This window comes from Brachyistius frenatus, unplaced genomic scaffold (assembly GCF_029030835.1).
Source record: "Brachyistius frenatus isolate BFR_SWC_R1_liver_20210118 unplaced genomic scaffold, ASM2903083v1 Contig_116, whole genome shotgun sequence".
Taxonomy (NCBI): domain Eukaryota; kingdom Metazoa; phylum Chordata; class Actinopteri; family Embiotocidae; genus Brachyistius; species Brachyistius frenatus.
The window spans coordinates 81755-225933 of NW_027210715.1; the positions used below are offsets into that span (position 1 = coordinate 81755).

Consider the following 144179-nt stretch of genomic DNA (forward strand, 5'->3'; position numbering starts at 1 on the left):
AGCATTAGGCCTAATCTAAATTTAGAAAACAAATATTCCTAATTAAATTCATTCAATGCTGAATTTAAAAGGCTATTTAAATTGCAACAAGTAGCTAATTTACCCAGATGACATCATAACGTTATGACATACATCATAACTAAGTGTGACGTGACAAAGGTTCCGTGACGACCGCATGCAAATGTGAAAATTAAAAGAATTGATCACATGTTTATTACGTATTGTCCAGCCAGGATAATCAGACGATCACCGAGCACACAAAAGGAGGACATCGCGTGTTGTTTGGTCAAATTACCCTGTCAAAAACCGGATATGGGATATTGGGCATTTGGCCTTCAAAATAAAGTAATTTATGAAAATATATACGAAAAGGAAAATACTTCCACCGCTACGAATGAGACTATAATCTTTTTTATACATTAAGTGCAAAACAAATTCAGGATGTCTTTTACATCATTTTAATAAACAGAAAAAGAGAAAACTTAAATAAAAAGTGAAAAATAACAACACTCAATAACAGTTGACATCTATTTACAGTAACTAATTACAGAATCGAAGGAAAAAACAATAGACAGACAGACAGACAGACAGACAGACAGACAGACAGATAGATAGATAGATAGATAGATAGATAGATAGATAGATAGATAGATGAAAGCAATAAAACAACAGTAAAACATATAAAATATAAAAATGCACAGTATATACAATAAAAATAGAATAAAATAAAATAAAACAGAATAACTAAATTAAAACTAACTAAACAATATTTAAGTATAAATAATTATAACAGAATCAAAATAAGAAAAGGGTATTTTCATGAACATAATTTAACTTTCCAATATAGAGAAATTGAGCTGTGAGGGTGTAAAACCCATATTATTTCAAGGGACACACTAAAAGAAATGTCAAGCTACATTTCATACTTTTAAGTTTTACAATTTAGTTTTCAATTTAGCCATCCTTTGGTGGCAGCCAAACATTAAATAGGAGCTTTAATGTTAATACCCCAAATTATCTTACATTCCAGACATTTTCAATTCAATTAAATAACAAGGAAAATCAGATAAGATCATGTTATGACAAAAGGAATTTGTGTATTTTTTTCCACAGCTTTTAGTTTGAAATGTGAAACCGGAAGTCTTGTGTATTCCAGCTGTTTTGACCTTTTCCCACTCAAACCCACCACAGAACCGTGCAGGCGCACTGGAGGCTCACAGCCGGGCTGGAGGTCGGCGGTGGGTCGGTAGTAGAAAGCGTACGACTGGTGAGGAAGTTCGTTTGTAACCTGCCGGACTTTGATGTTGGACCGACGTCGGTCCGCCGGGCTTGATGAGCGCGCGAGCCGTCACGCGCCGAAGCGAGTCACGTGAATAACCACCGGGACGTCATCAGCTAACAGCTAGCAGGCGGACAAACAAACAGCGTCTCCGGGGGCTGCTTCAGTGTTTACACCCAGCCGTGTCCCTCCCGGAGCCGGTCAGACAACCTACCGGGAGACCCTCCACCCTCCACCCCCACCCAAACGAAGCAAAGGTGAGTGCCGCGCAAGGAAAATAACACGACCCCCCCCCCCCCCCCGATGAAAGCTGCCGTTTGTTACAGTTGATGAAACGCTGCTAGCTTAATTGCTAATTCGCTGTATGGGTGTCGGGGTTACTGTCCTGGACGGGCAGTGCGCACTATTATATAATAATTCAGGATTAGCGGGGCTGAGGGTGTGTGTGTGTGTGTGTGTGTGTGGGGGGGGGGGGGGGTACGTGAGACGGACGTCCTTGCGTCTGCCCCAACAGTGCGAACATTTCGAGGGGAAACAAAAAGCCCATGTTTGGATAGAGGTGGTTTCCGTCAGCTGACTGACTGCCGCGTCGCGAACAGGTGAATGAATGCTTTATATGGGTTTCCTTCAATATCACGTCTCTGAGCCTTTAATGGGAGAAGCTGCTGCTTCTTTTTTTTTAAACTCTTTATTTGTCTTTCGCGTTATGTGGCACATTTCCGAGACGTGCAGCGGTGCTGGACGTGCTGCTGCACGTCTGCATCGCCCTCGGTCATATGTGAGCCCGCTGCACCTCCTGCAGCCTCCTCCTGCAGCCTCCTCGGCCCTGATGGTGCTCTGTTACCGCTTTCACCTGACAGGAACCAGGAGGAGAAATGGGAGCCTGACAGGCGGCAGCAACTCTTCCTGATTGTGTCAAACAACTGGTTCATCCGGTGGATGTTGGGCTGATATCTGGTATCCGATATCAAGCCTGTTATTTTATCCACCTGAGATTTCATGAAGCTTTCTGCGCCCTACTTTCTGCTCAGTTTGTGTATTTGTGAAGCCTCCCGTACTGTGGGTAAAGTTAATTCTACCTTCGAAGGTCTGCCAAGTCATTTTTTTTGTGTGTCTCGTTAAATGTAATGAAACGCATGAATTCATGTTGGAAGCATTGAATACAATTTACGTGGTTTTGCATGGCGATCAGATTTAAAGACACTGAACGAATGTTTTTCAAAGTTGCAGTTGACTTCAGGTGATTTGTGTTTATGATGCGTGGACATCGTGTGTGCCCAGTTTAGGCGCTGCCAGTCATATCCTACATTTCCATATTTCCGTCCTCTGCTTATGTGCATATTAAAGACGGGTAATCCCAGACTTTCCACGGCAAACTTTTGTTGAGGTGCGCAATCCAAGGTCACAAGAGCAACCAGCTCATTTGCCAGTCAAATGGAGTTTCCATTCGGCCTTTCTCCAACCACAGTCTGCAGACACATGCAACTTTCAATTTGAATGCAGAGCCTATTTTTGTCAATACCGGAAAACAGAAATAAATCATTTTTCTTTGGGATGTTTGCACAGGAAAAAAACCCACTGAACTGAATGAAGACGCTGAAATCATTTCACTGGAGCAGTGGTGTGCACAGAGCAGAATCCAAATAAGTGTTTATTTCTTCTAAATAAATACAAAAATATTATATGATAAATAAGAAATACCCTTTAGGTCTGCCTGGTTAAGGACCAAAACTAATATGTTTAATGACAAATGAATCTGTCAATACTTTTTTTTTTTTTTAATTAATTATTGCTATACATCTTGAGAATCAGCTTAGTAATTTGTTCATTAAAATATTTTGAAAAAAAGCAAGTGTTTTTTTAGTTTCCAGTCAATACAACTTGTTGGAAAGCACTTGTGGGAGACCTGTGGCCATGAGAAATAGGGCTTTAGTGGAACTTTTACTTTTGGATGCACAGTTATGTTAATGAAGCTGATTGATTATGGGTTTGTTCCAAGGAGAGAGGCTTTTTATTCATCTACTAGTCATTTACCGAAAGTGTGTATGTGGAAATCTTTTTGGACAGGTTGTATATTTATTCCTCACAAAAATAAGTCTTCGGTAAATTAGGCGCACGCTTAAGATTCCATGCAAAGCAACCTTTTAGTTGTGGGACAGGAAGCTGTATATCCACATGAGGCCCTGCTAGAGGTCCATTGATAGTAGATTTTTAAAGGTCAGCACAATAATACCAGTCTGGAAAATCAGGATGCCGAGCTCTCATTGAGATGACTGGTCCAGCCATGGTGGCCCGGAGCTGATAGTGCTGTGTTGTATATTTGACAGATAATGTTTGTCGGGAGAAATAAAACTGATAATGGTCAGATATGACTTGAATGCCCCTCGTCAGCCCGGCTAGAAAATCAGCTCTTCCACTGTTTACCTGGGGACCATATCGCCAGAATAATCTGAAGGTTTTTTTTCATGCAGCGGGGAATCGCTGTCTGAAAAATCTTATTTCTACACTGGTCTAAAAAAGATGATACATTTCAATGGAAAACATAAATGAGTGGCAATGCACCAATCTCATGAAATCGAGGGATTATTATGGCTATTTCTTGAGGTGTTTAACAGTTATTTGGATTATTATCAGAAGTAAGTCACATTAAGACAGATATTTTAGGTTTAAGCGGCCCTCAGATGATCAGATATGGCCATTAGCCCAAAGAGGCAACCATCCGTGACGTTGACCGTTGGCCATCTTAGTTTTTCGTAAGTGACCATATTTGGGCGAGCTGGGGAGGAACTAGAGGTGGATCCGACTTAAGAACCCGAGCACACTACGCCTGCCCACCAATAGCAGAAGTCTGACTGCACCCCAGACCTGTCAATCAAACTAGACACGTCCCCAAATATACTAATCTTTGAATCCTAATATCTTATTGATTATAGATTTTTTTTTCAGAAGGACAGATGGACAACCACAGCTACGATCAGAAGGAGGGATTTTAGCAAATGACAGCATAATGATTTGTGGGGGGGAAAAAATGGTTCCGTGCCATACTATAGATGAGTTATTTCACACGGGCAGACCCCACGATATCACCATGACCTTGTGTTCAGAGCCTCCATGTAACCAGTGGAGGCGGCACAGCCGAGCCACTCTCAGAGCCAGGTTATGACAATTTTGATTGTTTGTAAAACATCTGATTAATCAGCTAAACTCATTAATGGGCCAGTTTATAGCCTCTCCACCTGTTTTTACAGAGCGGTAAGGTGCCCACCGCAGTTTTAATTTGCGTTTTATTGTTTTATAAAATGGGTTGGGCAAAATGTGACAAGTAGGTTTGATTGATTTATTCTTCAGTCTTGTTTTTTCCATTAATTCTCTGCTGAGCGGGGAAGTTCTTAATCCACACCATCCCTGTTCTTCTTATGCATACACAAGTTAATCTCTCCTTAATAAAATGGAGAAAAAAAATGATCAGGCTAAGCTTTCATACAGTTAATGAAGAGGTGAGCAGTGCGTCATCGTTCCCCTGAGGTTACAACAGAACACGAGTTCAATGCAGATTAGGTTTGTTATCAAGCATTTCAGCTGGCAGAGAACTCTTCTAGTATCTGGTAGCTTTCACTGCTGTTGCAAATATTAAGCAATTGTCTGAATGTGAGAACTGACTGTGACTCGTAGCAACCTGTCTGTCGGCCAGCCCTGCATACTATCTTACACCGGAAATAACAGTGGCTTGAATCGTTTGTTTTCTAAAACCTGTTTTGCTACTGTGAGATCTCCTAGTTTACGAAATTGATGAATTCCATATTGCGTTGAGAAATGCCTCCTTTATTTGTAGTCCACCTTTTCTTGTTTTAGTTCATGACGTCCAGAGGAAATGTGCATTTTGATGTGGGAGTGGTGCTTTCCAGCGGTAAGTCATTCTGCAGCTCGGCAGGGTTTCACACGCGCACGGATAAATATGAAGATGCTTTAAAACATTCTGAAACCGTGGAATAGTTAAGTCCAGTGACAAGCCTTTGTCTCTTTCCGCCTCCAGAAGACTATTAGGTTTCATAGCTAATGCTTTGATTCTCGTAAAGTTATTGAAAATGCCAAGTTCAGTGCATCGGTGCTGCGTAATCTTCCCAGCTGGGCCGCTCGGGCCGCTGGCTGCGGTTTGGCTGATTGGATGCATTTGCTCTGACAAATGCCAGATGTGCTCAAAGTGAGATAGTTAGTTGCCTGTCCCTTCTCTTCACCGTGGATTTATTTAACAGCGTCACACAAATGAGGGTACACGTGGGCCTGCTGTTCCCGAGCGAGTAGTTCAGCAGCCTTTGTTACCGTCCGTGAGAAGGTTAGCTGAGGCTTACCCATAAAAACAGCTGTTTTAATTCCAATGAAACCGCGGCACCGTGTGTGCTTTTCATTTCATTGTTGCTTCGCTGCCTTTGGCTCCCAAACATCAAACAAAACTGAGCAAACATACTTTTAATTTGCCTAATTTGCGCCCGTCTTCCGCGGTGACAGGGCTGGCTTAACTGCATCTGTTTCGTATCGGGCCTGCACTTCGTCCACTGCCGAGCTGGATTTGTTATTTGATGAAAGAGCGTGGGCGCTTCAAGCCCTTTATAAAAGTCCCAGCTCATTAACTTCACTGTCCGCCCCCGTCAGGCCTCCAGAGCATAGCTCTGGAGGAAGAGGAACCTCATTACTGCCCACCTGAACTGCTGCCTCCTCCTGTATCACAGACAGCTTTCAAACTGCTTTCAAAGCCAAACTTTAAAGCTTTAAAGTATCATGTTGTCAGTTTTGTATGCTTTTCAGAATCATACTGAGGACAAATGAGAATGAAATCGTGTCAAATGTGTCTTCATGAATGTAGAGATTCAAAGACAAAACCCTTCATGTACTGCTCACTGTGGGTTTTATCCATTCCTGCGGATTATGGATCAGTTGTGCGGTCATAAATGTGATGTGTAGACCTGTACCATGTTTAAAAGCTTCACGTTTAGAGAAAATGGGTTTAACGATGAATTTAAAGGGTTTTAGTGTTAAGATTAGCAGCAAATGCTTCTTGAAAATTAAAAACATTAAATGTCCCCCTTAGAACGGCCTCAGCCATCTTTCTCACCAAATGAGCGAATTGATATATGTAATAGTCCTAATATTAAGTTCCTCACCTGGTACTCCATCTTCTCTGAAATTCAATTACAACATAAGACTTTTTTTTTTTCCAAAATATTCTTTTTTTCGCACATATGCAGAAGAGCTTTTGTATTTCGGGCGAGGTGGGCAGAAGGTGGGCAGCAGAGAGTTGAGTAACACAAAATGAACTTCTCATCTGTTTCTCTCCGGTAAAACAACAGTAAAGATTCCAGTCAGAACTCGTGTTATTTCCGCTTCACCCGTGTTCAGTTTGTACGCCGGGTTGTACGCTGATCTGCACCTTTTGAATTCATCAGGAACATTCTTCAGAAAACCAAGGCCAAAACTGTGAAAGCGCCCGTGTTCCTTATAGCTGGGTGAATGATCTGTTACGTGTTCACATCTATTCCTTCCATCTTTATTGAGCTTTTTAAATGCGAAGGACTTTGATAAGTAGAACGAAGCGTCGGTTTAAGACGTCTGTTTCCAGCTTTTTAATCATTACAGGAGTGAGTCAGATTCCCCGCCTCACCCCACACTGTGAAATCTCTCTTTGCTGCCCCACTGTCACAACCAGCTGACAAACCTTCAGTCCACCCCCCACCCCTCTCAAAAAAAAAACCCCACAAAAAAACCAACAACATTGTGTAATGAGTTGTCTCATGAATGTCGAGCTGAGATAAGACTTGCCTCAGCGCAGGGTGTGGAGCTGCAGGTGAGTGGAACCACAGACACACCCAGCATTGTACTGAGGACATGTACCACAGGAGGACAGAGTTTTTAAAGGGTTGGATTTAGTTGTAGTGGCTGTAAATATTTTCCTGCAGGGACAAAGACAAAACATATGTGATACACAAAGCAGGACCAGCGCTACAAGTGGGTCCCAGTGCTCTTCATATTTTAGTTACACTCTCAATTTTTACAGCATTTTTTTCAATAAGACATTTTTTTTTTCTCATTTTTTTTTCTTTTTCAACCAGATACAACTGATATGCATCTCAGACTTCGTGCAGATCACATCCTGAAAGATGAGCACATTTTAAATGGCCTTGTTTTAGTTGGCAACATCATAAGTCAGGATCATAATTTTTTTCCTCAAGCACTCAGAGTGAATATGAACCATGTGTTAGCTGTCCTTTTTTTTATGGCCATTTTCTGTCCCCACATGAAAGCATCAAATTTCATCAGTAGCATTAAAACTTAAAAGCTCCATGATGTTTTTAACATGACGATCTGCTCATGAACACAGTTGGTCTCCACTGGACTCGGCCTTTCTTGTCAAACTGAAGGAGTTACAAGTGTTATCCCTGCTCTGCTTTCTCGTGTCCTAATTCACTCATTCAGCTGCAGCTCTTTGAGGGAGGCACAGTGCATTGCTTTTGATGAGCCTGTCTGAGGCCCTGTTTTTCAGAGCTCATGTTCAGAAAGTGTGTACAGTGTTCAATTTCATATCACACCAGAGAGCTTCCCAGTATTATAGTCGACCAAACTGCAGCAGCTTCAGGCTTTTTACAGGTATTGATTTGAGCCTCTGAGGTCCGTCTGTAGTAATCCCCGGAGGCTGAGCCCCGGCCCGGTGGGAGAGGGGCCGACTCTGTGATCGCAAACTCGCATACTTGTGTCTCTTGCATTATTCACATAGAATTTCCACTCGGGTGTCACTTTCCCGCACTAAGTGACCTCTTATGTCTCGGATGATTTGAGCCACTCGTGACAGACCGGTGAGGAAGGAGGAAGCTCAATGACCAGAAACCGTTCAGCTGATACTGATATCCAATTATTAAGAGTTCAGGTGTCAGCTCGGGATCTCCAGTGTTACAAGCAATCATAACACGATGTAAGTGACGACATCACTGATTCCCATCTTTATGTCTCAGACCTATCTATAATCTCTTGGCTGATCGTGATTGAAAACAAAACCTTTCTGCATCTTTTTGAAGTTTGACTTTCGCTTATTTTTCTGTGTTGCTGTTCTTATCAACACTTTTGTGTTGTCTCAAACATCTTTTATCCTTTGTTTAATCGCTGTTTAGAGAAGTTATCTCTTGAGACGCATCTCTGCGCCTTCTGTTCAGGTTGGACCGGTTTTGCTGAGTGCAGGCTTTTGGACAGATATTTGCTGTTATTTGTGGCGGGACCAGCTCCTTTGTTCAACACTGAGGTTGAATTCAGGCCTGGGCTGTGCTCTGTCCTTCATCTCACTCTCTCCCAGGCTGGAACAACTTTTAGTCAGTGTGTGTCACTCTTTGGGCAAAACTGACTCAACATTACACATTTTTGTTCTATTTTTAAGCAGTCTTTATGCTTATTAATCCCCCTCGAATGGCCTTTTGTTGCCAGGGTGTGATGTCCTCATGTGACAATGACTTGTGCACTATTCACCAAGGTCACAGGAACTTCCCCAGTCTCTTATTCGAAAGCTTCTTTGCAGACATTTTGTAAGATGGAGGGAAATGCTGAGGGAGAATATTGAAGTGGAATATGACTGATAGTTTCTAGTTGGCCAGTGACTTTTTTCCAGGAGAGGTATGTCTGATTAGTCTGGTGTCCCCAGACCTAAACTCATTGTTTGTATGGATCAGGCCCAAGCAACAACCCACAAAGACTTCGCCCCCAAACGTCCAGCTTTTTGAGGCTTAATTTCTACTTAATAATGGAACTATTTTCACACCAACCACAAGACATCCAATAACGAGGGATTTTAGCGAAAGACACGATCATTTCTCGTAGAAAAAAAATGATTAAATTTATTTGACAGGAATTGTGCATTTTGCATTTAAAATCGGTCTTTAGATGAGCATAAATATATTTAAGGCCTTGCTACACTAGAAAGCGCTTCAGCTAGATTAATGTGTCTTTGCAAAATATTTGACTGTAGAAGCTAAAGAACTAAAAGTCTTTACTCATCGCAGCAGTTTACCACCTTATACTGTGAGCTTGATACTGTCAGACATGATAGCTGCTGAAGATTCTCTTCATTTCCTGCCTCCACCACCCCAACCCCCACCACCACCATCACACCATCACACCATCACACCCACCACACCCACCACAAAAAAAAAAAAACAGGTTTTATATATATATATGTTTTTTTTGTGTTAATTTTGCAAAATGCTGCTTTGCACAGTAGAACAGATTTTTGAATGCACGGTGATTTGTGGCGTGCGGCCGCTGTAGAAGCCAGACTGTTTATTTACCCTTGAGGGAAACAACACACAGACAAGTGAAGGGAGAATATTTTTAGGTCATGAAGGTGCTCTGACTTTATTATGGAAATTCAAGGGGGGAAAAAAAACATTTTTGTCTGCGTGTAGCGGAGGTCAAGAACACTGAAGGGCTCTATTGGCTTAAAATACTTGGTGCACTGAGGAGGCTGTAAGGTGACTCGGATAAGATCATCCGCTGGACGTGGTGCGGTCGGAGCTGTGATCAGCCCTACCTGCAGACACACCTGATCCAAATGTTTCCGTCCAGGTCAACGTGTGCTGTGATGTCGTGTGTTTGTGTACGTGACCGGCCTCTGCTCTGACCTGCCTGTTCCTCCCTCATGTACACAGCAGCATGTTTTCCACTGCAGCTGGTGCAGTACACGCACACGCACACGCACACGCACACGCACGCACACACACACACACACACACACACACACACACACACACACACACACACACACACACAAAGATACTGTTCATCCTCCATGTTGCACACACCAGGGCTGGGTGATGTGGCTGTAAAATATTATTGAAAAGAAAAGTATTTTATTCATGATGTCAAGCACATTGCAACAAAATAAGTATTATAGTTTAACATCAGGATAAATGAAACGGTTCGCTTTCAAATATTCTCCTCTAAAAGGATCTCGGTGATTTAGTTTGTATTCAACAGTAACTCAGCATGACGTTCAGATTGGGTTTAAAATCGAACCGCCTGCAGCCGCGCTGGTTGTTGCTGTGCATGAGTTGAACACTTAATGAAGTCATGACGTCACCATGACGACTGCAGTGGTGCGATACATTACGTCAACAAGCTAATATCCAATACGAACATTTTCTCGTCGTTAAACTTGCAATGACATCACAGTAAATTATACAACAGGCGCGTCAAGTGAACGCGCTGCCATGCTTCTAATCTGAAAATAGAAACCAGATTCAGGGTTTCGTTTCCACCCAATTCTTCCAAATCGTTGTCACTGTGTTACAAGCAAACACTCGCTCGGGTCATATTTCAGCTCCTGTGGCCGCAGTAACGTGGAAGCTGGTGTAGAAATAGGAAATGCAGAAAAAGAAAGGGAGGGTTCATTTAGATGTTGTGAGACACTCGATGGCAGATTCCTGCGGAAAAGTTCATCACCAGTTAAGAAATGAGAAAAGCAATTGTGAATATGAAGATATAATAGCAGGCTCTTGTAATTCATACGTGCATTTTATAAGATACTTTAGGTATTGATAAAGAAAAAAGGAAACGAACAAACGAATCAATTAGATGTTGCTTGATTATGTGTAACTCTGACCAGCACTCTTCTATTTCTGTCAACTCTAAAAAGTCAGCTCAAAGGAAATGAGCCTAAAATGAATTTAAAGGATGTTTACTGGTTTGTAAAATGAACCTTTATACCCCAACAGCTCCTTCTGCATCATAAACACATATAACGCTCGATACATAAAACGTATTCCTATAAACTGAGCTGTCTTCAAAAAGGCTCTGGCAGCTTAAAGTTTGCTTTTATACAAAACGCCATAAAACAAATAGGAGATAGATAAGCAGGTGAAGAGCAGAGCTTTGCAGTGTCAAGGTGCAGCGCGCTCTGCCAGTGGAATTGATTTGCAGGTGTGGTTCGCACACTCAAATAAGAAATGTCTCCTGCCACATAAACACTAGTAAATACAGGAAGTAGTACACTGGATAACTTTTTAGTCAGCTCCTTCATCAAGAGCCTGAGTTTTAGTTTTACAATTCAAAAATGTTGCTGACTGGATTCAATTTATTTCAGCTTACATGCTTATGCAAATATATTAATGGCATTTTGTGGGGATATTGTAGATAGTTTAAAGCAAATGTATTGTTACTGTGAAATGTAGCACTAAGCAGGACAGGTAGTGGAAAACCCTTTTGTTAAAGCAACAATCACCTGCTGGGTGATTCACGTTCTCCTCCTCTGTAACGTGGATTTAAGAGTTCCTGTTTGTTTGTTTATGTTCGGGTTAGAAATGGTCGGCTTTCATATTGTTTTCACATAACTCGGATTTAACCGATAAGATTTTGCTGCGAGCCGTCATATCTCATCTAGTTCAGGTGTTTAAACCCTGTGTGTGTGTGTGTGTGTGTGTGTGTGTGTGTGTGTGTGTGTGTGTGTGTGTGTGTGTGTGTGTGTGTGTGTGTGTGTGTGTGTGTGTGTGTGTGTGTGTGTGTGTGTGTGTGTGTGTGAGCGTGTGTGTGAGCGTGTGTGAGCGTGCGTGTGAGCGTGTGTGAGCGTGCGTGTCCGTGCGTGTGTGTGAGCGTGCGTGTGAGCGTGCGTGTGTGTGTGTGTGAGCGTGCGTGTCCGTGCGTGTGTGTGAGCGTGCGTGTGTGTGTGTGTGAGCGTGCGTGTGCGCGTGTGCGCGTGTGCGCGCGTGTGTGTGTGTGTGTGTGTGTGTGTGTGTGTGTGTGTGTGTGTGTGTGTGTGTGTGTGTGTGTGTGTGTGTGTGTGTGTGTGTGTGAGAGTGTGTGAAGCGCTCTGATGGGGTTGTACACTCCCAACTAGTTGAGGTGACATCGGCGCCGTGCAGCAGAGAAAGCTCCCAGCGTTGTCCGTCTCTCTCCCTGCTGCTCCGCTACACTTCAGAGGAGGAGGGACACAAAGACGGTGATGTCATCTCGAGGTCTCTCTCCCTCCCTCTCTCTCTCCCTCCCTCCTCTCTCTCTCTCTCTCTCTCTCTCTCTCTCTCTCTCTCTCTCTCTCCGTCTCCGTCTCTCGGAGGCTGTGTTGTGAATGTAATGGAGCTTTCTGCTGCCCAAGCTGCACGAGGTAGGTCCTCCATTCACCCCCTCCCCCTCCCCTCCACCTCCCTCCCCTCCACCTCCCTCCCGTCCTGTAGGTCTCTTGTGTTTGGGTTCACCTGCACTCGATCTGTTCATGTCGTCTGTTTACGATCCTCTGTTTGATCGTCTCTCTCTTTTTCTTCGGGTGTTTTCGTGCCGTGTATCTCCTGCATGTAGAAAGGAGGTTTTAGACCACAGATTGTAGATCAGTGAGGTCACATCACTGATTTACGCCTGATGACGTGTCCTGGTACCAGGATGCTCAGGATGAGTCTGACGTTGGACTGCAGATAGCTGTTAAAATCCCAGCTGCACGTGAAGAGGTGAAACATATTGTCGTAGAGAGGACGTCTCCGTGGACCGGCTCTCCTCTCGTTGTTCGGTTTGCGGGTCGTTCTCGGGTCACGCGCTCGCCACCCTGACCTCTGCACTCCCTTTCTTCCTGACGCCCAGAAATCATTGGAAACGTACGATATGAATGATTGCGTCTTTTAAGCCGAACGTATCGGCGTCTCCGCCTCGCATCTTCTTTTTTTTCCCTCTTTTCTCCCCCCCCCCCCCTTTTTTTCTGTTATGCAAGCGGTATCACACACACAAACAGACACATATTATTCAGCTGAAGCTGCATGCGTCATGCCCATTTCCCCGTGCAGCTCGGTGGTGGAGCCGTGGCTCGCTTCTCTCTGTGATTTTCCTCGCTGCCTCTGTGACAGCGATGGTTCCTTCTGTCCGTTACGAGCTCACACTCGGTTCAAGAGCGAAGCAGCCGCAGTGTTTCTCTAATAATCACACAGAGGTCACCACAGTCTCCTTGACACCATCGGAGTTGAGACCCTCTGATCCTCCTCCTCCTCCTCGTCTTCCTCTTCATCAGCATTCCCATCCACTTGTCTCTCTGATGGACCAGATAAATGGATGCTAGTTGAGTGCTGAGTCACCTTGTTGCATCCTGAAGTGATTTAATTTTGCAAGGTGACACACTTGGTGCTTGTTTCCACGCGTGTTTCTCACACAATTAACCGGGTTCATTATTCAAAGAGTCACATGTATGAATTACGGGGGTTCTGTTTCAACATGGGGATCCAGCAATAGTCTTTGTGTATTATTGTGAAGCAGGTTTATTTCTTTGACAGTGGTCTTGTCTCTTGTTGGACGGTGCTCCATCCGACTGTGTTGGTGTGCTGAGGTTGACGTCGTGGCGAGGGTGTAGAAAGTGGCTTTAATGGAGGAGCACGTGAGCTGATCAGTGTGGCTTTGAATTTCTATCAGCTGATGGAAGCGGATGCTATTATAATCAGGATAAGCTGCTCTACAGTAAACAAAAGCCTGATACCTGAGATACCTTATTCCTCTGGGCCATACAGCTCCATGTTTGTCCAAACAGTATTTCAAACACATGACGAGATCACTCGACTGCACTTGTTGACATGTTCATTTATTACTATGAATACAAATAGGGTGGGGGTGGGGGTGCGGTATTTTCATTAAGACACTCAAATGCTTGCATACTGTTATTACGGGGGGAAAAAAAGAAAGAATAATGCTTCATCGTAAGACTTTGGCCTGTATACTCTGAAATATAATGAATAAATAATGTCCATTAAAACAAGTGCAACATATTTGTGATTACCTTAAATTAACCATTAAAGCTACGAGTGCATTTTCAGATTTAGAATTGAACGAAGCAGCACTTCCTTTTGTCTATTTTTGTCAACATTTAGGACTCAGCCGTCTTGTTTGAATTCACTTCACTGGAATTGTGATCGGACCAAACCGACCAGGGGCTTCACTCCTACATTCATGGTTGCCGTTTGAATGCCAGCGGCAGGTTGTGTACATGCAGAAAAGCTGATTGAAATGTGTAGTGTGCAGGGTTGGCTCATTATGTTCAAATAGTCATAAAACAGTGAAGAATCTCATCGTTAATGTGACCGTTGCCTTCTCTTATTTCCCTCGATTTTTTTTTTTTTTTTACCGGCACCAGGTAGTGATGCGTTAACACCGTCAGAAGGTGGCGCGAACGCACCTGCAAGCTGTTTGCCAACGGCCGTTGAATAGAAAAAGGATTAGAAGAAGTGAACATTGTCACCAGGCTCTGGTGTGATGTGTGATGACGCGCCGCTGAACAAACGGCAGAAACTTGCAAAGTTCACTACAGCTGTCAAAAAGTTCTGTCGAACTGTTTAAAGAAATACCCCCAAAAAACTGAAATGAGGTCTCTTTGTCTTCTTGTGTGTGTGTGTGTGTGTGTGTGTGTGTGTGTGTGTGTGTGTGTGTGTGTGTGTGTGTGTGTGTGTGTGTGTGTGTGTGTGTGTGTGTGTGTGTGTGTGTTCAGCTGTCATTGCTGTACACGCTGCGGGGGAGCGTTTATTTATTATGAATACTCAGCGAAGTTCTCAGCGTATATCAAATAGTATTTTTGCTTGAAGTGCCAGTCTTAGTGAACACATCATACATGATCAATAGAAAACCCCCCCGGTCTGCTGGCTTTTCATTTCTAACTGGTGAACCGCCAAAATGTTCCAGATGGACCTCAATCTCTAAAATGTCTGTTCTGGAAGTGAGCTCGGAGGCATAAATAGACGATTCTGACTTCTCTGACTGGATTCCAAAGTTGTCTCAGACAGAGGAGGTCTCGTATCCAACTGAAGTCCTGGATTGAACTGTACGGAGACCCCCCCCCCCCCCCCCGGGGTGTTTGATTAGCACGCACTGTTTCTGAAGGCGATGAAGATGAATGAGAGTGAAGAGAACATTAAGGAAATTAGAAAAAGACTCGGAAGTCAGCTCCTTCTTGTCGGAGGGAGATTCCTCCTATGTGACCGATCTGTCGCTGACCTGAGGTCCTTGTTTCAACAGGGCGTTCTTGAAGGTGAAACAGGTATATCCAAACCACATGTCCCTTCTATGTAATCGATCCGTGTTTGTGTCCAGCGGTGTTTTTCTACCCCGGGGGACACATGACCTTTCTCAACTGGGATCCACGGTCCGTATGTGCAGATGACCAGTGATGGATGTATATGCTGAGCGCCCCGAGGGGTGGAGAAGAGGGCGCCTCCTCACAAGGAGGGGGTCAGACTTTCTGGACTCTCCGCGAGTGTAGAGACTCTCTCCAAAACTATTCAGCTGAATAAGTGTCCCTGTGACTCTGTTTAAATCTGATGTACTCGCTTGGTTCATGTTTGACGATTTGTACGCTCTTATAATTTTCCATATTTCATCTTGTAATAAATACTCAAACGACAGCGAGCTTGAGATACTTTGGATTTCTTACAAGGAAATACATTCATTTCCACCACCACTTTTCTGTCATGTAATCGCAGCAGAATAAGTTTCATAAAAACTGTAAATACGGCAATTGCACAGGAGTCGTCGCCTATTCATTAATTAAACAAGACAAAGTAAGTCAGCTGGCTGTAACTCGGGTTTTATAAGTACATGCAAAGTCCACTGTTGCTCTGTAGAAGTGTTGTGATATAAATAAACTAACAGTGAAATGTAAAACCCACTTGGGAGGTATGTACGGCACCGCTAGCCTCTTGCATCGCCGAGCTTTCTAAAAGATTCATGCTCGCCCTACAAACTGTACATTCAGGTCCTGAAGTCAGATTTCTGAACTCTGTCTGTGTGAGATGACCTGAAGTCCTTTCGCAGAAAGTTGGGCAATAACTTGTCAAATCTTTCCAGCACAGCTTCAGATTGTTTCTGGTCGATGAGATTTGGCCAAAACAAAACTTCTGCGGCAACCTGCTGTTTAAATCCATCATTTCCTCTCCTTTAGATGGATGACAGATGTACACGCCGACCAGCCACATCGTCTGGACGCAGACATGGAACATAAAGGCACACTGTATTTATGATACAGGATCTGGTCAGCGATGAGATTTACTCTGTGTTACAGGGATGGCTGCCACAGATTTGATTTTGCAAAGCCGTAATATCTACCAGGCTCCATCACTGTTGTAAACCAAAGTTCCATTGAAGGGGATGTCACTGTGTTTGTCTGAGTCTCTACGTGCATCACGTTTGTTTCTACATTTTCTGTCCTTGCTCGGGGCTTGAAAAGTGATTGTGATCCTGATCCTGGTGAAAGTGCTGGATCCTCTGTGGTCTCGCTGGGCAATCCTCTGCCTGCATGCTTGATTAATATTCCTCACTCCCTGACCTACATGGTTTAATTCTCTTTAAAGACGTTTCCCTCTAAGCACAGCACCAAACTGGGACAAGCAGCAGATTACATTGGACCGAGAGACTTTAAATTCCCCTTTCCCCGCGTGTTTGGGTTTTTGTTGTTGTTGTTGTGTTTTTTTTTTTCATAGAGAGCATTTCTGAAAACAATGTTTGACCATCTGCGCCTCATTCCCGGCAAGCCGACATTTCTAATGTAGGTGCGTGTTTGTTCCTCTTCAGGAAATTACTTCCAGCTGGGTTGGGCTATGTTATCGTTGAATTGCTGATGCTAAATAGATTTCCGATCTGGACGTGACCGTGTGGATGTGTGAATGGGCTCACGGTGGTGAAGTGAAAACAGCATTAAACCACAGTACTATAAGGGATGGGAGACTCCACATGGTAACGAGCATTTCTTTTTAAGGTATGTCTATCTACTGTTTTTAAATCGTTAGCTAAGCTGCTTATTTTGTAGAACAGTTTGTGTGTGTTTTGGTATTCCTGTTGTCATTGTACACGTTTTATTTTCAGTGGGCATTCAGACCGTATTATAGTCACACAACTGTGTTTTCAGGGCATGTTAGCAGTAAGGCAGCGGGGGGTGGGGGGGATGATGACATCGGACCCAGGAGGTCTAATTTGAGCATTGCCTCATGAACTTAAAGATTTTTTTTAATATTTTTTTTTTATTTTACAATATTCAGAGACAGCATTTTGCCTCTCAATTTATTCATGCTTCAACTGTGAAGTGAACAGAAATAATGTTCATGATGCAATAACTTGTTTTTATCACCAAATACCTTCAAAGCATTTGGCGTTCTCGTGCCAACACGCTGAACTAAGATGGTGAACATGGTAAATATTAATCTGCTGACTGCACTGTTAGCATACTAATCTTAGCCTTTCGCTCAAAGCGCTGCTCTGCCCACTTTAACTCGAGCTCTGCCAAGCCACGAGCATCGCTGTCATCTTTTTATTTATAGTTTAGTTATGGTTTACGGCTCTTGACCTTGAGGCAGCGTGCGTGCACAGTATGTAGTTCGTGTGCCGCCTTTCTTCCACAAAGCTGCTCCCAGTCGGTGATTTTGATTCGACTGGATGATACTTCGCCTGAAGATGAGGTTTGTGACATCTGTGGAGTCAGCGGACGTGTCAAAGGACCAGACCGTCTGCAGTTTCTTAGCAGGCGTTGGTCATATTGACGAGTGGTTTAATGGTACGAACAACATCATTCAAAAACTACTTTTAGACAAACGGACGTTTTCGGTATTCCCACGGGATCACAAACAAAACAATTCCATGTATTTTGTACTGCAGCATTATTGTAAACAGTTGCATTTCGCTCATGTAAAAGCAGCTGGGAGCTCTTAGCCCACAGCAGCTCGACAAACCTTTGCTGTCTGGAGCAATCAACTGTGCAGCAACACATTTTCACCTTTAAAAACTCACAGGGATGCTTGAGGTGTTCGGAAAAGCTTCGTCATCCCCGAGCATAACTGCAGGCAGTGGAGGCCTTTCAGAATATCAGAGAATTTCATTACTGAAATGGGGGAAAAAAAAGGTCGGGAACCAACATGCAACACAATGTTTGCAGTTGGCTGATTCCAGTGGTGTAGGCCGGTCGCTCCGCGTGACTCACTAAAGCAGCGGTAATCATTCTCCAAACACTCAGCGGTGACGGGCCTCGGTTGATGTGCCTCCCGGGCAGTCGGAGAGTCGCCGCCCTGTTCGAGAGAGTGGACATCAACATCACTACAATCAGCTTAGGATCCTGAAATGATTGCTCTCCCCGCCTGCCCTTGAGCAGAGCTCCACCGTTAATCTAAACCCAATCAAAATCAGGGAATTTGTACGGTTGCAGTTTCGGTCCACAATTTTCTGTTCTGCTTCCATTATTTTCTCACTAAGCATTATCTGTCATGTAGTGTATATTTATGGTAAAATCGTCTGCTGAAAACATGATCTGTATCTGGTATTTTTAGTACTTGACAAACCATAGTTACTGTTGTGCGCCTCTAATTAAAAGAGAATCATGTCCATAATTAGACCATATTTAAAACAGTAATTAGACCATAATTGCTCTGCAAGGCAAACATCTCCTGTTCTGAAAAGCTGTAAACTTTAGCTCTACATTTTTCGAAAAGTTTAGTCAAAGAGGCAAAAAAAAAAAGAAAAAGAAGTCTAAAACGTAAACAGTAATCAGCCTGAATCAAACACCTGAAGGCTGTTACTGTTACTGTTACTGTCAGGGAGGTCGGTGGTATTTAATGCCGGCGTGTTGCATTGGTCATACTCGTCGTGTTTCATAAAACCAACACTTGGCCATTAATAGCCTTTGTCTCTCAGTATATGCAGCTTTATCCCTCTTGGCCGGGAGGAGAAACCCCTCAGTGTTTCCGGCTTTGTTTTGGGACCGCTGCCAAGCCACAAGTTTTAGGATTCCCCGGGCGCTCGCCCTCCATCTCTGGCAGCGATTCACAGCTCTCAGCTCACCGACCGCTGTGGTGCAGCCGAAGCGCACCGTGATGTGCCAGCTTGCGTGAAGCAGCCTACACTGTCAACGAAGTGTGGGAGAAAGTCCAGACAATGGAAGCGTAGCAGAGTGGCTTGTCTGTCACTGGCTGGTAAAGTGTTTATTAAGGGAGTTTGACGTGTGAATTACAAAAACCAAACAGAAGTAATAATAAGCAATAATTATAAGAGATACTGATGAGTGCAGAGAAACCGAGCCCGTACATGTTGCCACTGTGCAGAGATGTTGACAGAGTAGTGTTGTCTCACACTGCAGTTTGGAACTTGCAGAAAATGACCTCAGCGTGTGAACACATCGCCCGCCAAAATACCTGCAGCTTAAATGGTTTTACCCAGAAATGGCCGTCTTTTCGTGTCCTCTGTTCAACACACTTGATAAACACACTTGATGCTTCTGTTCAGCAGCAGCAGTGAAAAAGAAACGCTTTAGTGAGGTGTTCAGGATCAGCTGCAGCTTCCTCTGACGCCTTCATTTGAAACTTGTGTACGTCTGTAGCCCCGCCCCCTTCATTTAACTTCCTCTACTTCCTCTTCGGAGCCAATTTGGCGAACGTTTAGGGTGGAAAGCATCCAGCGCTTCACACTTCTTTTTTCGACCTGTTTGAGAGCATCATCCTGGTACCTGTAGTGAACCGCATGTTTCTGTACCTGTCCGTGTGAACGCACTTATTCACTCAGAATAGTGAGTGTTGGTACACAAGTACGCCATTTGGCACACAGCATGAGACTGTCACAGAAAATAAACAACAGTTATCACAGGTACCATTAAAGGAGGCAGGGGAATAAGTAAACATGAGACACACTGAGCAAGAGAGCGAGAGGCCGTCGCTAACTGCTAAGCTAAAGTAAGTAGCGCACCTTAATAGCTTGTGAATAAATGCACGGTGAGAAATTAGCCGCTCTAATGAAGATTATAGCAAGTTAAGAGACAGAGCAGCAAAATCGATTCGACGAACAGAGAAACACTTTCAAGTTTAAATAAGACAATACGCTGTCTGCAGCAACTCGGTCTGTTCATGTTGAAAACAACCGAGGGAGCGCTCTCAGAGATAGGCTTGTTTTTATTTAATATAAGATATTTATTATAGATCACTTTTCATTTCCATGGTTTACAGGGGCATATTTTCCAAAAGGAGGAAGGAAACCTGCTTGTCTTAGCATTTTATTTTGATTACAATCTGTTTGACCTACAAATGAACATTTAGCGTCTTAGAAAGTAATGAGATATATATCGTGGACATCCATGCAGCTTAAAGATGCCAAGATATGAGTTTTTTTGTCACTTTCGCCCGGCGCGACACCTCGCATCACCTTTTGGAACATGTTTAAAACTGAACTTCGAGGGAATCTTAGGTGGCAGTTTTGTGTAGATTGCACTCAGATGGGTGTCGTAATTTCCCTCAAAGGAAAACAAGTGGTCAGACTTCACTGAAGGGTTTCACCACCAGAGAAATACTTTCCCTTCCATCTCTCAAACTGCCGTCGGTGTTGACCAGGTCTCATGAACGGAGCTACAGGTCACCGGTGTCAGTACACATATTTACAAGTGCTGCTTCCTCGCTCCAGAAAACCTCAACTCACCACAAACAAGGACACATGAGGATTAGCATCATGATGCATGCTGGTGCCCACGGAGAACAAATACAGGCCAGTCAGCTGCAGAAACAATGCACATCTATTCATCCAAAAAAAGTAATAAGCTGCAGCAAAATCTAGCCACATGTTCTGCTGAGAACACGTCAGCCAAATACTGAAAATGAAAGTTAACGGCAGTAAAGTGCAGTAACTGTATGACCGGAGCTGAGATACGACACCTTGTGTATCCCAGAGCGATGTTCAGTTATCATTCCTCGACTATATAATAGCAGTAAATGTTGACAAAAATCATAATAATAATAATAATAAAAAAAAACTCTCGCACTGCCACAAAAACATTCTCTGATTTCTCAGTTATTTCCCACCTCGGTGGCGTGGCTGCCGCTCCAGACTGAGTCATGGGATGGTTGCAAAAGCTGGCTTTGAGAAGAAAAAAAGTAGAAAGCATCTGTCTCAGCGAGATGGGTCCTTGAGAAATGAGGCCAGATGAAGTGTGTGCTGGCTGGAGCCGAGAGGCTGCTGGAGCACTGGAGCGTTACTTTAGCCCAACGACTGGTAAAGGGATTTAGTGAGGGTCTCATTGTCAGGATGTCCTCTGTCTGATATTAGGCACTATTTGTCTCTAAAGAGTCTCTTAAACTGCTTACTTCTTGGCACCTTCACAAGAAACCTCTTTGGCTAATATTGGCGTCGGCTCCCCACCCGTTCCCTAAATGACACGAGACTTCATAAATGTGCGTCTGTCTGAAAGTTTCCCCAAGAAGAATGAAGATTTAGGTGTGGATCAGTTTATTAGATCATTTATTATGATTCAACCAAACAGAACCACCTGTTGAAAGCTGCAGTATTTTTCCTCAACACTGGCAGCAGAAGATCTTAATCCTCGCTAGTCTGTCTTTCTCAATTTGGGCTTGAATGAGCTTCACTATGTTTTCATAAGGAATGTACTGCACTGCCTCTGAGCTCTCATTGGTCTGGATGAGATTGCCTTTTCTCTTGATAAAATTACTGATCTCAACAGTGAATAAACTCAAGCACGGGCAAAACCAAAGTATGCATTTTTTTTAATTTTTTTTTTTATCCTTTATTAACATAGCTAATGGTTTAAATATTTTAGTTTTTTAGTTGTTTTTTTTAATTTAATCTCCACAGCTTTATTTGACAAATTGCCCACTAAAGTCATCTAGGTCAGTGAGTAGTGTAATCATAGACTTTATTCCTGAATGAAGCAAAGTGTGACCCAGATTTTTTTTTTGCATTAGAGTCAGTGTGAAGCCCAGAAGTGAAACCTATGTTGGGCACCGTGTTTTCCTTTTGGAGTCAGGACCTTCCAGGTGAGGAACACGCCTCAGACCGAAGCACACTTTCTGAAAGCAGGTCCACACAGGCACTGACATTAGCTGCTTTAACTACGTTGTGATAACAGGGCCGCTGCACTATAATCCTTCTATAAGGCTTCAAATCTTAATCATGGAGCAATCATTTCTTGTATGATCACCACATTAATTAGAGAGCTTGAATTTAAAACCAGAGACAATAATTAAAAAAAAAAAAAAAAAAAAAAGCTATTGACTTAAAATGTTGGTACAAAAGTTGGGACTTTTTGAATCTCAGTGAGTCGGGGATGTTTTTGGAATCAGTGTCTAGCAGCTGTCAGAAGTATTGCCAGTGTATTTAAGGTACGACGGCCTGTAGCCGTGGTCGTTCCCGCCTCAGCGCCACTGAAGCACTTTACTGCCACGTGACACGTGACCACAGTCTGATCAGGTGGACTCTCAGGTGGAGCGAACTAGCTTCATACCATTCAAATATCAACACCGAACAGCAATCAGCATAAGTGGCTGCCTGCTATAATCTTGAAAGCAATTTTTAGAAACAGCCACATGTAGGCAGGAAGCTGCTCCGCCCAAAATATTCTCCCCAAAAGCATGGTGTAATTAACAGATGGTCAAACTTGTTCATGAACTCATGTTGAGCATTTAGCTGGCCCTGGCATTAGAAATGCAAACACTGAGGTCAGGTCTATGTTTTAGTTTGTGTACAGCGATTGTGGAGGGACGGGTGGGAGGGACGGAGAGTCAACTTTGATGATTTGGGAATTCAAAGCGTTGGTTCTCTGTCAGGGTTACCTGTTTTGTTTACATCAGATGATCAAAAGAGGAAGTGACAAAGCATTTGATTTCTAGTCTATAGTTTGTGTTTGTGTCTAATCATATTGATGAGAATCCATATTAATTACAGTTTCTTAGTCAATGTTTCATTTCTTCATGGTGGGCTATGATGAACAGTTTTTAGCGCCACAATCCATAACCTCATTATACATTCATCACATATTTGCCTCAGGGGGATATTTCTACATAATAATTATAGATTTGTTGTCCTTTGATTTATTATTTGAATTATAAAATCTATTTTCGTTTTATCTGCTTGTGCTCGTGTACACAGCAAAGTCACGGGTTGGAGATGTATTTAAAAACAAATGTCCAACAGCTAGGTGAAAAAAATAAAATACAACTTTTCCTGGACACCCGACCCTGAATCCACCAGCAGTCGTTGGGTTCTTTAAGTAACCCACAACAGGTACTCTCACTGATGCTCCCTTCAGTAATTCCCAGGCTGGTCCAGTGGAGCAGCTAAGTGGCAGCCAGCACAAACTTTCCCTGGATAGATAAAGGTTAAAACCGGTGTCACGCTCCAACACTCCACCAGGGAAAACAAGCCGAGGGCCGGCAGAAAAAGATAGATTGAAAGAATGAATTTTTCAGGACTCTCTGGGGAAGCGAGCTGACAGGCAGGCTGATTCTCCGTCCTCCCGCTGGTTGCATCGGAAACAGGCTGTTTATTGACGACCTGGAGCTACAGAACACTTGTTTGGGTGGAGAAGGGCGTGAGGATACGGAGATGAAAATAAGAGTGATCCTTTTTTGTTTTGCTTCCATCCTGTGAACAGCCAGTTAAGCCTGCTTGTCCTGAAGTTTAATAGACGAGGACGACGATGTTGCAAATGAGTCCAGTCATGTCAACTAGCCGTCCCACATGATGTGGGAGGCCACTCTGGACATTTCAGTGCCATTCCAGGCCAAAATGATAACTGCTTAGACTACATGACTGAATATTCAACATATTATACTCTTAAAAACCTTAAAACACATTGCCACGTTGAAAGTTGTATTCATGTCCTCCTGTCGTGACACTTGTTGCTTTCTTTCCTCCTCCTGACAGATATGCAGTCGTCAGGGCAGCACTGACACACCTGACTGGTTTAACACGACCATGGAGTCCTCCTCGGAGTCCCAGCAGGAGCCCGAGAAAACTTTGGTGAGTCATGATTACATATGTAGGGTTAGATTTCAAAACAAGAGGCTGACGCTGTGTTCCAGATGACACACTTCTCTGAGTACACTAACAAATAAGGCTCTTGCATGCGAGGACTCCTACTTTGTGCAGTGCTTGAATTTGGACAGGGTGGATGGCTTCTGTTCAGCAGCAGTCGTGAAAAAGAAAAACTTTTGTGTTGTATTCAGGAACAGCTGCACCTTCCTCACATACCTTATTTGGAAATACCTTACGTCTGTAGCCCCGCCCCCTTCCTCTACTTCCTCTGCTTCCGACTGTTTAGGGTGGAAAGTGTTCAGCGCTTCACACTTCTGTTTTGGACCTGTTTGAGTGCATCATCCTGGTGCTTGTAGTGAACTGCCTGTTTGAACGCACTTATTCACTCAGAATAGTGAGTGTTGGTACACAAGTTCAACATCTGGAACTCGGCATGAGTGGTACTCCGAAATGGGTGTTTGGAAATAACTGATTAATGCATTCAAAAAAATGGTTTGTGGAACTGTTATATTTCAGATATCATGACTGTCAAATAAGAATATTTTATTGAATATTGTGGAATGAAACTCTACTTATTGAATACACAGAGCACATGCCGCATACTGCAGACTCCCCTTGAAATCCAGAAAGTTACCTTAAAGCCACCAGCCTCGCCCGACTGCATCCTGGACCCTGATCGTTTTCCCTATTAGCCGGTGCTCTTATGTCAACCTCCATGTAAAGTCTTCAGTTGGAACAAGTTCCTGTTTCCCGCTGGCGTCCATGACAGGACGTCTGCTCCGCCAGCACTCCCTCTGAACCCTAATGATCAGCCCGAGGTGCTAATATTGCCAAACTGCCTCCGGCTTGTCAGACATCCTACTCTGCTGCATGGCGTTAAACTTGTGTGTGTGTGTGTGTGTGTGTGTGTGTGTGTGTGTGTGTGTGTGTGTGTGTGTGTGTGTGTGTGTGTGTGTGTGTGTGTGTGTGTGTGTGTGTGTGTGTGTGTGTGTGTGTGTGTGTGTGTGTGTGTGTGTGTGTGTGTGTGTGTGTGTCAGTAGATAGACAGGACTGTCACTCTGGCTGCAGATGATTAAAGGTCACATGGGGCTGTGTTCTTTCCTCAGAGCACAGATGGTGATTTAAAAAAATAAATAAATAAAAAAAAAAAGGACAAACCAGCTACTGTTCTTGTTCTTTGTTCTGCGCTGCAATGTATTGCTGCAACTTCCTGTTTGGTGTTGCAGATGTCCTACTAAGGGCAAACCCGGTGCTAAAAATGGCATATTTTCTTTTAGAGACTTTCTGTGGTTTTGTTTTATGATTTCCCACCTAACGATCTCCACAGCAGGTCTCCTCTTGGGCATCTGTGAGAGTCATACATATTTGTAATAAAATAAACAAAAGGGTAGAAACACTGAAAACATACAGCCTATAACCTTTATTTAATCCGGTATCAGATCGTTTCTGCAGGAGAGAATGAATACAACGGAAGCAATCGGCACATTGGTATTAACAGCTCTACAGACATGTTTAATGAGTCCAAACCATTTATATACATTAAATGAGATGAGAGGTTAAGATTTCTCAGATCTTTTTAAAATATCCCATTTATGTGGTGCAAAGTACTGGAAAGCAAGTTCATTGTCTCCTTATTGAGCATCACGTGTTACAGAATGAATGGATTTGGTCTGGTGATGTTTCAGGGGAAGCTTTAGAGGGACGCACCTAACTATGGTGGTGTGTAGTTTTCTGCTTGATGGGACCGAGGACGAGTCGAGTGTTTTAAATGTTATACAGAGGGTTTTGTTATTCGTGGCAAACTGCATCACGTGATTTGAAAGGAGAACAAGCAGCATTCAGGTTCAGGATGTTTCCATCACTGAGCACCGAGCAGTTCTTTTTCTGGTAGAAGAAATCCAATTTTATCTTTCATTTTCATTTTCTGTGCCAGTTTGATAACAGACGGTTCATCGAAATTGAGTTTAATAAACTAGTTATTGAGTTCATTTTTAACAAAAAGTGCCCAAAACATCCCGGCTTCCACATTCTCCAATGTTAATATTCACTGGGCTTCGGGCTGCTGATCCGACTGATGGCCAGATGAAAGATGAAATTGATATGGGTCTATGTGAATAAATCATATCGAGTCTTCTGTGTATTCAGCAGAGGTTTGAGGTTATGTTGAAGGCAGACGGGAACATCCACACGGCTCGAGCTTGAGAAGAGCCACGTACATACAACATTGGATCGTCTGCATACAAAATATCATTTGGAGTGTGTTGTTATATGAATGTTGTTTTCATGGATTGTGAATTTGAATGGAAAACCCTTTGTTTGAACTGTATGTGTACTCGTATCATCAGGAACCTGAAGAATGGGGCAGAAAGTGTCACTCCCAGCCTAAACACACACACACACACACACACACACACACACACACATAAAACATGCTTCCCTCCTCTCAGCTCCCGCTACTGTCACGCTGCCCTTTCATTTCACCTTAATCATAATCCTCAGTAGCCATTTTTGCAGCGAGCTGGAGGGCAATTATAATAGCGGATAACTGTGGTGATAACAGCGCTGGCTTTCTCTCCCACAGGCCTTCACATACAATGAAACACAATGGGAGTGAATGGGAGCGAAGCTCAAAGGTCTCTCCAACTTCTTTGAGTGTTTCTCAAAGTGAGAGTTTTAATAGCAGTGTCTGTTATTAGTGCGAGCTAATTTCCCACCCGGCCTTCTCCGCAGCCTATTTCAGTGACTGCATAATGAAACTGCCGATGCATGAATTGGTTTTAAAGCCACATCGGTGTATTTACTTTTGAATGCTCTTTTTTTTTTTTTTTTTTGAACTGGATGAATTTGCACCTCCTGTGATTTTTTAGCCTGAGTTTCCGGGGCAGTGCGTGATCACCTGATCGCACATTAAAAGCCACCACGGTACCAAGATGCTGTGAGACTTTGATGGACGGTGTTGCCGTCTGGTGAAAGAGCTCGTCGGTAGAGAGGACGCTTCCCAACAGGAGATGAAAGGCTCCGGGAGGCACGCCAGCTTTCTCCCGCTTCTCCCTCCGCTCTGACATCCTCACCGTCATGGGACGCTTCAGGAAGGTTTATGGCAGCCCCTCCCCCCACCCCCACCACCACCACCATTACCATTCACTTGGCTGTCGTTTGCATTGTACGTACTGTAATGAAAGCACTGGCAACCTGCTGTTCAGAATAGGCAACAGTGAAAAGGCACACAGACTACCATTATGCACTTGAACAATGAGGTTTGAGGTAGCTTAGAGGGAGAAGAGGATCCGGGACTATGGGATCATCAACTGAGGGGGATTTGAGCAGCTGAAATGAATGTGGCTCTTGAGTTGCCCATGGCGATGTAACTCACCCCCTGTTTGTTCTACATGAGCTCTTTAGTGGCCAGCAGTATAAGACGGGTCGTTCTGGGAAGCTCCAAGATGTGAATGCAAAGCAGAATATTGCTGTGGAAATATAATGAGCTTAACATCCTCTCATAATTATATATTTTTTTTTAAATATAGTCAAAGCAGGGTTTTGTTTCTGTGAGCAACATATACAGCATCAATAAGATTCCTCTGAATGAACAGTGTGTTTCCATCTACACCAAAAGCCACCAAACATAATCAAACCCATGATAATTAATGATTCAGTTTTTATTTTAAAGAGTCTCTCAACAACGTTAGTTTCAGCATGAATCAGTCGGCACAGTATCACAGTATTAATCACGTAGAGCAGCCGGACATACTTGATAACGCACATCTTTAAAAAAAGACTTCCATAGATGGGAACCAAAGTCACGTCTGCCTCATGTGCTTTTCCTAAATATCTTATCAGCTTTAGTGACATAAACACTTGTATCAACAATGTGTGGAGGCCAAGATTACTTTCATAATCAAAATTGACAAATGTGTAAGCCGGTTGTAAATGGGTTGTTTTCGTGCATGGCAGGATGCTCTCAGTCAAAGGTTTGCCCAGAAATGGGGACGGCAGTCTGCTGGTCCATCACTTTGATATGTCTTAATATATAAGACATGCATGATACCCAGACCATTTTTTTCTAAAAGCTTTTGTGATCCCATTGCTTTTTAATTATTAGCATATTTAATTATGCTCATTAATTAGCTAACATGCAGCTAATCTTTTCGTGCTAATTTACCATGCTAACATGCTAAACTAAGCTGGTGACCATAATAAACATTACACCTGCTAATCAGAAGCATGTCAGCATGCCGACGTTGGGATTCAGCTCAATCTCTGCTAGCATGGCTCAGTGTTTTTTATTATGAAATGCCTAACAAATGTAGCATGGGAGATCTGTAACTTACTTTTTAGTTGGATCCACTTTCTTTTAACCATCCTACAGTGCCCCCAAAAGTATATATATTTTTTTTTTATTGTTTTAGAACAATGAAAAGATCAACAGAAAAAACTCTTTCAATGTCAAAGACATAATAAAATAGAATTGGTGATTTCCTAAAATGCCTTTTAGATACATCTGAACTGGCATCAACCTGTTGCTCCATCGAGACATACAGAGAGATCGAAATATTGTTTCTCACAAACGTATAAATATGTAACAATAAAAACAGACAACAACCACTGTGACGCTTGACTGCAGTGTCGTGCAAATACGGGTCCACAGTGCAAAGATTGTACCCGAGTCTAGTTTCATAAAGTGCTGGAGCTGGATGTGGGTGTGCTCGTGTGATGAAGGGTGAGGGTGAGGGTGAGGGGTGGAGGACGATGTTCAGACTTTGGGGGGAGAGAGTTCAGCATCCCGACAGCCTGATGGGCGAAGCTGCTCCTCAGTCTGGAGGAGGTGACGGAGGCTGCAGTACCTCCTCCCAGAAGGCAGGAGGCTGAAGAGGCCTGTGAGGGATTGTTGAGTCTCCCAACATGCTGACTGCTTTGCGGGTAAGGCGGGTGTTGTCGAGGTCCAGGAGGGACGAGGACCAATGATCCTGCCGGCTGCCTTCACTATGCGCTGAGGCGGTGCAGCTCCCGTTGACCACATTGATCAGCTGGTCAGGATGCTCTCCAGTGATCAGCTGGTCAGGATGCTCTCCAGTGATCAGCTGGTCAGGATGCTCTCCAGTGATCAGCTGGTCACGATGCTCTCCAGTGATCAGCTGGTCAGGATGCTGAAGGAGCACATGACGGCTGGTGTTGACCACACCTCTCTCCCTTTTTATTATGGTCAATTGAGACTTTTATTGTGGAGAAGCTGATGTTTGTACTATCATTGATTTGCCGTAGCGGTAAAGGACAGAACAGAACAAACTCTTTCGATGCCAAAATTTGAAACCATGAATATCATTAATGATGAAGTCAAAGATCAGCTGGAAATCTATATTTGCTTTTGCGTAGGAGTCAAGAAAATAAAAAAAAAGCACCATTTAAAAAAAAAAAAAAAACACCCAGCTGTCCACATGTCACTTTTTACTTAACTTTTCAATCACAGCATCTTTAATCTTTATTCCGTTGCTTCCTACCCAGCAGAACTTTTCCAGGTTCTTAGTACTCAGACCTACAATAACGTGACGGGGATAAGCTGCAGGAGGCTGTCGGGACGCCAGAGGTGAAAATTGGCTTCGGGCTTCTCTTCTGGAGTGAGAAACCGAGGCTGCCTCAGCTCGTGTACGCCGGTGGTCGGACGTAGGGGGCTGTTGACGGAGCGGAGCTGACAGCCCGGGCTGATGAGACACGTCCTCACCCCTGAAGTAAACAGGGAAAGCGAGCTTATCCTCCGCGGCTTCAGCTCTGCCTCAGACGCGAACCAAAGTCGGAAAATGTGCAGTAACTTTTCAAACAGGCTTGACAAAATGAACTTGAGATGATGTGGAGGCAGCTGCAGCTTTTACCAAGCAGGTTTTAAGTGCAGTGGAGAAAAGTGTCTCCTCCCAACATTTGTTTAGTCCTTCGAACACAGAAAAATAAGTCGTTTAGTCAAGAAGACGGTGAGAACGAAAAAGGAAGAGTCATGCAGCGTCACAAAAACTGAATCATTTGTAGAAACGCTGTGTGTGCGCGCCGTAAAAAACATTTAAGTTTGGCCTTTTCAATATACTCCATATAAATAGTTTAAAACACACTTTGGTCCGACTTGCTTTGCTGTCGTCAATCCGTTGTCAGTCAGTGCACACACAAACTGACAGGCGAGCACACACTCCCCTCTATTAGTGTCATTCTTCAGCTTGAGGAGGGTAATATATTTTGTGTCAGCACATGATGGCAGATTTGATGGAGTGCGTTTTCTGCCGGCTTTAATCGTGAGAATTGAGAGGACCGGCAGCCATCCTCTCATTCTGTGTGCTATCATGTATTATACATGTCTCCTTTCAAAAATATGTCCTGTAGCTATCAGCTGCTGGTACTGTATACGGTCTTATATACAGACATATCCATTGTCAAAGGCATTGGAGCATCCATAAATGTATCCTCCATTTATTGCAAAGAATACAGGATGTCATGTACCGCTGGTGCCGTGGAGTAATGTACCTTTTGTTGTGTTCTCCAGAGGTGGAGGAAAAATACAGTAATGCTTCAAAAGGAGCACAGGAAACCTTTAGGTTACTTGTGTAACCCCTGTTCTCTGATAATGAGTGAGGTTTCTCACTATTTCATAGACCGTATATAAAAGTGGACGTAGCGAGCGGGGCTGATACTGAAGTGCTTTAAGCTGGAGGTTGGCTTCAAAAAGCCTCCGACTCCTTAGGCTTCCAATTCAATCGATTTTTGTCCACAAGTTATCATGGTTTTGCTCGCTAACGTCACTCCTTTATATTAGTTTTCTGGCATTAATTAGAAAATATGCTTTAAAAAGCAGGAGTGGGGCGGGGGTTGGGGGAAGCATGCTTGTATGATTGACAGGCCTGTGGTGCAGTCAGGTTACGGCTATCGGCGGGCGGGACGTAGTATCGTCCGGTTTCTGATCAGATGGAGTCAGATCTGCCTCTCGCTCCTCCCCCAGCTCGTCCATATATGGTCACTTCCTGCTCCAAACCGCTTCCAACTAGCAAAGATGGCGACGGACTATATACGAACTCGAGGCTTCATAACAAACGTTCACAAAACCAACGGGTGGCGTCACCGTTGGCAGCTGCAGCTCAAAACTGTAGTCTTGGACTTTTACATATACAGTAGATGAACGTCCGTTACATTCAAGCCTTTGCCAAATCAGTTGACACCATATCTTTACCACCACCGGCCAAACCTCTCTGGATTTCACAACATGTGGATTTCTGTTGTGTGGTGTAACATCCCCACCCTGACCGGATGAATGCACACTGCTCATGCTCAACGCTCAGATCATATGCGACGGAGGCTTGCCGAGCAGACGGACTTCCAGTTTAGCCCGACGCTAACTTCAAATAATCCCATTGTGCAGTTCTGCACTTTCCAAAAAGTTACGGACTGAGTGGATCAAAGTCGAGTTCACGTTGGCTGTGACACCTCTTGTTTCATTTATCCACTACTTTCCAGCAGCGGCAGCAGAAACAGAGCGGTCTATGGCAGAGCCGACGACGCCAGCACATGTCCACAGGGTTTGTGTGATTCCTCTCAGGAGGAGGAACACAAACGTTCCTCACCGCCGGTTGAAGCTTGAAGTTCCCCAGTTGCAGAAGCATTACTAGTGTTGTATCTCGTCTTGTCCGACTTCGTTAGTTTGAATTCTCCGTAACCTGCCTGTTTTATGTTAAACCTTCAGTCCTCCAGCTCTTAGACGGCCCTCTCATTCAATCTGTGGCCCAACAAGACGCCTGCAGGACGCCAAAGTTCGATGGCGTCGATGTTTGTTGTAACTGTTGAGCTGTCATTTCCTGAGATAACGTGACGTTTCCTCTGAAGGGTTCTTGTCTCAGCTGTTTATCTCTGTGACTTCTGATACCGCAACCTAGCATGTGAAGTGGTAAGATAACTTGGTCAATCCCACGGAGGCCAGCACTTCCTGTTTTGAGACTTGGGCTGTCTCTTTCTAGAAAGCTACCGCAGAGTTGGTCAGAAATAGCTTAGTTTGCATGGCGTCCTTAAGTTCTCAGTTCAATGTTAAGCAATGCAGCCTTTTGAGGGTTTATTGAGGTTTGTAACTTTCGTACTGATGAATGTGTTGTAGCCCAGCACCTGGAAACACTGCAGTTAACATCAACTGCTTTAAAGGAAATTATATTTGGAAGTCTACCGTTGGAAAAGCTGAAGAATTAATAAATCTATATTTTCACTGCCATTTGTATGAAAAGCAGCATAAATGAGTGTTTTTAGAAGCTCTGCTTGCTTTTTTTTTATGGTCATGTATCACCAGCACACTATACAAAATCATCATTGACGTCAGAAACCTCATTTACATATAAACAGATAAAGACAGGCTGTTCTCCTAAAATGTGCGTGTGACTAAACCCATCCATTTTTGTTATATCATTCTCAAACAGGGGAAGGTGTGAGTCATTTATTTAATTCCCCTTTCAAATGAATTTGACAAAGTTCTGCTTTCAAAATGCTCAACGTTTTCGGTAGAAAATGTGTAAAACCAAATTCCTCGCTCACACAACATGTCCTGTTTTTGCTGCCGTCATTACCGCACGCAGTTGCTCTGTTTCTGCTCTGAGAAAACCCTCGTCGAAGACTGAATCCCACTCAGCAGGAGTTTCCTGCCTGCGGCTGAACTTTTTAGTCGAATTAAAATTGCTATCGATTGCAAATGAGCGTCACATTTTTGAGTGCGATGATGAGTTCTGCTGTTTTCCGGCTCTTTGAAGGATGTCCCGGGTTGTTTTACTTTTTTCTTTTACATACTTTTCTTCGTCAAGACGAGAACAATTTTGAACCCCCACGATGCGAATCACAGCCGACCTCTCCCAGCGGGCGCGACGCTGACCGCCTCCTTTCAACTGCTTTGTTCTGTTCTGAAGTTTCCTCTGCTGCAACAGAGCAAATATTTAATAGTAAAAAAAATAATAATAATAATCTTTTTTCAGCTTTCGCACTTCTTCAGTTCCATTAAACACACAATTTGAGGGTCGGCCCGGGAGGACGGGCGGAGTGCGTTCCACCTGCTTGTTCACGGGAAAAGTGCCACAAAAATAAATTTGTCGCAAATGAGAAACGGAGGCCCAGAGAGAAGTTCATTTGCTGGCTGCTTTCTCACTTCCACACAGCTGGCCAGTCATTGTGTGAAGTTGGTGTGAATAATGGATTGTTGGTTTCAGGAAGGAGCAAACACAGGAGGGGAGCTTTCCAAAGCTGTCCAACCACCTGACGGGCAGTTTGGAGAGAAATATGAAGCCGGTCTTTGACGGTTTAAGACTGAAAAGTTGGTATTGATGGCCTTTAACACTAGTGAGCCGTGCTCATGTGTCACGAGGCCGCACGAACGCTGGCGTGACCTGCAGAATATACAATATTTTTTCAATATATATTGACGGCCATTTTTCTAGCAGTAACGAGTCATTAAACGCAGCGGAGCTTATATAAATGGAGGCAGAAGCCAGACACTATACTTCATAGTTTTCCACTGCACTGACGCAACATCACTAATAATCCTGCTAATGCTGTTTTATTTCCTACCAAAAAGTCAAACAGTTAAAAACAGGATTATTGTTGGTGAGATGCACTGAATGTTCATGGCCAATAACTTAACTTCCTTTTTTTTTTTTCCTTTTTTTGTACCGTCAGCTCTCGTCTGCCTTAGTTTTGGAACAGCAGCTGTTCTCAGAGGGGAAAAAAAGCCCTGAGAAACCTACCGAGGCTTTTTCATAGGAGCTAAAGAACCCAATATTTCTTGTAGTAGTTAGTGGAAACCAAACCGGAGCTAAGTGAATAAATATCAGATGTACATTAGTTATGTGGCCAGAAATACAAGTCTAGATGACTAATGATGTCGCTTTGGATGTGTAAATAGGCAACTGTTCAACATATTCGGCGTAACGTCTGGAGAAGCTTATTTTGCTTCCACCAACGATTCAAATTCTAAGTTGTTATCGCTAGTTAACGTTTGTTTCTAGAGCGTAGAGGACGGATTACATCAGACGATATTTTCCTACCACAGAACACACTGGTGTCGGGGGAATATGTTCGCAGGTGTGCGCTGATATTTCAAATATCCTGGGGTAGATTAGTAATGTTTCTATTTGTGTCATCTATCATTATTAAACTCCCACTGTTTCAGTGCACTGATGTGAGTGTGGACATCAAACTGTAAAATACCTTTTCTCTGTTACATTTCTTTATCACAAGTATCAAAATGTCTTTATTTGAAGGATCATTTAAAAAAAAAAAAAAAAAACTGTTTATTGAGCTTGTATATTCATTACCTATATGAATAATATAGACCGCTAATAATAATATATTATATTTTGGCCGATATATTAATTCCAGAATTCTTTTGCTTCTTAATATCGGTATCGACATCTGCCCCAAAAATCCAGTATCAGTGGGGCTCTTGTGCTTCGACGTCAGTGACTCTTGTTTTTCTTGTCAATTTCAAACTTTAATCACAAACTTGATCTGACTCCGATAGAACGAATCCAAATCAACGAATCAACCCACAGCAGCTGCTGATGTTTACTTCATACCCAAATCAGCGTGCATTGACGTGATGTAAACTCGACTTCTTCTTGGCCTGAATGCCGGCTGGTTTCCCGGCAACCTTGCAGTGATAACGTGTGATCGCCTGACGCTTCACAAAATGTCGAACTATTTCTTGAAAAAAAAAAAAAAGAAGAAAAAGTACCTGGCAGCAGACCGATTTGTTGATCTGCTTGCAAAACAAAATGTCTCAAAGCAGATGGTGGCTGTTGGAGTGGCTCGCCACACAGACGAACGTTTCTGCACAAACTCGCTTTTTTCTCAAAGTGCAGTTGTTCTGTCACCAACAAGTTTGTGGTGATTTTTAGATTTGCTGAGAACAACATTGGGTTGTACTCGTGTAGCGTTTCTGAGAGCAGCTACTGCTGACTGTACTTGTACATCCCTCCTTTTGTTTACTCTAACAAACATGTTGAAGCTTTTGAAAAATAAACAGCGCAGATGTGTTTGTTGATTGGACTTCAGTCAAGTCTTGTTTTGCGGATTGTTTTTGCTCTCATTTGAAGATCAGACTCAAATGTAATTGAATCCAGTGTGTTGCTGCTTCGATAAACAACTTCTGGTTATTGAACGACTCTTTCACATTTCTACATTCCCTCCACATACTTCATTGTTTCTTCAAATGCTCCCAATTATAACGCGTATGAAGAGTCGAGCAGGTTAATGGAAACCGCAGCAGAGGGCAGAGTGCGTCCTCCTCCGCGGGGAGATCGGCTCGGCCACTTTGGTTTATTGGTGCAGAAAAGGGCCTCCGTCAACAAGAGCACGTGGAAGAGCCGTGTGGTTACAGTAGCCGCGATGGAGGCGAGCGCTGGCCTCCGTCTCGCACTGACGACTGCTTCACTACTCTGTTTTAATTGCGGCCTCCAGTTGAGTCCTCCGCGGACAGGAGACGGCCTGCTTCCTCGTTTGTGTGTCAGATGATGTTTTGCCTGACAAACACGTTTTGTTTGTTAAATCGTCTGTTAGGAGGCCAAAGAGAAGGGGGGGGGGGGAAGGAGTCGGGAGAAAAGATTGAACATAGATGGAGGGATTGAGAGATGGCAGGAGGCAAAATCATAAATGCTTTTAAGGACCGATAAAAGCAGAGGTTGAGTGAAACATGCCGGTGATGTAACAACTATTCAGCAGAAAAACCCCAAAACATGATGAGGAGACGATGAAGACTCAAAAAGAGGAAGGAGCGCTTATCGGAAAGAGAGAGAGAGAGAGAGAGCGAGGGAGAGAGAGGCTCGCGCTCTCTCGCTTGCCTGTCCTCGCTGCCTTGTCTCCTCCTTTCAGCGGTGTGTGGGTGTGGGTGTGGGTGGGTGGGTGGGGGGAGAGAGGGGGAGACGGGCTGAGCTCACTGGCTTGTTGTACCCGGTTCAGTCTGACTGAGAAGCGGCAGCAGCGTCGAGCTCACCTCCCTCCACCGACTGACACACGGTACGCATTTCCTCTCTTTCTGTAGGCTGACCGTAACGCTGTCGGTGTGTGTGTGTGTGTGGGGGGGGGGGGGGCTGAAGTCGATCAAACCGCGGATGGAATTTTAGCTTCGGAAAGATCATGTGTTGTTTCCACTCCACGGGCTCAGTTTGCTTCGTATGTTGTCACTGAGCTCACGCGCCTCTCAAAGAGATTACAGATTAGATTATACTGCTTCTATTAGCATGACAGAGAGAGAGAGTTGTATTTGTTACTTCAAGTGTCTTCACAGAATTCCTTGCATGTGTATTAATAAGGACGGCTGCTGCAGGCTGATAGTTAAAGCATGGATCCTAATGGGGGCGGGGGGGATGGCTGCAGCCTCTGGTCGTTTGCAAGCAGCTACAGACTTGGATTCAAGTACATGTCAGCAACATAATAGCTCCTTAATGTAAATGTAACCTCCTCCAGTCCAGTTGAAACCCTCATGAAGCCGCCGCCGACACAATGAAGTGCTTTTATTTTTCAAACTGGAAATCAAAATCGATTAACAGCAAAAATAGCAATCAAGAGTCTTAATTGCTTAATTGACCATGTACAGTGCTCATTCTAATGCAGCTACATTAACTAATTATCTATTGCAGTTACATAACAGCAGTTTTCCAGGAATGGTTGTGTTTTTGTTTATCTTTTTTCTTCTTCTTCTTCTTCTTCCATAAAAGAAGCTCTGCAGGAGTCTTGGCTGCATCCTAAAGGGTGCAGTGAGTGTAATCACACTGACAGTACGAGCCGGAGCCTGTGCTCCTTCACTCACAACAGCTGCTCTGGAGTCTGACTTCATGCTGCTTCCTAAAACAGGAGAGTCATTTTGGAACAAGTGTTCAAAAAGTCTCACACGGAGGTCTGAAGGGACTTTTCAGTCCTGAATCCAGCAGAACACTCGAGTTGTCGTATAAATTATAGCCTGCAAATGCAAAGCTTTTCATCAGTGGGCCAAATGCTCAGTCATCATGGTGTTACTTCATTAGGCCAAAGAATAGTGACTCAACAGAATCTTTTTTACAACATCAAAGATTATAATAGTCTTTGAATATAAGAAGAACTCTGCAGCCCGTTTCTTCTAATCTACGAAAAGTTGCAAATGGATCCTTTTTGCATTCGTTACCGACGGCATGCGAGTTAGCTGTTAGTATTTCAGCAGTTAGCCAGGAGCTCATGCTAAACTGTGATGAATTTAACAGGCTGTATTATTGACGGTATATTAAAGTGGATGTCGCTTCCAGGTCTGAAAAACAAGGCTGACGCAGAAGTGCCTTAAACTGCAGTACCACTGAGAGCCGCTAGGGGTTGAGTCCAAAAAGGCCCTGGCTCCATTGACTCCCATTCAACTTCTCTCATGAAATAAAAAGTCAATATATTTCTTCTTCTTAGTGTTCTGGTGGTCCATCTGAAAATAACCACAACATTAATTAAATATTAGACCTCAAAAGGCGGTACGTTTGGGGACGTGTCCGTTTGATTGACAGGCCTGTGGTGCAGTCAGGTTTCTGCTATCAGTAGGCGGAGCATAGTGTCCTCGGGTTCCCGATTACACCGAGTCAGATGCACCGCTCCAACTGGTCCAAATATGACCCCCCACCCCCTCTCCAAAATATCAAGATCTTCATAACGTCAGTTCACAAAGTGTTGGCTGAGGTCACCGTTGGTTGCAGCTTCATATCTGTGTGCAGCATCTTAACCGCCCCTCTTAAAAACGTGATCACGTATCTTTTAATTGGAACCTCCTGCTGGACACAAACGTACAAGATCTCCGAACGAGACGGAGACCCAGCTGTGATCAGCCGGTGGTACCGTCTCCTCCCTGTTGGGCTGATCCTCAATGGGGCTGCTGGAGTTTCCATGTCAGACGTAGAGCTCATAGATGGAGCATTATCCTAAAATGTACACGGAGTATTTTTTTCACCTCGGCTGTTCAAAAGTAGGTCGATTTGACCGTTTCATCTGATGTGGTGAAGTTCAGCACAGCAGTCGTAGCTCTTTAACGTTACTCCCACCCTCCTTCTCAAGAACATATGCCACCCCGAGTTGTCCCGCCCCCTGCTGTGATGAAACGGAGACTCCACTCTGCGTGAGGCCCGTGGTGGACCGACAAACATTTTTTAGACTAACTCCAAAAAACGTTTCCTTTAATTTCCAGTGACTCGTCCTGATAATATTGTTGTGTTATTCTGAGAGTCTAGTCTGCGAACAGCCTCCTGTCATTGACTGCCTTACTATTGACTCACTAAAGCGCTGCCTGGAGTTACTTAAAGCCTTATTGATATCACTTATGGCAGCTCGTTATTTTCTCTGCATCTAAAAAGTGCTACTTTAAAAAAAAAAAACCATTCAAGGCTGTTAAGTATTTAAACTTATGAAAAGGATGTAGCGGTGGTTGCTGTCAGTGGAAACCGTCTTTAAATGGTTTCAAAAAGCAGAAATGCAACGAATACTAAAAATGAAAAGGACCCTAAAGGCTTCCAGTCCAAGCTGTCTTTGTTTTTACCTTAACTTTATGTTGAAGACGTTGCTGCAATGATCCAACTGTTTCTTTCCATTCGACTTCTCTCATTAAATCCAAAGTCGATACATTTTTATGTTATTTTGGTTTTGTTGGCTAAAGTCACTCCTTATTATTCGTTTTCTGTCGGTTCATCTGCAAATAATCTCATCATTAATTAGAAATAAGGCCTCAAAATGCTGTGTTTTGGGGGGCGTGTGCTTGATTGACAGGCCTGTGGTTGAGTCAGCGTGCTGCTGTAGGTGGTCAGGACGTAGCGTCCTCTGGTTTTCAATCAGATGGAGTCAGATCACAGCTCGCTTCTCCACATCTGGTCCAAATATGATCCCTTCTGACCTCGGACCGCTCCGAGCGACGGCCAAAACCTGAACAGGAGGCCTCATACAGCTGTTCACAAACCACTGGATGACATCACTGATGGTTCACCTCGACCACATCCTAACCCACAGATATCGTTTTCATATTTTTAGAGTCGGTGTGATTCACACCTCCCGAGGATATAATGATTACTGATGTCCATCAGGAATAAATGTCCAAAATCCACGTAGCAGTCGTAGGAAAAAGATGCTCCTCATTCCTTTCATGAGAAGTCTCTGTAACAGTGATCCACTGATAGTTGTCGTCAATGTGCACATTGTGAACAGGAACTGCCAGTAATCCATTCAACATACTCTTCATGGTGCCAGTTGGCCACCTTGTGAACAATAGGCTTTAAAAATGACAGAGCTCCACTTGTAACCCGCGGCTACTGACTCTATGATAGCATTATACTTCCTGTTTACATCCCCCAAAGCCCCAAATTAAAGGACCTGTCGTTCCAAAACTTCGACCACAGACGTCAGAAAAAGAACGTGACAAAAATCACGAGTGTTAAAGCACTTTGAGAGACCGCAGCCTGGAAAAGGAACTTTATAAATCAACTTGCTTTCCCTTAACTTTTTACATAAGTAAGCCTTAACAATCTGATCTGTTCTTGAGGAGGCCCACGATGTCAGACTTCCCAAAAGCGGTTATTAAAACAGTATTAGTCCGTCCCTTGAATTTGTCTGCTATAGAAACGCCTTCAGGGCAGCAGGATAGTTAACAGGAGCAGATTCTGGAGTCGCTGTCAGACGGTGTCTCAGCCATCCAGTGATGCTTCATGTTCCTCCAGCACGCTGGTAAGAAGCTGCACTGACCGAGGAGTTTTTTGGGGATTGTAGTTGTGAGGCTTTTACCTGCTTATTCCCCTGAACTCAGTCCGTCGCGTCCGTCTGCTCGGTTTATCTGACTTCCTGATTCGATCATGTGTGCTTGATCTTTGTGCTTCCGTTGTGGTAAACATGGTTAAACGGTTCCTTTTTTGACCGCCTTGTGTTTATTGTTATTTCCTACTTTTTGCTGCAGCCTACAAAGTTAATACCGCCTGCTGTGTTTTAGTCATTAACTTGATGAATCCTCCTAATTCCTATTTTAACTATTTCACCTAAAGTGTCCGTAGCTGGAGGAGAATGCATTTCTTCTCCTGATTGAAGGAGTTGCTGACGCGGCGAGGTTTTGTACGGCCGGCAGCACGCGGGCGCTCTGTTTGGAAAGTCGACCGGATTGTCTTTGTTTTTCCCCGACTGACTTCCTGCCCGGCCGTTAGAGCTAATGTACCAAAGGAATACGTGGCAATACTTATAGATGGTGCGTAGTTTTATATCGGTGTGTTTGAAGAAGCGTTAAAAAGTTGAGAAGTTCGGCCTGCTCAGCATCACGTTGGTCTTATCAGGGACCAGGAAGGAAGTGTGAACTCTGCTCAGTTTGTATTATTCTGCATCTGGCTGCTTGCCGTTTGTCTTCCTCGGCAGTTTGACACATAAACCACTGAGACTGAAAGAGAAGTCGGTCTGATCCACTGCAGGATCGAAGCTCCTCCCTCTCAGCTTCTGAAATGAACGAGTACGCTGGATAACCCGGTGAATCGTGGCAGTGCATCGTGGCGGTGCAGCCCGGACCCGTGCCTTTCTTTGGACAGCATCTTGGCCGATGGACCTCACTCTCTGGGCCCATACGATAAAACATTTGAATTTTTTGCGCCTGTTCTGGTACCACTCCAGCTGAAAATCAGCCGGCCCGTGAGCGGCACCAGGAGCGCTGCTCAGACCTCCCTGCCCGCCTGAACTGGGGCTCCGGCCGTGGACCTTCCTCTCGCTGACAGATGTGTGAGTTGTTTGGTGGATAAAGCGGTTGTAACACCACTGGCCTGGACTCGGTGGTTTCACACTAAGCCGGTGCTCCGGGGGAGGATATGTGGTTTCCGCTGAATTGCGGAACCGTGACTGTTTGGAATATACAGTAGAAATTGCTGCAAAATTTGGCATCGCACAAACGAAGTGTGCAGGACCCTCAGTTCTACTATGACATTTTATTCTACTGCTCCCACTACAAATTGTCTCCTGTAATCTATGTATGGGTAAATCCAGGAACCTTTTTTATTGTAAATTATTTGAATATCAAATTGAAGTATTTTGCATTTTTTAACTTCATTTCCTTTGTAATCCAGAAAGTATTCCTTTAAGTTTATCGTTCCATACGTCACTTGTTCATCACTTCACGTTCATGACAGAATAGAAAGAAGAATCAGTGTCATGTATCTTTCACTCGAAGTTGTTTTTATCGACCTGTTTTCTCTGTGGTTTGTGCTTCGGGGCCTAATGTGGCAGGTTGTCTTCTGAGGGAGTCTTGAACCACACGAGGCACTTATCTGGATGTTTAACATGCCGCTTGAGTGTTTTGTTTTCTCTACGTCTACTAGAAAAAGCCTGAAGCCGCTGGATTGATCAGCTTCACAGTTCCTGCACTCGGGTTTAGAAATGAGTCTTTGCACAACATCACATTACACGATATTAGTGATGTCATGACAACTGATACTTTGGTACCAAGTCCATACCAAAATCCTGAACTGGTGGTACTGGAGATGAGGATTGTAGTAACTGGACAATAAAAACAAGATGCAGAATGGCAGCAGCAAGTGCTGCTGCAGCAACGGATGTGACTTTTGGGGGCGGGAAAAACACAGATTTGTGTATGTAGATATTTATTGTTTGATTCGGATGATCAGGGACAGATATAGGCGAAGAAAAGCCAGAATGTGAATGGCCTCAGAAGATTTGGAACGAACGCTGGAGACACCTCGGACATATTTAAGCAGCTCAAAGACATCCAGATCTGAAAATGACATCACTTCACTGTAAAGCCGCTTTTAAAAGCAGGAAAAGAAAAGCATTTACGCCTCATGAAGAGACCCAAAATCTATATGACAATATCCTGATGTCGCAATATGGATATGTCGCCCCCGTCCTGCACCGGTACCGAGGTGAGTTTAATTCGGTGTGTGCTTTGCCGCTCTCATACTTTCTCAGAAGCCCAAATATGTATGAATGCCTGCGTGTCGCTGTGCTGCTGCGACCAGCTGGAGCTGCAGCCCTGTTTTGATGTCAGGAGATTTCAATTAGTGCTGATCCTGTCAGGAAATAAGGCTGAATAGAATCCTCATTCTGTCATGCGGCAGTCTGAAAGGACTTCTGCCTCCTACAGAACTGGTCTTTTCAGCGAAGGTCCGGGTCAGACACATCCTCACAAGACCTCGCTTGTATCAGGCGGCTTAACTAAAGCTGGCACAGAGAAGGAAGCCAGATATCATCACGTGCTGTTTTACTGGAGTCTACGAGAGGAGTTGTTCGAGTGGCTTTTGGTGGAGGGTAAAAGTCCTCGGCGTTTTTATGAGGCTGCTCCGAGCTGCAAAGGATGATGGAGATTTGGTTTTTTTGGATTTCGTGAAGTGCATAAGGTGTTTTAATGAGGAAAGTTCAGAGTTTGACTGACATTTCTTTGACATGCTGCAGGCCGAGTTACACTTATTAATCCTGTTGCTAAAATACACTATACACTACAATCTATAAATCCTATGATACATGCACTCGTCATTAATTAGTCCCTCCAGGAAATCGCGCTCTCGCAACAATTAACACAAATTTAAGCAAAGTCGGCACTATTTGCGGGAGCTTCCAAATATTGTCAAATTCCCACGGTTTTTCCACAAAAAATGTCATCAGCAGAATCTGTGCTGAAAGTATTACGGCATAAAGTACGTCTTTGCAAACAAAAGGGACTTTATTAACAAAAATATCTCCTCATTTCCAATCAGAGAGGCTTTGCCTGTTTACTGTACTTAAATCTGAACTCTTATTCAAATCTGTGCACCGAAGGAAACCGGAACAAGTGGAACAACTTTGTACTTCAATGCTTATTATAAATGGAAGTGATTACATATTATGGTATGCTAAAAATGCTCAAATTATGCTGAAATTTTAGACACACGTCAACTTGAGACTCCACGTTGTTTTTGTGCGTCCAGCAGGTCTGTGTGTTTCATTAACATGAATCAAACAACATCTAAAGCTTTTATTTTGACAGCTGATGTCGTCGTCGTTTCTATATTAGTCACAGGTGGTCTGTTCTGGAAAGCTGCGTCGTTTTTAGGATTTCCTTTGGTAACGTTTAGCCCCGTGGTTTCTCTTTAAGTTCAATAAATAAATTAAAAAAGATTACAACTACAATATTTCTGTGATGTGCAGCATGATTATGGTCAAAGGAAGTGATTACATATTTAATCCTTTATCAGATAGTGCTTAAAAAAAAAACACATTTTTCTTTTTGGACCTCAATTTTCCGCAGAATCTGCAAATTACATCACAGTTTTTTCAAAAATCCGCCAAAAAAAACAAGCATTTTTGTTCACAATGATCACAAAAATAACTGGAGGGACCAATTAGTTTCAGTCGCAACGAAGGTCTCGGCCGGGCTTCATGAACACCGGTGATCAATCCAGTGACTCAGCAGCCGCTGTTAGAAACACGTGTGCAGAAGGTGGGAGGCTTGTGGAAGTGCTTCACCCGCAGCGCGATATAATATTAATAAGTCAACATTTCACGTCCACATATCGAACAGTTAGTCTGTGAAAATGTCTTTTATTGATCTCCAGTGAGAACTGCTGCGGCAAAGAGCCGAGCACAGAGTAGAAGTAGAACACCGATATTAAAAATGAATATCTTGATCTATTACATTAGCTCCTGCTGCGTGAATAACCACTCGCTAACTGACCAATTAAAGCTCCTGCGGTCGATGTTTCTCCGTGAAGAAAAGGTCAAACGAGAAGGTAACACGGTGCTGAAGCGGTATCACCAGACACGGTGCTTTCGTGGACTTTCAGCTCGTTGTTTTGATTCACCGGCAGCTCTCCGATCGGCGACATCTTCAGATACAGAAGAAGGTGGCGACCCAGAACATCATTTTAAAGTAACGCTTTTCTGATTCTCTCTTCTTTCTGCTCAACGTGTAAGTAAGCCATCCACTTTACAAACAGATGATTGTTTTTGTGCTGCCAAAAAAAATAAAAAATAAAGTCAGGTTTAAGCTAACGCTACACAAACCAACATGTTTTTAAAGAGACGCATTCAAATCCGATGTGTTTTTAAAGTTCTTAAGATTCTCGTGTCGTCTGACGGGTTTACTTCACGCGTGTTTCCTTCCACACGCTTCCCGGTGCTTTGGTTTTGGGAACGGTGAGAATCACAAGCTTCGGCCTTCAGTCGGCAGATCGCAACCCGGCCGAACGTCTTATTTAACCAACGCGTGATTGACCGCTCTCCACCACCATCATCAAAACACCAAATGAGGGAATATATTTAGGAAAAATGTGCGTTATTGCTCAGATGGAGATCAGAGTCGGACGATCTACGACGGCTGAACACTTGTGGAACTTTGGCTTTTTAGCTGTTCTTTCTTTTATTTGTCACCTATTTACAACCAAACACGAGCTATAAAAACACGCCTTGCACGTTCCTCACGCGAGTTGATGCACCGACTGAAAGCACACTTTGACACAGTCTCGGGATTCCTCAATTTTCTATCTTAGAAAAAAATAAATCAAAAATAGCTCCCAGTGATTACTGAGCCATTCAGCAGCAGCGGTATCCCACCAAAGGAGATGCTTCTCTCCGTCTCTCTGAGCCTCCATAACCGTGAATCATTTTCCACGACGAGACGCCGTCATGAGCTTTAACGCGCAGGCAGAGGTGAAGGATCTGTCGGCTCGGTCTTTTCCATGTTCCAAGCTCGAACACGCAGACGAGCACCGGGGCAGTTTTCCGGTTCTGCCCGCGTAGCGTCGTGTTTTGATTTGGAGCTGAATAAATGGCAACATGTGCCCTTCATGCGTCGGGGAGAAAAAAAAAAAGCCGTCGTTGTTGCCTCGTCTCTCCCTGCTACTGAAGAGAAAATGGGTCAGAAATGTGCTGCGAGCGATATTTAAACATTATGTAATATGTCGTGGCATTTTATCCCGCGTAAGCACTCTTCATCTTTTCAGAGTGCTGCGTTTGAGGCAGTGCTTCCTGTAGAGGTTTGGAAGCTTTGGAGGAAACGAGGGGAAAAGATTTCAGCAGAAGATCAGCGTGTATTTAGAAGATCAGCGTGTATTTAGTTCGTTGCGTCATTATCTCCTATGAATATGTATAGATGAGTGTTTGTGCAGTCGTCTTGATTGATATGCTGATGCAGCGCCTGCCTGAACGGTTCGTCTGCTCCTCTTTGCTGATGATAACTGTCCGGTTCCCTCCTCCATCTTAGGATCGCAATGATAAACACAAATTCCAGCAATCTCAGCAATATTTGCAGGAGTTTGCAATTTTTTTAATTCCTGCGATTCTTATGCAAATGAAGTCGTCAGCAGAAGCTGTGCTGAAAGTATTACAGCATAAAGTTGCCTTCTTTATTAACAAAAATAACTCCTCATTTACAGTCAGCACGGCTCTTCTTCCCTCAGCACCAAAATAAACCGTGAAGAAGCGGAAACACGGGAAGTGACGGGGTTTGAGGAAATGGTTAACATTATCTAGTTAAATGCTTATTATCAAAGGAAGTGATTCCATATTACTGCATGTTAAATTAGATTTATACACACTCCAAGTTGTGAGAGACCGCACTTTGTTTTTGTGTGCACAGTTGGTCTGTTTGTTGAATGAACATGAATTAAACAGCATATAAAGCTCTTATTTTGACAGCTGATGTCGTCGTATTCTATGTTACAGTCATAGATTGTCTGTTTTGTAAAGCTACGTCACTTTTACGTCAGTTTTTGTTTTGTAACTTTGAGCCCTGTGGTTCTCCAAGTTTAATTAAAGATTAAATAAATGATCAAAACGAAAATATATTTTTGATAACTATTATCGCAGGAATTGATTGCATATCATTGTTTGTCAGGTAGTGCTTCAAAAAATGCCCTAATTCCCGCAATTTTGCCATTAAAAAAAAAAACCTCACTTAAAACTCCACAAATTACAGCGCAATTTATGAGAAAATCCACTGCAAAATCACAACAATCACAAAAAACACTGGGTGAAATCCTGGAGGAGCTGAATAGCGTCAGAGACGTGTGAACGAATGCATTTTTGTCGTGTCTGAAGTCCCATCTGATGGAGATGCAGCTGAATAATCCTTCAAATTTATGCCCGCGATGCTCAGCTCTGATAAAGCAGAACTAACTAACACTGGCAGGAAGACGTGGAAAAAAAACAAAAAAGATCCGATTTTTACAGTCTTTGTTTGAGCCAATACCATTAAAATATGCCCACATCAGCCCCAACACCAATCCTTTGGATCAACTCCAGGACATCTGCAGCAGGAATTAAATACTGGTTTAAGCAAAGCAACTGAACCCGAGTCATGAATGTGATAAATATACAGTATATACACTTCTCTCATTTCATTTTTGCTATAAATTCGTTTTTTAAAGATTTAAAGGGCAGGAACAAAATGTCCAGGTTAAAAAAAGAAAAGGAAAAAAAAAAGTCTAAAACCTCCCAAGTAGTCTGCAAAACCAGCTTCTCAAAAAGGAAACTACACCCAGACGGTTGTGCACCATTACACCTCTTTCTACTTTTCCTTGATGTCTCCGCTTCAGACGGAGACATTTATTCTAAATATAATCTAATGTATTTGAGTTGAGAGCAGCAGCTCCAGCGTCCTTGTGTGTCGTCTCAGCGACACAGCGGGCTGCTGGCTTCGGTCTGAAAACCAGATAAATGACTCAAGACGGAAAAATGTCACCTTGCTTTTCCTATTTTCCCCCGAAGGAGAAGTGGACAAGTCCTCTCTGAAATGATGGGAACATTGGTCTGTCTTTATTTTACCTTCGCTCATCCCGGCAAGCTGATACTCACACCTGAACACAAATATGAGCGTTTGTGTTTTAACTGGTGCGACGCCGAAATGTTCCGAAGCAGAGCGACGATGTCGTCATTTTTAAACGTATTTGAACACATCTGCGGTCGAGGTGGAAGTGCTGGCCTTGAATTGCACGTTCATTATGTTTCACCTTTCAAGCAGAACAGACAACTTAAAGATCTGAGCGCTTCGGCTGTCGACAGGAGCGCGTTTGTTCGGACTCCTCCAACACAGCGGGCTGAGGTTTGCTCACCGTCCTGCGTGGAAGTGATACCCGCCATCCTTTCCTGTATTTTCACGTCTGACTCTTACGTCTGTCTCTGATATCTGCTGTTTGGTTCACGCCTCCATGCCAACTCGAACACTACCTGCATTCATATTCAGGTGTAATGCAACACTGGGCCTGCAGTATGTCGGGGAGATTTCCTCTAACTGATAACAGGATTTATCGCTAGCAGCAAAATGAAAGAAATGTAGATTGGTTATGGGTTATGGGTTTCCTGAAAAACAAAAGGAAAAACAAATGAAACTGTAGTTGATTGATGCCAAACTAGATTTGCTGTGATTTAGAAACGGTGCCATATAAATACATAGTTTGTCCGTCAGAGGGATTGAAGTACATCATTTACGCTGTAAATTGTCTGACATAGTGAAATGAGGGGATTTATAATCCTTTGAAAATATAATCTAAGGGATCTGTATCAAGATTGTCTGTTCCTGTTGGAAAAAACAACCACCTACAATTGGCTGATATGGTATCATAAAAATATATATATATATATATATATTTTAGCATCCAAATATCAGCATCTGATAGACTTTAACAGATTTACATCTGGGAATGGAATTTAATATCGATTCGTATTCAAAACTTCCAAAAACAAACATGTTTGTCAGCTTTCCCAGCCCTTGTAATCGTGTGTGTGTGTGTGTGTGTGTGTGTGTGTGTGTGTGTGTGTGTGTGTGTGTGTGTGTGTGTGTGTGTGTGTGTGTGTGTGTGTGTGTGTGTGTGTGTGTGTGTGTGTGTTTGAGCTGCTTCACCACTCGTCACAGCTTCACTAAAGGAGTGTTTTAAGTCATTTATAATATCATGTTAACGTTTTAATACAACGAGGGTGATACAAAGGAACTTTTAATACATATCATTCAATGTACAATAATTGCAGTGTCCAGCCATTGTGATATTTTCTATTCAACATGACATCATCCTCTTAAATTCCAATTATAAGTGTCTCAAGCCTGCATTTTTTTTTCTTTTCCACTTTAGTGAAATATATAGAGTGTGTAAATTCCCCCGCTGTCTTAAAAATGAAAGTCAGATCAAATGTAATAACTAGTTCACAGTTGCGGTCTGAGTGGTGAAACCTTTAAAACCCCATCTCACCGAGCTGCGCTGCGTTTGTTCGACCTCTCAGCTCCGCCGGAGTCACTTCTACCAGAGACAGCAGACAGAGTGCGTCATTTATCATCTGACGATGTTGGGACTGAACGTGTATGCTGGGACATATGCAAATATGTTCCTTCAGGGAAGGGAATTTTAATGAGTTTAGGGAACAGCAATATGTTTATTCAAATCAGTTAAGAGAACTAAAGTTTATGTTTTAAGATGGGCCTGAAAATGAGAACTAGGAATTGTACCTTAAGTCAACCTGAAATGAATAAAACATACATACGTACTAAAAATGTCCTAATAATGGGTTTTTTGCCCCCAAATATAAAATCTGTCCTTTTAATATTGGGTATCTGACAATATATACAATCTGAAACAGTTATATACCGTAATGTGAATTAAAACTGTATCCAACATGCTGATATGACCTCACCTTACTTTTCGTGAGCTACTTCATCCGAAGTCCCGATTCAAAACGATCACGTTCATCATCTTTAATTCAATTCAAATCAATTTTATTTACATAGCGCCAAATCACCACACAGGTTATTTCATGGCACTTAACACATTAAAGTCTTTACAGCAAGATGTTGCAAATCATTCAGGCGATGAGAACGTCTGCGGTTGTGACGGATTCGAACTGTAGCCGTCGCTGCTAGAAGCCCTTTGATCGGTCTGTCATGGATTTAGATTTACCCCCAGCAGCCCCCCCTGCTTGATTGTCAGTTCATAGTGTGGAAATCTTTTCAGAAACTAATACAGGCTTTCCACACACGCTGCGATCCAACAATACGCTCTCATTACACTCTACCAATAACGGTCCTCTCCGGCTGCCTGTCACTTTTTATTTATTTTAGTGACACTTGGAGATTTTCCTGGTTCCTCACTTTGTCTCTCCGCCAAGCCTCTTCACGGCCCCCACATGCTCCTCTGCATAGTTAATCAGCACTAATGACCAGGTGAGGTTTTTATAGAAAGCATCCACATCAGGCTGTCTGTCGAGGCCAGTCGAGACTCGGGTCGGCGTCGTAGACGGCGGTGGAACCACAGAAGATAGTTGGCGTGAATCCCTGGATTATTTAGGAAAAACCGTCCGGTAATCCGCCGAGTTTTCCAGGCACAAACTCCTCTGACCTTTTCACCTCATAAGTGCAGGTCAGTGTTTTGCAACCTGGGGGGTGGGGGGTGGGGGACAAGCTGAGCCATGATTAAATAAGAAAATCACTCTGTTGATGCCCGTCCACAAAGCCTTGTTAACAGACCTCTGACGTTCAGTGACAGTTAACTAATCCCTTTGTCTTATTGTTGTAAGCAGCTCATAGTGTTGTCTATCTTCTCAGCCAATGGCTCTCAGGGTTCTAACCAATCACAACTTTGCAATTTGTTCTCCTCTCCCTGATTAACCGAGGAATATCCAATCAGCGGCATTATTTTCTCTGTCTTTCTCCCGACTGTGTTTGTGTTTCGTCTAACTGGGGATTTGGGGATCCTGCCGTCGGCCATGATGTCCGGCGTCCACGCTGTCCTCTGCAGCTGGATGGACCTCCATTATAAATTCAGTAGGCTCTCGGTAAATGGGCGGCTTTCGTAAACCTGAGCCAAATGTTCTCCGGACGGCGGCAAAATTCTGAGAATTCTTCAATGTGCTGACATTTAGTGAGTGTGGGAGGCGGTTGTGGCCGTGACTGAACAGAAGCAGTGTGCTTCCTGCTGCTGCAGAGGTGGTGTCTGCAGGACAGAGGACGGCCGTGGTGAGCCAACACAATCACTGCCTCTTTATGTTTTAGCCAGCTGTTAAGTGCTTCCACTCTCTGCTGGGCACAGGAACAGGTGGAGGGAGGTGTGTGTGTGTGTGTGTGTGTGTGTGTGTGTGTGTGTGTGTGTGTGTGTGTGTGTGTGTGTGTGTGTGTGTGTGTGTGTGTGTGTGTGTGTGTGTGTGTGTGTGTGTGTGTGTGTGTGTGTGTGTGTGTGCGCGCGCGCGCGCGCGTGTGTGTGTGTCCCAACAGGCCACTCTTCTATGATATGCGATATGGAGTCTTTGTATTTATTTTGAACTTCACTATTATCTCCTGGATGTTGAGATGATTGACATGTTGCAGGACCAATGTCCTCTCTTCCAGTGTCCTCTGTTCCGAACAGGGAAATGTTTCTGCCCCGTGATTGGCCTCCGCTCCAAAATGTAAATGAATTTGTGGTTTTAAAACAGATATAAAGAGATGCGATTTATAGACACGCATCAGCCTCAACACTTAAATCTCTGTCCACCGTTGCGTCCTCAGATTTATTCCCGGTATCAGCTACAACACCCGTCACTGCGTTGGACGGTCCTCTCTTCAACAGAGACGTGACACTCACCGGCATCTCTTTATTTATAAAGCTCCGATTGGAACTCTGCTGTTACCTGTGTGAAATGCTCGTACACATCAGAGCCGCTCCTCTAACACGTTCGGACCGATCTGGGAAAGTTCGCTCTGAACTTTAGTGCATCTGAGTCCTGGAACAAAATACAGAATCTCCTTAAAATCAATTCACGTTTCCGAAGCGTGATTATAAATCTCCAAACCTGTATTTGTAATTAGGGCCCGAGCACCGATGGTGCGAAAGCTCTATTGTTTTTCAAGGAATTTTTCTTTTTCTTTTTCCTTATTATTATTCTTCTCAAAGTGATTTGCCTTTTTGGAGCCTTAATCATATTCCAAAACTCATGAAAGTGGATACGCATATCTCTCCCGGCGACAATTTCATATTCTAGTGGAGTCGCGAGTGGGCGTGGCCAAATGGCTCGAGAGCGCCTACTAAAGAGATGCCCCGGCAAATCCGGTGGACACGTGTATCACACCTGGACGCACAAAAAAGTTACATTGCACCGTTACGTCAACTCGACAGGAAGTCCACCATTTTGAATTTAGTCGCCATTTTGGGCGATTCTGACACGTTGCACTTTGTCGAACTAGTCTGAGGGATTTTGTCGCACCGACTTGAATTTAGTTTCTATGGATAGAAAACATGTTTGGGATTAAATCTTATCGAAAGAATTTGTTTTGTTTTATATAACTGTACTCCGTTTTATCTACTCAACTACACAACTTATATTTTAATGCTTCTTCTATAACCTTCTTATTTTATGTTTTTGTTGATTTTAATTCATCTTTCAGGTTAATCTTCCTCCATCTGACAGTAGACGGTTATTAGAAGCTCAACTGTGGCTCGATCTCCTCCCGGTCAGCTCGTCTTATTGCTGCGATCCCTGCCGTCGTTTTTATTTGTTCTTTGCTCTGGAAATGAGTCGACCTCGTTTTAAATGAGGGTCACCCTCAATGATTTCTCATATTAATAAAGGTTGAATGATGACTGAATGAAGATTATTTTTTTTTATTTTTTTTTAAATAGATTAATCAGCGCATTATCAAAATAGTAATTCTGTTTAGTTTTCACCGCTCTGGACTTGACTGAAACATCTCAACAATAATCAGAGAATAACAATGAAATTTCACCCCAGAGGATGAAGCTTATGACTGTGGCTTTGGCAAAAATGTTAGTTCAGGACTCGATCTCATAGTCAGCTTGTGAACACACGCTAGCAAGTTCACATTCAAAACTGAGATGGTAAATCTGGTAAATATTACCTGCTGATCAGCAGGATTTTAGCATTTCTTTCCAAAGCACAGCTGCACAGCTTCATGTTGCTTTAAGCATGGCTGCAGACTTGTTAACGCATAATGAAAATTTGAATTAAATTAATTTAGTTTTGCATGTTTTGAATACATAAATGTATTAATTACAATTTAACTTTAAAACCATTTGATTAATCAAGTTTCACTGAAGATTATTAAGCAACTGTTTAAATAACTATTGTTTCAGTCGTTTTCACTTTGTTTGGTTGGTCAGATGTTGTTAGATGTGATTACGTGATCTTTTATTTCATATAAGTGATTGTAAACTGAGTTACTTTGAGTGAAACAATTTGAAGACACGACCTTGGAAAATTGTATTTGGTCCTCTTTTTTGTTTTTCTTACCGAGTCATTAGATGCTGTATTAAATCAAACAGCGGCAGTCTGTCATTTGTTTTCACAGCCAAGCTTTGAGCAGCTTTAGTTCATATTAATTCTAATTCACTTGAAATATTATCGCTCATCATGTTCTGTTGCATGTAAAGTACCACATTATGTGTGCGTGCTGTGTTACACCATCACTGTATTCATTATTTCTCTGTCCTGCCAGTTTGGTTTTAAGTTGTGTCCTCCATTAATATTTTGGTTAAACTAATGTCTGTTTTTTCTTTTGTTTTCTGTCTCTTGTCTCCTCTTTTTTATTTTGTTTTTTATGATTGTCTGTTGTCGTCCCGTGTGCCCGCGGCCGCTCCCGCTGTTGCTGCTGATGCTGCTGCCCACTATCTCCACCACCCGCTGCACCTAAACCTACTACTGCCAACAACAACAACAACAACAACAACAACAACAACAACAACAACACATGGTGGACACCCTCCTCCTGTCCCCTCTTTTAATCTCCATCCAAAACCTCTGACACACTCTTGTCATCCCTCTCACTCTTCTTTCTTGTCCTCTCTTTTTCATTCAACTTTTACTTTTTTTTGTTTTCTTTTTTCTTCTTCTTTCTCTTGTACTTTTTCTGTCTCTGTCTCCACCCTTCTCCCCCTGCTAGCACCATGCAGAGTGGAGGGAGCACCATGCCACCTCCGGTAAGCCAGTGACCTTTCAGAAGAAGAGCTAAGGGCAGTGCACACAGTCAGCAGAAGGGCCGGGGCTGGTATTCAGGGACCATAAGGGAGTGTATGTGTTGATAGAAGCTAATAGAAGCTAATGCTAATGAACCCATTTTGCACAATTTCTGTGCTTTTGTGTGCTTAAACTGTCCGTAGGCTTCAATGCATCTATTAAAAGTTATTAACGGCAGTTTATCATGGGGAGGAATTTACATAGAGTCTCCTTGACTATAATTTAGCTTGAAGTGTTTTCAGTTTTTCAGGTCTGTCTGTAACATTGCTGCCAAATACCTTCTCTGAAGTGTTTTTCCCACGTGGGCGCTCGCTGCTCTTCACATTCAAACCTTTCAAATCTACTGGGACACGTGTGAGTTGGTGGTCAGTGGTGTATTTTGGGAGAGCGTGTCACCGTCACCTGCCTGGTGTCTGTTAAGAAAAGCGTGTCAACATGTACAGTCATGAGAAAAAAGAAGTACAAGGCTATTGTTGACATTAGTGAATAAGCAAACCTTTGACCCTCTTTGACACAGCGCCCACAGATAAAGATGATTTACTCGAAGAACACCACATGGAAAAGTAGCTTTGTTAATGATTTATTGAGCAAACTTTTCATTAGATGTCCTATTCTGATGTGAAAATTGACTCCACCTTTAAGACTTAAATCTAGTATAGCCTATAGGAGAACTCATTTCTACAGATATCAGCTTGCTGAAATTTGTTAAACGCTTCTCTCCAAAATACCAAAATGTTTCAGGGTTTTGCTGTCATCTACTGTCCCGACGTCATTTCAATGGGATTCAAATCTGGGCCACTCCATAAATCCATTTCTTCTTTTTCAGTCATTCCTCGGTAGATTTGCTGTTGTGGGATCATTATGCTTCGGATTCAACTTCCACTTCCGGACAGATGGCCTCACATTAACTTTAAGCTCTCTTTGAGATGATGCAGAATTCATCGTTGCCATACAGAAGACTCCCATTTACACACGCACATTCATATACCAATGGTGACAGAGCTGCCATGCAAAGAGCTCACCGTCACTCGCCAGGGCACTTTGGTATATGGACAGGACGAACCAGGGATTGACCCGCCAACCTCGCAATTAGTGGGCAACCCGCTCTAAGATCTTAACCTCAGCCGCCCCTACTAGCAAAATAGCAAAGAGAACACACGATCCTCAACGTCAGAGGTTTAGATAAGATGGGCTCTGCCTGTCACTCCTATAATAAACATTTTTAAAACATTTACTTTGAAGTACGGGTAATCTACCGTTCCAATTGCATTTCTTTATATTTTGCAAAAGTGAGGGGAATAAAACGTGGTTGCTTTTTTTTTTTTTAGTACATTGCAATGTGGAGCTGCATCACACGTTTGATAAAGTGATCAGGCAGAGGAGGTGTAGCTGTCACCACAGAGCAGACAGACCAGCCATGACTGACTCCCTCCACCACCAAACTAGCTCTGTACTATCCATTGTACATTGAAATGGATTTGAACAGATCATCTGTTTTCTGCATAACTATATTTTAACAATATGTGGTGTATAATGAACAATATTAAATAAAGGTCATTTGAACTTTTGAAACATAATATTATGTTGCTGAAGGCAGATTCACGCTTATCTCATCATTGTGGAGGCACATCAAATGAAAAAATAAAGTATTGCTGATCTGCAGCACATCTTGTTGTTAACTCATTTCAGAATTATTATACCAGTAAATTAAAAAAAAAAAATCAGAAATTAGCACACTGTTGATGTTTTTAATACTTAAAAAGTTGTGTTTTTTCATTGAGGGGCCATCAGGATCCACAACAGAACAAAATCTGGGAGTGTCTTGTTATCAAAGATAAAACTTTTTCTTTAATGTCACACATTCATTTCAGTCCTCATCTAAAATGGGCTCCCCTGGCTAAGCAATATCATGCCTGCTTGCTTCATTAGGACCATGTAAACAAGGTGGAGGGATAAGAGACAAGCACTCAAATTCAGGATGTCAGTGCTCATGAAACACCTCTTCTCCAATCAAAAGATTTGGATGAAAACAAGTGTTACATAAGTTATCAAAACGGGTTATAAAACAGGAGGCTGCACCGAGCAGATGCTCCACAAGAGGGCCGTCTGTAGACGCTCTCTGATCCACAGTTAAAGGCAGCATGTCTGATCTTTCCTCTCATGTCCTCCCTTTTCATCTCTCATCTCCCTTCATATATGTCTCCTCCCCTCTCTCCCTCCTTCACCCCCTTCTCCCGGCTCTCTCTCCCTCTTGTCTGTAGCTGTCATAGTGTGCGGTGATGACACCGTCCTTCTGACCCCAGGCAGGATGAGCCAGCGCCAGGCAAAGGAGCGGGACAAGGACAAGGAGAGGGAGAAGGAGAAGGAGGCGGGCCTCCAAACACCCAACAGGGAGCACATCGCCACGCCCTCCACCCTCAGCCCGGGGGTCAGCTACAGCCACGGTAAGGTCGGCTTTCGCTTCCCACGTATGGTTTATCATTCGGTTTTTTTGCCCTTCTGCCTCGGACAGTTGACTTTACTTTGAGTGACAGGAAACACGGAAAGAGGCAGAAGAGAGTTGTAGGAGATGATGCAAAGATCCTCAGCTGAAATCAAACCATGAATGTTATGAACAGTTATTTGATATCAACCAATTCATTGTGCATCACAGTTCAGCTTGTTTGGTCTGCACATCATTCAGTTGAGTTCACTGGATTACTTGTAGTTCAAAATACACTCAGGATTTGTTGTACTGTATGTTATGTAGTTATGTAATAATTGCATTATCACATAAACTCATGACAAGGATTTAATGACATGGACACACGTCACATTCAAACTCCTCCAGAGCTCATATTTCTCACTTGATCGAAGACAACAGCAAAGCAAAGCAGCACAAACTACTGCAAATCGACAAATAGTGGCCCGAGGCTTTATTTGCATGAACTGCAGGGGGATAAACAAAGACAGGCATATGATTCTACTTTACTATGTTTTTGAAAGTATATTTTAGCATACGTTAGTTAAAAGTCTCCCTGTTTTCTTATCTGCTCCCATTTGCCCTGTCAATTTTCCGTTTAGGCACAATTAGTACTTCCTCATTGCTTACCTGTTGTCATGGTAATCAGACGATAATGTACATTACCTGAGTTGTTTTTTTGTTTTGTTTTTTAACGACACCGCACTTACTTAATCATAGCACACGTTACACCTCGTGTTCTTAATTTAAGCTTCTCTTTCTTTCACACGTGCTCAACTGACAGTTTGTCGTAGTTGAAATAAGGAACAACACATTTATCCTCTTACAAATAAAAAGTTAAGTGAAGTAAAGTCAAAGTTAAACTCATAAGTGATAAAAGGCGACGTCCATGTTTATCTAGTGTGACTAATAGTCTATGGTTCTTTTAAAAGTTTACCAGCAATTCAGAGGAAAATGTTTTGCTCTACAGATTTGCATAAAATGAAATTTCTCCGTGAAGTCTGATGATCTTAGAAACGCTTGTTTTACAGTTTGTGAGGCGGCCGAACGGAAAACGTCACTTCCTCTGCAGCAATTGTTCTGATTAAACACATGAATATGAATTGGTTACTGAATTATCAGAATGGCCGTGTCAGACTGCATCAGTGCCGGAGCAGCTCAGTGAACATGGGCACGCCAATAAAATCCCACCTGCTCACTGAAATTAGTAACTACATGCTTAAAATGTAAACACACTTTATCGCAGACACACACACACACACACACACACACACACACACACACACACACACACACACACACACACACACACACACACACACACACACACACACACATACACACACTCAATCCCAGTATGCACCACTGAACTCTAAATAGAGCTGCATACTGTAAACCCTGAGCCTCTTAACTCTTATAATCCTGCTGCCTTTGTCTTGCTGTATTTTGGTGCACCAGACATTTGCAGCCTCTGGGATACTATCGGTGTCATGTTTGCTCTTTACCTTTCTCAACTCTGCAGGAGGACGATTGTGTCACACTCAGTTTATGAGGGCTTCACAGCCTGTCTGTTTACTGATGTCATAAAGCTGGAGGATGAGAAGCTTTTGTGATTTTGTGATACTGACCCCCGCCCCAGACCTTTTGGGAGATCCAAGCTCTCACTTGAAGTCACTTGAAGAGTCGTTAGTGTGCCTGTATGGTCGGAGACGTCTCATTTGGGCCTCTTAATGGTCACAGTGTCACTGATGGAGGTGTCTATACAACAGAACAGGAACAAATCAAAGAGAGGATGTGTTACTGTGGAGAAAATCAGGTAGATCTGTGTCATGGATATATATATCAGCGCTCATGATACTTGAAGCGTGTTCTTGTATTGCAGCGCCCTCTTGTGGATCCTCTGCTGTGATTAGTGAACTACAAGATTTCTATGTACTTCTTCATCCAGTCAGACCTGTTTTTTTGTTGTTGTTGTTGGTTTTCCCCAAAAAGAAAGCACAGACAGAATTATGGACAGATGGTTGCTTACAAATTGTATTTCTATATACAGGCAGGAATATGTGCCGTGAACAATAATAAACATGAATAATAAACATTGGTCATAGTCCTGTTAAGGCATCTCAAGGTGATGTTCTCTCCAGTTTCATATTCACAAGCAAAGGATGGAGTAAAGCTGCTATAGATGGAAGATATCATGTTTTTGCTGCTGTGACTCATAGATAGATAGATAGATAGTTACTTTATTAATCCCCAAAGGGAAATGTTTTCGCTACAGCAGCATTTATAGATAAAGGAAAGAAATTAAAAAACAGTAAAAAAAATAAATAAATATACAAATGCACAGTATATACAATAAAATAGAATAATTAAATTAAAACTAACTAAACAATAGTGCAAAGTTGTTTTTTTTTTAAAATATTTAAACAACCAAGAAAAACAGACAACAGTGTTATTGTTGTGTGATGGATTTTGCCAGAGTTGAGTTATTGTACAGTCTTATTGCAGTAAAATATCTTTTCCTTCAATGTAGGATTTTACTTTTAAATGAGAACATTTGGGGCAATCTTGCTACTGCATGTGAGAAAATCTGAAACTATATTTGTCAATACAATAGCAGTAACAGCTCTGTCTGTTTTCTTTCCATATTTATTGAGAATTTAAAAAAAAAAAAAAGGGGGAGTTTCCCACCACAAGAGGGCGTAAGCAGAACGGAGAATTCCCTGACTGCCTCTCAGTTTAGTAACACACAGTATAACGTGTTTCTCCTGAGGGATCGCTCCATCGTCAACCTGTTGCACAGACTTGTTTAATGATGTGTGAATATATAAGCTCATCGCATCAGCAATTCTATGTGATCGCTTCAGTAAAAGATTTTGCTGCGTCACTGCTTTCCAGCTTCCAGACCGTCCCCCACATACGGAGTTACAACTGCGTATTCAAGTCATGTGTATTTCTGGTGTGTCAACCATGAGATCTGGCTTCATTCACTGTACATGGTCCTATTCTGCCGAGTCATGTTGGTATAAGACATTGATTAAAAAGTCCACATTCAGAGGGGCGGGCTGTGAGCATGATTCAGCAGCAGCAAGCCTCCAAACATACAAGGATATTTATCTGTCCAGCGACCGAGTCGGTGAGACAGCATGAAAGCTTTCACTGACCCTCGTCTCCCCGCAGTCCAAAATGGGTAGCCATGGCAACAGACTTCATTTCAACTATAGCTGCTGGTTTTGTGTCAGTGATGACAGTTTGGGCTTTAATCAGGTTTTCTTGACGCTTTCTGTCGTTCCTCGGGTTAATAATTGCTGTCTTAAATGACTTGAAACCTTTTATTGTCCGATTCACTTGTTTTTCACCGAGACTCAGAGTCACGAAGTGACAACGGTTGGAGTTTCTTAGTTATTTCTGAGCTTGAGAAGAGGATTGTAGGAGTTGTGTGGAAATTCACAGCTAAGGTGTGAAGATGATTATTTTTTAATTAATGCTTCATAGCTCGGTTTAGTAAGTTGATGCTGGACACAGGGCACGGTAAATAACAAACTTAAGGATGTTTTGTTCTGTTGAACTATAACTACATTTCACTTTACATCTCACCTCACATACATGCACAGGAATCCTTCTAGAAAGCCAGTGATGGAAAACCCTTGTTTACACAGGGTTTGTCCCATGACTTTTAGCTCCCGTCTGTCTTCTCCACAGCAGAATCTCACATCATCAGCAGCCTTTTGGATTTTATTTCAAACAAATGTATTCCATAGTTGTGAATCACATCGCATCATGTTACAGGGTTCTCACAATTCAGGGAATTTCAGGAAATTTTAAAAACTCTTTTCGAGACAAGGACAGTGATTGAATTTTGTTGTTATTTGGGCCAAGTCAAGAATATCAGAGAATTTTGTTTGCATGTGTAAATTTTAGTTTTCCATGTATGTAGCTGTAATGTTAGTTAGCTAGTTATTGTCAATGTGTATGTTTGTTAGCATTAGTGGTCATAATTATTAGATAAATATTTAGACATGTATTTCATGTCTTTACATATTGGTATACATACAGATGGCCCGTTTTTAACAGAAATGTCGCTGTTTCTTGTCTACTCAGCACAACGATAGCCTGTTTTTCTGTTCATAACAGGTCATTCAATTTCAGCTTCTGAGTCAGCTGTTTTTAAGTCAGGGAATTTGACATTTGACTCAGTGGAATCGGCTTTTCTTTTTTTGTAAGACACAATTAGTGTTTGAGGTGGGAAAGTATCAGATTAGTACAGCGGCCGTTGATCCACTGACGTGGTGGAAAGAATGACTTGTTGTTCTCAACAATCTAGAACAGCGATTACCCATTACTGATCCAGATGTTTAAAAGTACTTAATAATAATGTTCTCCAAAGAACAATTCTCAAGTTCTTTTTTTAACCATCATCCATATTAAAAAAAAAAACACCGAAGCAAACCAACAAACCAGCAAAACCTGCCTTTGCAGTCATATTATTTCTGCTTTAATGGAGAACAGCAAAACTGTTAGCTGTGCATTAATAGTTGATGATTCAGTCCCTTTTCATAATGTACAGCTGGTAAAATAAGTATTGAACACGTCACCATTTTTCTCAGTGAATGTATTTCCAAAGGTGCTATTGGCAGGACGTTTTCAAGTAATCCATACATACAAAGAAACCAAAACAAATAAGTTCAGAAATTAAGTTATTTGTAATAATGTGAAATGACACAGGAAAAAAGTATTGAACACGCTTACTGATATTTCTTTAATACTTTGTACAAAAGCCTTTGTTGGTAACGACAGCTTCAAAACTCGTCGTATTCATTTCTCAGGTGTGATGTTGGCTGATTCTTCCACACAAACAGTCTTCAAATCTTGAAGGTTCAGTGGGCCTCTTCTATGAACTCTGATCTCCAGTTCTTTCCATAGATTTTCAATTGGATTGAAGTCAGGTGATCGGCTCGGCCGTTCTAGCGGCTTTATTTTCTTTCTCTGAAATCAATTGAGTTTCCTTGGCTTTGTGTTTGGGATCATTGTCCTGCTGAAATGTCCCCCCTCGTTTCTTCTTCATCATTCTGGTAGATGGCAGCAGATTTTGATCAAGAATGTCTCGGTACATGTTTCAATTCATCCTTCCTTCAATTCTGTGAAGTTTTCCAGTAGCGTATGCTGAAAGCAGCTCACACCATGATGTTCCCACCTCCAAACTTCACTGTTGGTCTGGTGTTTTTAGGGTGATGTCCAGTGCCGTTTGTCCTCCAAACATGGTGTATTATGGCATCCAAAGAGTTCAATTTTGCTCTCATCTGACCAGACTATATTCTCCCAGTATTTCACAGGCTTGTCCAAATGTTGTGCAGCAAACTTTAAATGAGCTTCAACATGCTTTGTCTTCAGCGATGGAGTCTTGCGTGGTGAACGTGCAGACAGGACGTGGAGGTTCAGTGCATTACTTATTGTTTTCTTTGAAACAATTGTACCTGCTAATTCCAGGTCTTTCTGAACAAGTGGTCCTTGGTTCTTGGACAACTCTTCTGATAATTCTTTTCACTCATCTGTCAGAAATCTTGCGAGGAGCACCTGGTCGTGGCCAGTTTATGGTGAAATGATGTTCTTTCCACTTCTGGATTACGGCCCCAACAGGGCTCACTGGAACATTCAGAAGTTTAGAAATGCGTCTGTAACCAACGCCATCAGTTTGTTTTGCAACAATAAGGTTGTGAAGGTCTTGAGAGAGCTCTTTGTTTTCACCCATCATGAGATGTTTCTTGTGTGACATCTTGGTAATGAGACACATTTTTATTGGCCATCAGTTGGGACTGAACCAGCTGATATTCATTTGCACTGACAAGAGGCCGGATTGTTTTCTATTTACTGATAGATTTCAGCTGTTGTCTTGGCGTTCGATATCTTTTTGCACCTCCCTTTCTTCATATGTTCAATACTTTTTCCCTGTGTCATTTCACATTATTACACATAAGTTAATTTCTGAATTCATTTGTTTTGGTTTCTTTGTATGTATGGATTACTTGGGTTGTTACCAACATCTGGTAAAAATTCCATGTCAATAGCACCTTTGGAAATATATTTACTGAGAAAAATGGTGACGTGTTCAATACTTATTTTAGCCGCTGTATTTGCGGTACTATTTGGGTTATTTAGTTTAATCTGAGTCTTCTTGCGTCATCACTTATGCACAGACAAACTGTGCATGTATTCGGCGCAGCCGCCCAGTGAGCCGTCTTTTGTTTATGACTCAACAAGAACAAAAATAAACCCAGGAGGTTGTTTGACGAGACTTCTTCAATCAGCTTTGAAGGCATTCTCGCCTTGACCGCCTCTCTCCGGGTAAACAGTCTGCCCTTGTCGGGGAATGTGAAAGAGGCGGAGAATGCATGTCACACAATGCGGGGGAGGGGGAAAGAGGAAAGAGGTGTGTGTGTGTGTGGGGGGGGGGGAGTTAACAAAGTTGAAGGGAGTTGAAAATGAGATGGTAAATTAAGAAATGAAGAGGAGGTGGAGCGATGAAGAATTAAGGAAGTGAGTTGAACAGAGGGTAGAGATGGAACAGCAAAGGAGGGCGGCAGCAGGTGGGGTCAGCACGGATTTAAGCTCAGCCCCGGGGATTATGCTCTTTACCACGGGGTTAACAACACGGAGAGGGCCGGTCTTATCTGCACCTCAGCCACTGCCGTCGCAGGCTCCTTTCTTCCACCTGCGCTCTCAGCCAATGAGGCGGCTGAGCCTCGGGAGGCCTGAAAGCTAAGAGGGACAGGGTTGACTGCGGAGATGTGCACCACAGATAACCAAGAGGCTGTGGAGGCTCAGGAGGAAAGGAAGACGTGATGGAGGATCCCTCTGCTTCGGGGCCTGAGCTCCGCTCGGACAGCCGAAGGCTTGTCTGGACTCACAAGAAGTGGGCGTAAAGCAGGAGTGATTTTAGCATGATTCAGGATCATTTAACTGCTGTCAACGCTTGCCTTGGGACGCTTTCTTTGAAGTTATAGCCCGAAAGAAAGCAAGGTACAGTATTAAGTCGTGGCTGGTGTCAAGGTCGTGCTTGTTCCTGTTTGAGTCAGCGAAAGCAGCAGAGAAACTGAAATTTGTAGTTTGTAGCCGCTCACATGAACTCAACCCTCCCGTCCATTACTGATCTGTGCTGTGTGTATCGCGCTTTCACGTCTTTCCATGTGAGCTCGCTCTCATGAGGACAGAAGGAAGATCACACCAACATTACTCTGCTTTTTACGCACCAAAGTTTTAATGTGGAGTGAAACAGGAGCCTCATGTGTGTCTCATGTTCTTCCAGGGAGTCTGAGTGCCCACAGCTGAGGCTTTAAAAAGCCTCTTTGTTCCAAAACTAATCCCAGGATTACAGGGTTTTCCTGTAGCCCTTATGTAAGACTATAGATGTTTGTCTGCATGTGACTGACTGTCTGCAGTGTATGTATCACTTGCGCTGTGCTTTCAGATGAATTGGAGCTCGTGGGTTACTGTGTCATGGAATCTTAAGACTGACATGTGACTCTGTTGGCAGTTTTTTTGAACTTCACTTTTCTTTAAAAAATATTTGTATTTACTTTTATGAATTACTTCAAAAGCACAATCATTGTCCTGTGGTGTTTGTGCTGGGTTGAACCCTCACACATTTGTCAGAGTAAAGTCTAATTTAGTTCTGTAATAGCAAGTCTACTTAAATGAGTAAGGGGCAAATGAGACTAAGAGTCTTAGTGGCTCCTTGAGTCTGTATTTAGGCTCAGCAATAGTTTGAGCTTAATGCCAACAGCACAGTGATAACATGCTCACCAATCATGATCAGACCAACAGAATATTCAGCATCTTAGCTTAGCTTGTTAGCATGCTAACTTTTGCTACTTGGCACTGGAAACAAAGCACAGCTGAGACGAATTGGCTTTCATTAATTTAGAAGGAAGTATTGAATAACTTAAAATTTTGCCTTAATGATGGTGCTAGATGGGAAGTTAAGTGATCACCAATGATATAACAGTCCATCATAAGTGGAACACAAATATCTGATGTGGTTTTCACTCAAAACCACAATAGCAACATGAGATGAAGGGTGTTGTCACATGTGAACCAAACTCAGTCCCCTTAAAGTGGACCAAAAGGTGGACCAACGTTCACATTGTGAGTTCATTCATCCACTTCAGCTCTGATTGGACCTCAAGTGCTCTTTCTGTTCCCACTACACACCAATCAGCCGTCCCAGGGAGAGGCTGAAAGGGACCAAGTGTAAAAACACCCGAAGTCTGTTGATGGCCACAATCATTAGGCAACACGGTTATCTTTGAAGTTCCTAGCTATAAATACGCTGTTGAGATATTTGTATTCAGGCTAAATTGGGGCACCAACTGACCAACTATAGCCACACGGCACTGGCCCTGCTAATAAAAATAGCCACATGTTGTGTCTGAAGTCAGGTAATCCTTGAGAACTCAAATCTAGCAACAGCGCTGGTGGTGGAGTGAGATCAGCACCTGTGTTGGATTACGGTTCCACGCGGGTGCTGCAGGCCCTCATTCACCTCAATACTGGCCTGTTTGGCAAAGCAGCACTCCGTATACCTGACACCAGCTCACCTGATACACGAGACACAAAGTACTGGAGCAGGTAAACATGGTGAGAAAGTAACTCCATCCAGCCTCCAGAGCCAAAGAGCTGCAATCCAAACAATGCTCAGCTTTGTACACTTGATAGCACAATGCAATGTGGCGTGAAAGTGGAAAATTTGTTGATAGATTGTATGAAATATTGCATCCGTTCCCATTTGAAACAAAGTATGATTATACTGTATATTCACCATGGACTGTATTAAAAAAAAGAAAAAAAGAAAGAAAGAAAGGCCAGAAGCAGAAATAAAGTGACTACAGATCGATAGCTGGCTGGATGTTTACATTGTGATAACGCCATGTTTGACCAAGGATTGGCTCTTACTTGTTCATGTAGCGATCTTCAGGTTTTCACGAGTCAGTCCTAAATTCATCTGAAAACACTTGAAAATGACCCAGATGGTCACTATACTTTGAAAATGTTACTCAAGTGCCTTACAAATTCAATTCAACAAGCCGAAACGGAGGTTTCCTCTGTAAGCAGGTTAATTAGGTCTGGGACCTGAATTGTACACACAGAACATTTAATTACATGCGTTAATTAAAGTACATTGTAGTCAGACGGGCAGAGCTGCAGATTTATCAGCTGTAGATCGATCAGGTACCTCAGGGAGAATTGTTTTGGAAAGGATTACACTGTTTACCTCTCCGAGCTATCCTGGGCGATGATCGGAGAAGGTTGGCCAGATGCCAGCAGAACGCTAGAAGCTTTTTGAGGGGCTAAAATGAAAGAGAAAATAGAGCAGGTCAGCTGAAAGAAAGATGAAGATGCCAGAGACTGTCAGATTTGGTTTCAGACACAAGACCCAATACCAAGTCTGTTCAATACTGCTCATATGAAGTAACCGCTTGCAGCGTTTTACACTGTTGTCACTTCATATGAGCTATTCTGATGACACTTCTGCACGCCAACTAAACAAGTTTTCCTTTTTTTAAATTTGTGTCATGAAACATTCACTGGGTTCCCAAGGTCGGAATGTCAGGGAATTTTAAAAACTCTTTTCCAGAAAGTTAAAGTCAGGGAATTTAATAATATGTTGGGGCAGTCATGGAATATCAGGGAATTTGTTTTGCATTGTTCAATTTTAGTTGCCATTTATCAAAATGTAATATTTCCCACGTATGTAGCTGTAACGTTAGTTAGACAGTTATTGGTAGCATTAGTGGTCACTGACAGAAATTCTAAATATAGCTTATTAGGTTGCGATCTAATTACCATTATTGTCTGCAACCAGTATTTAGACATGTATTTAATTTCTTTACATATGGAGCGGAGGGGCACGTGTCGGCCCTTTTTTAATAGAAATGTTGTTGTTTCTTGTCACGACGGCAGCCTTTTTTTTTTTTTTCTGTACATTGTAGGTCAAAGTTCACTATAGGGGAAAGTCAGGGAATTTGACACTTGACAACCCTGCATTTAGTGTGTGAAAGAACTGAATTGCATTGAAATGGGATGTAAAAACATCCAGCCTGCTTTGAGGCACTTTTATCTCATGAAATGCAGCTGGATTGGAAGCACAGCGGTAACATTTACAGGAAACACGGCCACCAACAAAGCAATTTATGGTCCCTGCTCGGGCACAGAAGATGCATGTGGCTTCAGCACTATTTACCTGTGTCCGGGAGAGGCACACGTTTCGGCTGATAATGCTGGATAATTGTTTTTCCTCGTGCAAATCTGGAAGTAACAGCGGAGACGTCTGAGCAATGGTGTCACAGCATACTTCCTTCTGTCCTCAACGGAGCTTCTGTTTTGTGCTTGTGTGTGTGTGTGTGTGTGTGTGTGTGTGTGTGTGTGTGTGTGTGTGTGTGTGTGTGTGTGTGTGTGTGTGTGTGTGTGTGTGTGTGTGTGTAGTCTGATGACTCCTGTCTACAGAGCAGTCAGAGTTTACAAGCTGTAGGGATTAGTGTGGTTTAGAAAGAGGAGGAAATGAATAGAGTTTTTTTAAAGGGACATTTCAGTGCTAGTGATGTGGATATTAATGCCGACCAAAGCTCTTTATAGGCCATCGACCTCTTCAGAGCCATTTATAGTGATGCAGGCGTTCAGTGTGGGTTCTTAAGAGAACCCTAAACCAGAAAGCGATATGGACCGTACAGGCCACCGGCGCTGCTCACCAGCTACTGCGAGAGGATGTTAGTCTTCATATCGTCGGCAAAGAAAACATTGGTTGTTGGTTTTGGTGCAGCTTGTTCATCTCGGCAGCAAAGAGTATCGTACAAAACCTTCAGGTTGCCATCAGGAACACAGTTTGTCCACAGGCTGCTCAGGGGCTTTTGATTATGTCACATGGTCTTCATCAGCTTTCTCAACAGCAGTTCAGAAGGTCAAGAATCAACTTGGAACTTCCTGATGGACGTGAACAAGTTCAAAACTTAAAACGTTGACATGTCCAAATCTCTTGAGAACCGTGGAAACTCCATCTGCTGATGAAGATTATGTCATCTAATCGAAAACAGCTCCTGAACGGACCTTATGGTGAGCGGCAGGATTAGACTATTATCTGCCAGCTTTACCTTTTCCCTCCCAATGGCCCAGCTCCTCTCACGCTGGCCAGCAGCAGTGATGCTGCTTGTTCTGCTACCTGGCTGGGTTACCCACCAGCTACAACTCACTCCTCTTGTTGTAGTTACTCACTTGTTGTCTGTGGCCCAGACTGATCTGTTGAGGTCCCGTGTCCATTGATTATATTTGAAGATGTGAGATTCATTTGTGACCAGAATGTGTTTTTCAAATTAGGAAAATCTTCACCAATCCCTTCCTGTATTTGTTCCCGTCATCCACTGATGTCAGAGGATTGAATGCTGAAACTAAACTCAGCTGGAGCAATATTCAGAAAATATTACCAAGTATCGTAGACGTCAGAGACACGCCACCCCGCCACTAATCTAATCTAGTCAGGATGAAAAGGGTGAAGAGTCCCTTTGAATCTGAAATAATGAATTGAAAACGTAGTGAGAGACTGCGCTGAAGTGAAAGATGAGATGTGGAACATAAGGGTTGTTTTCAAGCCAAGACGCAGCTCCCCTACCCGTCCGGAGGAGAGGGAGTAGGAGGGGCTCAGTTTATTCGTTATTAAGTACTTACAGGCTGCTGCTTTCATACAGAGCGGGGAGAGAGAGAGAGAGAGAGAGAGAGAGAGAGAGAGAGAGAGAGAGAGAGAGAGTGAGAGTGTGTGTGTGTGTGTGTGTGTGTGTGTGTGTGTGTGTGTGTGTGTGTGTGTGTGTGTGTGTGTGTGTGTGTGTGTGTGTGTGTGTGTGTGTGTGTGTGTGAGGAAGGGAGCAGTCGGCTGAAGGCAGCGTAGAGAAAAGCAGCATCCTGAAGTGGTTCACTGCCTGCTATCTGAGCTCCTCTCTCTCTCTCTCTCTGTGTGTGTGTTTGTGCTGGTTGGTTTATTTGCTCGCGCACTAGCAGTGTGGGACGGATCGGACTGTCTCCCGCTACTCCTCTATCCTCCACCCTTGAGCTTTCCTTCCCACCTTTCCTTCCCTCCCGCCCACTGAGGGAGCGCCCACCGGCCCGATGATGAAGGAGGAGGGCCTGCTGAATCGTCGCCGTTTCTCCACGTGCGGCGGGACGGCATCGCTTCGACCTCCGCACCCGGACGGACGCAAACTCATCCGCAACGCCTCCTTCGGGGGCTATAACGAGCTGTCACCCATCTCATTGCCAGGTTGGTGTTCAATGGCGTGGAGTCTCTTGCAACCCTCCTTGTCAAGTGTTGCAGTCCCCGTTAGTAGACCTTGTAGTTTTACCTGAAGATGAACTAGTGTCTCCTGTCGTAGTGATGTGAAGGTGGCGTGTCACAAATAGAGTAGTGCTCTTCTGTTGGTACCGGTCTGATCTGATTCAGGTTCAGAACTAGAAAGAAACTACCAATTAAGTGAATCCTCGGGATCAGTATCGACTTGTGTGAACTCAACTGGGTCTGTTGGGTTTTGGACATCAGGACATGAACTGGGGACAACATCGGTTTTGGAAAGTTACAGAAATTGTCTCGTACAGCCGAGAAGTGTTTTCTGATGCTGTTTGACTGTCCGGCAAAAACGTTGATTCAAACATACCAGCCGCGTAATCTGTCCTTACTGATGAAGGCAAGTAAGGAACTGCAAATGAATAAGCTGAAGTTAGTAGAGTTTATGATCAGTAGAACCAGCTTGGTGTACAACAGCATGGAGTCTCATGTTGCACGGCCCTCAGTAGACCTTGTAGTTTACTTCTCTTCTGTTGGTACCGGTCTGCTCTGATTCAGGTTCAAAACCAGAAAGAAACTTCAAATTAAGGGAGTCCTTGGAAACTGATCAGCTTGTGTGAACTCGACTGACTCGGGTCTGTTGGGTTTGGAAAACCTGGACAATCAGGACATAAACTGGAGGCATCATCAGTCTCAGAAAGTTACAGAAATTGTGGATTCTGAAGCCGTTTGACTGCCCGGGAACAAACCTTGGTTGAAATAATCTTTTCTTACTGTTGAAGGCCAGTAAGATACTGCACATCCATAAACTACGGTTAGTAGAGTTTATGATCAATGGGGGAGCTATAAAATCATATTTGTACAAGTGGGAGCCAGTTTTGTTTGTGTGGATTTACGTTCCCGTTGCCTGTTGGCGAAATAACAAGCAAAGACATGTAATAATGTGCCAACAAAGGCAGCGAAGAAGACCGCAAATTACTACAAACTCAAAATATTCAGTGAGATGCCTGCAGGTGTTTTATGTGAAAGGAAATGCATCCAACCAGTGAGACCTCAACGATAAACACCGCAGCGCCTGTTATGGTGAGATACCGAACGGAGAAGTAACTGTTATTTAATTGATCTCAAGCTGCACCAATATTCAACAACAGAATCATTTCAGTTTCTGAGTCACAAAAGTACCTCTGTAAATGCAGCGTGAGTGCACACGGTATGTGTTTTCTGCTTGGTCACCGCTGTCTCGTTTGTTGATGAGTTTTTGCTTCAAGGACTTTCCCTGCAGTTTTAGAACAGTGAGTTTAAACCAGCTGGTGCAAAGTGTGCCGACGCAGGGTTCAGTTCTCGGCTCAGCAGGGTCGGATTTACACAGGTTCCGATGATACCTCGATGGGAGGGCAGTGGTAATCCCAGTTTTTAAAGGTACACCTAATCCCACAGAACATTCAGGATTAAATCAGTTTAGCGTTTATTTGTAAAATCACTGCCTGTGCAATCTTGCCTTTGTTTGTCCTGCTGAAAAGGACACCGACCTGGAGACAGACAGCTGGCAGCCGCAGGAGCTTTCAGACTGGATGTACTCTGTTCCACCTTCGCAGATGACTGTTTTTTAACCTTTATTAATCCAGGAAAGGCTGACTGTGCACAAGTACTGTCTTCCTGTAATACACCGCCACACTGTTCATGCAGCAATTCAGACCTTCACAACCTCTCAGTCCTCTGCAGTTTGCTGCTGTACAGCTCAGTCCCTCTCAAAGAGGCCCAGAGTGTTCGCCCTCGTCTTTCAGTCCTCGGGCCTTTCAGTGTCTGGGGATTTGGTCTGGTGACCTTTTGGCCACCAGCCAGCTCCTTTTCCGCACTAAACTACACCTCCTCCAGCTGTACAAATATCTCCAGCTACGAGGCGTCGCCTTAGTCATGGTATGTTCCTCACAGTCCGCTCCCAGCCTCGGATCCATTCAGCCTTATTTTAGAGCCTCTGCTAACAGGGTTGGCTTTAAGAGACACCGCAGGACACAGCTGGTGCAGGGCAGGTTGTACTAACTCACCTTCTGTGGTTTGTTCTTGCTCTCAATTTATTTATGTCCCTTGTTTTTTAACGCCTGCTGACCTGACTCGTTGAGGCTTTTGTTGCATAGAAAACAGCTCATGAATGATTGATGACTCCGTTTTTGTTTGTATCCGCAAATACATCTGAAATTATTGGATCTACTTACCTTGTCTGTTTTGTGTTAGTCATGTGTGTCTTGTGAGTCTCTTAATCTATTTAAACTGGAAGCTCTATGGTGTCAAAAGCTCTACTTTATGGTTGAGCTTGTCAGGCCACTAATTGTCTCCATCCATTTGTCATTTGGAGCTGGATTTCTTTGAAACAATTTCATTACTGTTTCAGTTTCTGTACTCGTACTTTGAGGAACATTGACTTTATGTTTAATAAAAACCCAGTAGGGCTTAATTATTAGTTATTATCGGTCATTTAAGTTATTGTTCAAGTAGGAATGCCAAACCTGACGATTAGGTTGATTCTTCCAGCCTCTTAAATTTTCCCTTCAACTTTGTCTTACGTGATATTAAACTGTTTGTCAAACCAAAGCAAACACAATGTGAATACATCAGTCTGCAGTTGTGATTGGCATTTTTATTTCTACTCTTTGCTGTCATTTTATTAAATAATGAACTCCTTAATTATGCAGAAAAGCACTGGCAAAATAACTGATTATAAGAATAATAGTTTGTTGAAACCATTAAAAGTCAAATATTTGATGTTGTCTTTAAATAGATCTGGAAATCAGAGCGAACAGTTGATGCCATGTTTTGCTTCATGACGTTTCAATGTTTGGGTCTACAGCTGCATTGGTTAAACAACAAAATTATAAGTTATAGTCTTGAAACATTTTGATAATTGGCTAAATGCACTGTTGTTCAGAGAAAAGAAGTCATCTCCTTTGGTTCTGGGAAACTGTGATGAGCTTTTTTTTTGCTTCACTGCTTTTTGACATTTTAAACACAAAACAGTAAATTAAATAATCCAGAATGATTGTTGGAAAAATTACTCAGAGGCTTGGTTCAAAATCAAACACATCGGACATTTATTCTTGCAAGAAGGAGCAACTACATGTATCCTCAAAGAGAGGTGTGCAGCAGCAGTGTTCCCCCCAGCAGTTCTCTACAGGGCTCTTCATCACTCCTCCATAGGGCAGCTTTTATACAGTTGACAAACAATTGACAGTCACCCCCATTCCCTTTGTATCTGCTTTCGTATGGTAATACTGAGTTGGTTGTAGGTCACAAGATAAGGACACAAAGGGAGTCGTCAATTAGATGCGGAAAGTAAAACAAAAAGAATCACTTGCAAATAAGACAGAAAACAAAGGAAACGTTTCGGAGCCTGCTTGACAAAGAGACTTTCTGGAGCCACAATGCAAACTAGAGGAAGAGACAAATCTTTTTTTCCATCAATGATCAACGATGAAAACAATCATTTGTATCAGCTGTGTTCAGTGTTACTCTTTTCTTTTTCCGGCCGCTACAGAAGGTCAAAATGCCAAATGAATCTGACCAAAAGTTTAATGAATGTGACAGTATTTTTTTTTTTTATTACATTGCAGTTTGAGCCTCTGAAGCCTTCCTCTAATATATCAGGCCAATAGGTCAGTACCTGCAGTCTTTACCGAGAGCAAAGGACCGGCCCGGTACCTGACAGCGCACATCAGCTCAGCCCAAGTGAAATATAAATAGATCACCTAATGGTCCGTCGCTCGGGCACACGTCCTGTCTGAAATATCACCTCATCCAACAGATAATGTGCTTCTGTCCTGCAGTCAGAATACAAGTACAACCTTTGCAACGGGTTTAGGCCACTTCATCTCAGTTGTTGTTATGTTTGTTTGTGCTGACAGACTCATAAGAAGCAGGTTTGAAGGATTAAAATGAGAGTTGGGATCAGCTGTGCAGATCTAAATCCTACCAATATAACTTTGTGTCGCAACATTGTGCTGTTGATTTGTGAAATTACTTCCTGATATCTCCCACTAAGGTAGAGAACACAGCTTTTTTGTTGTTTTTTACTGCATGTGTGCTGGCTGCAGTTGTTTACTGTTGTTTCCTCTGTAGCCACGGATCCACTGCAAGGGAAATTGATTTGGTGGGTAAAAATCGGGCCTTTATAAAACTGATAAGTGAGTAGAAAAGCTGCATCGTTGTGGTGTATAATTAGATGAAATATCTGCCCTTCCTCAGGTCAGCATGACTTGGCATACTGCGTGTTGGAACAATAGGTGGAGTTTCAGGCCATAAAAGATACGATGTTTTTGGTGCATTACCGTAGCACGTGATATCTGAAATTATTATTGTGCATTTAATGTAAGTTAACATCAAAAGTTAAAGGGAAGTATCAGTGGAATTTTCCAGTTTGTTTGTCTTTTCCCTTCAGAGAAGCAGACATCTTTCTGTTTTCATCACTTGGAGCCAGAATAGTCGATGCTGTTGCTGTGGAGTGTTTTCCCACTGTAGCAAACACTCAGGCAATTTGCTTTCCTAAAATTGAAGAGTAACTCGGCTGACAGCTTCCCCCTCAGTTTGTTGTTCTCCACTCACCTGTTGCCATGGCAGCCTTCAAATTTTCTGAAATAAAATACAGCAGAACCATTAAAAGCTGCTTTTTAGCCGATTTTGTAGACACGCTGCAGCTGAATTATTCAATTCTTTGAATCGATCTGGGTTTGCAGCAGAAACAAGCTTTAAATGAACTTGGTGGAAATAAGTGTCGTAAGAATCCAATGTAGCTGCATGAAACTGGGCTCCTTGTGGCGAGAGAGGAGGCTTCGGTGTTGAATAAAACATGATTGGGATGCAGTGAATTGATTTCTGGTTGGAGGCACTGGATGTTTACAATTTTAGCTGCAGATGATCACATCATCTTTATCAACTGGTGTTTTCAGTTTTAGATTTAGATGGATAAGAGTTTAAAATTACCTATCTTTTACTTTGCTTAATGTCAGCCTACACTTAATATATTTGAGGATCACAAAGAGACGGTCAATGATGAGAACGTTGACATCATACGTCAACGGGAGGGTTAAAACATTTTCTGAAAATATGCTGTTTTCATAGGAAAAAAACTGAATGAATGTTTTTGTTGTATTGTTTCCTTTTAATTCTCTTTTATTGTGTCTGTTGTCTGCTGTGTGTTGTGCTTCTGGTGATGTAGACTGTTTTCATTCCGTAAGGCAGATACAAATGTTGAAAGGCATTCGATCTCGCAGCATTCAGCTCCTCTCGTCTCGGCGTCTTTACTGTTTCAGTCCCTTTACTCTGCCTGTGTCTCACTGTCTGTGATCTGTGATGCAGAGAGAGATCATTGCAGCTTCTTTTCTTCTTTTTTTTTCTTCAAGGCAAATGCCTCAGTCAGTCTGCAGTGTGATGTGAGTCTCCCACAACTTCAGCTATACACACAAACACACACTCCCCGATATTCATTCTTAATAGCAATTGGCTTTATGTGCACCCTTTGCACCCTCAACATGGTGAAAAGATAGAAGGTAAAATTTTGCAATGTGGCAAACAATAGGTGTACACTTTTTTTCCCCTTTACATTTCTTTGAATGTTTGCTATATTTCACATCCCAATTGTGTGATATCTCTCACTCATCTTGTAATAGTACTCTTAACAAATAGTTCTCATTGATCAGTTTAGAAAATCTGTGGCAGGTTTAACTTACCACCATAGACTGTGTGTAAAAATGGGTGTAGTCTCAGGGTCTGGAAAGTGAATGTAAAATGCCCTAAAGTGCAATACCACTGAAGGCCACTAGGCTCCAAAAAGACCACTGGCTCCAAGTCAATATGGCCTCACGATCTAAATTCACTCCTTCTGATCAGTGTTCTGATGGTCAATCTGAAAATAATTCCGTCATTAATTAAGAAATTAGCCTCAAAGAGAAGTGTGTTTGGGGGCGTGTCTGGTTTGATTGACAGGGCTGGGGTGCAGTCAGGTTTCCGGTACAGGTGGGCAGGTGGGCTGTCTTGAGGTTCCTAGTCACATCCACCCCTCGCTCCTCCCCAGCTCGTCCAAACATGGTCACATCCGGCTCCAAAACCAAGATGGCGACAGCCAAAATGCCAAACTTGTGGTTTCAAAACGATAGTTCACAAACTAATGGGTGACATCTCTATGTTGTCCCTTCGTTCAGACGCTAACTGGATGGGATCTTTTCCTCCTGGAGCAACATGTTGCTAATTTGGCTGCTGGTTTGTGTGTCGTACATTAACATTACATATGGTGGAGCTTTTAAGAGGGCAGCAGTGTGGCACGGCTCTAACTAGTTTTTGGACCGTCTTGACAGCTGTATTTTCCCAGCAGACATCGGGCACCTCGACTACAATAAGGAATTATGCGTAGGAGGGGAAAGTAGATGCCGTTTATAATTCTAAGGTTGCCAAAATGAAGGACAGTCAACATGTCAGCGGCGAAGCTCAGTGCTGTGACATTTTGTAGAAGACATTGATGGTAGATGAGTTTATGAGTAGATGGGGATGGCAGGTCTGAGCTTGGGAGACTGAACTCTGACCTCTATCAGCTGCACAGTCACCATAAAACCAAAATTGTTTGCCGATGTTTGCTCTTCTTACTCATTCCTCAAAGCTTTTCTTTTGGGAGTAAAACACACAACATTTTTGGGAAAATATCCAACAAAGTATTTTTCTAATAAAGCTTTGATAAGTGCGCTCGAGTGTAAATACCTACTACAGCAGACTTATCTCCACTCAACAGTCATTTTAGCAGCCTGTTGAGCCAGGCTTTACCAGATCCAATTGCGTGAAGAAAAGGAAACAAATAAATAATCGCACACCAACGCGTTTCTATGTGAAACACGCCCACTAATGCTTCTTCTTTCCTTAAGTCTCAGTCATTCTCCTCAGGAGAAGGAAGGCTTATCAAAACTGTGTCGTAGCCCTCAAAGCTCACTTCTAATCCGAAGTATTGTTGTCAATATTTTGCATAATCCAGGGTTGTAACCGAGAGGCTCGTGTGGTTTGATCCCACATTAAAGAATCCTCAAAACCTCTGAGATTATTTGTTCTTTCTATCAATGAAAGAAAGGTTTCGTCCTTCCACAACTTTGTCGATAAAACTGATATAAAACGATAGTCTTTTTTTACATTAGCTAGCAGCGTCCATGTTGCTTCTTACCTTTTTTTGCCCCACCTTACCATAAATCGACATCTATCTTTCCACCCAAAACGGAGTACATTTTAGGAGCTACATTTTTAGCGACAGCCGTAGATGGCGGCATGATGTTTTAGGGTTTTATGTATGTCCACATGTTGCAGTCTGGTGAAAGCGATATCTGAGTCAGGACTTGAAGACTTTTCTTAACATTTGTCACAAACGTTCATCCAGACTCAAGGATGGACTGATTGGAACTTGTAGGTCAAAGGTCAATGTCTCTGTGACCTCAACGTTTGCGCCGTTCTTGTGAGCTTGTGATTCTAGTTTTTCATCAGCCATAATTATTAGAGCAGCTCCCTCGTGCCTCATGTCTGGCTTGTTATATTATAATTGAATAATTCTCTCTATCTGGTTGTTTTACTGAGTGGAGAACGGGTCTTTAAGTGTCTCATCACAGTGGAACATAATCATTTTGTCTGACCTTGTTTGTAAATGGGATGAAAAACAAGCAATCGCATTAGTATTTTTTGTATTCAGTTATCATGCTTTTACTTGGACTGTTTGTAATCGAGTGCACTTTGAAAGCGGTGGCCAGTCACGCAATCTGACTGGAACCCCAGCTGCTATTTCTGTCTGATCATTGGCGTCCAACTCGCTATGAACGTGGATATGCTCCTACCAAATGGACTCGTGGGAGCCAGGTCACAAAGAATGACTAACAGAAGGGGGTCGCAGCCATTTAGAGCCCAGATTTACAGGACTGCAGGCAGGCAAGACAGCAGCGAGCCACAGCAGGGTTTCACCGGACAGAGGAGACGTGCTGTAAAATATATACACACAATATCGAGACAGAATATAAGTCAAGCTCTTGTAACGTTTGCTGCTAGCTGAGACAACAACCATCTTCCTAACGCAGCCCCACCTCCCTCAGACAGGAGTGATGATGATGACTGATGTCACTGTTTTTCATTCTTTCTTAAATTCAATCAGTATTTAGATGTCAGGAATAATATACATTTTATTGACACTTTTAAATTTCTTTTTTGTGACATATGAGGTTTATAGTGATTTTTCAGCTGTAAATGCTACTGTTGCTGCTGTAGAAACAATATTTCCTCATAAAATATGAATCTATTCTAATGCAGTTCTGATTTTATTCTTTTTTTTTTAATGACAATCCAAAAAAAACAACTCTAATTCTTCAATAATGAAAAAGAACTATGCCTTATTAAAGAACTGGATTGATAAGAGAATGGCCAAGATGAAATCAAATCTGAACCAAGCCTTGTTTTACCGGCTGTTTTGTTTTTTTGTTTCATTTATTATTTTTATGGCACACGGTGCGTTTTTTGATGAATGTTTTAATGATAGTAGTTTCCTGTGAAAATGCATTTTTTATTATGATAACGCTCAGGATTCAGCTGAAGATGGTAATACACTTACCAAAAATCATAGTCCCTCTAAGTCTCCAATGAAGCGTGTGACTTATCCGACTCCTCAGATTGAAACAGGCCTGTAAACTGATGTTGCACATTAGAAACACATCGTGGCCTTCTTGAAGTTAAAAACACCTTCCTGCCTCTGTTAACAAAAGACTGGATTTTCTTTAGGTTTTTATTTTTCCACAGGCAACCTGTTGACTAAATATTTGTATACAACCCAATACTTTCTCACAGTCTACTGTCCGTTACAGCATTCATTTCCTGTGTAATATTTGGACTTTGTTCCATTTTAATTAATTCTCCTATTATCATCTTCCTGTCTCCTCCCGATGAAGGGAAGGGAACAATGAATTACGTAACCTCTTGTGGCTTGTTATAGTGGCTGAATTGCCTTTGAGTTGTGTTCCAGCTGAAGTTGGCATGGAGATGCGCCTGTCAAGGAGGCACAGATGGTCTGGTGGGAAGTCTAATGTACCACTGAAACCACACCCGCATTAAAAACTAAGGCGGCACTCAGAAAGAAGGAACGACAACTGCTGGCCCTCAGATCTTTATGTATATTGCTGTGGTGGCTTCATTAGAGCTGTAGATCTTTCAGCTAACACGCTGCAGCGCTGATCTATCAGTTATATGGAAAAACTTCTGTTTCTGCTTTACTTTTAATTCCATGCACACAGGTTGGCCCAGAAAACAAGAATGTTGGGTGTGATGCAGCGTCTCTTTGGAGAATAGAGCCACTGCAGTGGAGGCAGAGGGCACGGAGAACACAGAGGAGTGGAACTAAGCTGAGCAGATATGATTTATGGAGGGAATATTTCCTGGGGTTTACTGATCCTGTTGTGTCAACCAGAACCAGTAAGATGTCTGCAGGACAAAATTACAGTATGCCATAAGAATATCAAAGAGGGATTCCTGTTTCGCACAACAGCAGACACCGTTTTTATTATAGCTAATGATTCGTCAAATAAGATGTGACTCTTTTCCGATGAATAAATCTCTTTTTTGGAAATGAGAGTCTGAAGTGGTTCCTTCGCTCTCACAGCTGAACGCTGATGGCTTGTGGATAGGAGGCAGAAACGATCAAATATTTACAGGCTCTCTGTCACCTTGAGGCCGCCAGGGTCGCCAACTGCTGTGATCTCCGAGGGGAGTCTGTTGCTGAGGTTTCACTAATTGGTCGGAAAGTGTCTCACTAATTAAGATTAGAAATGCTCAAAGCAGCGCTCAAATGACAACCAGAAAGTTTCCGTAGACTCGGCAGTCTCTCCAGGATTTGTTGTGATTGTTGGCGATCAAATATTTTTTATATTTTCTAACAAATTATGATGCAATCTGCAAGTTTTATTTGAAACTTTTTTTTTTTTCTTTGTAAAATTACTGGAATTGGAAAGAAATTGCTAGTTATGAGAACACATATATATTTATTTATTTTTTAAGCTAAGAAAGAGTCATATATCAACTTCTTATAAAATTAAGCATACTACACAATAATAGCTGGACAATGCCATCTTTCATTAAGTTCTCATCTTTTCTTGTATTATCTGAACTTAGAACATTGAGCTCAAAGTTACAAAAAAAAATCCTGAATCATAATCATGACGTAGTTTTACAGAACAGATGTTCTGCAATTGTAGTATAGAATTCATAGGCTGCGTCCTCTGTACAAATAATTGCTTTTAAAAAGATTTATTCCAGACATACTGCTTGCAACCATCAGGTTGTACAAACTCTTGATAAGAACACATTTCCCATCGAATCTGTCACTTCCTGTTTTGTAGGATTTTCTTCAGTCAGCAAGGTTGACGGAAAAGTATATTTTGTTGTTGGAGCACGTTTTGTGCGGAAAAGCTTATGTTGCGCCGTGTCTTAAATTATATGCATGTATGTAGAGGTTTTTTTTGTTGTTGTTGTTTTTTAAACAATTCTTTGTTTTGAATCCACTTTCCACATCCACAAACTCCACAGGAACCTCCTTTCACCTGTCAATCATCTCACGTGAGCTCAGTTCAGATTAGGTACTTGAATCCGGCGCCAGTTCGTGTCCGTCCAGATTCTGTGGCTTGCTGCCACCTGTTTTGAAGGACAGCGTGCTTGTGTGACTACACTCATCATGTAATAGGATTGGAGCTGCAGTCAGACATTTGGACTGGAAATCCTTCACAAGATGTAAAGAGCAAACCACGGCCGCAACACATGATCATTGTCATCTTCAGTTGTTGACTATTGTTTTAATCAATCAATAAATCAAATAATAAAAAGGGATAGTAAAAGATATTTAAACCAACAGTCCAAAACTCCAAAATATTCCATTTAAATGTATAGAAAGGGGAAAGCAGCAAATTCAGAAGAAAGTGATTTTGCTTTATAAATGACTTTGAATAGAGAAATCCAAAATTGCTTTTAATTCATTTTCATTCATTTATCATTGTTAGTACTGAAGCAAGTAATAAACATTTGATTTCGACCTGTTTCTGACATGTTGATAGATCTATAGATGGAGTGTATTAAACACTATTTCTAGTTTTTTTATTTACTTCACGAGGCTTAAAAGCATTAATTGCTCATCATTTTAAAGCTGCTAATAATGTTCTTTTTTTGTTCAATGTTTTAGACCCCAACGTGGCACCTTTTAATTGTCTCTGTTCAACTGATTCTTGTGAAATTAAAATCAGAAAAGCATCAAATTGTCACACTTGAGTATTTAGTTTAGTTTCAGATGAATTTTCTGTCAATGGACTAATTCATTATTTAGCCAATTGTTTCAGCTACAATCTTTTCATTTACAAAAAAATTATGTATTTTTTCTAACATCCGGCATCACTAAATTCCAAGGCGGATCATTTCCATACAAGAGTTGTCAGTTTGTTGTTGTTGCGTCTCGACTGAGCGCGAGCACTCCTCCTCACTGTCTGAGTGCCTGGTTTGTGTTTGAAGAACTCAGGATTAGAGAATGAAGAGGTTGTTCTCTAATCCCTCTCCACCTGTTCACCCTGAAAACCACCCGGCGGCCGGTGATTGGCTCCTCCGACGGCCGGTCAGTATCTGTGCTAATAAAAAGCCTTGTTCGGTTTCGGCAGGCGCCGGCAGACCTGAAACCACAGATCCAACAATCAGATCCTGGTCTGCAGGCAAACACCGATGCTCTGAGCACGTCCTCACGCTGCGAGTTTTCTGTTACAGGTTTCGAGAGAGGGAAGGAGGACCTCTTGCCCCTGTCTTTGAAAGAGGACTCACATTCCATATCCAAGAGCAAGGTAAGAGTTGATGTACTGTGATGGCAGGGTTACAACGACTGGGTGCTTTAAGTGTGCGTCTTTTAATGAGACCAGAGAATATGGGAATTACTGCGCGTCTTCTTTGCTTTTTCCCAGTCTTGCCTCAGGGTTGAGATAGCCTACATTGAGATGACTCACGCACACACTGTACCACATCAAGCATTTATCAACTCCAATTCAAACTCAGCCCCTCTTTCAAGGGAGCTCAGCATGGAGGAGGCCCGGCTGGTTAATCTGCCGAGGACCAAATATGTTTCAATATCAAATATGTCAAATATGTTTGTCAGAGAAAACGTGGGCGTCTGAGTCTCCCTCTGAGTCACAGCAGCAGACAGCGATCCTGTTCAGTTTTTTGGTTATGATTTGCAAATCTTAAGACATATGATAAGATAATCATTTTAGAGATTTCAACACTGTGTCAGCAGGGTTTCCCAAAACCAAGACATGATTTTAGAGGAACCTTATCTCTGGTGTTTAATTCATCTTTCGATTCAAAGACATCCACCATCTGAGATGTGTTCTGAAGCAGAACTGAGCCCTGGCCGTGTTCACAGCAATCCTCACGGGAAGCAGCGTAGTCCCAGAAAAAAGGAAACTCTCCAGGTTTCTGAACAGAGGAGTTGATTTAGAAGTGAAGATTTCACCTTTCTATCATGTAACTCTTTCTCCGAGCCTGCCTGTGAGCAATAAGGCCTTAAGTAGCCCTGCTGTTGGATCCACGGACACACACCCGCCCTGTTTGTCTTTAAAAAGTTGGCATGCGGAGTGATCTGGCGGACACACACACACACACACACACACACACACACACACACACACACACACACACACACACACACACACACACACACACACACACACCACACAGTGACATTTGTAGGCTTCATTCCACTAACCGAGCTACCAGGGAAGCAAACGAGCCCGAGAGGAACAAGACGATCACCTGTAGATGGTGGTTTATTTTTTTTTATTGTGTTGCAGCTATTGTTTTGAAGAAATCGAATGTAATGGCGTCATTTTAGTCGACTCTGTTGATTGTATACTTTGTGTGAACAGAATTGCCCTGAAGAGGAAACACTTTGTGAGGAAGATTACATTTAGTGGATATTCTTATCCAGAGCAGCATCAGTAAAACAAGCTAAAACTCCCCGATTACCAACAATACAGGCGACTCTTGGTGAGGCTGCACAGAAATCCTCTCGGGACATTTATGGGTAGAATTAACTAACAAATGGCTCACAAGTTTTTGTTTCTCAGATGAGCATGACTAATTTAAGAGTAACGGAGATGTTGATGTGACGCTATTAAAGCCTTCTCGTTCCCTGCTATGCATTCGCAGTCTGAAACGAAGCTGTACAATGGCTCCGACAAGGATGTGTCAGCGTCTGGAGGAAAGCTCACCAAGAAGGAGTCCCTCAAGGTAAGTGAGCTTTAAAGCAGCTTAAGTCTTCTTATCCGGACACTAATTCTCAGAGCGGGCATATTGAGTCTTAGAAATATGGAGCATTACGTATAGGCTAATTACAGATCCTTGTCAAGCACTGTCACATATTAATGTGGTTGTGTTCTCTCACTGCAAGTCATTACACGTCAGATATTTATTCCTTCCATAGTGCGCCGATTCCACCACAACACAAAATGTGTACAACCAAAAAAAAAACATTTCCCAAAAAGTTGGGACGCTGTGTGAAATGCAAAGGACACCAAAATGTGTATTTACATTTTACACAGCATCCCAACGTCTTTGTAAACAGGGTTGTATGATACATTACATTTAAAGGGGCAGATAAAATGCAAAAGTTCCTCACACATCAGCCAGATGGTACCAGGTGTTATTCTAACAGAGACACTCAGGAGTGGGATTTCACTCTTTATTATTTGTTGCAAATGGAATTCAGTGCGAGGCCGTGTGTGGAAAATGAACATTCAGAGTTGTGCGAGTGGATGTCTTTGCTTCGTCTTCCCCTCTGCAGGTGCAGAAGAAGAACTACAGGGAGGAAAAGAAGAGGGCGACCAAGGAGCTGCTCAGCACCATCACGGATCCTTCTGTCATCGTCATGGCTGACTGGCTAAAGGTGAAGCATCCCATCGTCAATATTTCCTGCTGCATTATGTATCTGAATCCACATGTTTGTTACAAAACAAATTTATGTTATAGAATTGTTTCAAATCATTTTTGCATGAGCTTGGATTACCTTTATTGATGCTTTCATGAAAAACAGCTCTCCAACACAAATTATTATATTACAACATCACACTACACATATGTTCAGCTTGTGACTGGCAGGTTTAGGGTTTTATTTCCCCTTGACTTGAAAAAAACAATCTAAATTCTTGGAATGAAGCCCTCCCATCTTGTTAAAGCTTCCCTATGTAGCATAATGCAGAAGGTCATTTTGTTGGCGCTTTAGATTACCTGACATTTCTCTGTAAACGTACGTCTCCAGATCCGCGGCACTCTAAAGAGCTGGACCAAGCTGTGGTGTGTGCTGAAACCAGGCGTCCTGCTCATCTATAAAACTCACAAAAACGGACAGTGGGTGGGAACGGTGCTGCTCAACGCCTGCGAGCTGATCGAGAGGCCCTCCAAGAAGGACGGCTTCTGCTTCAAGCTCTTCCACCCGCTGGAGCAGTCCATCTGGGCTGTCAAGGTCAGAGAACGCCTTTCTTGACGCAGGATTCCCTGCAGACAGGGACACTTTTTTTGTGTGTGCTGTTTTTGTCTTTATTCAGACAGAAAATGTGGTGAATAGTAGCTGTGAATGAAATCAGCGACTCACTGCTGACGGCATGTGAACCCAAATCCATCGGTTGTTAGTCGCCCTGGGGAGAGTTCCTTTAAGGAAACCGAGGAACAAATGGGACTTTTGCTGATAGTTAGACTCACAGGTTCACTCCAGAGTGTCTTCCATAACTAGTTTCTGGTATTTATTGTATGAGCTTAGGATTTTTTACTCTTCACCTTAAGAAAACATGAGCAAAAAGGTAACGCCACTTATGTACAACCGATGTTTGTAGTCTGACTTGGAAAAGACATTGAAAAGTCACAGAAAGCTCAAATAATTTTCAGCAGTTTAAGAGGCTGTTGGTCACCGTAGCAAAGAATAGACGTGTCAGCCTCTGAACAGAACAAAAGGCACTCACATGAATAAATGAAGAGCTCATAAAGGATAAAGTGGAATAGTAAATGCAAAAAGGAAGCAAGCTCTGAGTGAAATTTGGCCCAGATGATTAAAGGTCCGCCTGATTTAAAAAAAAATTTTTTTTAAAGGTATTAATGGTAACATTAAATAAGTATTCACTGCTGCACTTTAGTCTGTTAAGTGCAGAGGGGCAGTGTTTTTTTTTAAATTGGTGCTCTGTAAAGTAAGTGGTGCTCCTAATCCCTTTAAAATCCTACAAGAACCAGAGTACAGAGTGTCCGGCTCCCTCTTGGCTGCTACAAGTCTGTTGCTGTTGTGGACACTTTCAAGCCTCAGAGCTCTCTGTTCTGTTCCTTCCGCTTGAAAGGAAATCAGTGACTTCATCCTAAATCCAAGACCTGAATTACACCCTAAGACGTGTTTTGAAGCAGATGGAAATTTCTGTAAAGTCAACTGTGAGTTAGAGGAGAAGATGAAAACCATTCTCTGAATACTGTGTAAAACTACAACAAGTAGCAGGTTAGCTTAGCTTTGCATGAATAACAGGTAGTCTGTCTAAAGGTAACACAATCCACATAAAACTTAAAAACACACCTCTGAACCTCACTAAACGTTATGTCTTTGTTTAATCCGAACAGAAAGCAACGTGTGAAATTGATATTTTGTTTGTTTCTGGCTGGTTGTGTGCTGGACTGTTTCTTTGCAGGTGCCGTCACTTCCTGCAGGAAACAGTTTCGCACATGAATCCCAAACCACATAAATATAAATAACCAACATAAATCATAACAAACCACAATGTTCTTTCTATCTGTGAACAGGTCAGGCTCGCTGTTTCTTCATGTTTCTAGTCTTTATTCTAAACTAAACTAGTCTGGTGCTAGCTACAGCTTCATATTTACCATACAAACATGAGTGGTATGAACACTCCTGTCTAACTCGGCAAATAAGTAACTTGGAAATAAATAGTTTACTATTACTTTCAATCTCCCTCAATTGACTTTCATGGAAAAAGTGTCTGACCTTATAATCCCATTTTGAATGAATAAGTGCAAAGCAAGAGAAGAAGAATCTCACCTTTTAAAGGGGAAAACAAATCACATGGAAAAGGGGCTCTTCCATTCAAACCCAAATCTTCTGTCCCTGGATGTTAAAACAACCAGTGAACCAGATTTGGATGTTAACTGTATAATTCTGAGCACATCTTAGTTTAATGTAGGACAGACACAGAAAATAATGCGCATAGCTGGCAATTTTCCTTTTTGGCAGTGCACATTGTCCATTTGTTCCTGTGTTTTCAGCCCCGTTCAGTCGTCCACTCCAGCTGTGACCGGGTGTTCAGCTCTGACCCGGCATCTCAAGTGGTTCCATTTGTTTGTGCTGTGAAAAAGCTTGAATCACAGTTATCACTCTGTGTTTTAGATCACAGATTAGATCACAGATCACAGATTTCCCTCCCCTTTGTACTCTTCACTATTGAAATAAGCACTTCCCTCATTCTGTGCACCCCTCTCCCCTCCCCTCCCACCACTAATTTGCATAACTATTACATGCTTGGGAGTCGAGATTTTAGCCATTTGCACAAATAAATAATTAATAGATAACCCAAGAAGACATGAAAACACTCGAGGTGGATGGAGGAAATAACAAAGGAAATCCTCAAACCATTGCAAAATAAAAGGACACAAAACACCCTCATCATTCTTTAACACTGTCATTGTTTAACATGTACTTCCTGCCTTTGTCTCTTGTTATTGTAAACAGGGTCCTAAAGGAGAAGCGGTTGGCTCTATCACGCAGCCGTTACCCAGCAGCCACCTCATCTTCCGCGCTGCCTCTGAGTCTGATGGTAAGAGACAAGCTTGTCACTCACAGCTATTTCTGACACTTGTCAGGAGCAACTTGCATTGAGTGACAGATTGCATAATAGTGGTGTCAACAAAGGAATATTAGTTTCAGCTGACCGCCACTTCAGCGAGCAGTGAGTGGTCTTTTGTGGAAGAGACACTAGCCTTCATCTTTGCTTCATTAACCATTGTTTTTCTCCAGCCTGCTGACTGATTTACCTGAAATATGAATATGTGTTTTAAGCAGTTGGACAATCATGACCAAACACTGATGGTGTTGTTGGCCTCTTTCAGTTTAAAAGAATACTTTTGAACTTTCTTTTTTAGTTAAAGTTTTCATTTGTCTTTGATTTGATGGAACAACAAACCAGTCTGCTGACCACACTCAGTCCTCATCACTGCTCAAGGCGAGCGACTCAAAGCTACATTTGCCACTACCAGCATAACACCCCTGAATTGCCATCCCTACAGTTGGCAGTTGGTGTTGCATTGTGGGTGACGTAGGCGTCAGGTTTTAGTGAGAAAGAGAAAAGCATGGAATAAAAAAATGAAGGTATCCGTGGCTCTACTGCATCATATTTAATGCTTTTTTTCAAACCATTCATTATGAGTCCAACAGTAATTGAGTGGTTTTAGAAGTGTGGGTTCTACATTCAGTGATGAAACATAAGAAAACATAAGTGCATTTCAGTACAAGGTGTGTGTTAGTTGGGAGGAGAGAAACCTCACTTTATTTGTGCTGTATGTGCTTTTATGTGGGTTTCAGTTTATGTCTGTGTGAGAGTACAGAGAGAAAATGACACAAAAGGAGGCTTGAAATGGAAAGCTGCTTGGTGAAATTGCTGTTTGCTTTTTGCCAGCAGACACATTTTCAAACCTTTTCATAGATTTCTATACATAGTTTTCATCTCCTTTGTGTCTCTGTCCGTGGTGCTGAAACGTCCAATCCCATCGCTCCCTCTTTCACTGAGTCTCTGTCCACGGTGCTGGAACAGTCAAGCCAAATCAAAACTGGCCTATATGGTTCCTTTTGTCCACCCATACGATAGTACAATTTTTACTTTCAACATTTTATTTTTGTGTCTAAACATGTGAAATATTTCTACGACATATTTCCTCAAACATTACACAGGAAATAACTTTCATCATGCACCGAACTATTGTAGTTCCATTGCAAATACAACACATCTCTGTTGTGATATTAACATCAAAATGAGATTTTGAAACTGTAACACCTCTCGAGTTAATTCTGGGGTAAAGTGATGGGTGATTGTGAGTCACGAAAGAACCAATATCGTTTCAAAAGAACTTCCAGATGGAGGTTTCTGCAGTTTGTTAATCAGTTGAAATCTGTTTCCCAGGCCGGTGCTGGATGGACGCCTTAGAGCTGGCCCTGAAGTGCTCCAGCCTGCTGAAGAGGACCATGATTCGCGAGGGGAAGGAGGACATGAGCACTGTAGCCACCGGTGGAGAACACTCAATTAATTTCTACAGCCTCCTCCGCGCCCACAACATGCACGGTTTCCAGTGAGTATTGAAGTCAAACCTGCTCCGGAACTAGATTATTCCCGCCATCCGACATGTTACATCATTTATTGTTGTACACATCTTACAATAAAGTTCGCCCCCTGCTCCTTCAGGTTCAACGACAGTGACCATTTGAAGGACCCGGACCTGTACTCAGACAAGTCAGACCGGGAGGGAGAGCAGGACCACGAGGAGTCCGACCCAGAAGGCCTGGAGAAGAGCGAGGAGAGTGACAGCGACACGTCAGAGCGCCAGGATGACTCGTACATCGACCTGGACCCCAACGAACATCTGCGGGAAACCCCGTACCTGGAACAGTCCCACGAGGAGCTGGGAGAGGTAAAGGAACAAGGGCTTATTGTATTCATTCCATTGACTGTATTTAAAAGTAGATGTAGCATCAGTGTCTGAAAAATGAGGCCGATGCGAAAGTGCCTTAAACTGCAATACCAGCGGGTGCCACTGAGTCCATAGACTCCCATTTAACCAGTCCCATAAAGTTCTAAATCAGTAAATTTATTAGTTATTTCAGTTGTGCTAACTACAGTCAGTCCTTCTTATTCATTTTTTGGTGGTAAATCTGAAAATAATCTGTCATTAATTATAAAATAAGCTTCAAAAACCCGTTTTTTGTTTTGTTTTTTTGTTTTGGGGGGGGGGTCTGTTTGATTGACAGGCCTGTGGTTCAGTCAGGTTACAGCTTTCTGTGGGCGGGACGTTGCATCATCAGGTGTCTAATCAGATCGAGTCAGATCCACCGCTCGCTCCCCCCATCTCGTTTAAATATAATCACTTCCTGCTCCAAACTAGCAAGATGGCGTCGACCAAAATCCGAACTCGAGGCTTCTTAATGGCCGTTCACAAACCAACGGGTGACGTCACCTGGGTAACCTTACCTACAAGAAAAAGCATTGTAGAATAGATGACATATAATTGCAGCATCTCATGGGGTTTCCAGCAACCATTTTCATCATAAACTCGATTTAAAACATCATCTGAAGGTTTTGATGTTTTTTTTATTCAACTTTCCTGGATAATGAGGAGAAATTAGCATGTTCCTCTGCTTAATGGCAGAACATGGACAGGCTTTGATCACAGTCTGTGTGGGTGGGTGTGCGTGGTTGTCTGCAAGGGAATAAGTGTGAAAGTGCTTACATACATTTCCATACTGATGAAATGTGAGTTTGACATCTCACTAATTAAACACCTACTGAAGCAGAGGCCAAATGTTTGCAGTGAGGATGGAATTAAAACGGCAGTTTGAGAACAGACCAACACATAAAACATTTGAATCCTGAATATGAACATATCTGAAATTCTGTGTTTTTCTGTCTGAGGCAAATGACTTTGTTCGTTTTATTATAACAGCAAAAATACTTCAGTCTGCTGTTTAATGTTTGTCTCCAGGCTGGTGAGGCTGCTCAGACAGAAACGGTGTCGGAGGAGAATAAATCTCTGATCTGGACGCTGCTGAAGCAGGTGCGACCTGGCATGGACCTGTCCAAGGTGGTCCTGCCCACCTTCATCCTGGAGCCAAGATCCTTTCTGGACAAACTCTCCGACTATTACTACCACGCAGACTTCCTTTCCGAGTAAGAGCTTTTTCACAGCGTTTTGTTTAAATTGTTCTGGGAGCGTATGTGTGTTCTTACCAGCAGTTCAATCAGAATTAGTCCTCATTGTGTCCCAGCCAGCAGGCCGAGTTTAGCCCGCACCGCTAGTCTGGATCTGTCTTGAGTTGAAAAATTCCCCTTCCAGCTTCTCTACATTTTCACATTAAAACACAAATAGAAAACTCGACATGGTTTAAGGGGACATTTATGTGCTGGATCTATTTCACGGAAGGATTCAGTTCCCTTTTCTGTTACAGGATTCCTTCAAATTTGAAAAAGAGTCTGCGAATATCAAATCAAAGGAAATATTATCTAAATTATCTGTGAGCGTTTTGTTTTTCATCAATATTGTGTGCAGGTCTTTGCCCGTGCGTCCTCAGTTATTTCCTCTGATCCTTTGGAGTTACATGTGCATTTTTAGCTGCAGTATAATGGTGCGTTCAGGCAGCTGGTAAGTGAGAGCGTTGACATGTCAATAACGAGGAGGCAACATGGCAGCCCCCAGGAAATCTGCTGTCTAAATACGGAAAAGTGACAAACAGCCTCGTCATCCCCCACGTAGAACATCACAGGGACGAAATGGAGTCATTATTATTTGAAAGCTACATTTTTACATGTCGTTTTTAGCAGATAACGATTAAAACAGCAAAGCAACGGCCGTGTCGGAGGGCTGTTATCACTTTTAGTTGTCTGTTAATGTACTCAGTATTAGTAATTAATATTGTTGAACAGCACAACATCCTGCTCGAACTAGTATGACCTAAATTAACCATGAAGTGACTTCTTTTTGCGCTGAGTAAGTATATATCTTCCTGTCATCACAAACGTTGTCATGTCGAGTGACGTCAGATCTGCTTCTCGGAGCCCGAAAAACCTTCCGACTGTCCGAGTAAGAAATTCCCAGTTCGTTCAAATGTTTTCTCCAAGTCGGAGGTCGGAATTTTCCCGGTTGCTTGTGAACGCACCGTCACTGATTTGCTGATAGAACGTGACATATTTGCTTCCTGTGTACAGTTTTCTGGAATCTTCACTCCCAAGTTAAAAACTACATAAAAGCAAAGGGAGATAATCGAGAGAATCCTGCAGCAGCAGACAGACCAGTGAGTTAACCAGCAGGTGGTTCAGAGGTGCATCAGTCAATGTCTGGATTTTATTCTGCAGAGCTGCAATTGAAGAGAATGCCTACAACCGGATGAAGAAGGTGGTGAAGTGGTACATCTCAGGATTTTACAAAAAGCCAAAGGTCAGTGAAGGCCGCTCCGTGTGGATGAGCTACATACGTGTTTTTCTACACGCAACAGGTCAGACTAACATCCTGTTTGGTGCTGGTTTCAGGGGTTGAAGAAGCCTTATAACCCCATTATAGGAGAGACGTACCGCTGCATGTGGCTCCATCAGAAGACCAACAGCAAAACCTTCTACATCGCAGAGCAGGTAACAACAGCACCACCGCTGAGAGCAACTCCACCCAACCCATCGGGTTATAGATAATAATAATAATAAACTTTATGTATAAAGCACCTTTCAAAACCAAGGTTACAAGGTGCTGTACAACAAGTTAAAAAACCAAAAATAACAGTAAAAAAAACAATATTAAACTCATATAAAAACCATAAATGAGTAACACACATAATCAATAAAACTACACAGCAGACAAGCATTCATTGGAGTGCAAAGAGCTCATGAAACAAGTGAGTTTTTAAAAGCTTCCTAAAACTATCTACCGAAGAAGATGCCAGCGGTTGTTGTTCTTGGCTTATTTCAATCTTTCTTTCTGTAGGTTTCCCATCATCCTCCAGTGTCAGCCTTCTACGTCAGCAACAGGAAGGACGGATTCTGCCTCAGTGGCAGCATCCTCGCCAAGTCCAAGTTCTATGGTACGAGCACACACACGACTACAAGGCTATAAAACTGCCAACAGACTCCTTAAACTCGAATAAAACATTTGTTAACGTTGCTTCAGCTGTTTTTCTAACTACCGATGACCACCCGCACTTTTAACATTTCAGGAAACTCCCTGTCGGCCATATTGGACGGAGAGGCTCGGCTCACGTTTCTGAACCGAGGGGAGGACTACGTGATGAACATGCCCTACGCTCACTGTAAAGGTCAGAGTTCATCCTGCTCTGCTTCACACTGTGGACCACACATCAGTCACTTCAAGTTTCATCCACAGTTTAAATGTCTGCAGGATTTAAAAACTCACAGAGAGCTTGTGGAAAACGATAGCTGGATGAAGAAGTCAAACAAAAGCAGTGTTTGCATTACAGTGACATTAACACATTTCTGTTGGACATCCCAGATAGATTTATCCAACAAAAATCTGTTGCTTTGCTCATTTTTAAAGGTGCATATCTACCCTGAACAAAACTTGAGAGCTGTCTGAGTCGCCTTTTTAAGCTCGTGGAAGTTTCCCAGTTATCTGCGCGGACTCAAACACCATATTGTGCTTTTTTTTTTCCTTCCATCTGCTAGGCATCCTGTACGGAACCATGACCCTGGAGCTGGGCGGTTCCATCACCATCGCCTGTGAGAAAACAGGCTACAGTTCTCAGCTGGACTTCAAACTGAAGGTAAGGGTGCGTTTAGTTCAGAACGACGGTGATTATTTAGAAGTTGTAGATAATGTCGGTCCTTTGTCGGTAGGATAAGACCTTTAGTCTAAATCTACAAAAAGTAGGGAACTTCTTAAACAGTTCAGACTTGTAATACTTGTAGTGTTTCTCACATGACTTTTCTGAATGTCTCACTCCCCTCCGCCATCAACATCTCCACCATCCGCCCCCTTTACCCTCCCGGAAAACATCCTACCCTCCAACCACCGTTCCTTTCATCATCATCTACGTTATCCAATCATAAACTAGCGACAGGTAAAAAAGAAAAAGAAAACCAGGCAATCCACACATTAAAATCAAAACATTAAAGTACCAATTAGCAATACAGTCCCTCCAGGATTTCACTGAGGATTTGGGTGATTGTTGTCATCAAAATGCTTCATTTCGTAATTACTTCTCTCCAAATTCAGGAGGGATATTCTGAGGGATTTTACGAGGTAATATTGCAGAAATTGGGAAAAAAAAAAATTGAAGGAGAAGAACTGTGATTCTTTTCTCTGAACTACTACTTAATAAAGAAAGATCATATGTAATAAATTCCTATTATAATAATGATACTGCACATCACATGGATACAGAATAGACTACATAAAAATCAATCCTTTAAAGGCTTTTTTTTTTTTTTTTTAGCCCAAAAGCAAAAAACAATATTAATCTGTATTATTAGACTGTGAAGATGAGGAACCTTAATCTCACGATAAAACCACATTTCCCTCAAACAACGACACTCCTGTTTTCTTCACTCAAGCGGCATGAGAACTTATTTAATAATGAGAGGAAGTTGTTTTGTTTGGAAAAGCTTATTTTGTGTTTTCATGCCTTCAGCAGAGCTTCTAACGAGTATCTGTGTTGCAGAGATATTACAGGAATTTCTTTTAAAAATTGCAAACGACTGAATATTTTCAGAGATTGGTAGAATTTGCATTGTATTTTTGCAAATGCAAGATTGTGATCTCCTGGAGGGACTGACTCCGAATATGTTTTGATCCTTGGTGAACAGAAATATGCAGTTGAAGCCTTTACTTCAGATCTCCTTTATTTCTTCTCCTTGAGATATCTGTTATTTTTATATCGTATTTTTTTTTACCATCATTAAAACAATTTGATATCAAGCCTCGAGAGCTGAAACAAAGCGACATATTATCTTTAAACGTACTGAAGACACAAAACTGGATTTTTGTTCCCCTTCCATAGTAACAGCAGCAAGTAAACTGAATGTGTGCATATATTTATCCTTCCCTTCCTCCCTTTAAATCCCCCCACTTGTCTTCCCCTACGCTTTCCTTTGTTTTGCTCTTGGTGGCCTGTCGCCCTCCTCCTTTTCCTCTCCTCTTCCTCACATCCTTTCTTTTCCATCCCTCCTCTTCCTCTCCTCTTCCTCTTCCTCTCCCTCTTCCTCTCCTCATCTTTACATCCTTTCTTTTCCATCCCTCCTCTTTCTCTCCTCACCCCTTCCTCCCTCTCTGCCTCCCCTCGTGTCTCCTCTCCTTCCTCCAGCCATTCCTGGGCAGCAGTGACAGCGTCAATCAGGTCTCTGGGAAGATCAAGCTGGGAAAGGAGGTGTTGGCTACGCTGGAAGGACACTGGGTAAGACACCTTTGTCGCACATTCTTCTGATTGCTACTTGTTGTATAATAATATACATATACAACACACAGGGTTCAGTTTTTACTGATGTGTTAAATGTCAGCTCCTTTTGTATTCTGCAACCTTTCTTAAAACCAAAATTGGCTTAATTGTTGCTCACAGAAGTTTTGCTTGTGGCAATTACTCCAGACTAAATTAGTAATTTCTTTTAAATGTAAGATATTCTGTCGAAAATGTTTAATATACCGTGTTTTTTTTACACAAAGTTATATTTGTTTCATGTAGTGTAAATGTATTAGTTGTCCATTTGTGACATTAATAGTGTTTTGCTGCTTTTTCCAACTAAACCATAACACGGCAGACAAAAAAAGACAAAATGATGGAGACGTGTCTCGCGGTTCTGTTTAAGAGAAGTTGGGAAATTAAACCGAACAAGTCTGAGCCTCAAAAACAACTTACTGAAGACAGCAGCTTCACTGTTACCGTTGTCTGTCTCTGGCACTAGTTGTTGTAAAAAGAGATTTTTGTCTTTCCCCTCACAGGACAGCGAGATCTTCATCAACGACAAGAAGACGGGGACAGTGGACACGTTCTGGAACCCGACGCAGGACCTGAGGCAGAGCCGGCTGACGCGCTGCACCGTCCCACCAGAGGAGCAGGGGGAGTACGAGTCCGAAAGGTGACCCCACACTTCACTATCATTAGACCATCAGCTGATCCTGAAACAGTCTGAAAAAGCAGTCAATGATCTGAAAATGTTCACATGCCACATGTAGAGACTCGTTCATGGAAACACATTTTAATTTCTCTTCTGTCTCGTGTTCTCTGTTAAAAGCTGCATGTGCAGTTGTGATTCCTCTTTCAGCGTCTTCTCTTTGTTCCATCTTAATCCACCAGACTGTGGCAGCACGTGACCCGGGCCATCAACAACAAGGACCAGACCGAGGCCACTAACGAGAAGTTCCTCCTGGAGGAAGCTCAGAGGAAGTCGGCGCGCGAGCGGAAAGCCAAATGCGAGGAGTGGAACCCCGCCCTGTTTGAGCAGGACCCCGTCACTGGAGAGTGGCATTACAGATATGCCGAGTGAGTGACTCCTCCGCCAAGCAAACCTACTGGTAGCAGGCGAGAGTGGTTCAGCAGTAGTTCTGAACCTGTCAGCTGAGTGTCAATGCAAATATATGGCAGTGGAAAATAAATTCATGCCTTTTTACTGCAGAGACGTAGGCCTGAAACACACTGCTGCTGCAGGTACCAGCTGAAGCAATGAGTTTCTCTTTGATAACGGCCATCAGTATTGAATTTTAAAGTCCGGTCACCAAAAAGTATGCACGTGGTTTTTGTTCACCCTCGTTTATAGTGAGAGCACACACACGCACACACGCACACACACACACACACACACACACACACACACACACACACACACACACACACACACACACACACACACACACACACACACACACACACACACAGGCACTCACACCAAGACAGAGGAGCGACACAGAGAGCAGTGAAGAGGACCTCGTCCTGTAGCTGGTGAAGTATCATCATGATAGAATTAGAGCCTGCACTGTGTTAAAGTGATTATAGTGTACACGTGATCACAGATCGTTTGCTGAGAGCGGCTCGTGTGAAAAATTAGACATCGGTTCTATTTTATAAATAGACGACATCTCAGCGGGCCGTGTGGCTGCTCAGATCTGTTAGTGTGGACGTCAACATGAAATGACATCGCACAGCAACAGGTAACGCAGGATGTGTGTTCCAGGCCTGACACACGCAGTTGGAGGAGATTTATTTTGGAGAGTCGGACTGATACTGGAATTATGAAGCATATAGAAATCAGTCAGCTATATGTCGGCCTATAGATTTTTTGTTGATTTATAAATATAAATGTATTTGCTTAAAAGATGTAGATGAGTTATTTTAAAACTTTACTGTGAAGTGACTCTGAGTCACGGAGACCGTGTTTGAGCACAAACATCACGACCAGCCTCGCTTCACATGCCGATGCTCCTTTTCTCCGACTACCCGAGACGTGAACTCCACCGGACCTCTGAAGGTGCTCTGTGGTCTCTGGCACAAGTCCTGTAAGGTGGGACTTGGAGCTCCTCGCTGCTCCGTCAGGAGGTGGATGGTCACCACCGCTGACTGGGAGCAGCACACCACCATGTTAGAGATGCACTGACCCTGACCAATTTCATGTTGACATACGTCTGTCTTCTTATTGGTCGGGGTCCACCTGTTAGTAGGAAGCAAATAAACATTTAATGAAAACTACAACAAAAACTGTTAATTAATGGATATTTAAATGTCTCTGTTTTTTTATATTATACAGTAATGAAAAAATAGAAACAGCTCAGTAAACATCAACTGACTTTTAGACCTTGATGAATGTTGATGCGGAGCTTTTTTTGTCAAACATAAGACAAAACATTGCTTTTTTGGAGGACAAAATTTGAATGTTGAACTTTGTGGTTTTTGGCTGCAGTTGCCTTCATTTGAAGTTTTATTGGCCTTCGAAGTGACTGCAGGAAACTCCCTCATTAGATTGTCCAGTGTTGCAGGGTGCCATCTACTGGCGACTTCTTACAACTGCAGAGATGATATCCAGGTGTTTTTGTATGTTAGATAAGACATGAATTCAGTAATGTGTTGCCTTTTGTTTTCACTGGTAGAAGATTGCAGTTTTGTGCATTCATGTCAGATGAAATGATTTAGTCTACATCTTACTTCCACTTCATTTTCTGCATCTACTCTACTTCCTGTGTTTGTTTGTTTTTTACCCTTTATTAATGTATCTCTTATCATTTGAACTCTTTTCCCAAACCTACCCTAATTTCTGCTCATCTCTCCCCCTATGTCTCCCCTCCCTCCCCAGCACGAGGCCATGGGATCCGCTCAACGACCTGATCCAGTTTGAGAAAGACGGCTGTATCCAGACCAAGGTCCGACACCGCACCCCTATGGTACGTTCTGGCAGTCTTATTAGTCTGAGTAACCAGGGGCCGCGGAGGGACAATTGCAAGTGCCAGGTAGGTCGTCCCGACTCGGAAACCGCAACTACAAATAAAAATTTAAAAAAGCATCTCGCCGCCTCCGCCATCTTCCACGCAGCACCCGGTGCACTGTCCTCTGTCGCTTCTTCTCTTTGTGTCGTCATCGCTGTGCTGCCACCGCCGTCATCGCCTCCACTCCTTTTGTGTCTTTGGATTTATTTTTTTTTGGTCTCTTTTTTTTTTTTAACCCCTCCACCTCTATTTTTTTTTACGTCTCTTGCTCTGGCACTGGCTGTTCCTTCTGTATGGGAGGGAAGGTCGTGTCAAACTGCATGCTGTAGTAAGTGGATAACAAGGTGTTCTTCCTTTTCTTTGCTCTGTGGAGAGGAAAATGATGAGGCAGCATGAGGGAGCACACGTGCAACATCAGCAGTATTTGGAAACAGTGCAGGCTCCAGACTTTTTCTCAGATTGTGAAATATTCTAAAGTCGAATAATGAAAACAAATCCGTCTGTAGAGTGCAAAGAGTATCCAAACCTTTCCACAAGAACCTCATCATCACTAGTGGATTTTTTTTTTTTTTTTTTTTTTTTTTACCAATAAGGTCAATTAAAGTTAAATCTTTTGCCACAAATGAGTCTAAAATTGATGTTAGTTAGTGTTACGTTGAGAGGTGAAAGGCTGCTGTTCGGCGGTCGGTGTAATGTTTGCCCTCTTCTCGTGTGTACCGTTAAAGTAACCACCTGCCAAAACCAGTGAAGTTTGTCGATGGTGGATAGATCAGGCATTATCAGTACTTTGAGGATTTGGTTTAGCTTTAAGTGCTGCGCCCCACTTAAAGCTTTTAGTCAGTCAGATCAGAGGCTCCTGATTGACTGCTCTTCACACTGCACTAGTTTCTCTGATGAAACAAAATACACCTTTGTCTCTTTGTAAAGTCGTAATCATACCTAAAATCTATTCACAAACGTGTTAAATAGGGGGAAAAACAAGTTTCTTTACAGGACTTTTTTTTTGTATTTTTTTAAAAACAATCACAAAGAATCTTTAACATTTTAACCTTGAGATTTTTGTCAGGCAAACTCTGAAAATCTTTTTTTGCCACCATCCCAAAAATCAACCTTAAAACCTGTTTTACCCATCAAGACTCCTGCCACGCCACATTAAATAAAGAGTTAAAAAAAAAACGAGATGTAATCCAGTCTGAGTTTAATCCCTTTGAACTGAATCATTTTAATGGCAGGTTTGGTTCATTTTGGATGTTGGTTGTGTGTTAATGTTGAGTGTTTTAAATAGATGTGACTTAACTGATGTACCAGCATGCCTGTGTGTGTGGGAGTGGGGAGGGGGTGGGGGGGCTTGTTGTTGCTTGATGTTTGTTCTAATTTGTGTTTTCCGTCTTGGATGTCAATATGTCTTTTTATACATTTTAAATTTGGTTGCAGCTGGTGTGTGTGGCCCATTTGCTTGACCGGTCCATCTGTGTGTGTGTGTGTGTGTGTGTGTGTGTGTGTGTGTGTGTGTGTGTGTGTGTGTGTGTGTGTGTGTGTGTGTGTGTGTGTTGGTGCGTGTGTGAACAGGTGACAGTGCCAAAGAGGAAACACAAGAGCGACAAGCCCAAGAGCCCAGAGAGCGGCTGCTCTTCACCTGAACCCGACCGCCAAGACTCGTCTGGCAGTGAACGTAAGCCATGCACACACGCACACACACACACACACACACACACACACACAAATGCACAAAACACACACAGAGATTAACATGAGTAGGCGTGGCCACTACTTAACTGGTAAAAGATAACATTTGGTTGGCAGCATAGTCTAAATATCTCAAACACTGTAACAAACACACAGCAGCAGGTTGAAACACTGGATTCTAATGTTTTCATAGATGTAGAATAGATGTAGAAGTGTTTCTTTGAAAGAACATCTTTCTGTAGATGTTATTGTGAAGCAGATCTTAACTACATGTTGGAATATCGTCAACAAATGTAAAACGTTGGCTTCTTTTCTTTGACTTTTTAAAACAAAATGTCAGAATTGATGTCTGAATTTAAAGAGAAGCTGTGCACAGCAGAGGTGACTTCATAAATTATTTCAATCTTCTGATATGTCATTATGACTCTACGTAGCCTCATCAACCTGAACGCTTTCCTGCGCAGCAATCAGTTGAGCTCAGAGCCGTCGTCACGTCTTTATTTTCAGCGAATATAATTTCCTGTGGAGAATGACAGAGTTTCTATTTTGCTGCTCAGATGCAGTAATATCTGCAGTCTTTTCATCCTGCAGGTGTTTATCTAATCACTTCAGGAAATAGGAAATGAGGCAACAGATACTCAGCCTGACAATGAAAACAAAGTTCATTATACTCTGCCTATAAGCTACTCTTGATACTTCAGTTGGTTCAGTGCAAAATATATGTCTGTTTTCATGTACGGCAGGAAGTCAAGAGGGTTTCCTCAAACATAGGTCAAATAATAATAATAATAATAATAATAATAATAGCAGAGAATGAAACTGGTATCTGCCTGTTTAGATAGTTTAGTTTCATTTGAGATATCTGACTCCGAAATGCCCAAAATACCATGAAAGTGGACGGAATTTAGTTTGTGGTGCAATGTCAAAAACAAACATTGAGAAAATTCACCTGCAGCACTGGTTTCCAGAAGCAAGAACCGTTTCTCTCCAAAGAACACGATATGTTCAGTTTCCACTGGAACTACTTTCTACTGATGAAATAGTTCCCGTCTGAGAGAAAGTAGGACTGACACGTGTAGTTTTAATGTGCTGTGAAAAGGTCCCAAGCAGTAGGATTTGAACACACGGCTTCATCGCCGGGTCGCAGGTGCATTTAAATCTAGTCCCTCCAGGAAATCACCATCTTCCCATTGCAAACATTAAAGCAAATTCAAGCGATCTTCCCGCAAAATCCTCTGGATTTTTCCTCAAAACATCCTCAACAGAAGCTCTGCTGAAAGCAGTACCGAATAAAATAGTCTTTTCAGATGAACCTCACTTTATTCACAAAAATAACTTCTCATTTAGGAGCAGCAGAGTCGCCCGGATGTGACGGGATTCAATAAATAAATAAGAAAAAGATTAGAACGGAGAAAAAAAATTCTGTGATGTGCAGCATGATAATTATCAAAAGAAGTCTTTACGTATTTCTCCTCATCAGGTCGTGCTTCGACTGGACTTGTAACTTTTTTCAACTTCTGTCAATTTTCCTGCAAAAAACTGACTTAAAACTACAAACGACATCACGATTTTTACAAAAATCTGCAGCAAAATCAAACATTGTTGATCGCAAAGAACAAAACGTCACGTAATCCTGCAGGGAATGTTTATGTTGAAGGAACGATGAAGAAAACCCTTGTTTGTTTGTTTGTTTGTTTGTTTGTTTGTTTCAGGACACAAAAGCAAGCATAACAGCCGGCTGAGGAAAAAAGGAGCCGACCTCAGTGAACTTCAAAGTGCCATTGAATCTATAAAGAAGACGCAGGAGGACATTAACAGGTGAGGAGAGCGTTGATGATGTCACGCCGTGTGAGTGTGAGGGAGATGATGTCACACCTTTTCAGGACTCACACTTGTCGTGTTTGTTCGTAGGAGCATCACCGTGCTGCGGAGTCGCACCGCCGGCCGGGTGGAGGGCGGCTCCTTCCTCCAGCAGCGGGACTACGTCATCATCGTTTTCCTCATCCTCCTTCAGGTCCTGATCAACTACGTCTTCAAGTAGCAGCCATAACTTCCCCCCGGAGAGAGTGATGCCCTTCACACGCTCACAAACACACTCCCAGAACAGTAGGCATCACGATGGGGGGGGGGGGCTTCGACCTCGCCCCGATACGTGACTCCAACAGTCTCCTCCAACTTTCTTCTTCTCTGTCGTATTTCAACCTAGTTACACGTGTCCAGAGAGGAAAAGACACTTTTAGAAGAACTCGTATTTATTTTGAACCGGTTCATTCCAAATCTCTGGAGAGATTCACAGATTTCAAGGTGAAGAGAAGCGGCGGTGAGGAGGTGAGGTTCTGGTGCAACCAAGTCTCGACTGCCACTCTGGAGCTTATTGATTTGCCTTGATGTCAGAGGCAAAGACAGCAGCCATTTCCTTTTCTTTTTTTAGCTGATTGTTTTCTGATGGAGTGAAGCTTCTCTGTTGATTCACATTTCACCTCAAAACAACAGGGAACCTTTTAACACAGAAACAAGGAACGCAACTCTGATTGTAACACAGATAAGAGATATACCTGTAATTTTAGTTCCTTTTTTTTTTTTTTTTTTTTTTTTTTTTAGCCTTATGTTTCTTTGCTTGGCGTGTCCTGCGTGAATAGAGGTCTGCTTGGAACAAGAAAAAACCATAAGGGAGAGAAACACAAAGTGGTCCAATATATATGACTTTTATTTTTTTATAATCAGATATCGGCCGGCGATTCCACACGTGGAAACGGACGAAGAAGACAAACAGGAAGGAAAGAAGCTATAATTTCTGTTGTGTAATAAAACTCCACCTTTTGCATACAAAGTCAGTGTTTAAGAAAAAAATAGAAGTTTGACACGTTGTCATTGTATTCTGTAGGTAGCATGTACAGACAGGAGCGTGGTTCAGACATTAGCTCGATGTACAGTATTTTCTTTCAAGGCACAAATGCACTGGAAATGTCGGATGTTTGTGCTGTTTGGACAGTCGTCATCTTTATCAGGGGAACTTGAACTCAAGTCGACGCTCTCGTCAACAGAGGACCCAAACAAACAAAAAAAAAGATTATTTATGTTCCATTTTTCATGAACTTCAGTGACCACTGCCCGAAGTTTCAGGTGAAGAGCTGATGTGTTTTTAATAAGAAGTTGGCTTTAATCGGAGGTTAATGGAGGAGTGCAGCTTTCTTGCCCAAAACCTGATGAGAAGATCAGCCAGCAGTTGTCAGACTTTTTCCTTCACTGTGATTGGACGGCTGGTGACGGTGACGAGCCAAACTCTCGCCGACTCGCTGCCGCCGTTCATTAAAAAACAACTTTAAAAATACGCTGCGCTCAGGAAAACACGCCTCAGTGGACGCGGGTCGTGGGTCGTGTCCGCCATAGCAGAGCGTCGGCCGGCATCGGCGCGAGCTGATTGGTTGAAATTCACCCGAGGTCTGCGGCCAGTAGGACGTCGATAAACGATTCTCTTATTCAGTGAAATTGGGTCGGTTGGCTTCAGGCTATCAGACTGTAACCAGAGGAACAAAAAAAAAACGAGCCTGGCTCTGTTTAAATGAAACAAAATCCACTGACCTGCACCACTAAACCTCACTTATTAACACCTTTTAACTTTACACATTTTAAGTAACAAGATTTTAACTGTTTAAAAGTGTAAAAACAACATTTTGGTTTGATGTTCCCAGCTGTTGATCGTCGTCACTGTGAGGTCGCTGCATGTGGCTCCCAATGATTCCCGAATACACCAATCACATGGTGTCATTTTGACACTTTTGAGTTTTTGTTTTGATGAAACAAACCAGATCCAACATGTTAATCGTTGAGCTGCGGAGGCCGCTGGTTGTTGGACTTTACCTCAGCGGGCTGTTTATACTAAGTGAGCCTGATCAACTCTGGCTTCATATACGGAGGAGTATTAATCTTCTTACCGAATTTGGGGCAAGAAAGCGAGAAAGCATGTTTTCCAAAATATACTTGAACTGTTCCTTCAAATCTAGTGATGAGTGCAGACATGTAGAGGATATGTAATTGTTTTATAGACTTGCCGGTCTAAAGAACGGTGTACAGACATGAGAGCGGACCACTTCGCTGACCGCAGCGCCATCTCGACAAATCAAATCCCGAGCATCAGTCATCTCTTCCAGTGCTTTTGAGCCTCCGATATTAACCAGGAAAAAAACCTAGAATAGACACTTTAGTGAGCTACTTGTACGAGGAAGACGTAGACTCCTTGACTTTTTCTATCTATCGACATAGTGAACCATTCCAGACGTACACGAGTACCAGCCGAGCTCAGCGTGTAGAGTAGGAGTCGGTCCCGTTCACCGTGTAAATATTAAATATCCAGTGGGGCAACATTTCCTGCTCGTGGCGTTCGAACACATCGAGGTTCGCCAGGCAGACGCGCTCTGTGCACACAAAAAAACAAAACACAAAAAAAACACTCTTTTTCAACCTTGTGTGTCTTTCTGTCCGCTGCTCTGTAGATACACATGGACATGGGCAACAGCAGAAATATTCTTAGCGGGGTACATATTTAGATTCCCGTCAGACATGTACCCAAATGGCCTCAGGATGTCGCTGTTACGCAGAAGTAGAGAAGTTTCCGGAGGTTTTCTTAGCATACGTTGTTGTTCCAATCTGTTGCCTTCGTCATTTCTAAGTCTCAGAATTAGTTTGTGAAATAACACAACTGAAAAGGCTGAAAAGTTACAGGCTTAAATTCTGTCTCTGTTTTTTTGGGGAAAAATGATGCTTCTCCAAATCATTAATGTTCTTCTCCAAAGATGAAATGGAAGAAAAACGCCACAAAAAAAACAAGCACCTGCGAGACGACGACACGCGTCCGACTTTAGAAACAAAACAACCTCAATCGCAAGTGAATGGCCGACATGATACATTAAACCTGTGGGGACAGGGGGACTGTGGGACAGTGGGGACAGTGGTGACTGTGGGGACAGTGGTGACTGTAGGGACAGTGGTGACTGTGGGGACACTGGGGACAGTGGTGACTGGGGACAGTGGTGACTGTAGGGACTGTGGGGACAGTGGTGACTGTGGGACTGTGGGGACAGTGGTGACTGTAGGGACAGTGGGACAGTGGTGACTGGGGATTGTGGTGACTGTAGGGACAGTGGTGACTGTGGGGACAGTGGTGACTGTAGGGACAGTGGTGACTGTGGGGACACTGGGGACAGTGGTGACTGTAGGGACTGTGGGGACAGTGGTGACTGTGGGACTGTGGGGACAGTGGTGACTGTAGGGACAGTGGGACAGTGGTGACTGGGGATTGTGGTGACTGTAGGGACAGTGGTGACTGTGGGGACAGTGGTGACTGTGGGGACAGGGGGGACAGTGGTGACTGTGGGGACTGTGAGACTGTAGGGACAGTGGTGACTGTGGGGACACTGGGGACAGTGGTGACTGGGGACAGTGGTGACTGTAGGGACTGTGGTGACAGTGGGGACAGTGGTGACTGTGGGGACAGTGGTGACTGTAGGGACTGTGGTGACAGTGGGGACAGTGGTGACTGTAGGGACAGTGGGGACAGGGGGGACTGTGGTGACAGTGGGGACAGTGGTGACTGTGGGGACTGTGGGGACAGTGGGGACAGTGGGACAGCGGTTGTGGACTTTGTAGCGTTGCTGCACATAAAACCCAAACTCCTTCCAGTAATCCAGTTAGTTCACTGCATCGTTAGCTTGGAAACCACATTTGCTTTCCCACCGAGGATGAAGGCAGCACATTAGAACCCATTTTGACAAACAGGATTTAATCCCGAGGTGCGAGTCGATAACAACAACCATGAATAATCGAATTTCGGCCGTTCAAAAACGATCCGCGTCTGAGCATTGATTTTGTGTTTGTCTTCGCCTGTCATGATGTTAGCCTTGTCGACGTTTACATATCCGATTGCCTCCGCCGTCAGCTGACTGTTACGCGATGAAAACTTCCTAACGCCAACAACAGGTATGAAGACAGAGACCGGTAGCGTTGGCGGGAGCCCCCCGTCCCCCGTCCCGCCCCGCCCCGCCCCGCCCCGTCACCAGGCCGGCCCCGTGTGCATCTCTAATCTCTACATGTGTTATTTTGTGCATCCTCATTGCCTCAATCGTTAAAAGAGAGAATCCAGATGTTCGAATGTGGAGAAATATAAATCAGTGCCTTCTAGAGTCGGGTGGGACGGGTGAGATGGGGTGGAGGGGGGTCAGCGGTGTGGGGGGGGGGGTCAGCGGTGATGGGGTGGAGGGGGGTCAGCGGTGTGGGGGGAGGGGGTCAGCAGTGATGGGGTGGTGGGGGGTCAGCGGTGATGGGGTGGAGGGGGGTCAGCGGTGATGGGGTGGAGGGGGGTCAGCAGTGATGGGGGGGAGGGGGGTCAGCGGTGATGGGGTGGAGGGGGTCAGCGGTGTGTGTGGGGGGGGGGGCTTGGACCTGCAGCTGTAGTCAGCGTAGTGTTTTTGGAGTGGACGTGCCATACGAAGCCTTAGAGGGGAAAACGAAGGAGAAGAGTCCGGCTCCGCGAGCCGCCCCCCCCCCTCCTGCCCCCCCCCTCCTCCTCCTCCTCCTGAAGCGTCGCCATGGTAACGCACCCGTAGGTTGTTTTTTTTTTTTTCTTTTCCGGATGCTGATTCCTGCCACAGAAGAGAGGGAGGGAGAGACCGTGTCCTCTCCGCCGTCGTCCTCGTCTCTCTGTCTCTCTCTGGCTGTCTCCCACACCAACATTCAGAGGGAAACAAACGTCTCTGCCGTCTGCTGTTGTTGCCGTGTCTGTAAAAAATAATACATTTTATTTATTCCTCTTTTCTATGTGGCGTTTATTTTGAATGTGTTTTCTTTCGCGCTCGTAGCTTCAGATCACTTGTTCTCTTTTCTTCTTCCATGTTTTTTCAAAAATGATTTTAACACGGTTGGTTTTATTCCACTCGTCTTCACTCACAAGTGATTGTCCTCAACTTGTGTTCACTGTCGATGTTAACCCCCCCCCCCCTCACACACACACACACACACAAACCCTTTTTCATGTCCGAGTACCTGAATATTACTGTATCTCCATGGCAACTATAGCTTCCTGGAAGTTTATGGACACATGTAACATAACACAATAAAAACAAATGACACGCACGTCTTCTGTCTGTTCACTGATGTCACACGAAGGACGTTCGCTGTCATCACTGTTAAGATCACGTCTTCGTACCAGCGTCTGTTCCAGGTTCAATGTTTCAGCGTCATGCAGAGGAATTAAAGGTGTGGGTGGTTAAAGGAAGAGCGCATCAACAAACCGAAGTCCTAACGCAGGCCTCGACTCCGGGTTGCTAATCTAAATAACATCCGAAAAGTAAATAGTGAAATATAAATGAAGGGAAGACTGTGCAGAAGATAAAGGATTGAAACGGCCCTGAAAACATGGAGGGAAATCACTGAATGAAGGACGGATGGAAATGGCTCAGATTGAAATCAGATTTAGTTTTAGGGTTTTTTTGTATTGTTTTCTCGGTCATGACAAACCATATTTCACTCCTCTGTGATGAGCTCATGCTCAAGCTGAGCAACGGGAAAACAAAGCCGTCCATTTCAAGTGAGAAAAGCCTTAAAGAGTCACTTCAGGATTCAATGTTTTTATTATTGGTCTTTGTATTTTTACATGTTGGCTCCAGGACACGCAAGCTGTGGAGGTTGGTGATTCTAAACTGTGAATGGTCTTCTGTCTGTCTGTCTGTCTGTCTGTCTGTCTGTTTGTCTGCCTGTCTGTCTGCCTATCTGCCTGTCTGTCTGTCTGCCTGTCTGTCTGTCTGTCTGTGCCTGCCTGTCTGTTTGTCTGCCTGTCTACCTGCCTGTCTGTCTGTCTGTCTGTCTGTCTGTGCCTGCCTGTCTGTTTGTCTGCCTGTCTACCTGCCTATCTGCCTGTCTGTCTGTCTGCCTGTCTGTCTGTCTGTCTGTGCCTGCCTGTCTGTTTGTCTGCCTGTCTACCTGCCTGTCTGTCTGTCTGCCTGTCTGTCTGTCTGTCTGTCTGCCTGCCTGTTTGTCTGTCTGTGCCTGCCTGTCTGTTTGTCTACCTGCCTGCCTGTCTGTCTGTCTGTCTGTCTGTGCCTGCCTGTCTGTCTGTTTGCCTGCCTGCCTGTCTGCCTGCCTGCCTATCTGCCTGTCTGTCTGTGCCTGCCTGTCTGCCTGCCTGCCTGCCTATCTGTCTGTCTGTCTGCCTGCCTACCTGTCTGTCTGTGCCTGTCTGTGTCTGTCTGTCTGTCTGCCTGCCTGCCTGTCTGTCTGCCTGCCTGCCTGTCTGTCTGCCTGCCTGTCTGTCTGTGTCTGTCTGTCTGTCTGTCTGCCTGCCTGCCTGCCTGCCTGTCTGTCTGCCTGCCATATAGATGGACATTCATACCGGTGTGTGGAGCTGCAGTCAGTCGTGGTGAACAGGTCATAGACGTGTAGTGAATAATAATTAGATTAAAGGTCAAATGAACAGGTCCAGATTGTTGTGTAAAGTACCAGAAGGTGTTTCTGTGGAGCTCATTAGTCCCATGTCTTCTAACATATTTCAATCAGCTGATATCAACATGATGATGTCGGCATATGGAGTGATAAAACGGATCCTTTGCGGTTTGAAACGTGTTGAAACGAGTCGAGCACCACCAGAGGGGGCAGCAGAGCCTCCATCCAGCTCCAAACCAGTCTGTTTTAACTGATTGGCCTCTCGGTGTTATTTCCCGAGCCGCACGCATTCCCATCCAGCTGTGACCCCTCACATCTGGGTCACTACTTTCTCCACTAATCTGGCGGGTTGTCGGGAGGTTGAGGAGGATCGAGGCTGCGCCGCTGCTGCTGCCGCTTCACCTCCGGCGATCGTCTCATCGGCGGCCATTTCAGTTGCCCTTGAGCAACACACATAATCCCCGGCTCTCCCAGCATCCAGAGGTTAACAGCTGTGACTGTGTTGCAGCAACATCAAGGGATCAAACTGTCACAGGGATTTATCAGGAAATGTTTAGTTTGACGTCCTCTGAATAATTTCCCAACCTTTTATTTTGGAATCAGGTTTTGTTTTTTTGTTTTTTGGTCACGTTTTGGCACAAAGAACATAAAACATGGTTAAAATGAAAGAAGAGGAAAAACATAACGGACAAATCGGTTGCTTCCACGCTGGTTTTTGTTGTTCTTGTCCCTGTTGATTAATTTGATGGTTTGAGTGGAGATGTAAACAGGAAATAAGAAGAGACGGCAACATAACATTATCATTTTAATAAAACCTTTATACTTGTGTTTTAGGTTGTAAACTATTATTAGTTTATTATAAGGATACAATGTCCATCACAAGTGCACAGACACATCTTTAAAAAGGGATTAAAGAGGATTAAATCTAGAGAAAATCACATCATAATCGGTTTACATTATATTTACCTAAGATACTTTACGATTTCTGGAAAGCAGTGATGATAATTGACCAGTGTCTTTGGATTTGATTAAAACGTCCTCCTCAGAAGTCTTTAAGAGACGTCCAGCTCGTCCTTCCCTGGTTTATCTGTACAGTTGTTCGATGTCCCGGCTGTCGTTCCCTCGTCAAGGACGTGGACGAGGGTTGAGAGAGCAGAACAGTCCTTCCTGTCCCTCTCAGATAACAACAAAACATCTGATATCAACCCTCCCTGCACCTTTCTTACTCCGCTCGGGTGCTCGGCAACGACACGCTGGCAGTTCGTCCATGAGAGGAGGAGGAGGAGGAGGACAGAGACAGAGAGGACAGGACAGAGAGGAGGAGGACAGGACAGAGAGGAGGAGGGCTGGAATAACGAAGGAAGGAAAGAAGTCGGTAGGATGAGGGAGGGAAAGAAAGGAGGACAAGATGAAATCGAAAGAAAGTCCAAGTTGTTGAAATAAGGGAGGAAGGACATCAGGAAAAACAAGTTGTTGATAAGTTCAGTGGAACTGGAAGGAGAAAAGGAAATATGCAAATGAAGGAATAAAGGTATCCAAAGAACAAGCGTTCTTGAAGCATTGAAATTGAACTCTTTAGACTTTAAACACGTACCCTGAAAAACGTGCCGATCGGTCTACGGGTCGTGACGAACAGGACAGATGATCATAGGAGCAGAGTTTCCGCCTCCGTCTTCGTGACAGGGACTGAAGAAGGGGAGGAGCTTCTCAGTGAAGTTACAGCCGGTGAAAGAGTAGATGAGACTCGCGCCGTCCGCGTCGTAGAACGAGACCACGCCCTCGTCGTAGTCCACGAACACCCCGATCTTCTGAGGCTTGGACATCAGAGAGAGACGGACCGGCGGGCTGGTGTTGGCGTCGTAGTCCTTTCCGTTTCTCAGCCACACCGTCCAGTAGCCGTTCCGGGGACACAGCGGGTTCTTTCCCTTCCTCTTCACCGACTCTCTGGCCACTCCTAAATCCCACGCAGTTTTCCCGTGAACACTAACCGCAAAGTAAGATTTCCCTGAGGAGAAGCTCTGCTTCCCCAACACGTTTGGATAGTAAGTATACCTCTCGGGGTTCTCTGACAGATTCTGTCCCTTCTTACAAAAAGACACCTGCTTCCCGTCGTCGGACAGGACGAGTTTAGGATGCGCCGTTTCCGGATGGAGAGTCACTTCCACCGCGTACCGCTGGGCTCTCTTCAGATCCACGTCAGCGCACAGTTTCTTCACGTCTTCGGTGAGCGCCTCCTGCAGCCGAGTCATCGTTCTCCTCACGGTCTCCTCGTACGACGCCGGGACTCGGACCTGCGTCCAGTCTTTGGCGGGTGGAGCCGGAGTCCGAGACGGGGACCTCTGGAGGAGGTCCAGGTGGTCTTCGGTGCGCAAGAGCTGCTCCAGCTCCGACCTCGTCTTCAGCAGCGCAGAGATTTCCTCCTCCAGCTCCTCGATGAAGGCCTCCGCCTGCTTCTTCGTCGCTCTCTGCTTCTCTTCGACGGCGAGCAGGAGCTGAACCAGACTTCTCTCCGCCGACCGGACCAGAGCCGTGAAGACCTCGACGCCGGCCGCCGTCTCTCTGTCGGCGTCGTCTTTGCTGCGCTTCACCGAGAGTTTGAGCTCCTCCGTCTTCGCTCGTCTCGCCGCGATCATCCGCCGGACTCGACCTTCCTCCGTCCCCAGCTCGGCCTTCCTCCCGTCGTACTCTTCCCTCAGCGGGACGACCCGATGCTCCTTGTGATCCGTCTCCGTGCAGAACTGACACACGTACGCCCGGTCGGTCCTGCAGAAGTGCTCCAGCGGCCGGTCGTGCTTCGCGCACACCCTGACCTCCAGGTTGGCGGCGGGCTCGATCAGCTTGTGCCTCTTCAGGCCGGCGAGCCTGCGGTGAGGCTCCAGGTGAGCCTCGCAGTAGGAGGTCAGACACACCAGGCAGGACTTGGCGGCTTCGGCTTTGTTCTCGGTGCAGACGTCGCACGAGACCACTCGGGCTCCGCCGCGCGGTCGCTCCGGTCTGACCTCCTCTTTCACGCTTCCTTCGCTCATTTCTTTGAACTTCGCCGCCATCTCCGAGATGAAGGTGTTGACGTGCAGCTGCGGTCGCGTGTAAAACTCTCCCTTACACAACGGGCAGCGGCGCGGCACGTCGACGTTCCAGGCGTCGGTGATGCACGTCTTGCAGAAGTTGTGTCCGCACGGTATGGTGACCGGGTCGGTGAACACCTCCAGGCAGATGGAGCACAGGAACTGATCTTCACAGAGGAGGCTGCCGGCGGTCGCCATGTCTGGAACCGAACGGAGAGCAAGAGGGGAAGTGGGAGAAAACAACGCTTGAATAAAGCAAACGATCAACCTTTCGATGAAATATATCGACACTGAAATCGGTGAATAAAAGGAAACGTCGTTTCGTTTAATTCCTTCGAAACCTTTGAAATCAGTAACGAAGAGCAAAAATGTTAAAAGGGGAATTTCCCATCTGGAGAGAGTTTAATATGTTCACGTTGGTTGTTTAAACGCTTCATCTTGAGTTATCTTTACTTGTCAAAGATTTTATCGCGTAGTCGAGGTCTTTGTTGAACCAGGATTATTTCGTTGGAGACTAAATAACCTCCTCAGCTGCCGTTCTGCTGACTGAGTTACTTTCTGTTTCCCCGTCAGTCACGCGATGTTGAAACACTCTTACTCTGAACTTTGCCTCTTATTGCAGGTAAACTGTTCATATTTGACTTCCACCTCCTGATGTGCACATGATTATTACGGCAGGACAGCGGGACGGTATGACTTTATCTTTATGTAACTTCCATTCTAACTCTGGACATTGATCTCTGCTCAGATTGTTGTGGGAATAAAATAATCAAATAAAAAAGATAAAGAGGGCTTTTATAAACAGACACACAGGAATGCTATCTGCACCAGGAAGTAGTCAGTTCCTCGCTTATAAAATGATTTTATTGTAAAGCACAATGTACGTTTTTATCTAACATCTAATACACAGCTTCCCAAACAATAATCCTCATTCACCAACTGTTCTTAAGAAGACATTTCTTTATAAAATCCTCTGATGTAGTTTTTCCTAAACTTTAAACTTGTATAACATTATAGCATTTAATCTGCAAAGATATTTTTAGGATTCCTAATTGGAATAATTATTTCCATTGCTTTACAAAGCATCACGGTTTTGAATAATCACTACTACCGGACAACAGCTTTGATGTCCAGGTTTGACAGCAGTGAATTGCTTGTTAGTAAATTACAATTAATTTGACTTTTACAGCGATTCTTGAAATATTACAATTCACATCAAGAAGGAAACACATCACTAAATCAAAACAAACAAAGAGGTTTCGGTGTATTTGAACTTTTTAAATTGTGGGGTTGGAACCGGCGTCGAGTCCGTCTGTCGGTGTTTGGGTGTCCAGCACCGTCTGAGATCAAAACCCTTTCAGCACAACTGGCACGATTTCAACTTGCGACGTTCATAAATACAGAAACACGCACGGGTGCGAACAAATCCGGAGTCTAACAACACGTCGTGAATCTTTTCAGAACAAATTCAAGAAAAATGGCAAAGAAAATATTGGTGAACGTGGCCCAAAGTTTCCATCCAGTACTTCTATTTACAGACAGTATCGACACACAGAGGCTGCTTTAAACGGTTTATTCCATTTTGAATTATCTTCACTTACCCGTGCCCGTCACAGATTTCCTTGTGGAGTCGAGTTTATTGTTCGAGCAAGTTTAATATTTTAGTAAGAGAGTAAATATCTGCCTCCGCTGTGGAGGTCGACTGACTCTCCGAGTTACTTTCGCTTTCTGTTTTAGTCATATGACGTTGAACCATAAAAATAAACACAAAGCAACGATCTCAACCTGGAAGTAATCACTTCCTCCCTCATTGCTGTAGTTTCAGAGGATAACGTTCAAAGTTGCACTTCATGTTTGTTTAATGGAAAATTCTTTAAATGTAAAACACGATGCACATTTTTGTTTCTATGCAGTACTTATATTCACGTGCAGTATATTGTATATGAGTACATATTGTACATACAGGCTGTAATAACGGAACCTTTTCACTTGGTAACAGTAACTGTTGTAACTAAAGTTCTTTTCATTCTTGATCGCATCTTTTTCGGTAATAAATGTGTCAGTTATTAGAGCAGATCACGTTTGACTGGATTTGAATTAATTATTTAATTAACTCAATACAAGCACAATGTTTTATATGTTACTGCACTGATGGTCAGAAAAGTCATTTTTAACTGAAAAGTCACTGAAAGATCAAACAATAATAATAATAATAATATAAAAAATATATATATTTTTGTGACTAATTCACACATATTTTTTAACTGTCATTTTTGTCACGAGTACTTTTGAACAGAACGTGAATCTGTTGCAACGTGAGTAAGGCTGTACCACAGTTGTACAGCATCATTAGACGTTTACCCACATCCACCACGACCTCCTGCTGCTTTCAGGGTGAGGAAGACACTGCGCAGGCACCACAGCTTCCTTCATCTTCATCTGTTTTGTAAATTTAGAGCTTTGACATTTCAGTAAGCCTCAGCGGTGCCCGGCGAAGCCTCCTCCTCCTCCTGGTTCCTGTCTCCGGAGACCTGCAGCCACACCGCGGCGCTCGGCTGTCCAGCCACCTTCTCATCCTTAATTCATACAAAACACACCGAGGCTTCTCTGTTATGTTGGCTTCCATCAAAGTAATGCCAACATTAATACCAAGTGCCCGTGTCATGCCGACTTCTTCGTGCAAACGAGGCAAGAAATCCGGGAGATATTCGGGCTAATGCTGACAAAAACATCTTCTTCTTTTTTTCCCAATTATATTTAAACTTGGACTATTTTACTTTTCTGTTATGAAGCTGCCGTACACTATGAAGGTTCCCATCCTCAGCCTTTTGTGAAGGAGTCATTCCAATGTTCACAGGGTGCCTTTGTTTTTTCATTTATTTATGAATTTCCATGACATAAGATCTCTTTTTAAAAGGCGAGAGAAATCATAAAACCAAGAATGGCACAAACGTACACGGGACAACAGATGCACAAGTCCAAACTGCTGTCGTGTTTTGAGGGGTTTTCCATGACATAACATAACACACACAGGAGCAAAAGTAAGAAGAGCTGTTGGTAGGTGATAGAAAATGATAGATAAGAAGTGAGTTTACACCAAACACACCGATGCAGCTTTAATACCGGCCAGGTCATAAAGTACACGGCGAGCACGGGACTGTGAGAAGGATATAAAACCTAGTGATCGGACACACAGAATCTCACAGGCAGCAGGAGTTTAGAGGAGACGGCAGACATGCGTGTCCCGGATTTATACGTCACATTATGGGAACATGAAATGGACGTTCTCCAGCTCTGTATTCACTCACAAAGATAAGGGCATTTGTGGGCCGGGCTCAGGGTTGAACTGAGGATCGGAGCGTCCAAGGAGCAATGAGAAGCTGATGTGCACGTATCAGGAAGGAGGCCCGTGACCTCTGTGAGGAACCACTTTGAGCTACACCACTTCAAAAACGACATTTGAAGTTGCACCCGTTGTTGTGAGCCGCGGTACACAATGTGTACAACTTTTGCGTTAAACTAAAAAACAAACAAAAATCAGCATCGGAGACCCTTGAAGTGTTTCAGAAATCTGTGTCAATAAAGCAGCGCGTCGCGTCAGGCGGCGGCGGCAGCGCTCCGAGTGACATTCACCTTTCAAGAAGGACAGAAGGAGACCGAAGAGTCAGGCGGCGGACAGCCAGGTAGGTCTTCTTTGACATTCGCTGGGTTGTTCACCGTGAATTCAGACCTGATCGGCCTGAGGGGGGAAACATGCGGTTCAAACCACCTGAGCTGTGGCGTGTTGTCACTTCGGTCCTCCGACGTGACAACACGCTGATGAAAACACACGAGTTTCTCGTCCTCAACAACACAATCGTCGTGTTCTGCCAGCCCCCCTTCTTTTTTTTTTGCAGGGTTTGACTCGCTTCCTTTTCTCTGTTCCCCAAACATTTTACTCAAAACTCAAGTTTCAGGTTCCTGGTGAAATCTCAGATGAACACCTACCGGTGGTCACAGCACAACTCAGGGGCTGATGTTCGTCAAGCGACAGAACTTGGGAATACATGCTTTTTATGTCTCTTTTTGTCTTTTACCTGGACCCCCCCCCCTCCCACACACACACACACACACACACACACACACACACACACACACACACACACACACACACACACACACACACACACACACACACACACACACACACAGTTCAGTAGTTCCAGGAGACATTTTTCAGCAGTTAATAAACCGCTACCTTTTGCACGTTTGATGGATTCTGTATTATTAATCATCACTTCAGCCAGCGGAGTTATCCAAACTGAGAGCAGCAAAGAAGTCTTTTTTTTTTTTTTGGCATCTTTAATCATTAATGTCTCCAAATGTCCTCTTGGTTTTGTGGTCGTTCCTTACAAGGAGCTGAATTGAATGAATGTTATGATGTAACCTGCCCTCAGATATGTCCTTACATGTTTATCTACATCTGCAGTAGTTAGATCTGTATTATTTACAGGAGGAGGCGGGGAGAGAGTTTTCACCACCATCATGATTAGACTGTCTGAAAGAGACGGCCCTTTTAGAGACGATGTAATCCCCTTCAGGAGTTGACTTGTTAGCAATATGTTGTTGTTTTTTTGTATAGCTTTTCTGGGCTGGTGGGGCAGATTTGAAGTCTTAAACATCTGGCAGGTGTCAACGTATTCGAGAAGATGTTCCCAAGAATATCACAGTCAGTGTCCTCAAACCTTTTCCACAACAGGCCTCCCTCCTGATGAAGCTTTTACGACCAACATACTGAGTCCACGTCCGATCCTTAGGTTCCATCGCTGACATGAGACACCAGGGAGAAAAATAAAAAGCATTTCTACTTTTTCCATTACCGTCGCTTTCTGCGGTATTTGTGATTTTTCCGCTGACGTTGTCCATTACTGCGTGACCCCGAGAGAGATGAGAACTAACACTGCTTTCACCCAATATTTATTCACCAAGGCTTTCAATGCAACGGACAAATATCAATCAAGCTTGTGGAAATGTTCTTTAGAAAGAGCAATTTAAGACGGATTTGAGCAGGACACATCTATCCAGTGTGTCCCAGGGCCGCACAGAACACCAAATGCATCTTTAGATATTAAACTGAGGATGTCTTTATCACTTTATGATCCTCACTTGGATTTGTTTTGGAGTCATTATTTTCTTTATGCAGAATGCTTCACCAAAGGCACATGTGGAAAAGGTCTCAGGAAAGATGCCATCCACGGAGTGTTTGACGTTTGAATTGAAGATGTGGTGTTGACATTAGAAAAACGATCTGCTATCAGCTGATCACCCCCCCCCCGCCCCCCACACCTCTCTCCCCTCCTCCACTCCCTCCAATCACAATCTCTCTCTCCTCTTCATCCAAAAATTGAATTAGGTTTTATCCCGATGCTGAATGGGTGGGATGATACTGTTGCTAGGATACATCACACTGCAGACTGGCTGGCTTTCCTTCAAGGCTAGAGAGGGAGGAGGGAGGAGGGAGGAGGAAGGGCAAAGGGAGAGATGGAGGAAAAAAAGGTAAACAAGAATATTGGAATGAGGGTAAAGGAGAAGGACGTGGAGGAGTGGCGAAGCAATAAAGGAAAGTAGGGAGGATGTTAAAGAGGTGAAGAAGCAAAAGGAAGACAGAGGAGGGAAGGAAGAAGGGCACAAGGGAGGGAGAAAGAGGGTGGGAGAAAATGAGGGTGAGAGAGAAGGAAAGAGGACAACATTAAAAAGGTTATTAAATCGTAAAAGGTCGTCAGAAAAGGAAAGAGAAAACAGACAGAGAGCAAAAGAGTAACGGACAGAAAGGAAAGATGGAGGCAGAGGAGAAGGAGGCAGCTGGAGTGGACGAGAAAGGAAACACCTCACGCTTTATTTATCATTATGTAATCTGCCTTCGTCTCTGTGTAAGTCATCACTCTTATCCCCGGGCCTCTGCAAAGACTCCTCCCCCTTGGCATCGTCCTGGCAACGGGCTGTCAGACCAGACTGATGTTGCTGGGTGTGACTCGATGGTAACACTTTGCATCGGTGAGCGAAATGCTGAAAAGAGGTCACTTGAAAATTCAGGCACGATACATATAGATAGACATACACGGACTCTTATTAGGAGTCATACACACCGATTATTGTTGTTTATTAACCCAAGGTCTGTTTATTCCTTATTAAACAGGATGTTAAACAAGGTCAGGTTATAAATCTGATCTTTCAATGACATTTCACCCTTCAGAGGCGACACAGACCTGACATAAACATGTTTTCGGTTTAAGCTTGAGTTGATGTATTGAGTTTGTATGTATCAATAAATATATCTTGCTAAATGAAAACTACATTTCACCAGGAGGATTTACTGTTTTCATCAGACCCATAAAAAAACAAGCCTACTGGTAGCAGCTCATTACAACCCATAGTTATGCGTGACAGTTGTGACAGCACCATCTAGTGGTTGTAGTAATTACGGCAGGGTGAAGTGAGGTGATGTTGTGGGGTGGATGGATGGGTCGACAAAACATCGACAAACTTTTTGTCGTGGTCACTCCCACCATTTAATTGAAGAGATGTTTGCAGGCGTTTCTTTATTTAGAGCCAAAACAGGAGCAACAGCAGCCCAAGACCCTGAAGCACTTCCTCCGCTGACATACCCGGACACTGTAAAGTATCCCATTTTTGGACAGTTTGTTCATTTAAAAGTTACAAATCCCCTGAAGTTCATGAAGAGTTTCTCAATAGTGAATGATCTGCTAATTGAAAACTGCAAAGTACAGTCCTACTGAAAAAGGAGGCATTCCTCTTTTCGGTCCAATTATTAAAGCAAAAAATAAATAAATAATACAAATACTTCAAAAACACTCAGCGGCTTGATTATTTTATTGAGTAGGCAGTGGGTTTGATCAGTGGCAATGTTCATAAAGAAAATAAAATTGCTATAATCTGGATGAAAACTTGATTTCACAGGTAATCTTTTAATGTGCGTATCAAAGGAAGAGTCCTGGCTCTCACTCACCAACACAGCACGTTACCCTAAATCCAACACGGTGTGACTTCATCACGATCTCGTAGCCTGTTTCCAAGTCAGCCAGCTGAGAGGGAGCAGCGCGGGACCTCCGGCGCGGCCGCCAGAGGGGCGTTGCGTTACCCCCAAAGCTCTCTGCCCACTTTTGGCAGCCGTATTTGTCGGTAGGCTTAAATGGGTTAACAGACAGAAAATGAGGTAATCCGCAGTGTTTGCAGTGCAGCGAGGTTGGTGAGGTTGCGCTGGGTGCTGGCTCAGCGTTGTGTTTATCCCCCTGTGGAATCGACAGAGCATAAAAGAACTGCTGCAGCGAGCCGCTCTCATTCACGGCCGGATTAGTGGAGCATTTAGTCCTCTTTTTATTATCATTTTTTTTTCTTCCTTTTCTTTTCTTTCTTTTTTTTTTTTACCCTGCCCCCCCTCTCCCCCTCCCCTCCGACAACACAGACATGAACACAGTATTGAGCGACCTATAGCTGACTCTCAGGGCACAGCTGCCCATATGAGCAGCTCTTTACACTCTGCTTCCTCTCCTCCCTCCTCACATCTGGGGCAAAGACAAGAAAAGGGTGACATGCAAATTACGCAGAGGAAAGCTGTTCTCCATCGTTTTCTGTGGACTCTTTGCTCTTTAGTTCATCGTAGTAATCCTTTTGGTTTTCATTACTAAACATGTGAGCTTTTAGTCTCATTAGATGGCCGTTGCAACATTCAAACGAGACCAGAGTGCTCCGCATGTGAGCTCTTTGTCTCTCTCCTCATTTGAATGCATGCCTGGGATGATGATTTTTTTTTTATTTTTTTTTCCTGGAGTCCAGGTTGGCAGAGCTGCAGCTATTTTTAGAAAAAACGAATTGCTTTGGGGAACCCCTATAAGTACAGCTGCCTGCCTTTCTGTCTCTCTGAACAACAAACACAAAGCTTAACTGCAGATGTGCGGCCTCTCAGGGTAACACTGAGTTTGGATTTGCACCAGGCCTCATTCATCCTGTTGAAAATTCATTTTTAAAATGTTTGTATTCGAATAGCTTGTGACAACAGACAACGTGGCTCCTACAAGACAGTCCGAGAACTGTATCTGTTTGTTTAAACGATCAGTATCGACTAAAGACCTTCTGCTGACGAGCACAGATGATGTTTATCCTTTATAAGTGACATTTGGAGCTGACATTCGCTGAGAAAGCTGACGAGTCGATACGTGGCTCAGATGTTTGTGCTTGGCACAAGGCGGCTGACGGACGTCCGCTGCGACACTCTTATCAGCTGCTCCCCAATACAATTTACAAAACAGCCTTTGATGGGAAACAGAACATAAACGCTACGTTAGTTTGTTGGGAAATCTAACACAGTGACGATTGATTGTCTCACAGCTGAACACGTCCGGTGGTACTCTGAGCTGAGCGTGTTCATGTTTAGCTTGCTGTCTGGTTTAGTGCAGAGATGGCGACATTCCTTCCTATGAAGGGCCGAAAATGAATCCGGATGGAGGGCCGCGCGCCAAAAGTCAATGTTTATGTTTTGTGAAATTACATTTAATAAAAATAATTCAAATGTGATATGTTTTTATAGAAAATAAACATTCTACATATAAAATTAAATGTCAGAATAATAATAATAAAAAAAAAAAACCACTGCTTTTGAATCTGCAGTATAGTCATTTTATGATTTTGCAGACATTCTTAATATTTTCAGTGCGTCACTGCCATCATCTCTCATCTTGACTGGCAGCTCAAAGTCAGAGCTGTAGGACCAAGCAGCAACACCGATGTCACACATTTGTTTGTTCGGTTTGTTCAACAACACAGCTTTTTGAGGATGAGAAGGAATGACTTTAGCGAACAACACTGAGATAACTTATGGACAAAAATGATTGACTTTGCATTTCTTGAGAGGACCTCTAGTGGCACTTGGTGGTATTGCTGCTTGAGGTACTTCACCAGTATCCTCTGGGGAACATGAATGTCGATAAAACATTTTGCGCCACTCCATCAAGTAAGATATTGAGATGTTTCCCTCGTTAAGTTCCATTTTGACTTGCTGGTTCAAAAGTGAAGGGATCAACCAAGTCGTTGGGATTCGTCCTCTGGGTATCACAAATGTCTCTACAGAAATGTGACCTCGCCATCCCTCCGGGCATGCTGCTTACACGACTAAATGTATGAGTGGACCCATTGATACCGTCGGGGTGAGACTGCACAGCCTCTCATTGTCTGTAAGTTGTGAACCACATCTGTCATTCTCATCCTCGCCCAGAAACATTACCGAAGACATATTCTCTGCATACATCGTCCCTCTTTGTATCATTAATAGACTCTCAGTCCCTGTCTCGGGTTTCCCTCGTTTAGCTGTGCATCGCCATAAAAACAAAAGGCTGATCTAGTGTTGGCATAACGGGCGAGATCATCAACACAGCACAGTCCGCCCAGATTGGGTTTCACCAGCGCAGCAGTTTGACAGAGGCCTCGGACAGACAGCTATATATCCCCGAACTGGACGTTGTTTGGCTGGCTGATGACCTTTGACCTCTGAGGATGCGAGGGTTGCAAACAGACACTGATTGTGTTCGGAGAGCCGGATCTCGCTGGTGTCATTCTCTATCCAGCGGATCAAAGCAAATCAGTTTACGGTGTCCTGCTCACCTGTCGACTCCACGTTTCCTTCAACCAGTCGACAGCAACACATTCTGTGTGCGTGTTGTGTGTCTGTTTCGTGCGAAAGGTGCTCCGACTATTTGTTTGGCCAGAACCCGATCAGAATGCTTGAAATCTACCAGCAACACTCACAAGGGAAGGCACGCAAAAATAGGATGTTTTAGGAGTTGCCACGGTGACCCCATCTTTGATATCACACTGGAAACATACTCACAGTGGTTATAAAATCAGGGGGAAATACTGTCTCCGCTGAAAATTAGAGCACCACATTTCTCCTTTACAAGTATTTGATGAGTGAATGTCTAAATAGATGCACTAATGAATATTTTAAATGTATGGTGCATTCATGAGGAACTGGGAATATCCCGCTGGGAATGTCTTTGAGGGCTCTGACGAGTTGGTTTGACGTCGCTTGACACGGCAGCGTTTGTGGTGAAAGGAGGAAATGTAGGCGACCCGCTTCAAAAACAAAAAGCCAGACGGTTAGCTATCTGTGTTTCCTGTTAAAAACATCAAAACATCAAAACGTGGAGAAATATTATGGTGTATAATATTGACCTCCTGAGCTCCAGTTCCTCTCTGGGTTGGGAACATTTTTCTGTTTTCTAACAATAGAAATAAAGCGCATTTTCTGGGCTCGGCCATTTGTCCTGTTTACGTCCGACGTTCCCAAATGGGAACTTTCACGCTTCCCAGCTGCCTGAATGCACGATAACAGTTTATGAACATGTTCGGGTATAATATGAAAGGTGCTGCTCATCGTGGCAAACCCACGGAGGATTATCACAAAACTCTGCAGGTCCCTTCACCTTTGGAGCATTTTAGCATATTTCCGCAGAGTGTTTTGTTTTTTACTGCCTGCGACTACTGTTTCGGTTACGCTGCTCTCGTCAGTGTCGTTTCCAGCAGCAGCGGGCGACAACAGAAGCCCAGAAACTACCTGCACAGGTAGCAACCGGCTGGTGATCACAGCACAACATTGAGCTGAGCAGTGAGTAGAAACAAAGCTGGAAGGACTTCAAATCAACACGTTTGTTATACTGACTTTGCAATGTGACTGTGCAATGTCAGTGTTGTGTTTACATCAAACGTAGCTAAATAAATAACACTTCATTCAAAAGTGGAACAGTGATTTATGTTTCCCATGAACTTGGTGAACTTCACGGGAGTGGTCAGAGGCCTGGACATCCCGGCTTTTAGTCCCATAATGCACTTTGATTGTGTCGTATCCAGGACTAAATGTATAAATATAGCAGCCATCTACTGATCAAACTTTGTATTAGTTGAGTTTTTTTTGTTTTCTGATCGGGTAAATGATCTTAAAGGAGGAAACTGTGTGCAGAGAGCGACACCCTGAAGGTGTTACTCAGCTGATTTTTAACATGTACGGTTCATCTTTTCCAAGATCTCATGATGAAATAGCTCTCTGAATGAAAGGCTTTCTGCAGACCTTTGGATCTTTCTTCTTTTTTTTTTGTTTTTTTTACAGATTTTGTTCGACTTAACAAAGCTCCCTCAGAGGATCGCACAACGGTTTTCACAGGCTGAATATTGCTTCGTTATTCCCCTTTAAAATCCCTCTTGTGTCTAGCAGCCTATGTGAAAACTCTCACGACGTAGATATTTTCAATTTGTCTGCCTTGCCATACAGTAAACACATTTTCTCACCAATATGAGCTTGACGTGCTCATATGGGGCAACATCATCCCGAGTAAACAACCTCTCTTCATCTTTCTTGCGGTTGGCAGTCGCCGGCTGCATTGGTGGAGCGTGCTGCTAAAAATAGACCAATCACGTCACATCGCTGCTGAAATCTGATTCCTTTGTGTTGCAGTTGTTGACATGTCTTTGACAGTTTGGGATTTGTTTCTCTCTGAGTTTGTTCGGAAGTTTTTTGTTTTTTTCTTGTCTCATCTTTATCTCCTGGATCATTTCTTATACAGCAAATAATCTAAAGCTGCCAACAAACAGCAGAAAGGTCGCCGTAGTCTTCACCAAAGATTCTGTCTTTTTTGGAGTTTCTGTCCAGAGAGCCGTTGTGTCTTACGACCGCAGGTATAAAGATCACCACGGTTAGATCCCTCAAACCTCTCGACCCGCTAATGAACTCTCTGAGATGTCCGTCGTGTCTCGACTCTCCTCCTGTACTCATGGCGGCTGAAGGATTCTCCCAGTTAGCCCCGGTCTGACCGTCGGACTCCGAGCAGCTCTATTTGCACGTGCTGTCACTGAGACTGACGGCTGAAACAACAGAGGAGGGGAGAAGTGCAGCGGCTGGTGCCGGTGGATGACTCAGAGATTTTGAAGCGTTGCCTCCTCCGGTCGCCAGCCTCCCTGTCTGTGTGGCCGACAACGTGCTGACTCCTCACCGCCTCATCCGACACCCCTGCTGCTCTCCGCTCGGTTCGGTTGCGCTCCGTCCCGACCCGGACAAAGACGTCTCTCAAGGGTGGGCCTTTGGGAGAGTGTAGATGCTAACGCCTGCTATAAATACAGGAATATGTATCGTGTATGTGTTATATTGTGTTTATACAGTGGAAACCCACAGTTTATTCTGATCTAAAAAAAAAAAAGGCAACGCCTGAGCTACATCTGTCATTGCTGTCCAAACAACATTGGACAACTCGCCTGATCTATGCAGGGACATAGTCGTCTTTTAGGTTTGGCTTTCTCTGGTGTGAAATGTATTTGAGCCAATAATCTTGAAGTTTCCATTTTGGGAAACAAGGTCATTCAGTTTCTTGCAGAGAATTAAATGAATAAAGTGACTTCGCATTCGTGCCCGCCAGCTCAGTCTGGAGATGGAGACGATTAGCTTAGCTTAGGATAAACAGTGGGAGCAGGGAAACGTCGCTGCTTGGCCCTCTTCAAAGGTTAATAAAAACTACCGGCACCTCTAAAGCTCACTGATCAAAACAATGTATGTTGTTTGAAAAATCCATATTCAAACAAAAGTGTTACGTAGTGATGAGCCATGCTGAGTTCCAGATGTTGTACTTGTGCACTAACACTCACTACTTTGAGTGCATTAGTGCGTTCACACTGTCAAGTATAGAAAACAGGATGATGCTCTCAAACAGGTCTAAAACAGAAGTGTGGACACTGTCCACCTCGAATGGTCGCCATCTTGGTTGGAAGTATGTCCTTCCCTTGACACACTACTTGAAGCATCTCTTCCAGTTTAGTATTGAATGTTCATAAAACTGCGTTCTCCCCGGAGGAAAACTTTAAATAGAGTTGAACTAAAAGCTGCAGAAGCTGAAACGTGTTTCTCTCCATTTATGGGGCAAAATCCTCCCACCTGATAGGCTCTTTTCATCAGACCCCCCTCATCTGGTAAATGCCCACCTGGCTCTTGGCTAAAGTCAAACGTTCTTTTCTAAATGTACTGTAGCTGCGATGGAGGTCGAGTTGGACTGGTTATGGCCCATATGATGGTCAAAGCCGATTGGTTGGAGGCCGCTCCAATATTTCAAATTGAACCCAAAGCTTACGCCCACTCAGATGGAACGACTGGAAATGATTCCCTATGGAGCGTACTCACACCCATATATTCATACGGATATTCATAAGGTCATAGTACTCCCTATGACAATTAATCTGCTCTTGATGTGTGAAATTGTTGGATTGCTCCTTTAAAAGGTATGAAACCACTTCCAGTAGTTTTATTCTTTTGGACTTTAATCAAATTGGAAGACGGTTGTGATGAGTAAACAACATCCCAGCTTTGTTTCCATTTGAAACGCTGCAGGTGATGTCTGTGTTTACTTGTTGTTTTTCTCATTTAAGGATGAAAGACATCACGTATCTCACACACGCATATTTAGTGTGTATCGATACACACTGTTATTTCCCAGGTTTTCTATGCCACCAAAAGAGTTACGTGAACAGAAGCACCTTTTATTTTTCTCACCAATCTGACAACCTGTCAAAGCAGGAACTGGTGTGAAGTTTTCATTCTACTCGTCTGCCGGTGATCCTCGCCCACAGAGCCCTGTCTCTGTTTGACTCATCACTACTTTGAATTTGTGGCTGATGGAAGCAGACAAAAGGACGAGGACTTGTTTCCAGAACGGTGTTTTTTCATATCACCCAATGAAACGGGGGAAACTTCACCAGGGACTACTGTACAGGTGTCCATTAGCAGGGTGCTGACAGATCACAGCCAGACAGCATGTGTGTGTGTGTGTGTGTGTGTGTGTGTGTGTGTGTGTGTGTGTGTGTGTGTGTGTGTGTGTGTGTGTGTGTGTGTGTGTGTGTGTGTGTGTGTGTGTGTGTGTGTGTGTGTGTGTGTGGTTGTACCTGTCAGCTCCCAGGTGTTCTGTGAATTAGAAGCACCATGCTGCTGTGAAAGAGAAGAGTTCACTTCCACTTTCCTTTGATTAACAATTTGATGACTTTTAGAAGTGGGTTGAAGGAATCCAATTTTTGCTCTGCGACCATCGCGTCCTTTTTTGAGGATGAAAACACTTGAAAAAAAATAAGAGAGGACACACCAGCCGCGCTGACGAGAAATTACGACTTTCTAAAAACAGTCCTTTTATGAAGGAGAGAAAAAAAAATCTGAATGTCAATGACACGAATGTCTCTGAACTCTCAATCAGATTAAATCATTTTCACAATTACTGATGTGTCACTCTGTCTGAAGCAGCAGACAGCACTGATGTGGTTTTTTTCTTCAAAGCAGTATGTTCAGACCTTTTTAAATGGGAGACCAAAGTTTTACAGACTGAGCTACATTTATATAATGAGTAATGATGACAAATTTAAAACCCTTTTCTACAGCAATAATTAACTGTACATTGTTAATAGTTATTTTAACTATCTAAGCATGAAATGATATCAGTGAATGACTGCAATAATTAACTCTAAATAGCTTCCAGCTACGAACAGATTATGAGAGGATGAAGCTCTGGACACCGACATGAAAAAGACCCCCTTCACTCCCAAACAGTTGTGGTTGTTTTGCTTGGCTTTGTGGTCCTTTGATGTCACTTTGTGGTTGTTCTGCATCTGTTTAACTTAATTTTACATCATGTTGAGATTGTTTTACAATATTTTTATGACCATATGGTGTCGGTTTCTGCTGTTAAAAATGCAATTGTGTTATTTTTCTCCTTGTGGTACAACCCTGATACCAAAAAAGTTGGGACGCTGTGTAAAATGTAAAAAAACCCAGAATGCAATGATTTGCAAATCAGAAAAATACGTAATTGAAAATAGACCAAAAACAACATATCAAGTGTTGAAATGGAGACATTTTGTATTGTTTTATGTAAGATATAAACTTATTTTGAATTCCATGGCAGCAACACATCTCAAAATAGTTGGGTTACCACAATGCTGTGTAAATGTTTGGGACCTGAGGAGACCAGTTGCTGGAGTCTCCTTTGTTGTATTTTTCATTTCATGATGCTCCAAATGTTTTCAATAGGAAACATGCCTGGACTTCCGGCAGACCAGTGTCGCACCTGGACTCTTCTACTAGAGAGCCATGCAGTCGTAATACGATCAGAATGTGGTTTGTCATTGTTTTGCTGAAATATGCAAGGCTGTCCCTGAAAGAGATGTTGTCAGGATGGCAGCATATGTTGCTCCAAAACCTGAATATATCATTCAGCATTCATGGTTCCTTGTCAGATGTACAAGCTACCCATGCCACGTATATGAATACGCACATTTGCTGCACCGTCTGACATGCAGCAAATGTTCTAACCGACCAGGATTGAAACGGTTGACTCTTGAATCAGAGGACTAGTTACCTTAACAGTCACCTCGGAGGTTGTGGTCCAAGGGTCCTGTACCTAGCAGGCGTAGGCAGTAATCAATACCAACAAGTCAAATACACATCATCGTTTTCCCTCTGGTGGAAGGGGACACTGGGAGTGACTAGTCAGACGGTGGCTCTGGCCTCATGCCGGCCTTTTTGCCAATCGACTTAGTTTATTACAGTGCTGAGGTCTCACACAATTCATAACTCAGGTTTAGGTTTTTATCCACTTATGAATAATATAAAGTTAATATAAATATGGAGGGCAACGTCCTTTCTCAATAAACAGAAAAACCTGCTCATCCTTCCTTGTTTCATGCCATAAAAAAAAACCCACTAACAACAAACGTAGCAGTAAAAACGTCCAGCAGAGATCGTAAGTGTTTCTTAATTGTGATCGAATGGAAATGAAACCAAGACAGAAATGTGTTTTGTGTTAGAAAGATAAACAGATGTGATGTAAGATGTACAACTCAGTCATTGTCGGTGAAACACAGTAAATTAACAATGGATGGCGGGATGACTCAGTGAGAGAGGAGGAAATCCATGTGGGAGGAGAGGTTAGGAAAGGACACTGCTGAGAGCTTTTGGACGAGGGGAAGCTTTTCATTACTGAAGGCCCAAATGCTTCTGCGGTCCTGTGGAGAGCAACGTGTAGATATGGCGGTAGCAATGTCAGGATTAAAGAAACAAAAGATTACTTTGATTGGATTGTGCCTTTGTCAAACAGCAGATGAGGGAGAGGTTCAGGAAATATGGGGAGATGCAGCAGCGAGAGCTTCCAGGTTGCATCGGAACAAAGGAAGCTGGCGCCCACTGAAAGAAAAGAAAAGGTCAGCTTCCTCTGTGAGAGGACATTCACCCCCAAAAAACATCTGAGTCCCCATTGGCTGGTTGGCTCTGCTCACAGCGTATCTGTTCAGTATGTGGAGATGGGTGACTCGCATTCATGTTGAAAGTTGGAGAAAAGGCAGCAGCAGAGATACAGAAAAGAAGAGACACTGTTTTGGGATAGCAGGGACTATTTTTAAGGTCGTGGCTGATGTGTGCACAGCTCCAAATCTTTTTGTAGCAGCAGAATATGTGGGTGCTAGGCGAAAAGAGTGCACGAAACAAACCTGGCTACTTCTGTTATTTAATGGAGATGTGTTGTTAAAATGCACAGCCAATGTGCAAGACAAATGAAAACGACAGACAACTTTTTATTTCTGAAATATCACTTTTTCAGTCATACCTTATTTTATATGTTAATATATATGTATAATTTAACTTTTATGGACTACGTTCGCCAACCATTTCTTCCCAAAGGAGTCTTTTAAGGGATATTTCACTATGTCCAGATAGTTATTTAAAAAAAAAATCTTTTGACCAACATGCAGTTATTTGTTGCAGTTTTAGCCTTGTGAGCATGTTAGATCTTGATACAACAAAGTCAGCCCTTCTGTTGTTTGGTCAGTTGGTCTGTCAATGAAATGTCCTGCATGTTTTGCCTTTAGATATCTGCACATGTAATGATTTCTCCCTTTAATTTGTGTTCCTTTACAGAAAAAAACCACATGAATTTCATATGTGCATAAACTCGATGATCACTTGTCATTGTGAACATGTTTTATGAAACATCTGGTTTTGGAATTTTCATGACGTAATGTGTGAATGTAGATTCCCATGTGAAAACTTATTTTCCCCACGTTATCATATGTTGCTACATGTATGTGTCATTCATGTGATCAAGTTTGTCCTTTGTGGAAAACATGGGGAAACTCATGTGTTTTTTTCTGTACTGGTTCACTGCTAATTTTCATTTCATCAAATGTTAGCTTCTAACATGCCAAACCATGTCAGCATTGTCATTGTGAGAGTGTTGGCATGACAGCCTCTTCCATACCAATCACTGCCATTTAATTGACTCCCCCACGACTGCCAAGGACAAAAACCAAACTGAACCTCCCATGTATCAGTCAGTGTACGTGCTGCGAGCCGGTTTATTAAAATCGTAATATCTTGGGGAACATCATTAGCTTCTGCTTGTATAACAGTGATGGATGTGCTCTCAGGAGTTATTTCTGCAGCGATAAGTGATGTTTCTCATAAAAGAAAAGGCCTTGGTGGGCAGCTGTGCCATCTGTGTGAAAACACTGACTCATTTTTTCCACTTTGACACTGGCCTGAGGTCTGCATCACTGCCTGTGTTTCCAAACATGATTGTTTATTGTGCACTCTACTCACTTTTTTTTTTTCTGATTCAGGAATTTGACCTCTGCTTCTCTATTTTTAAAAAAAAATTCAGAAGCCTTTTCATGTACTTGACCCAGCGTGATGGGCCATGCAGCAGCCTGCAGGTTTGCAGAGTTCGTCACTGACCCCGGGTGTAGCGTGAGAGCGCTCTGAAGGCCGTGCCAGACGAGCACATGCCTGCAAACGGCCGCTGACAATGACCCCCCTCCACCCAAACCAGCCGATGTAGCGCTTTTCATTGAACCTGAGGATTAGAGGCCAGTTGTCTCTCGCCTCCTCAGAGGCCCACCCGGCTCTCAGTGTGGACAACTGCTCACACATCACGCTGGTAATCACACAGCATCACTGGAAATGTCCCGCACTGGTACAATGCTCAGTTCATTCATTTTAACAAGGCTAAGAGTTGAAAGCTAGTGGCTGCAATGGCATCATTGTATAAACCATATTTATGAGCAGCCAGAGATTGTAAATTTTGACGAGGGGCAAATCAAAAAGAAGTATTTATAATTTGTTCTTATTGTGTGCACCTTTTTCTTCCTAAACTGTGTTTCTATGCTGCTGTGAAAACCACATTTCCCCTCTGTGGGATTAATAAAGTCTAAGTCTAAGTCTAAAAAGTTCTTAGACTGCTACTGTTGTACGTGAACTGAGTGCAGCATGCACAGAGCAGGGGAGGGGGGGGAAGTAATATTTGTGAGTAATTATTGGAAGTTAACGTTGCTTGATCAACATCCACACGCGAGTTACACGCGTTTTTGTGAAAACTTCGATCTCACCGTGGACCTGAAACGTGAGCAGAGAGCGCACATAAATTTTTGGGGGGAAAATAAGAAGTCACAGGTAGCCGAATTCGAGCCGGCGGGGAGCGACAATTGTGTTGTTGAGGGGTGAGAAACAAATGTGTTTCAACCACGCTGAGAGCAGGCGCGTTGTCACGTTGGAGAACCACAGGGAAACTGCACCGCAGCGACGCCTCAGAACATCACGGTAAAACTCAGTGTTGAGAGTCTGACCCGGGGGGACAAATTCACGACGCACGACCCCGTGAATGGCGAGGAAAACACACCTTTTTCGGTCTTGCACAGCGAGCCCCTCTTCAAACACTCGAAACACCTCGTTCAGCTCATTGCCGTAGTCTCTGTTGCAGATTTCAATTTCCCGAGTTTGACATAAATTTGATGTGCGCTCTTCTCTCAGGTTCCACGGTGATATTGCAAATGCACATGTACCAGTGCTCACAAAAACGTGTTTTCCCCCGCTGCTGACATCGATCAAGCAAAATAACATCAAATATTTAGTCATGAAGGTTGTAGCTGCTCCATGCACATCGTGGTGCGGCTCTCTGTTTGCACTCAGCAGGAACAGTCTCTGAATTTTCTGATCCACGTCGTATCTGCCACCCGGTGAAATAAAACGACAGAACTGTTGACAAACTGGAGTTCACAACTACTGGCATTTACATCAACATTGAATCAAATATTAACACTGCTAGATTCAAATGTGCCAATGCAAAAATAGTTTATTTGTGTATAAACTAAAAGAAAATTGTATTTTAAAGATGTAACTTGAAGGTTAGCAGTGGAGGTCATCATCTTGGAAAAATGTTTCAACACTTCAGAACAACAGGAGATCTTTGATTAGCATTAGAATCAGAGGTGCCTCAATCTAACATCAGCATGCTAAAAAGTGTACAACATTCATGCTGACATGCAAGTAATAAAATGTTGTTAATTTTGAGCAAGTATCAAGTTTAGCATGTGTGCTGTCTATCCAAGTTCAAAGTGTTACTGTGCTAGCTCGCTGATTACCTCCAAACAAAATACAGCTGAGGCTGGTGGAAGTATGTTGTCATAAAATAAATTGGATACAATAAAAAAAAAAAAGACATGGGATCATGAAAACAATAAAGATGTATCCTGAGGGCATATTAATGTCTGTGACCACCCAACACGTGGCTAAAAAGTCAACAAAACGTGTTCTTTTCTAAGCTTTGTGTAGGTTTTGCTCGTATTTTTTATCAACAGCATAATTACATGATCCTTGAATTAGCTCGAGCCGAGTTAAAAAAAAAGCCCAGCTGCTCTTTATTGTTGTTATTGTCTAAGAGGTTATGAATGGATTCATGTGCCTGTGAAGCTGCTTATAGATGAGCCTTGGCTCTCCACCGTTCACGGCTAATGGATTCACGAGTGGCTCTGTAAATAGGCCATGGCACACGAGCAGGCCAGTGGCAGCAGCCAGCCATGAATAATGCATGGAGGTATATTCAAAAATGACTTCCGGCTTGAAGGAGGCTTCACTGAAACACTGCTTTTGGAGAAAGTCACAGCCAGACCTTTTAAACAGAAATATTTTTGCTCTGCCCGTTCTTCAAAGCATTTCTGTCCCAAAAGCAATTTGTGCAATACGCTCTCTCCTGCTTCATGTCGTCAACAAATTATTCTTGGCTTTATATTACTCTTGTTCTTTATTTACACTGATGCACAAGGGCTTTGGAGAGTGACAGTCGTCTGGAGATTGAACCTACAGAGCTTCTTTAATCCTCCCTCGAATATGTGTGACTCAGCAGTTCTGTTGATACATCTTGTGCATCACATTTAATTACATTTTCTTTTTTTCATTTTCTTCCATTTAAGGAATCTAAACTTGTTTTCATCCTGTTCTGCTCTTGATATCCTGTCTGGAATTCTCCCAACGGACTTCTGTAATGGCTTAAAACTTCATGGACTAACTTCCAAAGCACACAACATGCGCACACACAGATGTCAATCACTCCTTGACATTTCAAATAGTCCCCACCACTGGTACCGTTTCATATTTTCAGAATCGTCCTCGTCAACTCGTGTCACAGATTAATGTCAGTGGAGTCTGGCTTACAGGAGTGATGCTGGCTAACGGGCGAGCGGGCCTGTTATCCCACTGCCCAGCGATGAGTGTGGTGACACATTGTAATGGTGAATGGGATTACAGAGCAGCTTGACGGCACAAACCAGAGCTCTGGAAGAGAGGCTGTTTTCATTTCACTGTAGGGCTATTTTTAAGCGCTGTCAGACCTGCCTGCAGAGGGAGAGAACCAAAAAGGAGTCTTTTCATCATAATGCAAATGCCATAATTTTGTAGTGATGGCAATGAAGGACTGAACCCGCCCCCTCCCCCACCATATAGTCCTTCTCTCCTCTGTTTTCCTTTCATAACCCAGTCTGTGTCCTCGTTCTTTTTCTCGACGCAGATTTGTTACAACAGGACAAACACAGGTGGAATAAACTACGTCTTGCCTCCATTAGGTGTCCCAGTAATGTTGCATTCCAATGGGGTCATATTTACCGTGTACACAAGAAGAGTCCCTATGAACCTCATACCTCATGTCGGCACTCAGAATTTTCCATAAGCCCTGAGTTCACGGGTTGTGACGTGTTTGCCAATGTTTACGGAAATCTCAGAGGTCATGGAAGTTAATTTTTTGTTTTATTCTTACACTAATATATTGTAATTTTATTATGTAGAGTTTGTCTTCATAACTTAGATAATAGCCTACGTCTGAGGAAACTGTTGATCTCGCTAACGGCCTCTTTTTTTCCCCTCTGTGCCTTTACATCTGCACAACTTTACCCTCCTGTTAGCTTGCTAAATAGTTAGCCTCTGTGGCTTCTAGATGCCGTCCATGTTACCGTTGCCTAGTAACTGTGTTTTTACGACTTAACCACTTGAACGCCGAGCATACGGTGCACACGACTTCCCGTGCTCCAACTATGAGCTCTCGAGTTCCATTTGAACGCAACATAAGCCATGACTGTGAACCAGCAATCCCAAAAAGCGAACTGGAATCATCATCATTAACACACCTGCATTTTACCAACTGTGAGAAGTCAAAATGTCTGCTGTGAAAAAGGCAGAGGGCCTGGTCAGTGAAAATGGTTTCAGCAAGAACCTTTAGTGATATCCACCATGTTCAACGTGCACTCGCCATGCAATGAAACTGGAATGATTTTGACAGCTTTTGAAAGTGAGCACAAAGCCAGAGAGGCCAGCGAGCAGGGAGAGTTGGTGCTGCATCCCTCAGCACAACATTCAAAGGTTTCAGACAAAACTGTGGGACTGAGTGCAAAAAAGCTTTGGGACAGTAAAGCTCGGTACATTTGATCCTGAACTTGCACGAGTCTTGCCAAGAATTATAGGGCACATCATGGAAACATGGGAACTATGTCCAGGGTCCTTTATTACCCACTTTTCAAAAGTGCTTGATGGGAACCTGAAAGAGATGTTCTCTGGCTCTGTATCATCTTAATAACGGCAACTGTGGGTTGTTATGGTTAAGGTGGAAATGGGTCAGGAGCAGGATCAGGGTCGCAGGTCAGGGTTTAACTGGTGAAAGACCCTGGTAATATACATACACTCCCAGCCTTCATAAATTAATTATTTACCATTTGAGACCGACATCATCTTTTACAAATTAGCAGTTGTCTATTAATGTCCATCAGCAACAGAGAAACCTTAGCATTGATTGACATTCATGTTTCTGTCCACCTGATGAATGCAAGGCAAGGCAAGGCAAGGCAAGTTTATTTGTAGAGGACATTTCAACAACAAGGTAATTCAAAGTGCTTCACATAAAACCATTAAAAGCATCAAAACATAAGGCAAAAAAAAGGATATTTAAAAACAATTAAGAGCAGTGATTAAAACATTAAAAACAGCCATTAATACATTAAACAAGCTAAAAAAAATAGGATAAAAGTTACAGTGCAGTTTAAGAAATAAAATACAATAGTAAAATGCAGAAATGCAAGAAATTAATCAACATCCTTAAATCTGGTTCAATGAAGGCAGCAGCAAACAGAAAAGTCTTCCGTCTTGATTTAAAGCAGCTGAGAGTCTCAGCAGACCTGCAGCTTTCTGGGAGTTTGTTCCAGATATGTGGAGCAGAAAAACTGAACGCTGCTTCACCATGTTTAGTTCTGACTCTGAGGACAGAAAGGAGACTCGTCCCAGATGACCTGAGGGGTCTGGATGGTTGCAGATCAAAAATATATTTTGGCTCTAAACCATTCAGTGCTTTATAAACCAACAGCAGGATTTTAAAGTTAATTCTTTGCTCGACAGGAAGCTGGCATAAAGACCTCAGAACTGGAGTGATGTGATCCACTTTCTTGGTCTTAGTGAGGACTCGAGCTGCAGCTGTCTGACTGACTTTTTACAGAGACCTGTAAACACACCGTTACAATAGTCGAGTCTGCTGAAGATGAATGCTTGGACAAGTTTTTCCAAATCCTGTTGAGACATAAGTCCTCTAATCCTTGATATATTCTTCAGGTGATAGTCGGCTGATTTTTTTTTAAATCTTCTTTGGTACCAAAAACAATTACTTCTGTTTTATCTTTGTCTAATTGAACACCAATCCTGGCACATCCATTTGTTGATTTGTTCAATGCATTTACAGCCCTTAGGTATGGGATTATAGTCCCCTGGTAATGTATTTATATAAATGTGTGTGTCGTCTGCATAATTATGATAACACACTTTGTATCTTTCCATAATCTGAGTCAGTGGAAGCATGTAGATGTTAAACAGAAGAGGCCCCAGGATTGAACCTTGGGGAACACCACGTCATTTTAGTCCGTTCTGATGTGTAATTAGCTGTAGACACAAAGTATTCTCAGTCCTTCAGGTAGGATTCAAACGAGTTTAGTGCTGTGCCAGAAAGTCCCACCCAGTTTTCTAGTCTGTCTAGTAGTATGTCGTGGTCGACAGTGTCCAATGCAGCTCTGACATCCAGTAATACTAAGACTGAAATTCTGCCACTGTCTGTGTTTAAGTGGATGTCATTGAAAACCTTAACAAGAGCAGTTTCAGTACTGTGGTGCTGTCGAAAGCCTGACTGGAAGACATCAAAACACTTATTTACAGCAAGGAAGTTCTTCAGCTGTTGAAAAACCGCTTTTTCAATTATTTTACAAAGAATTTGAGGTTTGATATTGGCCTATAATTTTTCATTATTGTCTAAATCAGCCTTCTTTAGGAGTGGTTTGATAACTGCAGTTTTTAGGGCCTGTGGGAAGACACTTGAGAGAAAGGATGTGTTTATAATTTGTAAAAGATCAGTGGTCATGCAGTTTGAAATATTTTTGGTAGAATATTCAATCAGCAGGGGGAGGACTTCAGATGTTGTATAATGTCTTCCAGGCTTACATGGTTGATTCAATGAAATTGTGCCATGATATTTGAATGGATATTATTTAGAGACGGGGACAACACGTCCTGTGGTTGGTGTGGAGGCACTTACTGCGTGTTCTAATTTTCGGAATATTCACTGACACTTTATTTTTAGTCTCCACCAACCCTGAGAAAAAATAACTGCCTCTTCAGTTGTTAAATATTTAATTATATATATATTAGCTAGTTGCTAACTTTGTCTTTTGGTGATAGGCAGGTAGTGTATATTTTATTTTATATATATATATATATATATATTTATATATATTTTATATTTTATTATAGAGCTTCTTCACTGAAAACAGCAACAGTAATATTCGTGTAAAGTCATGTTGGCATCAACCTCATATTTGTAAGGCTTATGTTTCATCTCCTTTTAGCTCTGTTTCCATCAGCCCCTTTGAAAAATATCTGTCTTTTTAGCTGTTAAATGCTCCGCTATGCACACCAGCTAGTTGGCGGTAGATTTATAGGCGCTTACAACAGGCTGAAAGATGCTAAAACACTCGTTAGGCTTCTTTGTCATCCTGCTTTAAGATCCACTCAACAGTTTTCACCATCATGGATGGAGTTTCCTCATTTGTCATCTGTGACAGAGTATGATATGAGTCATGACGGAAGCATTGTACAATGATTAATTCTGTTATTCATAAACTTTAAAATGCAAAAACAGGGACATATTTTGTTTACAGTGGTGTGAAAAAATGTTGGTGACTCCACCATAAGAAAGAGACTGGGCAAAAATGGCTGCATGGCAGAGTTCCAGGACGAAAACCAACAAAAATAACATTAAGGCTCGTCTCATTTTTGCCAGAAAAGATATTGATGATCCCCAAGACTTTTGAGAAAATACTCTGTGGACTGACAAGACCAAAGTTGAACTTTTTGGAAGGTGTGTGTCCCATTACATCTGGCGTAAAAGTAACACCGCATTTCAGAAAAAGAACATCATACCAACAGTAAAATATGGTGGTGGTGGTGTGATGGTCTGGGGCTGTTTTGCTGCTTCAGGACCTGGAAGATAAATGGATAAATGTGATAAATGGAACCATGAATTCTACTGTCTACCAAAACATCCTGAAGGAGAATGTCCGGCCATCTGTTCGTGACCTCAAGCTGAAGCCAACTTGGGTTCTGCAGCAGGACAATGATCCAAAACAAACCAGCAAGTCCACCTCTGAATGGATAAAGAAAAACAAAATGAAGACTTTGGAGTGGCCTCGTCAAAGTCCTGACCTGAATCCTATTGAGATGCTGTGGCATGACCTTAAAAAGGAGGTTGGTGCTGGAAAACCCTCCAATGTGGCTGAATTACAACAACTCTGTAAAGATGAGTGGGTCAACATTCCTCCACAGCTGGAAAAGACTCATTGCAAGTTATCGCAAACGCTTGATTGCAGTTGTTGCTGCTAAAGGTAGCCCAACCAGTTATTAGGTTTATGGGGCAAACACTTTTTCACACAGGGCCATGTGGGTTTGGATTTTTTTTTCTCCCTTAATAATAAAAACATTAATTTAAAAACTGCATTTTGTGTTTACTTGTTATCTTTGACTAATATTGAAATTTGTTTGATGATCTGAATCATTTAAGTGTGACAAACATGTAAAAAAATAAGAAATCAGGAACGGGGCAAACTCTTTTTCACACCACTGTATATATTTGTCCCTGATGATCCCTGATGACACTTGAATATGTTGCGACTGAGTAGCTGCGAGACTAAACTGCATGGTGCTCTTGATACCTGCTTTATTGCCATTTGAAAATAACAGAGACCTGTTTTTAAAGTTATTGGCCTCCCATTAAATGCTCACTGGACCACTGGGAACACTTCTCTTTATTTAAAAAAAGATCTTTAGAGCATTTTGTCTTTACTGTAGGAAAATGAGTCGGGGGAGAAAGAAGGGCGAAGATGACAACCATGACCTTGATCACTTAGTAATTATATGCATGGTTTCTCATTTCATTTTTGGGGATGTGACGTTTTTTTTATCCGACAGCTGTGATGTGTCTGCAGCCAAAAAAGACTTGGATGTGAGTGCATCATCATCCGGGAGCAGACATGAGGCTGTGACGCAACATCACAATAATATCCTGAAGATCACCGCTGGAAGCTTCAAACAGAGGGAGGAGGAGGAGGAAGAGGAGGAGGAGGAAGAGGTGTCACACAGGAGATGTAACCCCTCAATACCACTACCCTCCTCTTCCTCCCCTCTGACCCCCGTTCCGCTGTCAGCCTCCCGAGCCTTATTCAGTGCTTGTTACGCAACATGGGGTTTATGCCATGTGCTACGAGCTAGTTAAGTATTTATCAAGCCTCTTGTGTAAGCTGGAGACGGCAGGCGGCTGCCAATTGCCTCTCCCTCCTCCTCTATCGCTCCTGCCAAGCTTGATCTATTTTTCCTCCCATCTATTGAGCCTGTGTGTTTACAGGAAACCCAGATGTGTGCAGCCGCCTGTGCGAAGCTTCAGACGTGATATTTCGTGATAAAGCTCAATACTGATGCAGCCTCATAAATGTACCTCCTGTTGTCCTCTGAGGGATGCGCCACGTTCCTCATCATATGAGTGTAAACCCGGCCGTACATCACACGGGGACGGGCAGGGGCCCAGACAGAAAATCAAACAAGCGCTGATTGAGCTCCGCTACCGCCACAAGTCACTGCCAGTAGTTTCACAGTGGCAGTTTGTGACGAGAATCCCGTCTGGCAGATCAAACTGAAATTCCCATTGTGCTCTGCGGTGGCAGACGGAGAGTGCGGGACGGGATCCATTCTGTCAGAAGGCCGGTGGATTACACCCATCACAGCCTTGTCAGCAGAGCCATTTGCAGGAGGGCAGAGCAGCGAGTGAAAAGGTAAAACTCGTCACTCGGGCTCCTCTGTGTCTTGTTGGTGCAGCAGGAGAACAAGCTACGAGAAGACAAATGTTTTCTTAAAGGGCAAATTCTACAGATTTGTGCCCTGATCTCTCCTGGATGACTAAAGATGCATAATTATCCAATAAAGCAGAAAAACAAAAGCATGAAATGGTCTTCAATGAACCCAACACTGAAGGCCCCACTCAGGGCTTTCTCTTCTTTCCCAGATCAGAGCTCCTTGCAGGGACTGGCCCTCCAGACTGTGGTTGGCTGACCTTCTCCTGTTATTTTGTTGCACCTGTTTGACCTGAACTTTCATGATCAAATATTTTGGCACAGCTCCGCCCGACTTCAAGCTAATCAGCCAGAAAAAAAACCAAACACCTGTGTGGGTGTGCAGGGGCTTTAAAAAAAATAAAAAAATAAAAAAATAATTTCACTCGATATGCAAGCGGCTAATTTGTGAGAATACCGTTGCTAGGCAACAGCAACAGAGGCTAACAATTTGGCAAGCTAGTCGGAGAGTAATGTAAAGCAGGAAATGCAAAGGCATAATGACAGAGGGTGAAGATGAGGCCATTGGCAACTTCAACATTTTTCCTCAGATGTATTATTAAATTACAAAGAAGAACTACATGACTAAATGACATTGTATTCGCTTAAAAATGAACTTCCATCAACTCTGACATTTTCCGTAAATGACAGCAAATACACAACTTGGAGCTCTCTGAAAATGCTGAGATCTAACGTCGTGAATACCACGAGATGGGGTCGTTCACGTGGACTCTTCTCCTGAACCCGACCCCATCTGAAGGCAGCATACACCCACCCACCTATACCAGAAAGTGGGTCGCTACCCAGGCTTGTCAATCAAACCAGGCATGTCAATCAAACCAGGCATGCCCCCAAACATACCCCTCTGGGAGGATTAATGTCTACTTAATTATTCTCAGAAGAAGTGAATTTAGCAAATGAGACCATAATGACTTGTGGAAAAAATGAAGTTGATGATATTTGACTCCGGATGGGAGCTAGAGGTTGTTTGGAGCCTTTAGTGGTATTAAACTTGAAATCTTTTATACATTGTCTTATTTTTTCAGAACGATAGTCTACGTTTATTTTTATATCGAGTCCTTAGGTAATATTGGAAAAACAACAAGTCCCAACCTGAATGATCATACAGACTGTTTGTCACTACCGTCTGAATGCAACACAGCCTATATGAGTGCAATATGGATATTTTTCACCTCTGTTTGGTTGGGGTTAGTAAATGTACAATACACCCATGCATACTCATCATAAACTTTGACAGGAATATAATTCCAAGAAGAAGCAAAGTAGTTCTTCTTCGGGTAAAAAAAACTGATGTTTGCTGCATAACCAATCCTCAAGTTCCTTATATGAATAACACATGAACCAAATGTCAGTACAGTATAAAATGCAACAATCTCAGTCGGTGGAGTTCCTGCCTAGATTCTTGTCACTCGTTTTAACGAGATCTGTAATGAACTCCAAACAATATAAATAGTGTTCAAACTGTTACTTTCGCTTTTTTCACTTTTTGTTTATATCAGTAAGTTTGCAGACACTTTCTCTATCATTTATATAGAATATAATTTTTTTTTGTATTTTTCCAAAAGGCATTTCTTTTAAAAGATCTCTAAAACTTCTTGGCTACTGTTAAGCTAACGTTAACTCTCTGGCTAATATCAAAGAGGCTCTCCTTCGTCATCACCTCCATGCTATGTTCACTCAACAGATTGAGGTATGTCATCAGCCCAGCACTAATCAATTTATTTCTGTGGGACTGAGAGGGGTTGGAAAGCTGGGGAGCATCTGCCATCCAGGGAAAAGTTACAGGAAGCTGTAAACTGCCATTAATATTTAAATGTACCACGCCATGCCAACCCTCTCTCCTTACAGCTTCCACGAAGATGTCGAGTCATGTCTTTGGAGTTGGTGACAGTGTTGTCATCAGTTCCATCCTGCAGAGTCAACGAGCAGAAACTAAATCTGAGAATAATGACCTCAAAAAACCGCCTCTATTAACCAGAAGGCCTCGATAGAATCCTCAGTCATGACCTTTGACCTGAAAGGGCGAGGGAACGTATTTTCTCAATCAACGTCTTCCAGTTAAAACTGTTTTGATTATTTTAAAGGATCTTTTTTTATCCTCTTTATCTCTCTAGTTTAAGGTGGGTGAAGCTCAAATGGAAAATTGGGATGTATTTACTTCTGTTCACCTGTTACAATTAAGTAATATTGGAAAAAACAAGTTCCCCAAACTGATTGACTTTATAGGTTGTTAGTATCTAATCTCTGAATATGACCCGGAGAAGTGTAACATGGGTATTTTTCACCTCTGGTTAGGTTTAGGAAAGGTCAAGGTTTGAGTGGAAACAGAGGACCTTTGCCATCATAGTTACACCAATAAACATGTGGTTAATATCATGGCTGTGGTTAAAAGCAACATTGACTCAATTACCAGGATGAAACTGGGAAGTCTGGTGTTGAAGTGTTTTGTTGGCCCATCCACCCACCCTGATCTCTTTGCGGCTCTACAACCACTTCCTACCTTACAGACTGTATAAAAGTGGAGGTAGCTTCAGGGTCTGAAAAGTGACGCCAACATGAAAGTGCCTTAAACAGCAATACCACCGAGGTCAGCTAGAGGTCGGCTCCAAAAAGACTCTGACTCTATAGACTCCCATTCAACTTCTCTCATGAAATGCAAAGTCAATCATTTTTTTCCCAGGTCATAATGGTATCATTAGCTAAAGCCACTCCTTATTAGTTTTCTGGCGGTCCATGTGGAAATAATTCCGTCATTAATTAGATATTAGGCCTGAAAAGCGGTATGGGGGGGGGGGGGTGTCTGTTTGATTGACAGGCCTGGAGCTTCTCTGGTTTCCGCTAGGTGGGCGGAGCCTAATGTTCTTGGGTTCTAAACCAGATAGAGTCAGACGCTCACTCCTGCCCAATTCGACCAAATAGGGTCATTTCTGGCTCCAAAAAAAACAGCCAAAATCTGAAGTCAGGAACGGCAGCTCACAAACCGACGGGTGACGTAAATATTGTTTGCTAGCTGTGCTAGCTGTACCGACAGTCATGGTCTCCAGAGGTTCCATCCCACTGACTCGATGAGATGTCCTGACTTTTCCCATTGCACCCACACAAGGCTGACATGGTGAATTTTGAATGAAGTGTCTCAACAACGAAGGCTTCATTGTTGTACCTTGTGTTAGCAGTGCAAATTAGCAAGCATTAGCATTTGAAGACAGTAAAGTAAAAAGATTACGCTGGTAAGCATTCTTCTTGACATGTTTCGATGTTGGTGTTGGCATTCGTGACTATAGTCTTTCAAATTTATCTTACATTTTTGCACATATAGTCATGAATTATCAGGGTTCTGGGGAAAACATTGTAAAATGCACTTATTATACTTTACAGAGAGTGTTAAGGAGAGACATTTTCCTAGGTAGGAAAATGCAGAAGCCTGAATCTGCGAGCAGATTGTGAGCAGATGGTGAATTACTGTGTCAAGAACTAGTGCTGCTAAATATTACAAATGACAAACAACACCCACAAAACACCCACACACAAATACTTTCTTTAAAGTGCTTGAAAGATGCTATCTCCCGATCAGCCTGGATGTGTGTCTTCCATTATGATAACTGCGACGGCAGGGCTAATCAACGTGCAATAACACCAGTCTGTGCTTCCCACAGTAATCACTCTGGAGCCAAGTGTTATGTCTACTAGAATGGAAAATTGCAGAGGTGGAATATTCACCCCCACACACTCTGAAGCCGAATGCCTTGCCTAGATGCTCAGGAGTCACAACTAAGGTCCCATTTGCATTTGATGGTCTCATTAAACAGCCCATTAGGGAGCCCTCCTGTGTGGATGGGAGGCTTTCTGTGGCAATTTGCTGTCTGATGGCCACGGGATGCGTTCCTGTGCCACTCTGCCAGGTGCCCTTGAGAAGAAGGTGGCATTTCTCCTCCTGATTGAGGCACACAAGTTAGTTTTTGGTCTGGGATGTTATTGCAAGGCTGTATTTTCACACAATAGCAAATTCTGGCTCTGATAATTATGCCATCTAACTCACATAAATAAATAAATAGTATAAATAGTTTTAATATTTCAAGCCTGATCCAACCTACAGCATTGCATCTAATGCATTTTCTATATTCTTACATATATATATATATATATATAATATATATAGGTCTATCTTTCCGGAAATTGCAGCGTGCATTCTGGTCCTTCATACAGCTTACCAGAATACAGCTTGAATATGTCAATTTGTTTTGGTTGTCACTCCATTATGCAGTGCACATATTTCTTTTTGCACATTAAAGCACCACTACCTGCTCTTCCATTGGTTACAGTCACTTTAGTGTTGGAAGAGGCATTCAGATCTCTTGGTCATGTAAAAACAGCAATACAATAATGTAAAACAATATCAAAATCTTACTTTAGTAATGGTATCATTGTATTATTAGCAAAATGCTCTCAAATGCATACATTGTCAGGCTGCAAAACCCTCCATCAGTGTTGCATTATTATATATCCTGTTGTAGGATTATTACCCCTGATTTAACACATAAACTGAAATTTGAAATCGTAGCTATTCAACTACTTTATGTACTGTTGGGGTGTCTAATGCATAGTATGTTATAAGCACATCACATGTTGTTGATGGGAACTCACTAATAACTATGGCTGTTAATGAATTGCAGAGTGGCAGAGAGCAGAACATGAACATTTTAAGTACAAATACCTCAAAATAGTTCTGAAACAACTACTCCAGAAAATGTATTTTCTACAACTAGTCTCAGCTCTGTCACCGTTTGGTCAGACAAACCCACTTTCAATGTGTTCCAATATCCAAACTACCATACTATCCCATACTATGCCAGGAAAAGATTTAGTATGTCCCAAATAAACGTAGGATGCCAAAAGTACCATAGTGTCCTCCTACAGCTGGCCGTATTTTGCAGTATGCAGGCCAGCATGCTACTTGAGCTGTTCTGACCCACAATCCTCTGCGCGGCAGAAGAAACGTCACATTGACTGAGCCGCAGACACAGTTGGTCGCACTAATGCTCCGCCCACAAAAGGAAGAAGAAGACATTAAAAGGAAAGATACTCTTCCCAAATTGCATCCTTTTTCTTTTTATTTCAAAAGTCGCACTACAGATGCTGATGGATATGACCAAGAGGGTCAAAGTTCAAGGTGCATTTTTATGATTCAAATAAATTCAGTTAAATTTGATTCATATTGCGCCAAATCACAACACAGGTTATTTCAAGGTGTTAACACAGTTAAGTATTTACAACAGAACTTTACAACATTATACAGAGGAACCCAACAATTCAACGATCCCCACGTAAGCAAGGAGAAAAAAATACCTCCACTTTAAGGGAGAAAAACCTCCGATAGAGGGAAGGAAAAACTCCCTCTTAACAGGAAGAAACTTTAAGAGTAGCTGCAGTACGTACTAAAAGTAAAAAGAAATAGCATATGCCGGGTTAGTTGCAGTTTACACTAATGGTAATGGACATGTCACTCAAACATTCACTTCCTCAGTAAACAGATCACCGAGCCACATTTCTATTCACGTCCTTTAATCTTCAATTAATGTGTCCCAGTGTCCTCCTATCAAACCTCTGCTCATCCATGCTGGGTTTGTTAAAAGAGTGCAGCATCCGATTCACTGAAGCTTTGTTTATTTCATCACCAAAATCTTTGTGTATGTTTTTGTAAATCTCATGTCTGAATATTTGTTGACAAAAAATGTTTCCTGATACACAATCTCAGGCATTTAATCCATAAATCTTTCATATTTGACACACGTGAAGGCACAATGATGATGTTTTAGAGCTTGTAAAACAACATTTATATGCATGACCTGTGCAGAGGCAGAAACCAACTAACCCCTGCAGAGGTTTAAATACTACATAATGCATAATGAATTCTCACATTTGAAATAAATAAACTTATGACTAAGAACTCCTCATGACTTACTGCGGTGTTTGTGATGCACGTCATCAGAATGGGGGATGCGTGATTGGCGGAAAAATTTACAAAAAGAGAAGTATCCAGCGAGGGTCGCCATGTCACATGACCTCCATTCATTGTGGGGATCTTTCCTGATAGCAAAGTGTCACCTCTTTCTTCTGGGTCACCGCTTTCCACTAGATTCAGGAGCTGCTGATTCATCCTCGGGGGCCAAAGGTCCAGAGGAGTCAAAGTGCACATCACAGGCTGATTTTTGTCAAACTAACAGTTGTTTTGTCTCAGAAACACAAAGGACAATACGTTGAGAATTTGGTAAATATTACAGCTGCGTTTCAAAATAAAAGCCATGTTAAGAATTGAAGGGTTTCTGCCTACTGAAACACGAGAGGGCTTTCAATTTGAAACAGAGACAGAAAGTCTTTAGTTTTTATTTAATTAATATTTAACAGGGCAAACATTGACGCTGTGAGTTGATCAATACGCCTTAAATGTCAATATGACAACTTTGACCATTACACCCATGGTCCTGGGCAAGCTACAAGACCAAAGGAAAAATATGGTTGGTCTGCATGTACTTTCTTTAGAAAGGAGTTAGCCAATCAGAAGAGAGAGTCATTATATCAATGCACCCTAAAGGTAAAGAAACAAAACCACTAAGAGAGGAGATATAAACCTTTATTGAGTTAGTTTTTGATTCTTAAAATCACAAAACTATCTAGAATACTAACTTGAATACAGATAAAACACTGGAAAAGTGTCAAATAAGTTACCTTTAACGCTGCTGTGTGGATCCATATCTGTGACAGGCGTCATGCTGGAAAGCAAAGCAGACAGTTACATGACAAAAGAGTCGATCAGGCGTATTAACAGAGCAGTTGTTTTGAAGTAATTTGCAAGCAAATATGAATTTACTAAGTGGACTCAGATGGGAAACACGCCCTCCCTCATATTAATTAGCAGGTCTCTAAATGTTATCGGAAATGTCACAGGCCTCCCTGAGCATAGTGCTTCGTTAGGGGCGTCTCAGTCTGGGATCCATTCCCACATTGCTCGTGGCAATTCACAAGAGCTATCAAGTTTTAAGTGTATAAATAGTTCTGCTTTGTTTGCACACAGTGACAGTGACCCGACTGTGTGAGCAAGGAAATGCACACCAGATAGTTACTGCAAAAGCATTCAAGTTGAAAATTAAAGTTTCACCATCCCTCTGCATTATTAATGGCAGAAGGATACTGTGCCACTGAGAGCAGACACGCCTGCTAGCTTGTGCACCTAATTATGCATCAAATAAAGAATAACGTGTTGACAGCGTGCAAAAATTGCGATGTTATTCCTCTCCAGTAGGCAGGATATAATTGCTTGTAGCAGGAGTGAAGCTTCAGCATGAAGGTCTGGCTCCTGCTGCATTGCATTAGTCCTTATTAATCTCACAACTCTGAGAGAAACTATATCTGGAGCTAGTAAGGAACGTCTAATAAGCATGGAATAATTCATTAGTAGAGTCAGCTTTCTGTCAAAGCCAATCAGGGGTGGAGCTGTGTGTTAGATTTACAAATGACTTCAAACTAAATCAAAAAACATTTTATTACAGGTTTTAAGGTCACTCCAGCAATCTGATTGGCCAAAACAAGTCCTTCTGGCCCTTTAAAGAACCCAAACATCACTAAAACACCAAAAGTAAAGAAGCAGTAAAGAATCAGAGGCACCATTTCAGATTGATCTCTCTGACTTTGACAACTCTACTAATGTTGTCGCTTTTGCTGAAAAAAGTTGGATCCAAACTTGGAATTTTAATAAACTACTCATCACTCATTGATCCATTTGTGAGCTCCTCACTGCACCTTGTCACCTCTCTCATAAAGGTGGCACTCAGTACAGAAATTAAACCAGAATGCATCCCATTCACTTTGGGATAATACTTATTTATTTTGACATGTCTTATTGGAAATTGTTAGATTTCTGAAGTCTGAAGAATTCTGGTAAAAGTACAAAATTGAAACTAAAGCAGAAAATACCTTTTTTCTACTTTTTCTGGAAGAGTCAAACTGAGGAATAGTTCTAGACTAGCCACGGGAGGTGAGTGAGCAAACGTTAATGTGAACAGGATTTCAGATTACAATCACAGCCAAGGAAACTGTTGCCAGGCGAGTCCTCAACAGAGAAGTTGGTGTCACTGGTAGACTAACGGTTACAAACCTACATTGATATATTTTTGAGGCGGGCATGCACCTCCAGTAATTCTCATTCATGCAGCAGTGCTCTGCATCTGTCAGCGTGGCCTCTGTATCTGCTAAAACTGCTCGGTCTTCTGTTGCACTGCTCTGTGATTTAAATAAACTACTGCATGCTGTTGCTCCCAGGATCCAGTTCAGTTTAAAGCTCATCAGATGTCCTGCTGACAGCCAGGCTTCCTCCATAAATGCAAACTCAGAGGTGAGGATTATGTTTAGAGAAGTAGCTTCCCTGTCATTTGAAACGTTTACAGAAAGTGAAAGCATTGACCCATTCATAACAGTACGATATACTAAGATTGGATAAGTAGTGCGATATAGCTGTAATATTCATATTTTAAGTAAATATTAATTGTTGAGGCAGAAACATATTTTTGCAACTAAACTGCCAGCCTTCAGTCAGAGATTCAGGTGCTATATGCTAGTAGCGGCTATTGTAGCCCAAACCAGCTACAATGGTCTGTAAATTCACTTCATTCAGTTTTTTTTTTTTTTTTTTCCGTTTGGTACTCTGTAATGTAGGAAAGGTTTCAGCCCAAAGTTTGGTGCATTTGGTAAACGTTAGCTACGGTTAGCTACCATACCCAGGCATGGATCATTGTACTGTTCCAGTGTCTGTTTATAAATAGCAGATTAATCCATATATTAGATTGACGTGATGAAAAATGCATCTTTGATTTATTGAAATATTTTTCGTTGCATTTTTTTGTGTTTCTATGCTGCTGTGACGACTAAATTTCCCCACTGTGAGATTAATAAAGTCTAAATCTAAAATCTAGAAGATCACTAAAGTTATTACAGCTCATCTCCTGTAGGCTACTGGTGTCTGAACAAAAGTTCCTGGCCATTAAACCAACAGTTGTAGAGATATTTCATACTGTGGACCAACTAACATTGTGATTGCTCGATCTGCTGCTAATGTGGCAAAAAAAAAATAAAAAAATAGAGGTACTGTACACCCAAGAGAACAAATTCTCTCCACCGATAGTTTTGGGGTAACAATCTTTT

The 144179-nt window shown here is 42.8% G+C and overlaps 2 protein-coding genes across 14 annotated transcripts; one reads left to right on the forward strand and one right to left on the reverse strand.

The window, feature by feature from the left end:
- Positions 1-1188: 1188 nt before the first annotated feature.
- Positions 1189-102306, forward strand: osbpl8 (oxysterol binding protein-like 8). Of its 11 annotated transcripts, none has more exons than XR_011311556.1 (26): positions 1190-1536; positions 23942-24037; positions 52911-52947; positions 55246-55428; positions 79552-79625; positions 80986-81066; positions 81620-81721; positions 82094-82297; positions 84551-84635; positions 85995-86160; positions 86274-86499; positions 87568-87752; positions 88935-89016; positions 89109-89207; positions 89554-89650; positions 89783-89881; positions 90249-90352; positions 91886-91975; positions 92518-92654; positions 92873-93058; positions 94860-95013; positions 96559-96661; positions 98388-98493; positions 98587-101732; positions 101847-102080; positions 102116-102306. XR_011311556.1 is itself a non-coding variant. In XM_069713144.1 (24 exons), exons 2-24 carry the CDS (start codon positions 23993-23995, stop codon positions 98714-98716), a joined length of 2709 nt encoding a protein of 902 aa, XP_069569245.1. In that variant the 5' UTR covers positions 1189-1536; positions 23942-23992; the 3' UTR covers positions 98717-101716. The 11 variants fall into 11 exon arrangements, 7 of the variants coding, with proteins under 7 accessions (XP_069569245.1, XP_069569244.1, XP_069569246.1 ...); XR_011311557.1 differs by having other exon boundaries at positions 98587-101686; positions 101817-102080; XR_011311558.1 differs by having other exon boundaries at positions 98587-101662; positions 101811-102080.
- Positions 102307-105906: 3600 nt separating this feature from the next.
- On the reverse strand, positions 105907-109949 carry LOC138629473 (E3 ubiquitin-protein ligase TRIM21-like). Of its 3 annotated transcripts, none has more exons than XM_069713200.1 (3): positions 109775-109949; positions 106703-108373; positions 105907-106454 (listed from the first exon to the last, which is right to left on the reverse strand). In XM_069713200.1, exon 2 carries the CDS (start codon positions 108369-108371, stop codon positions 106725-106727), a length of 1647 nt encoding a protein of 548 aa, XP_069569301.1. In that variant the 5' UTR covers positions 108372-108373; positions 109775-109949; the 3' UTR covers positions 105907-106454; positions 106703-106724. The 3 variants fall into 3 exon arrangements, with proteins under 3 accessions (XP_069569301.1, XP_069569300.1, XP_069569299.1); XM_069713199.1 differs by having other exon boundaries at positions 105907-106599; XM_069713198.1 differs by having other exon boundaries at positions 105907-108373.
- Between the last annotated feature and the right edge of the window lie 34230 nt (positions 109950-144179).

What these genes read in the sequence shown, in the direction of transcription:
- osbpl8 (XM_069713143.1), top strand. Translation starts at nt 23,993, where the DNA reads ATGGAGTCCTCCTCGGAGTCCCAGCAGGAGCCCGAGAAAACTTTG. An exon ending in AGGAGCCCGAGAAAACTTTG is followed by an intron (nt 24,038 to 52,910) that starts GTGAGTCATGAT and finishes TCCCCCTGCTAG; the next exon opens with CACCATGCAGAGTGGAGGGA. An exon ending in CCTTCTACATCGCAGAGCAG is followed by an intron (nt 89,208 to 89,553) that starts GTAACAACAGCA and finishes TTCTTTCTGTAG; the next exon opens with GTTTCCCATCATCCTCCAGT.
- LOC138629473 (XM_069713200.1), bottom strand. Translation starts at nt 108,371, where the DNA reads ATGGCGACCGCCGGCAGCCTCCTCTGTGAAGATCAGTTCCTGTGCTCC.